Source organism: Ciconia boyciana, chromosome 1 (genome assembly GCF_034638445.1).
Source record: "Ciconia boyciana chromosome 1, ASM3463844v1, whole genome shotgun sequence".
Lineage (NCBI taxonomy): Eukaryota > Metazoa > Chordata > Aves > Ciconiiformes > Ciconiidae > Ciconia > Ciconia boyciana.
In genome coordinates, this window is record NC_132934.1 from 212090641 (window position 1) to 212233693 (window position 143053).

The following is a 143053-nucleotide window of genomic DNA, read 5'->3' on the forward strand; positions in this document are numbered from 1 at the left end:
AATTTTTCCTAGTTATCAACCTATCAAATAATTTTTTACTAAATATATTTGGTTTGTCTTAAGAATTTCTGAGGCTGTGAAACCTAAGCCATATTCGAAAAGTTACAATATGCAGGATTTCATAACTACAGAAATGCTCCTTCATCATGCAACTCCAATTCAGCCTTGTTCACCACCAGACACTGGAAGAGTAAACTGCAATTTTTTGTGCTTTCCAGAGTCTGTAATTCCAGTGTTTCCTACATTTCGACCTTACGAACAAAACTAGGCTCTCCGCATTCGGAGTAACCTAGGTGCTTAGCTCTAAATGGGAGATAATCCAGTTATAAAAAGCTTATGGTTATTTGGTCAGAGGTCACCAAAGTACAACTCTAAATGTGCATAAAAGTGAGGGAAGCTGCATGAGACCTGTGTAACCTAGGCAAGGAGTAATCTGACTGGCGGATGATGGAGGCCTGGTTTATATTTAAAAGTTTTGCTGACTTAGCAATACCAGGACTATAACAACATTCGCCAATCAATACAGCTTTGCTGGTGAAAACCTGCAGATGTAGTTTCAATGGCAAAACATCCTTTGCAGTTCTGATATAAGCAATACATAGTTATTAAAGCAATTTAAATTGGATCCCATCTCTAGGAGGGTTTTCCAGCTCTTCTGCTGTAGCTACACTGGCAAACTTTCTAGTTGAGGCTGTTCTACAAATCAGCTACTGAAGAGTGCAAGGCTGATGACAGCAGAGCTGCTCTGGAGGCTTGACGAGAGCGTAAGGCTTTTCACCCTTTGGGAGGAACCACAGAGAAACAGTCTGCTTCCTGAAGTGAATCTCAGCTATAGAACAAAGGACTTCAGCTCATGTACAGAGAGGTAATTTACATCTCATTAAACCAATATTTAAAAATCTACGCTGCATTTGTCTCTTTAGTGTCTGTGGTTTTTTTTTCCAAACATGTCAAAAAGGATGCATTTTCAATTAATTTTTTTTTCTTTTCTAGAATGAAAAGCAGCAAGAACATTTCTGGGTACCTAGAGATGCTTTTTTTCTATCCTTGCTTAGCTATTAAACAGTTTAAAGGCATTTTATTAAACTTCCCAAGAAAATTCAGCTCAAGCATAAACACAAGTATGAGTATTTTCAAGTACAACTACAGATGTTTTGGAATGTAATAAATTCTTGACAGACTTCTTACCTTGATATATTTTCAGATGTAGTACTATAATTTCACAACTATCCAGCAAACTTCTTTAAGTTTCAGTTGCCGGTTAAGAAATTAAAACTTCTTTAATTATCAGTTGCTGGTGATTCTCACGCTAAGTGTGCTGCATGTAGGCCTAGTCTAGAGGCTTTTCAGTGGGTTTTATACCAGCAAAACCCCTAGCTGCATCTGTAAAAAAAAAAAACCAACCCACTTTAACTGACAGCTATGTCAACTGGGATAAGAAGAGGTGGGACATAGTTGTACCAGAAGCATTTCTAACTAATGATTTCAGCCAAGCTATGCTTTTGATAGGAGGTGGTTTCAAGAGCACATGTATGAAGCGTGCTTTTGCAGGCATAGATAAATCCACACTCTGCACATATTGCTGGTACGACATAATTCCCGTAATAATAAACAGCTTTTCATTTGAGAGCCCAAGGACAGATTAAATGGGCATTTCTGTGCCATTCTTAATGAGCTGTTCCAAGAACTGCTTAGAGCATGGAGCGTTCCCACAACTCATCAGCATGGGGGTCTCACAGGCAACTTCTCACTTAACAGCCTGTAGACCTTGCTGAGGCACTTCTCGCTTCATATGAAGACCAGTAAAGACAAACTTGTAGTATACTAAAATACTGGATCTGCTCAGGCACGTAGGGTGTACTCGGTCTCAGGGAGCCAGGTGTGTTCTGGAGGGTAGGAGACTGCTTCACTTCGCATCAGGCTCAGTCCTTTGCTGATTAGTAAACAGCAAATCTGGTTTTGAGGGTGGCCTTGGACCACATGACATCCTCATCAGGGCAGTTTTGCTCGTATTATTGGTTTTGCTCCTGTAATTAGTATAAACGAGTGTTCTAACTTACAAATATAGTCGTTTTGGGAGGAGCTAGATTTCCCCACCCCCACGTTTCTCCCCTAGGAGCAGAACAATATGTACTGTTTTTGCCAAATAAACTGGGTTTACATTATGGCTTGATTCCTGGTACATAATTAATGTTCTTCATAGACAGCGTGTCTTCAAATAGCTGGCTAATATTTACACCAAGAAAAAGTTTTGCAGCCCCAGCGTTGGTCGGCTGAAGACAGAAACTTTAGTTTCGTTTTCTTATCTTGTGGTGACATACTGTAACGGCCAAGTGGTGTGTACAAAGTACAGCATTTTGAGGCTTACAGGAACAAACATGAACATACAATTCAACGGGCAAATAAAAGATGCTGTTGTGTTTCCTGTTCCCTCTTCCCTGTTTTGAAGGTCACATTTTTCAGAAAGGGGATACAAATATGAACATAGAAACTAAAATTCATTTTTATCCAGATAAAATAGGAAAAAGCAGTTTCTACCAGCAACTTGCCAGGTCTCAATTTTTGCTATCTTTCTGCTATATTTGCAGAATACATACGTATAATTTTTTATATATATATAATTTGCATTTTAAAAATTATCTCACAGAATGTGTTTTTCAAAGTGTATTTTAATGAAGCATTCACCCATGACCTACTTTCAAATGCCAATAGTTCTCCACAGTTAATAAGTAATGGACAGTTGGGGGAGAGAAATGGCTATACCTTAAAATGCTTTGCAAGCAAGTTAACTTCCAAGAGGTACCTTTGGGCCAATCTCATGACCAAGAGCAGGTTTTGTTACTTTTGACTATGCTAGCTCTCTCCTCCTGGTGTAGTGAAAAGGAGAAACGCTGCTCCCGGCTCTGTTTAGACCTAAAAACACTGGTGTGAGGGGTAACCAGCTTGAAGGTGCAAGTCAGATGGGCATCGGAAAAGCAGGGAGGCCAGGATCACTTGCTGAGGCAAATGAATTTCCATCAGGTGCAGAGAACCCCGTGTGCTGGATCAACCGGCACCAAGCGGCGTGCTGGCCCCCCTGGGTCACACCGGCCCTCCCGGCTCCTTGTGGCACAACCACCCGGGCAGCGGACAAGGCCGCGTTTCGCTGACAGGCCTACGTCAGCGCTGCGGCCTGTACAACTCGCTTCGCTGGAGCGAGTGGTTTCTCTGGTACGCGGCTGCCCGCAGACGCTGCTCCCCGCTCTCCCGCTGCCAAGGGACGGTTCCCGGGGCGGGGGGGGGGGGGGCGGCGGGGCTGTGTGAGGCGACGAGCCCGCAGCTCGCAGCCGCCCGGCGAAGCCCGCCGCTAGGCCGCAGGCCCGCCGGGGGGCGGCGGGCACCGGCGTTGCCACGCCAACGGCTGGCCCAATCGCGGGCAGGGGGCGGGGCGGCGCCGCGCAGTCACAGTTCAGGGCTTGGCGGAAAGGCGGGGCTGCGCAGGGGCACCAATCGGAGCTCAGGGCAGGAAGGGAAGGCGGTAAGAAGAGGCGCAGCGGGTTAGGAGCAGGGGAGTCGGGAAACGCAACCAATTGCAAGTCGGGACGCCGGGGCGAGAGCGGGGCTTTAGCGCAGGAGCCAGTCAGAGGAGAAGAAGCGCGGTCCTAGCCAATCAGAGGCTGCTGTGGTGGTGGTTGAGCCAATCGCGGGCTGAGCAGACCAGGCGCCAGCCAATCAGGGCGCAGACAGGGAACAAAAGGGGCTTTCCAAGCCACCGGCCCCTTTCCTTAGAACAATTTCACATGACGCAACGGTTGGAGGAAGAGGCTTGCGAACCGTAGCCGCCGCCGCCATTTTGTGAGCGTTGAGACTGAGTCGGCGGCGGCTGAAGGAGCAGCAGCACCGACGGCAGCACCACAGCCAGCGGGAGCCGCAGCCCGGAGGATGCGGTAGAGGAGCCCAGCGGCAGCGGCGGGGGGGGCGGCATCGCTCGGCGGCGGCGGCGGCAGGGGATCGCGGGGAGGGGGCTCTCGGTCGGTGGGTCGGGTCCTGGTGCGGGCCCCGGTCGGAGAAGCATGTCGGCCCCGGAGAGCAGCGCTGGTAGCAGCGAGGCCCGGGAGGACGCGTGCCGCGATTACCAGTCGTCGCTGGAGGACCTGACGTTCAACAGCAAGCCGCACATCAACATGCTGACCATCCTGGCCGAGGAGAACGTGCCCTTCGCCAAGGACATCGTCTCCCTGATCGAGGCGCAAATCGCCAAGGTTTTTATATTCCACCGACTACTACTCCTACCTATACTGCTGGGGGGACCGGCCGGGGCAGCGGGCTAGGGCGGCCTCGGGGGCTAGGAGCAAGGGCGTGGGGAGATGGCCTGCTGAGGGGCGCGGGCGGAGCCGGCCAGCGGCGGGCTGAGGGGGGACAGGAGGAGGCGGGTAGAGGGGACAGGGAGAGACAGCGAGGCAGGGGGGTGAGAGGGCCTGAGAGACGGGAAACGGGGCGAGAGAGAGAGGTTCGGGGGAGGCAATAGGCCGGATGGGGTGAGGAGGACAGTGGCGGGGGGGGGGCATAGCTGGGCTTGGGGAGGGGGGCGGAAACGGCGAGGCAGGGGGGTTCAGGGGACGTGGAGGTAGTGGGGGGGGGGTGTTGGCTAGTTAGGGGGCGAGCAGGGAGGCCAGGGTTTAGACAGAGCGGAGGGTGCCGGGGCCTCGGGGTGGGGAGCGCCCCGGCCGGGGCAGCGTGGAGAGGGCCAGGAGCCTGGGGTCGCTGTGGGGGAAGTAGGCGGAGGGAAGCATGGCTCAGATGGGATCGGGGAGCAGGGGCGAGACGTCGGGGGTCTTCCTTTCATGGCTAAGCTTAAGGCTGCTGCTTCTACCCTCCACCCCATAGGGAGCAGGGGACTCGAGGGAGGGGAACAGCCCCCACACCACCCCCTGTTCGTAGTAGGGGAGGGGTTGGGACTCGCCCCACCAAAAGCTCTGGGAGGGCAGCGTGGCTCGCGATTTAAGCCCCGTGTAAATACCAGACACAACATGGCGGCCTGGCAGTGACTGGGCAGCAGCACCTCGCCCTTGTAGCTGGGTTTTCCCCCTACATGGAGCCAATATTCAGTGTCTCGAATCTGGTGTCTAAACCCTTGCGTTTAGCGATTTTGACAGCAGATGAATATTGCGATCATTAGAGAGGGCCTGACTGGGAGATTTTGTGGAGGGTGGGTTTTTATTTTTTTGGTAGTTAAAAGGAATGGAAATAAGGTTAAGTTTATAGCATGCAAGTTCTCCACTTCTGAAGGGTTTAAATATAACGACTTGTAAGTATCAGTTAAGATAAGGCTATTTTCCCAGTGCGGTCCCTGTGAGATATTAATTTTGGGGGGGTGGGCGCCCTTATCTTACAGAAAAGTTTGTGGGTGAAAGGTGATCATCTGCTCCGGATAGAGAAGTGTGTGTGGTGGTGATGGGGCTTGTTTTGCTCTGCCTGATTAGAGAAAATTCTGTGGGCTTGGGATAATCTGTTTGGATTTCAGGTGACCTGTGCCCTGAGTAACGCTAGTGTTGTGTTTGTATTTAATTTATTTTGGCTAGAGAAGTTTATTGGTTGAGGATGGGGAAGAAGAAATTCTCCCTGACTGTAGAAACTGCAGCAGCCTGTAGGATCCTAACATGGCGTCTGAAAGGCACATGATATAAAAAGAAGGGAAAGAGGAGGCTCCCTTTGAGCCCAACCCAGGCAGTTGCTGACATCAGTCAGCCACAGCACATGGATGGGGGTTTACAGCACCTTTTTAACAAGAGTATTTTGTAAGAAAAGGGTTCTTCTTTCATTCCCCCCCCTCCCCCCATTCGTGCCAGTCACCCCTCCCCCGTTGTTTCCCTTGCTCCCTCTGATCTCAGGTGTTCAAAGGCTTTTTTCCTTTGGCTTTAAATCGTGTTTATAATGGTGAGAATTGTACTACTTAATGATGGGGAGGGAAGGATCTCTTAAGTTATTTAATCTATCTTTCTATCAATGCAGGATGGCTTTTTAGTGTTCCACAGACCTCTTCCAGTCTAGTTTTAAATGCTGCCAGTGGCTGAGTTTTGCCATTCCTTGGGGAGGTGACCTCATAATCTAATAGATCTCACCATTATATCTCCTAAAGGGCAGTGGATGTGTATAAAATTATTTGTGATAAATATCAATGCTGTCAATTTTTTTTCATTTCTGGGTGATTCAGAGCCTGCCCTGAAGTGTGTTTTTTTTTTTTTTTAAAGATGTCTTAAATCCTGTATCAATGGTTAGTTTTGCCTAGTTACTGTTTGTGACTGTGGTTTATTCAAGGCAAGTTTTTAGTTGTTTCTGGGAAAGTGATCTCCTTTACTAAGCCACTTTTAAAAAGTGTTGCCTGGAGACAGTTTGTTTAGTGTAAAACTTGAGTGGTCTGCTTTACAATTTAATAAATGGTTCTGAAATGTGTGACTGGTATTATAAAATCTGTAAATAAAAAGTGTGAAATATGTATTTGTCTTTTTATTTACCATTGTATAGTGCAGAATTTGTTTCCAAGACCCATTTTGTATACAAGGTTGTTTTTTTTAAACAAATTTTTGCACAAGTTTGTGACTTGGGGTTCAATTGACAGATATGATTTTAAACTTGAAATCTTTTAGGAAACTAATAAAAAAGAGCCACACATTTCCAACAATAGCTTTCCTACATTATTTGAAGGAACAGTGGGAATTCTGTAATGAAGTCTTTAATATTATGCTGATGAGCTCAGTTAGTGTTCTTCTGTGTTCTGGTGATTATGTGGCGCCTCTCTGCCTTTTGGTTAGTGTCATGTGGGCATCTTTCTTGCTAGGGGATACTGTATAGACCGCCTGAAAACAAAATACATTCAAGTCTGGGATTCCCTTTTGTGGTTATTGGAATATGCGCTAGATACCTTGACATAATAAACATTTCCGGAAGAGAAGACTTAAATATTCCAACTGTATTTAAGTCATGGTTCTTAAAATGTGACACCTGAGTAGCTTATCTTTGAAGCAGGGTACGTTGCTAAGCTTCTAATTCTGTGCCATAGTTTGAAGTAGGTTTCCTTACTAGATTACATACTTCCATGTATGATTACTTTTAACAGTCTGATGCATAATGAAAGTGACAGTTAAACTTGTTACAGTGCCTTTGCTATTAAATGATTCCCCAGTGTCTCAGACTTGAAGCTTAGCTGAGTATAGTGAGTATACTTCCATACGTTGGTGAAATGGAAGAATATAACATACTATGTCAGTAGCTCTTGGGCATAGGTACTTCTGAGACAGCTCTTTGTTTCCCTAACAGCTGACTTCAAAATGGTGCACTGTCATTTTTTTTATAAAGGAGGGCATTCAGAACTTAGAGTAGTGTTTTTAATGTGCCATTGTGCAGACTGCTTTAAAGAAGAAACCAGTATGCCACAGACATTTTAATATTAAGTAGCTGTAGACCCCCCTGTCTTTGATTTCTGAGAGTAGAGAGATGCCTTTATTCTAACACTGTTGCATATTAGCTTGTTTACAGCTCAGTATTATGTCATAGTATAAGATAGGCTTTTAATGTACTGCAGTTAGTTTTAGCTAACTTAACTGCATTTTTCTGTCTTTATGTACAAAATACACCACTTGCCTGTTTTTACTTTTTTCACTATACTCAAAGGCAGTGACACCCCCCTCTCCCCCAACTAACAAGGAATTCTGCCCTCTTTAATATTAGGTTTCAGGTCATGGTAAATTAATACACATCTAAGGGCGAGGAAACATTGTGATTTACCCATATAAAAGTAGTGTTGACTCGGTGCCCTTCTGTGAACCACCTTAAAGGGGGAGGAATTAAATCTAAAACTGTAAAGCAAGAGCACTTCCACACACTTGTCTGGACAATGGGGCTGCAAAGTAAGGTGGTGTTAATTAACCTAGTAGCCTATCCTGTTTAAAATGAGCAGTGAGTGAAGTTATTCCGGTTTTATCCTAAGCTTACCGGATGGTGAATGGGACTTATTATGAGTGGATGCTCTTCTAAGGGGCTCACAGTCGACACACGGCTTGTGGTGTTGTCTTTCATGTTGTCCTCTTCAACAAGTCTGTGTACTTGCTGATGTTTTCTGGAACTTTGCTGTGCCTTCTGCTTTGTGAAAGCCAACGGTGGGCATTAAAATCACCTTGATTTGGGCCAGTAGTGCTTTGTGTACATTAGAAGTCGCTGTAGCAGTCCAGCGTCACCACACTTCTATCGCACAAACTTGCTACAAGTTTTGAAAATGGATTTAAAAAAAAAAAAAGCAGAAAACCAAACAACAAAAAACAAGCCTCCTCTTGTAGCAAAGATGTGTCCAGAGTTTGAAGACTCCCTTCTGTGAAAATCGTGGTTGCAGTTCCTGAGCTTGTCTATGCATTTACCCGGTCGACTAGATGATTTGAGTTTTGTCTGGATTTTGAACTTTGTTCTGACTGTGCATTTTTACATGCACTCTGGAAATCTGAACTGTCACTGTCTACAAGTGCCAAGAGAGAATGGGACTCCTTGCCCCGTCCGTTTGGATTACAATGAAATAGTTGCGACCTATTCTGCGTGTAGTTTATGAAAAGACTGTGATATTCGACATACAATCTACGGCTACAGAAGTTCACTGATTTGGGCTATTTGCCAGAAGTCTGATTTGTGTTCTGTGAAATCCCAAAACAAGCATTCAGGAGATGTGAATTATACGCTATTTTTCAGAAGTTCCTTGAAGTGCTAACGATGGTTTCCTGCTAACTTAAAGTTATTTTCTCAAGTGGGTTTTGAAAGGTTACACTCAGTACACTAGCGGCAATACTGTCTTGTGGGCTTCTTTTTTCTTCTTTTTTTTTTTTTTTTTGCCTTTTTCCAAAGCTTTGACACGCAAACAAAATAATCTAAGGTGTTCTTTTTTTCTGTGATAGACCCACTGCCTTATACTTTGAACTGAGTATCGATTTTCCAGATTAAGTTTTTGTATAAACAAAAAATCCCAAGCCAAATCCCTTGGTGTTTATAGTGGCAACCAAAAAGAGAGGTCTGTATTTCTGGGATTGGTAATCCCTTTATTTAAAAAGCTTAAAATATGTTTTTGTTGTACTAAACTTCTCAGTTTCTTCTTATTACTCCAGGCTCCTGCATCAGAGAAGCTCCCTGTTATGTACCTTATGGATTCCATTGTCAAGAATGTGGGAAGAGAATATCTTACTGCATTTACTAAAAACCTAGTTGCAACATTTATTTGTGTATTTGAAAAGGTATATACACTTTCAGAAAAGTTCTGTATTCTAAGCGAAATTTGTTCCTGGTAAAATAAATACGTGCTTTCAGTTTTGGGTTTTCTTGGGTTGTGAACTATACAAATTGGTGGTTTTTTATAAATCTCAGTACTGTATTTACACTGTGGAAGATTATTCCTGCTGCTGTCAGGCATGTAAGTTACATGTTAGCTGAAAGATGCAAAGTCTTACCTAATTTAATTTGGTTCATAAACATCTGTAATTTTCCCATCCAGGCAAGATTTTACTAACAGTATTTTGGTTACCGATTGCTTATCTGGATGGACTTTCTGTAATGTATAGACCAATTAATTATGAATTGTTGGTTTATTTTTAAGATAGTAAATAGTCTTTATACCAAGAATAGGCTGAGTGCCAATTTCTTGTGGATTTCTCAGAGCTTCTCTCTCCTGTAGTTAGATTTGTCTGATTTACTTAATTCGTGATGCGCAAAATGAGTGCTTAAACTGTGAAGAGTGAGTAGCGCTGACACCTGATTCTCTCCTGGTGGTCTGTGATTTGAAAAAAATGCTGGGGGGGGGAAGGGTCTTAAAATTAATTGCTATATTACATTACAAATACGTGTTTTAATTTCATTCAACGTTGAAAACTGCTGCCATATCTTTTAATTTTTGCTCTTTATCTTTAAACCCAGTGAAGTAATTGTGCTTACTCCTCAGTGAGAAAGGCAAATCAGAGTCCAGCTTTTGAAAGGCTGGACTTGAATGGGTTTAAGTTGGATCAGAAATGAAGGGTTAACTTCTGTGGTTTCCTGTACGCTATAGAAAGTGACGTCTCATATGAGTGAGATGAATGGAGCTTTTGCGTATTTATCTATCATTACATATCAGTGAGGATCTGAGATCCCAATATGCTTTATCTATGGTTTTCAGATGTAAAATGCATGATGAAATAAGGAATAGATTGTAATAATGACCATAGAAGACTTAAAGTCCTGTATGTAGAGTAAATAGATAGGTAGACATTTGTGGTTTTTTCAGTATTAAATTGTGAATGTTATTCTACTGAGTTGCATTTAATGATGCAGCTGAAGCTCTGGATAATAACATTTTCAGAGTTTTATAGGTTAACTGTCTACTAAACTAACTAGAACTATTTAATTAATGTGTATTAATTAAATGTGTAAAGTGGCAGTCACTTCTAATAGCTTAATTGGTCGTGTTAAAAGATGCAAGTAGAATTCCAGCACTGGCATTGTTACAAATTTAGTTTTATCAGTAAATGGTCACTAAGGTATCTTTAGACACTTGATGAAGTCAGAAACTTCTGCTCAGTCATTTCTGCAGCTTTTGCAGTGAACTTTATACCCTCTCATTGAAAATTGTATAGAGGCACCCCCCCAATAGCCAAGTATGAATTATTTTTGTAGAATTTCCTGCTCCTTCCTGAAAGAACCTCCTAATTTTCCAGACAATTCTATGACTTGCTGTAACATCTTAAAAATAAAACTGCAGCAAAAACCATCTACTTAATCAATACTTAATGATTGAATGGGGATATTGACAGTAGGACAGCTGCATATATTTTGTCCTCAAATGTTTTTCATTTATTGTTTAATTGAACTCAAGTTACGAGATAAAGTAAATTTTGCTTTACTGTAAATTTCTAACTTAGCTGTCATGAGATAATCCAAACCAACTGTTTGAGAAGAGATAAAATGGGCACTGGTCCTACAAGTACACTTGATCTGTGGCTCACAGATGGGTCTGATTTTGCAGCTGAACTGAGATATAATTGACTTCATTTTAGCTAATCCCCCTTTTGTTGCATTTGTTGGAAAAAAATCCTTCAGTGACTAAACAGCTGAGCAAAACACCTTTTCTGTTCACAAAGTTTGTTGTTTCCTGCTATGTTTGTCATTGTTACACTCCATTCAGCACAAACACTTCAATAATGTATTGTCTCAGAGGCTGTTGCCTTTCAATATTTTTGTTACTGTATTTTTTCCACAGAAATTGGGCAAGTAAAATGAGAATTTTGGTAATGGAAAAGTTGAAAGAAAATTCTCAGAGAATGGTAATACACAATAAAACCTTCAAATGGCCTTGAAACAACAATTCCACATTTGAGTTTCTGTTACTGATTCCATTGGTATAGATGTATGATCTGCACTGCTTATAAATTCTGTAGCAAGTTCAATGTGTTAAAATGGCAAACTGTTGATAGAAATAGGAAATAAATTAAATCTTAAGTTCTACAGAAAAGTTTAAGAAATTGTTTTATATTAACTTAACAAGCCATAGAATTGTTTTATTGTTTTAGGTGGATGAAAATACTAGGAAAAGTTTATTTAAATTACGCTCCACATGGGATGATATTTTTCCTTTGAAGAAACTATATGCACTTGATGTCAGAGTCAACTCATTAGATCCTGCTTGGCCAATTAAACCTCTGCCCCCAAATGTGAATACTTCTAGCATCCATGTGAATCCTAAGTTTTTAAATAAATCGGTAAGTTTTTATGCCTCCTGTATGAACAGATGGTAATACGTGTAGTTTTCATTGTTTGTATGCTGCTTTTTGACAATTTAGTGTATTAAGAATGAAGTGTGACCTTTATAGACAGGTAAGAGGAATTCCAAATTCAGACTATTTGATGGGTTTGGTTTTTTATATTTCAAAACTGTATTCCAGATTTTGGAACATGGATGAATTTATATTAAGTGATGTACACCTGTCAGGCAAATTCTAGTGGGGCAAAAGTTTTAAATTGTTGTAGTTATATTTTGCATTAAAAATGCAATGTATAACTGCTATACAAACTAAGTCTCAGTACTGGATCATGATAACAGTTAAAGGAGACAGAGTTAGTTGTTTCCATCAGGATTTTAAATGTAACTTTTTTTATTCTGTTTTTAGCCAGAGGAATCTACTGCACCTACCTCTGCTGTCAATTCTGGTGCCTCTACTCCTCCAGCTGTTCCTGAAATACAAAAGAATTTGACACAGGAGCAACTGATAAGGCAGCAATTGCTTGCAAAGCAAAAGCAGTTGTTAGAACTTCAGCAAAAAAAATTAGAGCTGGAGCTGGAACAGACTAAAGCACAGTTGGTGAGTAGGATAGTTGATGAAACTTTTATAGTTGGGTCTCACTTTCTTTTGGACAGTACTTAGCTATACTGATAACTGCAGTACATTATTTTTTTCCTCACGTTAAGCAGGTGTTGCTATTTTAGGACTAGAGCGATGCAAGTTGAGCTCGCATTCCTGAACAGGTTTTTTGTTACCTAAAAACCTTAATTACACTCAAAATAGAGGTAAAAAAAAAAAGGGGGGAAGTTTTTGTTTTTTTGTTTTTAATGTGTCTCCAACATGATGCCTGCCTGTGATCCTCGTCTTCCACCTCTTCTTGTGGCTCACAGCAAGCCAGGCTTTTTCAAATACATCAGCTCCTACAGAACAAGGAAGCCTGATCATTGGAAATGATCCGTTTCCTCATTAGGTCAGGTTGGTTTGATGCCACTGTCTGACAGTGGCAGTTAAGCTGTATTGTTTGACATTTGTAATTTAACGTCTTGCTGTGTTGACAGTTGATGATACCAAAATAAAGGGTCTTTGAAGCGTAGAAATACAAAAATTTTATCAGATACTTGGCAGCTTAGTTGCCTTGAGCATGTGGAATATATAGAAAAACTAACGCTGTAATGAGAACATGTGCCTAAGTTACATATTTTGCAATATTGACTTTGTAGTACTGATTTTGCATTGTATTTGAATTTGATCTTTTGTAATGGTACTGCATTATTTTAATGCTTGTAATTAGCAATTAATGGGTCATTTTCAGTTAAATGGCTGAATCTTTTAACTTTCAAGACATTTCTATTTATCGTGTTGGTTTTGAGACAAAATATGACCATCTCTGGGTAGGAGTTGTCATGCAGATTAATGCTGGATTTTTTCCTATTTCAGGCTGTATCTCTTAGTGTTCAGCAAGGATCATCTACTATAGCTTCAGTTCCAGCACCTTCCAAGCAACACATGTCTCCCACACCTCATATGACAGTTAAGCCACCTCATCAGACTGCTGTGCAATCCGAAAAAAACAAACCATCCCCAAGTCCTCCACTTCATGATATCAAAATTGTAAATAGGGATCCTCGACTTAATAGGATGGCTCAACATTCTTCTCATGCTAAAGATCAATCTCATAGAAAAGAATTTCCACCGAACACGACCAGTCAGTCTGATACCAAGGCAAACAAAACAACACAGGCTGAAAAACAAAACTCAACAAAGCAAGAAAAATTGAAAGCAAGTGAAAAAACACAGAAGAAAGAACTTGACCAGTCAGAAGCAAAATCTAAATCACCATCCCCTTTAAAAAATAAGCTACCCAATACTAAAGATACTAAAACCCAGGAATGTGAAAGCACAAAAGTATCTGAAATTAGTAAGCGGGATCCAAGACTGAAAAGACATCTTCAAGATAAGTCAGAGGGCAAAGAGGAGGAGGTGAAAGAAAAGAGGAGAAGTACAGAGAAAAAAGAAAAAGAGGAACATAAGACATGTGAACATAGACCAGTAGGCAGCAGAAATAAAGTAATTAATGGTGCTGTTCAGAAACAAGACACGACTACAGACGAGTCAGAAAAACAGGGTGGAAAACAAGGGAGATCAAGTAGTAGAAAACGGTCACGATCACGCTCTCCTAAGGCACGGTCACCATCTACACATTCCCCAAAAAGACGAGAGAGGAGATCACCTAAAAGAAGACTTAGGAGTTTATCTCCGACTTCATCTACTCCTAAAATTGGGAAGATACGTCAGATAGGCCCCAAGCAGTCTCATGTTGAAGAAGGCACACAAGCAGCAAGAGATGAAAGAAATTCTAATAAGAGAAATGTTAAACAAGAGGTGCGAGATCCGAGGAGAGTGAAGAAAGTCCAAGAAGACAGGCCTCAAGAAACAGCAAGCCAGCATTCTACAAAAGCATCTCCTGATCCGAAGGAGAATGCAGAAAACTGGCAAGGATCCAAATCAGGCAAGAGGTGGAAATCTGGTTGGGAAGAAAATAAAAAGTAAGTTACCATCTTCTAAACAACTTCCGTTTGAAGTCAGTGGAAATTCTGCTGCTGACTTCAGTATAGTCAGCTTTGGGAGGCAATGTTCAGATTGTTAAAATTGATAAATCTGACTTACTTCTACTAGTGAGATACGGAAATTATGCATACTTGGATTCTAAGGTGGTAGTGATGTTTTGCTATGATCAGTTCTAATAGGAATGTAACAGCTATGTCCTGAATAAATAAGTAATCTATTTTAAATGTATTTTTGCTTTCAGCTCACAGCAGAATGAAGAACACCAAGCACTTGGTAAATCCCCTCACCAAAGACACCGGGAAAACTGGCCTGCTGGTAAAGGAATTCTATCACCCCGAGCACCAAAGCAGCAGCACCGGTTAAGTGTGGATGCTAATTTACAGATTCCCAAAGAACTGACATCTGCAAGCAAGAGAGAATTACTTAAGAAGGTAATATTAATAAATCTGTCTTCATAGAAGTGTCCTGGGTATAGTTTTCTTTTCTTTTCTTTTTAGAAGTCTAAACTTTAACTTTGTATTATAGGCCAATGAACGCTTAACATCTGGTGAAATAACACAAGATGAGTTCCTTATGGTAGCTCATCAGATCAGACAGCTGTTCCAGTATCAGGAAGGGAAGCACAGATGTAATGTCTGGGATAGCCCTACAGAGGAAAAATGTGGTTTGAAAAAGAAACCTCTTCTATCGGATGCAGAATTAACATATTATGAACATAAGGCTAAACTAAAAAGAACTCAAGTTCAGCATTCATTGTCAAGGCTTGATCTGTTGGATCCTGATGATATTTTGGATTATCATTTGCCTGATGCATTGCTTTCTGGAATAGAATGTGAGCAAGCAAAAGCCAAGCGTGGAGTACAGTTTGACAGGAAAGAACCATTTGGAGAAAGATCGAGGAGACACTCTCCTGTAAGTGGCACTAATAGACCTTTTGCTGATAACCTCTCACCGCTTGAGAGTCGACGGAGACTTGAGGAACAAAATGCTGCTAAAGGAGCAAGAGGTTCTAAGAACTTTGATCCTTACGACAGCTGGGAAGAATCAGATGAATTTAGAGATGCTCTCAGGCAACAGGGGAAAAGCACAACAGAGTTTCAGAAAATAGATGGTGATGCAATCTGCAGATTTGATAATCGTGAAGACAGACAGCTTCTTGGGCAAGCTGGTATGTGTTTTTGCTTTATTTTACAGCTGTTAAATAATTGGCAACATTTTAGTGAGTGGTTATCTGGTTTGTTGTGGTTTTTTTAGGTGTTCGAGAGGAACCAAGATCACCATTCAGTGAACGTTTCAAAAGAGCTAGGTATGAAGATCCAGAAAAAGCACCATTTCCGGAAAGTCCAGGATCAAGATTTGGAGGCATTGAAGCAAAGCAGAGGATAAGCGCACTAATGGAAGACAGACCTCTGTTTGATGGCTCACCTAGACAGGCTGCTGCAAGGGTTGGGGTAGATGGACAAGGAAGCCCTTTTGTTGATGGTCCTGCCGCTGGTTCAAGTTCCAGAATTGATGGGCCACCTGGACAGGCTGCTATGAGATTTGAGGGGCCTTTGGTGGGGGCAGGTGCATCTCAGTTTGATGGACCACTGGCAGGAGCAGGGGCAGCTGGAGCCCTAAGATTTGATGGGCCACCAGGGCAGCTGGCAGGGGCCCTGAGGTTTGAAGGACCCCCAGGACAGGTTGGTGGAGGAGGTCCACTGAGGTTTGACGGGCCTCTTGGGCAGATAGGTGGGCCTTTGCGGTTCGAGGGGCCTGCAGGGCAGCCTGTAGGTGGTCCTAGATTTGAAGGACCTGGAGTTGGTCTCAGGTTTGAGGGTCCCCGTGGTCAGCCTGCAGGTGGTCTCAGGTTTGAGGGACCTCATGGTCAACCTATGGGGCCTCGAGGTCAACCAGGGGGTGGTCTCAGGTTTGAGGGACCCCATGGTCAGCCCTTGGGGCCTCATGGTCAACCAGGGGGTGGCCTCAGGTTTGAGGGGCCACATTTACAGCCATTGGGGCCCCATGGTCAACCTGGAGGTGGCCTCAGATTTGAGGGGCCACATGGTCAGCCTATGGGGCCACATGGACCATCAGGTGGTGGGCTCAGATTTGAGGGGCCACATGGACCATCAGGTGGTGGCCTCAGATTGGAAGGACCACATGGACCATCAGGTGTAGGTCCTAGGTTGATTGATGGACCAGTACACCAGGGAGCTGGTGGACTTAGATTTGATGGTCCTTTGGGTCGGGCCGGTCCAAGATTCGATGGTTGTCATGCAGCCGGATTTGATGGTCAGCCTGGACAGCTGTCTCTCTTGCAAAGATTTGATGGAATTCATGGACAGCCTGGTCCAAGATTTGAAAGGGCGCCTGGCCAACAGGCACAACCACGATTTGATACAGCCATACCTCAAAGATTTGATGGACCTCACCAGCCAGCCTCTAGATTTGACTTGCCCCTTGGCCTTCAAGGTGCACGTTTCGAAAATGTAGCTAACCATCCTGCCTCAAGACTAGAAATGTCACCATATGGACAAGGTGGTCCATTTGTTGAACATCCTGGCCAGGGCTACAATGGACCATCTCATGGGATGCAGTTTCAGAGGCCTGATATATTTGATGGTTCACCTGGACCAAATTTCAATGGGCCCGCTGGCCCAGGAGCACAGAATTTCCCATTGAGAGCAGCTGGACATTACTTTGATGAAAAAGGTCTTCAGGGTCCTCAATATGGGAACTTCAATAATATGCCTATGGGAAGTAATCAGGTAAGAATTGATGACGTTAAATGGTTTGCTTGCAGAAGTATTTTTGTGTAGAGAATTAGCAGTTTTTCTTGCTGTAAAAATTGAAGATTTTTCTGAAGAGCTGGCAGACTGAGAGCCAGTTTCAAGCTAAAAAAATCATCCTTCTTCAGTAGTTTCTAGATAATTTAAGGAGGACGTGCATTGCTGTATTTTAAGCATCTTTTTTTAAGAATTAAACAAAATAGTGGATCTTTACAATCACTTTGTAGCTTAGAATATGACAGTGAAATTAGTATTTTTAACTTGAAAACAGAACTAGGTAATTGGAAGCCTGTGGTGTTTTCATTAAACTTGCACAAAAATGAATTCTATGTAAAGCATGAAAGATAATGTAAGTGAATATACATGATTAATTTTTCTAAGAGGTGTAGATTTAGAATGGACCAAAATAATTCTGTTGTCTTTTCGCAGCTGTTAGTACTGGTGACAAGCCAGTTTTAAAGAGGTATCCGGAACCTGGGGAATTGAGAAAGATACGGACATTGTTGAACTCCAGTCTTTTAAAATTATCTCGGCACCAGCATGCTTTATGAGTTCACTTGTCTTTGCTGTTGCCCGTTGGAAATGCTGTCTTCAAAAGGGGAAAATGATACTGTACATCAGTGAAAAGAATGTCATTTCTTTCAGTAGTTTAGAGCCATTTTAGAGGGTGTTTTTCATTTGGGGGATAAGAATTGAACATGAAGAGTTAACTGATTGAACAAAAGCAGGTAATGTGTCCTGCTAACCTCTAAAGGGATAAAATTTTAAACAATTTAAACTTTTTTTTTGTAAATCCAGAAAGCAGTCAATTAGGAAAAAACCCCCACATTTTTATTACAAGTGTGTTATAAAACCTGTTTTTCTATCTGAAGCTTACTGTAGCTGGTTTGCTGAAAAATCCTGCTTTCAAGTTGTGTTTCGTATAGTGGATGTTATTTCAGTTCTTAGATAAGAATTAATAGTGGCATTTATTAACAGACATCTAAGAGTTTCTTGAATTTCTGATGAGCTCTGTTTTGGTGAACAGGAACAATTTAAAAGGAAGTACTGTGTTTGGAAAATGTGATTTGAAGGCTTGATAGGTAGAAGAAATCTCTTTTTTTTTTTTTAACTTAAGTGTTAGGCAAAATGAGTATGTGTTCTGAAATTTTTCTAGTGGGAAATGAAAATGAGGGAAATGTTACATAGTCATTCATGGATCTTCCAATAACAAACTGACATGGGTCACTCCTGGAAGGAGTTTAATATATATGAAATTATTGAGAAATATCTAGAAGTTAATGATAAAATTGAAAAAGTAAGTTTATAATATATTATTATACAAAAAATACTTCAATGTTTACTTTCACAGGTTTCTCTCATGTCTGCTCAACCAGGGCCTTATGGCCAAGGTCAACAGTATTTGCCAAATCCTGGAAGTTTTGTTCAGAACCCTGCAGGTGTGTAACAAAATAATTAACTTCCTTTTATGTCTTTTGGATTGTTCTGTTTGTTAGTAGCCACAAAAATTACCCTTTTGTAATGTCATGGTATACTAGGTCTGTGTGGATTAAGGGAAGCCTCCTCAGTGAGGTGGCCATGGATGTGGTTTCTGTAGTACCTTTATCTCTTTAGGGATTTCCCTCAAACAGTGAAGGCTTTCGTTAGTTTCCATTAACCATGTGGTTTTGGTATGTAGTTGTGCTAAAAAAAGTCCCAAAATCCACGACTTTGGTCTGCTTTTCTGAAAGGTACCGGTCCATAGGACTGGTTTGTGTTTGCCAGGGTGTGTAAACATTCCCAGTATATGAATGGTTAGTAATGAAAAGTTTCTAAAAAGTCATAAATGGTTACAGTAGGTAATGAAGTAGATAGGTCCTGAGTGAAATACTCAAGCATAAAATGAGGAAAATACTACATTTTAATAAACAGTATCCAGTAGAAATGTGTGTATGGGCAGCCAGCTTAGATAACACTTCAGAATACATTATGAAGGAAGCTGTTGCAAGGGAAGAAATTAGCCAAGGAATGGACATAAAGCAAGGAGAGTTGATCAATAATTTGAAATAATAAATGGAAGAAACAGGAGGCAGAAGGAAAAGTGTGTTGTGAAATACACTGATTAAAGTGAAGTAAATTTCTGATGCTAACCTTTTGTCTCCTTGCATGTCGATGTCTTTCCCTAGGAGCTCTTCCACATTCATATCCTGATAACCACCTTGGTCAGCTTGATGTCAATGAATTGTTTGCTAAACTGCTGTCAACAGGGATCCTCAAACTGTCAAAAACTGATTCCACTTCAGCACGTATGTAGATCCATTATGTTCTAACTACTCAATTTATCCACAGCTGAAGTGTAATGCTAAGTATAAGAACTTCTATGAACTCCTGCATGTGTTTTTTAAACTGAATTTTGGTTTTGGGAAGGAATTTAGTGCATGTGATGGAGTAAATTCTTAGTATCTTGTTTAATTTGTGCACTCCAGCTATCCAGAGCAATCAGTTTTGTCTTTGGTGCTGTGCCTTGGTAACTTGTTTTTGATTATAATCAGATTCTTGTCAATTTCTGAAATACTTCTTTGTCTCTGAAGACTGAACTTTAATGCCAAAGACTGAGGTGAAACACTGTTTTCTGAAATTGAAGTTCTGAGTAACTTACAGTACCTTGTATGCCTTTTTTAAAATGATGTTAGAAGATGACTGACTTAGCTATTGCACACTTGTATTTTAGTATAGTCAGATCGTATTTATTAATATTTGAATAAAAACTTTCAGGAGCACGTAATTTCTTTCTGATGATGTACTGAGATGTTGATAAAATGATATCTTCATGCTTTCTAGAAGTGAATGAAACATCAAGCCAGCCAGCTGCTGAAGAGGAAGATGATGACCAGAATGAAGATCAAAACGTTCCAGACCTCACTAACTTCACAGTTGAAGAACTTAGACAGTGCGTATAGTAGAATGAGTTTACAGTGCAGTAAAAATAATGACATGGTAGGATCTAGATAGTTAATCCAAGACAGCTGAGAGCTTTTAAAAGATTGTATGTTATTTTGTGACTAAGAGGACCTGCAGTTTTCGATGTTAGCCTTGGAGAATTTGAGGGAGGAAAAAGAGGGAAAAATTGACCTGAGAAAAGTTTATTTACATAAGTTGCATGTTGTTATCTAATCAGCAAGGTTGTGACACACATTGAAGTCAGTTTTTCTTCCTTTGTTACTACTGATTTTACCACCTTTGTGGTAGTTTGCAAAGCTGAGCCAAATGCAAGTGTTACCATTTTATGCGCTGTTAGGTGATGAAGCTAGTAGGCATGAAATGCAACACTAGCGTGTTTCTCATGAATAGTCAATGTGAGCCCATTGTTTGTTATTTGAATGTTTCAATTGGTTGTGTTATGAAAATCAGGAAGAATTTAGATATACTGCATGCTTTAACCTTGCAGTAGATTCATGCTTTTTCTCTTGTGGGCATGTGAAGCAACTTACTGAGAAACTTCTTACCCATTTCTTTTCAAAGAAAAGTTAAAGAATTTATTTTTTCCCTTTTTGTAGGCGTTATGATAGTGTTATAAATCGACTGTACACTGGAATTCAGTGTTACTCATGTGGAATGAGATTCACTACTTCACAGACAGATGTTTATGCGGATCATTTAGACTGGCATTATCGTCAGAACCGGACAGAAAAAGATGTTAGCAGAAAAATTACACACAGAAGATGGTACTACAGTTTAACAGTAAGTAATGCAGTATGTGTCTTAATAAATTGCAGGCCGGATTCTGTGTTTTACTGATGGATGTGCTGTAGGATTGCAGTTGAAATGTACTTCTTCACAGGAGTTGGCCTTTGGTAAACAATGATGTCTTAGATATTTCAAGTAGTTTTCATAAATGCCTGTCAAAATACAAAAGGCAATTATATGATGAACAATAAGTGGTTTGAAGCTGTTGGTACTGTTTTGATCGCACTGAGAATGGAATGGAAATTGAAGGATAGTGAGTTTTCTGGAAAAAGCTTTTTTGAAGCGGAGCATTGTGAGAAAGCGTGCACTGTGCTAATGCCGCATGTGAGGAGCATTTCAGTTTTAATGAAGGGAGATTTATTAAATATGGTGCATTTGGGATGTCTTTTTTCTTTTTTTTTTTTTTCCCCCCGAGATGTATTTTTTAAACATTTATGGCTATTTGTCAGTGTCTGAACATGAATGAAAACTTTTTCCTTAGGACTGGATTGAATTTGAAGAAATAGCCGATCTAGAGGAACGTGCAAAAAGCCAGTTTTTTGAAAAAGCTCATGAAGAGGTTGTGTTGAAGACACAAGAAGCTGCGAAAGAGAAGGAGTTTCAGAGTGTCCCTGCTGGACCAGCTGGAGCGGTTGAGGTAAGTTTCAGCTTGCCTCTATTAGCCCAGATACTGAGAATGATCTAATACTTCAAAGAAGTTTACAGCATTCTTTCATACAGTGGGCTATATGGAGACAGAGGTCTTGTTTTTGGACCTCTGTGCAGCCACTTCATAGGTAGTGTATTTGTGTATGTAATGGTTGTTTCCCAGTGGCAGACAGTAGTATAAATTACTTGTAGTTCAAAAAAAGCTACACCCACTGGCATTCCATCGTTCTAGCAAAATTGAAATGGAGAAAGTGTGTTAATTTACTGAATGCTTCCGTAGAAAGAGGAACTAGAGCAAGTGAATTGGAAATGGTCCTTTGTCATTCGAATAATGATGGGGTTTACTGGAGTTTTGATACTTCTATACAGAAATTTCTTTTTCGGTAGAAGATAGGCATTAGGACAAAGAAATATCTCAATCTTAAAGTAACCAGTAGATCTGTATTCTGGTGGATGAATTGGTGTAGTAATCAAATACAAAAGTTGGTAGAATTACAATTTAGTTTTACATGTTAAGCCTCTAAGAAACTAGCTATCGAGCCATGAAGGCCTTTGTTTTAAAATTAAAAAGTACTTTCTGTGCTTTGTTCTCTGGGTTGATTATTTTGCACAGGAGTACTAAAAATGTTTATACTTAATCTAAAAGTTCTGTCTCTTTAATTTGAGACTCCAGGTTAAGGGGAAGAGTGAAGACAGTGCCATAAATTAAATTAATTAAATCCCTGTACTGGATTGTCTTACATGACAGTAAAACAGCATTAGGTGGTTACGAAGTGTTTTGCAGAGACTAAAAGGGCAAAGCTTACATTTCTCAAGTGACAACACTCTTCTAGGCAGATGATGATTGTTGCTCAGTCTGCAAACTATACTCAAATAATTTTTAATTAAAGTTTTCTGAAGTTATTTTTAAAGTGTGGAGGAAAGATCATGTTGTAATCTTAATGTATTTATCTTAATTTAAAAGAACCTTGTTTGACTGTTACTAGGTTCTTGAAGGTTATGCGTTCAGTAAATTGTTGCAATAACCTCATTTATCTCTGTTACTGCAATAACTTTTCAGAGCTGTGAAATTTGCCAAGAGCAATTTGAACAGTATTGGGATGAGGAAGAGGAAGAGTGGCACCTGAAGAATGCTATCAGAGTAGATGAAAAGGTAATCTGATCTTGTTTACATGTGATACTTATTTATAGTAAAAAACCCAAAGAATTACAGGAAAAAAAATGGGAGGGCCAAGTGCTTTTTCTCTCCTGAAGGATTCCCACGGTAGTTTTCCTGGCTTCCAAGTACATAAATGTCTCAACCTTTGGAAGTGCATGAAGTCCTGGTGTCATTCGTATAGGCTCACTAGCCTTCCCTGATACTGCAGTGCTAAAAGAAAAATGAATGTCTGTATATATGAGTGTAGATACTGGTTCAGTTATTTCTATGTGCAGCTGTACACAATTAACTCCTAGCACTTACCAGGCTTCTGTATGATAACTTTTCCTAAATAAACATACACAAAATCTTTTCCCAGTTATGGTTCACACCATACTTGGCCTCCTCGTACCACTGTTTTTCTAGACAAATTGTGTGATATGTGTAATTGACACTGTTCTGATCATAACCAGTGATCCAGCTATAATTTATTTTTACGTATTTAAATGTATAACAATTCTTTTTCAGATTTACCATCCATCTTGCTATGAAGATTACCAAAACGTAAGTGAATCCTTCTTCATATTTTTTGAAGCATTTTGCTTTCAGTTTGTTCGCTTGATCTCTGACTTTGCAGGGAGCAGATGTGTTCAGAATGTGCTACCCGTTTCTCTTGCCTATGACTATAGACAAAGACTCGAAGGCCTTGGGCATGGCAAGTTTATAATACAGAATTAGCTAAGATGTATTTCTTGTTGTGACGTACCATGACAGCTTGTGTGTCATAGACGACTAAAGCGAAACCATGGTTTGAAAACGCATCATGCATTTATTGTTGAGTAACGTGCGTAATCTTAGGAGTTTGCAAAAATGGAGTGCATGGGTGTTGGTCTGTGTTACATTTTTAATGCTTTGGGAGTTACAGTTCCCCTGGGGAAAGCAGGTAATGTGTAACATTAATGAACAGGTAATGTGTTCATGGTAATGTGTTAAGCATTTCATCGCTGCTTGGATGATACCTTTTCAAAGTAATTGTGAAAAAGTAATGCTATTGAAGAATACATTTGTTTTCTTAGGATCTTGGTAAAGTAGAAGTTTGGATTTTAAGTGCCTGACTATCAGGGTGTTTGCATTTTGAAAAAGAGTAAAGGGGATAAGAAGCTAAAAATGGTTATTTTAATGTGTGTTAATGCTACATTGGCTTTTGCTTTGCAGACATCATCATTTGATTGCACACCATCTCCCAGCAAGACTCCTGCAGAAAATCCACTAAATATAATGTTGAACATTGTTAAGCAAGAAACACAAGAGTCCTGTGACTCGCCTAAAGTCAAAGAAGAACCTGATGACACCCCTACTGCCTGTGCAGAAGAGAGCACACCTGCATCTACAGATATTAAAACAGAACCTGATGAGTCTGTTTAAATAAACTGAGGTATGAATTTTTTTTACAGAAGAGCTGCTGTGTTAACTCTGGAAGGCAAATACTTTTTATATGAAATAAAAATGTTCAACTGAGGCAGGGCCTCAACTACTGTTTGGTTAATAAATACATTTTTGTATTTGAATTTCTTATTGCCTGCACAGTTTCAGGTGTCATTGTGTGAAAGTTCTGTAGATGCGTGAAAATTTAATGGAATGAAACGGTATATGTAAAAATGTACAATTTTCACTTGTGGAAATGTAAATTATAAATAAAAGATATTTTTGCTATATATGGAGTGTAATGTTTATGCACACCATCAAATGAAGACAGTGTTTCTGTACTTTTTTCAGTTTAAATGGAATTAAAAAGAACTTTTGCTCAATAAGATTCAGAAAAACGAAAGCAAATAACTTCCTTCAGTTATCCCATAGGTGGGTTATCAAGGGAAGCAGTGCAGGAACTCCTCAGACAGACAACCCTAGATTTCTTTTCTTTTTAAACTTATTTGAACAAACTTACATATCCAGACATTTAAAAAAAAATTTAAAAAAAAAACAAAAAAACCCCAAAAAACAGGAAAAAAAAAAACCCAAACCCCAAAAAAACCAAACCCAAAAAGACAGTTCTGGGTAGAAGGGGAAAATTTAACAAACCAACTGGAGTGCTTGATTGGGAACACAAGTGCCAACAAACAATTAACAAACCAGGATGCCTGGTAGTTAAGACATCTTTAATGATTTTTTTTTTTATTAGTCAAACACATAAGAATTTAATACAGCTGAACAAACTTTTCTTTACGTTACAGGGGGAAATGAATGTAAGAATGCTCATTTGAAACATGGTTAACTTTTTTTTTTTTGTTGCTTATGACTGGACTTAGATGGTAAACCAGATATCCTGAGCTGTTAATATTTCTTAAATGTAATAAATAAAATTAAGCATATATTTTGAGTGTGAGTCTCTTCCTTTCAGTAGTGGGTTTGTGTGGCTGGCATGTTTGTGGGATTGGAAATAATGCAATTGTGTGTCGTAGGACAATATGCATTTAATGTTTTATTTACTCTGGCATGTGTATAGGGCATATTTTTAAAGCTGCTGGGAGCAAGATGTAGGCACTTAAAGAGCAGTGTCACAGTCCTGGTGTATTCCTGCAGTGAGGATACTTGGGAGATCAGAATTCACCCTTAGTGTACGATGTAAGTAGAGATAATCAGCTGTGAAGGTCGTTTTGGTGTTGGCTGCAACACTTCTTCCCATCTTCACAACCAGGCTTCAAGCAGTTTTTAAGATGTGAATAACTTCTTGACTCTCGTATTAAGGTTGTGTAGCTATAGTTGTGAGTGTGCCCTGTTCTAGATGTCAATCTTAGAAATACCTTTCAATTAGAGAAAGTCTACAAAAATACTGCTGAGATTGATCAGGGGTAAGTCAGCCCCTAGGGTGGTGCATGCGGCTGCTGGCTGTGCTGCAGGGAGTTACTCCTGTGTTACTTCTTGCAACTTCTTCCTGGAACGCAGATGTAGGCTTGGCCCAATTGACATTTTGTGTCCTGGAATTCTGTAAACTTCTCTTAAATCATACAAATGGAAATTTGGGGACTGAGGAAAGGGGACTGAGCAGAGATGCGATGTCTCTATGTAGAAGGCTGTTAGGAAAACGGAACAAATTACTCTACTAGGGATAGAACAAAAAGAGACCTCGAAGTTGCAGCAGGAGCATTTATGGCAACTTTCTAATGACAAGGATAGTTAAACTCTAAATGGACCTTACTTGGTCCATGTCATTATCCATGCACACTTGTAAATCTAGTTGGGAAGGGTTCATCCTGCCTGGACTCTGGAAATATAAGGTGCTTTTTTTCACCCCATCAAAGGAACCTGGCATCCCTCCAGGACACCAGCTGCTTTGGCTAAGGGGGATGAGGAGCAGGACTATGTAACTAAAGGGAAAAAACCACCTCCCTTGTACCCTATGAACATCTTAGTGCAGAGAGAGGGTCCAATGTATACAAATTGTGACTGGAGTCGGATTATCCTGCAGAGAGAGCATAAACGGGTTAAATACCTTGTGGTCAATACATCAGTGATGGTTTCAGAGATGAGAATACTGATTTGTTAACGCTTCTCCCTGACGAATGCCATGAAGACACTAGCCCAGGGCTGCCAAAAAGGTGCCAAGAAGCCCCACCCGGCAATGCAAGTTTCCTCCTGCCCTTCTTTCCCTGCTGTCCTACCCCTCATGCCCTGCAGCCATGCACAGGCAACTGCATTGCAGCTCACACGGATGACCCCTACCTCCGAACAGGCCGGGCAGTCCTCCCTCCCCGAGGGCGAGCTGGCTCCGCCGCCCCGAACCCGCGCTGCCCCCTCGCCCACCGCGGCGCCATGGCCGCCCCTCGACCCCGCCGGGTGACACCGCCTCCCCCCCCCGCCCCCCGCCGCCATTTTCCTTCGGCGGCGGGCGCAGGGGAAGCGCACTCTGTGCCCATAGCAACCCCTCTGCGGCGTCGGGAGGAGGAGGAGGAGGCGGGTGCGGCGAGTGAGGCAGGCTGCCGGGGAGAGTGGCGGGCTCCCGGCCGCTTCTGCTGTGAGGGGCCGCCATGCCGACGGCCGCCGCCGCGCCGCCTCCCCCGACGGCCGGTGAGACCGGTTCGCCCGCGCTCCTTCTTCCCCCTTTCCTTCCCTGAGGGCTGAGGGCAGCCCCGGCTGCTCCCCGAGCACCGCCGTGGCGGCAGCGGGCGGTAGCTGGGCCCCCACAGCGGCATCTCCCCTGCCTGGGCCGTGAGGGGAGAGCCCGGCGGGGCGGCGGCGCCAACGGCGGGGAGCGGGACGGGGCCCGCCCGCGGCTGCTGCGCCAAGAAGCCACGCAGCAGCGCTTGGTGTCGATCTCTGTATAGTTGTAGGTCTCCAGAGGGAGAAGTGGAACAAAATTCACTCTGCTGGTGGGCCTTGTTGTTTGCTTTTCTTCTGGATAAAACAAAAAAAAAAGTATTACCTTGAACTTGCTTCACTGGAACATTGTGTCAAACGTATTAGTACTTTGGCAAGTAGTGTAATTGGCCTGATCTTCCTCTGATGTAAGTCTGTATAATTGCGCTGAAGTCTGTAACACTCCTTTGGCATAATGAGAAATGACTCCCTTGTGGGAAAATTATGTCCTGGTGACATTGTCTCTTTAAAAAAAAAACTCAAACCACAAAACATACTTAAATATTCTTTGAAAACATGAACTAGATGACTCCCTGAGGTCCCTTCCAACCTGAATTATTCTGTGTTTCTATGCTGCTGCTGTTTGTTCATACAGTATTTTGCAGGATGGAGTCCCGGTTCCTAACTAAAGCCGCATTGTGCAGGGCAGCGATACAGCCGGCTGAGCTGGGGCAAGTGGAAGTGGAGTGATACATAGCCACAAGATCAAGTGGTGTGTTACAGCATAGGGTGTGTTACTGTCAGCCTGGATTATTGAAAGAGCTTCAGCCCTCTTTTTCCTCTCTGTGGCAACCCCAAATCTGCCTGAGCACTGCTATGATGCTACAGATTACATGAAAATAGGCACTGGTAAACGGCGAAGGCTGCTTTTCGTCACATTTAGTGCTTTTTTTACACATCACAAAGATTTTCATGCAACCTCTCATTTATATTCTTTAATATTTTTTTATCTCAAATTGCGTAACAATTTTCAATACTACTACCATTTCTTCTCCGCAGGAGGAGAAGCTGAGGCACTGATACCTTAAGACCTACATTTTCATGCTTGCTTGACTTGCAAAACAGCAGCCAGCCCACCTCTTCAAGTCTTCTCCCAAAGGGGTGAAATCTTATGAAACAGTGCTAGTGCATTTTGGTACTGCAACGATGACTACTTTAGAAGGTGATTACTAATTGTTTTAGGTTCCTCTTATGCTTGACTATCTGAAGTTAGCCCCCTCAGCCATCAGATGTATTATCACGCTTATTTCTGTTGACAAGTTTTGGCAAGATATCAAGATGTTGCAAGGGGGTTTGGATATATAACTCCCATTGTTTCCAGTCACGTAGTTAATTGGTGGAAGGGTCTGAAGGAGAACACAGGTTATTTGATCCCATGGCTTGGTGATGGATTTTTTTTTTTTTTTGACCCCACTGCTTCTACACGTATAGTTTGATTCTGTGCCACTGAGGTCAATGAAAATGTTAGTGACTTTGGTGGGAGCAAAATATCAGGCTGCTAACAGCGGGCTGTGACAAAGCAATGTCGTAGTTCCAGCAAGAGAGCAATGCAGGATTACTAACATGATGTATAAAGAACTGTTTTTCTACAGCAGCTTTAATTTTGACATCAGCTGGTCCTGAAGCAGATCTGTGTAGCTCAATCAGGAGTAATTACATGGTATGCTCACTTGGTGAAGGCTCTGGTGCCCTCCAGTGTGGTATGCAGTGCTGTGCCAAGTCCTTAGGCGGCAGTGGCATGGCCATGTGGAGCACCTGGGAAGTGATGGCTAAAAGCTTGTTTGCCCAAGTGCGAAGCCTCCCTGGTTGTCGTACTTGAAAATGTGATTAATGAAAGTTTGTGATGCCTGCGGTTTTTTCTCCTACGAGAACAGGCTGCGAGACTTGGGTTTGTTCAGCCTGGAGAAGAGAAGGCTGCGGGGAGACCTTATAGCAGCCTTCCAGTACTTAAAGGAGCCTATTGGAAAGACAGGGACAGATTTTTTAGCAAGGCCTGTTGTGACAGGACAAGGAGCAATGGTTTTAAAGTAAGGGAGGGCAGATTTAGACTGGATTTAAGAAATAAATTTTTTACAATGAGGGTGATGAGGCACTGGCACGGGTTGCTCAGAGAGGTAGTGGAGGTAGTTTCCATCCCTGGAAACGTTCAAGGTCAGGTTGGACGGGGCTCTGAGCAACCTGATCTAGTTGAAGATGTCCCTGCTCTTGCAGGGGGGTTGGAGTAGATGACCTGTAAAGCTCCCTTCCAATCCAAAGCATTCTATGATTCTATGATTGTAAGAGAGCCAGTGTTGGGGTTGACCTGCTCCAACATTTGCATACATAGAAGGAGTAGCTCTGCTACCTGCCCTTGCTGTGCTTCTTGTAATCTTTCTTTTGGATCTTACTCTTTTGGGCCCTTTTCTGGGGCTGGAGGGGGCATGGCTGTCTCAGGTTTTTGCATATTTCTCTGTTTCTGACAAACAGAAGTGACTTAGGATTCCTGCTGATACGAATCTCAGTCTCGTAGGTTAACTCCGAACATTTTGGTTGGTTCCTGTGAAGCTGACACCCTCATGTTTCTTTGATTCATCACTTATTTCCTATCTCTTAAATGTTGCTGAACTGACTAATGCCCTTTTATTATTCCTCACTAGCTGTCAAGAAGAAGCAAAATTATACTGGTGTACATGAGGCAGTGAAATCTGGTGATGTAGAACAGCTTGCATCAATGATAAAAAGTGGAGCCAGTATTAATGAGGTGGATTTAGTCCACAAATTCACACCACTGCACTGTGCTGCACACTCTGGAAGTCTGGAGGTAAAACATTTTGTTAGTGGTCAGACACAGCAAGATTTTTATAGGTTAATGTTTTCCTTCTTTGGGAGAAGCTGGACACAAAATTGCTAGCTTTGATCAAGCTAAATCAATAATCTCTGCCTGTTTTTCTCATTAAATATATTCACCAAGAGCAGAAGTACAGAATTTTAGGTTTTCATTTTGCCTTTCTGAAGCCCCAGGCAGTTTATATAGTCAATGTTGCCAGATTTTACAAAATCAGTGATTTTCTTACTCTGAGCAAAGTGTGCCCTATGGTTGCCCTTCCAGACTCATGACCTTCTTTTGTCCCTATTGTGTTTTTCTCTTCTCTTGAGACACCTCAAAAATCCTGTAAGATGTGTAAAATGTTCTGCAGGTGATTGAAACAAGTGAGAAGTGACATGAAAACATGTTCATTCTGTTTACCAATGTCCTGTCCCATGCCTCATTCTCTATAGAAATAGTCCTAATACATTTTATTTTAATTTTAAAACCCGTTGAATATTGATGGAGAAATCAGCAGGTGCTTGCATGAATGTTTTGAACTTCCAGGAGGCCTGAGCTGCTGTATTCAGCGCAACATTTACCTTCTTGTTGCAGCCTCCTTGTACAATCTTTATAGCAATCTAACCTTGAAGCAACAAGGCCATGAATAACCACATAAAAATTCGTTTCCCAAAGGAAAGAATGTAAAGTTCCTGCTAAACTCAAGAAATAAAAGTGCAGTGCTGCTACTGGAACGTACAGAAACTGTCAAGAAAATGCTGATCATCATGTTGTCAACCCTAAAAACAGATTGCTTACCCACCCTTTTCTGCCTCTATAAATTCTGCCATTTTTCATTTGTCTCTCCTACTTTGCAATCAGTGTATTAGACCTTATTGAATTATCTGTCATCCACTTGTCGCTAAGCTCCTTCGTGGAAACAGTGGAAGAACCAGAGCTGTAGGCTGGTCTGAAAGAAGATAATAAATCATAATAATATCTAATAAAAAGTTATAACTGGTCCTCTAGCTGTTTTTGTATAGTCCATAAAGCTTTCCATTGCAAGCAATAATATCTGCTGGAAAAAGGTGAATAAGCAAAAACTAAGCTGTGGAAGGATGAGAAGGGAGATGGGATTGCATACACCTAAGGAGCCTGATAAATTAAATGAGGTTTTAAATTTGGTTTGTGTTATTTTTCCTGCCAGTAGTTTTAGCTGGAATTCACATGAGCATATTTGCATTGTTTTTTCCAATGCTTTTACCTCATGCCACGTGAATACATCTGGAAGCGTAAAATTAAGAAGCCATACTGTAAAATCAATGCGAGGGTCTGAATTAGTAGGTTATTTGCACTTTTTGTACCCTTGGGTGAAGCCTGGGAAGTATAACTTACCTGTAACTTCCTAATGCACAAATATCTGGCTAAGGCATGCTCTGGGGTGTCATATTTCCATAATGAAGTATTCCGATACTGCTTTGAAATGTAACATCGACTGATAAATTCTAGTTAAAATGTGCCTCAGATACATGATAAGAATAGTTTAATAAAAAACTTTGGTTTTGGTTGAGCAGTGCCTTCACTGGTTGCTCTGGCATGGAGCCGATACAACACGCGTAACTGTCAGAGGCTGGACGGCAGCTCACCTTGCAGCTATCCGAGGTCAGGATGCTTGCATGCAGGTACGTACAAATATTCACTCTCAAGTGAAAGTAAGTAGGGCAGACCTTCACTTTGGACAAGTTCATTATGAAGATCAGCTGAGAGAGCTCCTAACGGAGCTATGAGTATCTCATCTTGGTGTCTTTACATCTGGAATCAAGTCACTCTTGTTAAAACCAGTGCACTCATTTGCGCTCTCTGTGCAAGCAGGTGTATTTTGTGTAGCGCCATTGCCTTGGGGTCAACCCTGGGGGTCAGTCCAACTCGGTCCGTTGGACAGAGTTATATCCTGCTGATCATCTCAAGTCATCCTCCTAGGCAGTGTTTGCTTTTTCAGCTTGTGGAACGGAATTTCTGCTTTGCATTTCTTTTAGGCTTTGTTAATAAACGGAGCAAACGCAGAAGCTCAAGATGATCGTGGGTGCACTCCATCCCACTTAGCTGCAGCCCATGGGCAGTCTTACACCTTACAAACCATACTGCGAAGTGGAGCGGTGAGAGACTTTTACCTGCAGGTCCCTAGCGCAGAGCCAAAGTCTGGTATCTTTTTCCAAACAAAACTCTCCCTAGATTAAACTGAGATTTAGGACTTTAGATTAATTACTGTTGGTATGTTCTTGTTGGTGAATTTATTTTTAGGGTAAACTTCCATTTTCTGATTGTAAGATACATTAGGGAAATGATCCAAAAATCTAGAGAGAATCAATAATGTGAGTAAACCACATTCCACTGAGGATGTCATTAAATGAAGATCAGGTGCTGTGGTGGTTGTGATTTTTTGCAATTGCGCAAATCTTCTACAGTAAGAGAGACATAAACTTAAAAAAAATTCCAGATGCATATTTAAGGAATAATGACTAATGCAGTGATAGAAGTATGTCTAAAAATGCACCTTTTATATGTGTATTACTTAAATAAAACCAAGAACCTGTGAAAAGTACCTAACTTGGAATAGGAACTGCATACATGGCATGAACTTTGAAAAAAGCTATTTGATTTGATTTCAATAATTTAACACAATGAACAGCTGATTCCTATTTATAAAATTTGTCTAGTGTCTAAGATTTATAAATGAATGAATTAACCTGCTGCTTTCATTTTAGAATGTAAATGTTTCAGACAGGAATGACTGGAAGCCTGTTCATTATGCTGCTTTTCATGGTCGCTTGGGGTGTGTGCAGCTTCTTGTTAGATGGGGAGCTTGTGTAGATGATGTGGATAACAATGGAAACCTTCCAGGTATAGCAGGATAAATCCTACATTTTCTTAACCTTTGGTTTACAGCTATTGTGTGATGTGATAATTGTAGCAAATTATAAGTAATGCACACCAGCAGCATTTGTGATTTGATTCCATGCAATCCACATATTTATTCCATTTTTATAATGATGGGGGAATTTATAAAATCCAAAGTATTTATCTGTCGGTGACGGTATCCTATTCACCTTCTGCTGCTGCTGGCAAGGATCAGAGCTCATGGGTGCTGGAATAGGGAGCAGGCTGAGGCGGGCTGAGAGCCCTGTGTAGGTGGGCAGCATCTCATATTCGTGTGATGAAGCGCATGTGCCAATGGAGGTCACAGGAGGAGAAGAGTAGGTGGAGCAGGAGGCAGTTTCAGCTGCTATATGCTCCTTTTTGGATTTGTGCCAGGCTTTAATGGCTGTGCCAGTGTGATCAGATTCTGGCACGTTCATATGGAGGTTTTTGTATCCCACTGTTTCTTAACTGATGTGCTAAAACCCTTGTTCTCCTTTACCTGTGATTTCTTCATCTTGATTTCTGGAATACCGGTATTCTGTATTATCTGTAATCTGTACTCTTTTCATAATCATGAGTGTAATTGCTTTAGCACAAAAAAAGGGCAGTGTTTATTCCTTGGTCTTCATAGTTTCTTCAGTGTCCCACTGCCTCAATATTCTCTCTAGGTTGAATGGTATTGTTCGTACCCTGTGTTCTCACTGCATCCTTTCCCTTTATAGCATTTTCCTTCTTATAGTTTGTCTTATTATTTGTTCCAAATAGCATGTTTTTTTTCTCTATAACTTGTTCAGAGTGATTTTTTAAAATCCTTTCTTAAAATCTTTTACCCTCTGTTAAGCACCACTTACCTAGTAAACTGACATATGTTCTGTTTTGCAAACCTGGGTCTTGTTAAAGGATGTGAGGCTCTTGCATCCCAGCAGGACATCCAGTGTATTAGCAATAAGGGATCATGATGTTAGACACCCTGGTGGCAGCGTAGAAGGTAGATTTATTTGCGTTTGGGAACACTTCCCTGATAACAGACTTTTATGGAGAGGTGGCAAACGCCAGCACAGTTCTACTTAAATGCTCTGTATATACTGGTTAGTAGAAAATTGTTTTTGTTGTTATTTTGACATCTACAGAAGCTTGATCCTCCAGCCTTTGTTCTGTTCCATTTGAATATATTATCATCCAAAGGAAAGAAAATGCTTTGGAACATTGCTAGTAAAAGATGAATAAAGTGGTGTGATGTACAGACCAGCTTTTCCTCAGCTTCTGAAACAGTGAAGTGAACTTAAATCATCTTTACATATTTCAGCTTCAAGATTAGTTGGACAGTGCTATAATTTTTCCTAACAATATACTGAAAGAAATTTACTGAGGTTGCGATGCCGTACACCTAAAACTTGGCTGCACTTTTTGCATGTGTATGTTATAGCAGAGGCTTTAATTACCTATAGCATGCTAATTTTTGGGAAGAACTGTGGCTCATTCAGTGTATAGAATGGGCTGTGCTCATTAATTCAACATTTTGTTTTCTCTCTGTATTTGTTTTTTGGCCATATCCATGTTTCATTTATTGCTCACTAGTTAAACCTGTCCTAAATATATTAATTTAATCATAGCACAACATCTGAGTTTTTCACAGACACTGTTTTTTCACTCACCACTTTGAGAAGAGCGAATAGTGTTAGCCTGATTTTATAAAAGGCAAGATGAAACACAGAGAAGTTGGGATACCAACACCAACTGCCCACTGCCTATTTGTGATGCCTGCGTCAAGGTTTTTCAAAGTTCTCAGCATTAAGCTGCATATTTTATGTTAACATCACAGTACTCTTTGGCTTTAGTCTCAGCTGCAAGTGCTCAGCATGCCTGAGGCTCAGACGGCACAGTTATATGTTGGGCACTAGCTACTAAGAAACACACAGGTTAAAAGCCACCTATGAAAAGTTCCTTTATGTGTCTTCCACAGCATCCCACTGGAACTGTGCAAAAAGACATGGACAGAATACAACTCTTTAATCTATTTTCCCCTTGCCATCTTTGCAGAAAACATTGAGCTTTTCTGACTGCTTTGTGCACAGGACAGATGTCTGATAAAAAAAACCCGTTTCATCCCAAAAGGTGAAGTTTTATCCCTGAGATTTTAGGTATCTGAAAGTGGATTCATAAGGGTCAGTTTTTCATTAGCTGACTAGTAATTGGTAGTTACTTTTAAGAAGGTACCTCTTTTCACTTCCCCCTGAGTAACTAACTCACTGAATAAAATTAAGACAGTGGGAAAAACTGCCCTGATTTCAGTGAAGCTCAGATTTTGTCACATTAAATTTTAGCAATCATCTGTACCTAAGTATTGTCCTCTTGCCATAAACCCAATATCCATCACCTCTTAGAGCAATTATGCTCTGGAAAGCCGTGGATGGTTTGCAATAGAGAACTTGCATGTGTCAAAAATTAACTTAAGTGACATGGGTTTTTTTGGTCCTGGGTACATTGTTTATTAACTATGAAGATAATGAGATTCTTAACCTGGAGACAAACTAGAGACAGACTCTTTTGCCTGGAGAACATCAGCCAACTTTTACAGAGCATTTTCATGGAGTGTTAACACATAATAAGCATTTATTTGGCAACTTCTTCCCCTTAATGGGACTAGAGAATACTAATAATTTCAAAATAATGAGCATGTGTTTTGTACCTCTCACTTTGTTATAGGCCCAGCACTCTAGTAGGTATTAAATAACTAAACCTCAGCATAGCCTAAAGGACAGGGGAGGAAACACTTGGCCCCCACAGGGACGCAGTCACTGCTGTGGTGAGGTGGAGCAGCTCCTGTACACAGCAACTGTCTACAACAGTTGAAGGAAAGAAGTGTACGACAGAAGTACTGCGAATAGAAGCCCCTGTCATGGGATGTACCTTTAAATACATTGCCCAATAAAGTGAATGTCACTGTCCTCATTTTGTAGGTGGGGTAACTGAGATGCAGAGGTGTGACAAAACTTGTTTGTGGTGGCAGAGTAGAGGTGGGACTAAAGCAGAAATGGCCTCGACTCCTAATCAGGGACACCCCTTCCAGGCCCTCTCTAATGAGTATCCCTAGGACAGCAGAGTCAGACAGCTGCCAGGAGTGAGATTTGTGTTCATGGGGAAGATGAGACCCTGGTGGCACACTCTCCTAGCTAGCGCTCAAAGGTCTCTTGGCAGTGTTGTGTTGTCTCCTGCAATCAGCTCTGCCAGGGAATCTTCTTTGCAGATCTTATCCTTGACTCTTTTACTTCCTTTGCATGGAGCTGAACTCTGTCCTGGGTAGGAGCTGAGCATCCCCCATCCAACTGAGGCTGCTCCCACTTGTTGTGCCGTGTTGGATGGCTCAAGTGCTGGTAGACGAGCTGGATCTAGTGGTGAGAACACTGCTTTCTTGGTGGGCAGCAGTGCTCTGCTCTAACATACTTTGTTTCACCTTGTTCTATAGCTCATCTGGCAGCAATGGAAGGACACTTGCATTGCTTTAAGTTCTTGGTCAGCAAAATGGCCAGTGTCATGCACACACTGAAAGCCAGGAATGACCAAGGAGAGACTCCAAGGGACTTGGCTGAACGGTTCTATAAAGATAATATTCTGCAATATATTGACAGTGTGGAAAAAGAGGAGGAGCGTCCAGAGACACAGGAAGGCGAGTATGGATCAAGATACTGTTAAAACAGGCATTGTAATTCTATAGAAATGCTTGATTCTGAAAACTTGTATGAGCAGAAGTATAACATTTATATTACCAATATAAGGAAGAGCTGTTCCTTTCAATACTTTCTACACTTACTGATAGCTAAGACTGGGATAGTCAGTGTGATTTTATAAATGTGTTAGGTTTACCCATTATTGAAATAAAACATGTCACACTATGTTGTACTATGAATACCAAGTTGTCCATGGTCTTAGACTCCAGTGAACATCCAGACAAGCTGTATAATTTTCATGAGTTTTCAGATTTGCCTGCTTAGAATCCCTTACTTACATTGAATAGCAACTTAGCCTGGAAATATCCCACGGAAATTAAGGTTACTTGCTAACCAGCAATACTACTGCAGTCCGAACAGCCAAAGGATGCAAGTGTGGCAAGGTCTGTAAGGGGAACCTTCAGCAGAGCAAGGATATGAGAACTGCACCTTCACCTCTCTACTTTTTCCAGGCACTTACTGTCCTTATCTGCTAGTCTTTCGTCATTATACATATATGTATATATACTCCCTGTCTATAAAAAATAACTAGAAAAATCAAATTGTCTGTATGGGTAGTTTTTAAGCAAGAAGTAAAATAGTTTATGTATTTGGTTAGACTATGAAATTCAAAATAGGCAAATGACTCCAGTTACCACCAGTAATACAACGTCAACTGTAAAACAAAGGTATACTTGCTATTTCAGGTTTATGAAATTAATCTCTTAACTGTATAGGATGCCTGTAGCCATAACCAAGACATGTTTAATTAAGTCTATGATGAACAGTGCTAGTTATGCAGCTGCATTTTAACTGATTAAGGGTGCATTAACCTGGCTAACTACAGCTATGAGGTGCCCATGCATAAGTTGCTATGAGAGAGGCAAGCAATGAGAGACAAGTATGAGCATGTTTAATGGAATTACTGGCATCTGTTTGGAAACATGTGCATTTCATTTTCAGTTTTAGCTTTCCCAGCCCATGGTGCTGCTTTCAAAGGGGACTTGTTAGTGCTTAGAAGATTAGTGAGAAGTGGAGTAATCAATATTAATGAGCGGGATGATAAGGGATCCACTCTCATGCACAAAGGTCAGTAATTATGGTCTGTGTTTCAGCTTGTTACTGTTTGTTGCTGACTTGTTTACTTAGTTTTTCAAGTGGCTGCTCATCATGAAAAACAGCATCTCATTTCCTGAGGGCTCGAAAGGGCAACCCTGAAAAACATATTTTGTGATATATGTGTGCGTAGGTGTCACTTTAAAAATAACCAAGCTGAAGTCACGATATAAGAGTTTATATTAAAGAGAAAACAACATGTAAACTGAAAACTAAATAGTTTTTTTAATCAGACGAGATGTGACTTTTAGAAACATTGGGTAGCTAGGTATAAGAATGATCTGTATTGTGGCCTGGGCCCTTATTTACTGAACATGTCAGTACTGTGGAGATGTGTTGTAAAAACCATAACAAAGTCATTTGGTAGTATACTGTAAAGGAAGGTAAGCTTCTGGTATCTAACACCTTGATATGTAGTGGAGTGCTAGCATTACAGAAAAATGGTCCTTTTGTGTTTGAGGGTTTCATAGTAATGGCTGAAAGAATAGGAGAGGAAAGAAAGAGGGAGGTATTCTTGTAATATGCTTTTAACATTATTTCCCACATTTCTTTTGGAATAGATATAAATGGTAGAATTTTTAAAAACATAATTAAAGTTCTCATTATGAAAATTGATATGTATTGATTTTAAAAGTGTTTTCTACATTCTTTCCCACCCTCTTTTCTTGGAATGGTGCTAACCTACAATTGTTTCATCCCCAATCTTTACATGCAATGTTGGTGTTATGAGGAAATACTATGTCTGATTGTAATTTCATGTCCTTATCTCAGTAAGAAAACAAATATGGCAAACATCCAAATGGGGTGCTGTCAAGAAATGGATTTATTCTTCCTTGAGAAAAACAGCTTACGGGTTTCAGCTAGGCATGCCGAATACCATCTTCCATACATGAGACCTCATTCCTGGCACCACATGGTATGAGCAGTAGCCATGCCAGATCGTATGACTAGGCAAAGCTGTTGTTTTAGGCTGCAGCTGAGAAGTGTTGCCTCGAGTGTCTGGCCCAAGCAATGACGTACCTGTAGCTCCAGCACAAAGCCCTGTTTCTCTCCTTTGCCATGAGACAGCACTGCACACCACCAACTGGGGCAACCAGCTGTGTCTGATGGATGGGACCCCAGGGCTGGAGAGAGATGATGCTGCTTTGCTGCAAATCTATGATGTATAGGCCTTACTGCAAGCGAGTGTGAGGCAGCATTATTTGCATGCCTCATGCTCAGTGTGTGAGACTGGGCAAGTTTAGTTTAACTCGTGTCCAGGAAGAGTTGCCAGTAAATTTGTGGAACTAGAAAGAGGCACAAAACCACATTGCATGATCTTCCCCAAAACTGCCTGTACCCATGTGACTTGAGCATCTTGAAATATAGGCTTCTCTTGAAATAGTATCTCCCCTGTGGTGTGTTCGTGAACCCAACTTCTGGCCTGTCAAATAATGACAAGAGGGGGACATTTCAGGTTTGAAACACTTCAGCTGTATGTAACTGACTTGTGTGCACCTTCCTTCCCTTAGCTGCTGGACAGGGACATATCCATTGCGTACAGTGGTTGATTGAAATGGGAGCTGACTGTGACATTATGAATGATGCTGGAGAGACTCCAAAGGACGTAGCCAAGAGGTAGCAGTACATATCCTGTAGCTCCGTCATTTATTTACTTGCTATTTATATATTGATATCATGTCAGCTTTGTTGGAATTAACCCTGATTTTCAGTGATGGAGCAAGAACAGATTAGGCCCATGAATTCCATCTCTGAATGATACATAAAGCTGTATTGTAGCTATAAAAGGTTTTAATTTTCACTTAATTTAATTTAATTTTTTTTTTAGCAAGGTCAGACATAAAAGATGAAAACTAGCTGATCTGCAAAAGGAAGGTTGCGAGCCAGGATGCTCCAGCTGTACAAAGTAAATGAGAACTAGCGAAGGCCAGCTGATTTTTGCATTAATAAAAATAATACAGTTTCTGATGAGATTCAATTAAGAAGACCTGCAAAGGAAAATATACCTCTGATGTGGGAGTCATTGTCGTAAGATTTCATTGAGGCAGAGCTCATGCCATCAGAGTACTACAAAAAGCAGATTAGCTGCTCATAGTTTGTGTACCAGTACTTCCTTTAATCCTAAACCACCTCCAATAAATGGGAACATGAAGAGTTTCAGAGAGTTTCTGGCACGTGCAGGGAGCATGGCTGCATTTTTCCCAATGATGGGGATATTTCAGTGTACATTAACTGTTCTCTGTGCAGATTTGCCCAACTGGCAGCTGTGGAACTTTTGACACAAAGAACTGGAGACAGTAACTGTAGTGATGAAGAACTAGATGCAAACAACATAAAGTTTTTTGAAAGACATGGTGTGGAAGGGAGCACAGATAGCAAAGAAGATTTAACCCTGGATAAAGCAGAGAAAAGGAACGCACGCAGTAAGCACTGTCTTTCCATCATTCCTTATTTGAAAAAGTTGGTCTCAAGACATTATAGTCCTAGTTGCACAGTTTCTGCCAACTGCTGTGACTTTTTTGTTGTAAGATGAGATAGTTGACAGGATATCTGTACCACTGAGCATTCAAATTGTGGAAAACTAGAAAGCATAATAGAGGGCAACCAGAACATGATTCTTGCGCTGTTTCAATCCATGTTGGTGAAACTGTATTTGATTGCTACTTGTTTTTGAGACCTGTCTGCTGTGTGGGTGTCAGGTGTAGCTCAGTATTTGCTGAGCAGTGTGATTTCTGCTCCGTGTTTGTGAGACTGTTTTCCATACTATTAGATTCCAGTATGACTGTCTTCTCCATGTATTCTACCTACCTGGCGAACTCTGTCTTACAGTAAGGGCCTATCGCAAGATTCAAGAACTTCAGCAACTTCTAGAAATTGCCTACAGCAACTACAGACAGCTGGGAGGAATAACTGAAGAGGAGAAGAAGATGAAAAAAGAAGAAAGGGAAGTTGAGAAGTAAGGTTAACTTGCCCTGCTAACGTTTAACTCTGTGAGGCCCATTTTAAAGCCTTCTTTAAGTCTAACTTACACTCAAGTTGTTTTGGCCGTTCTGTCCTTCCCACTTACCAACTTTAGCGAGGCCAAAAAGAAACGGACTTCAGCAATTTGTCTGACCGTTTCTAGACTTCTACCACCAGGATCAGCCCCACAGCACAAGTGTTTGATGGATCCACACTTCTTGTGCAAGATTATATGTTTGGCCTTCAGGTTTTCCCGTGGCATATGTGCAGTAGGTCTGGTAAGTCCCGTCTCTTTTGTTTGCATTGAAGATGCCAAATACATTTATGCACTTCAATAAATCTGAAAAAAGGCATTAGTCTTAGCATGACTTGGATGGAAGTGCATATATAGCAGAAATTATTCAATGATCTGCTACCTTTCTGTGTCAAGGGCAATCTATTTCTTTGCTCAAGAAAGCATTAGCTCATATCCAGACCACACAAAAAAGAAATCTCAGCAAACCTACCTTTGCATGTGAAGCACTTTTCATAATGTCTGTCTAATTCTCAGGGTCTCCATTAAATGAAAGGGTTCTGTTAGATTGATCAGGTGATTTGATGGACAGACTTTCTAAGTTTCAAGAAAAGCTCTTCTGTCTATCAGAGATTTGGAGCTTAAACAATAATGCAACATCCAAAAGACAGCCCTGTCTCCACCTCTACCTGTCAAAGATTTGGCTACTCACTGTTCTCAGTCCCTCTAGATAACCATGTCCATTATGTGTTTGGGCCACCACAAACCAATGTCTTTATTTGGTCACTGAGAGGAAACTGTATCCAAAGGGCTTGTATACCATCAAGAACACAGCAGATTTACCAGTCTGTGTAGACCTGGAGCAGGTAATATGTATCACAGACTGGAATTAAGTAGTTCGTTTTACAACCCCATATGAGCCAAGAAACTGAGGTCAGGATTTCTTTTGGTTCAGATCACCCTTTGACTCAGCCCAGGCTGAAAGTCCATCTTCCTTAACTTGGTATGTCTGCGGTGTAGATATCTGCATCTGAGTTAGTTACCTTGAGCACCTTTTTAGGGCATAATTAGATGCATACTTCAGGATGAGATTCATCACTTTTAGGATTGTCTCTCCTGGCTTTAAAGGAGGAGGGTGACCAGCTCAGATGTTGATGCCTACGTTGGAAGGTCAGAGCAATCTGTTTGCAATGATGGAAAAGTCACTGTTGACTAATGGCAGAAATTAGAGTTCATTTTGGATAGAGCAGCTACTGAAAAGCTAGCGGTGTCTATTAGAGGGCTCTGACAAGGCTCTTTAAGGGATTTTACTTTCTGTGGCATGTGTGGCTAAACTAGAAAAATTGTGAGGATCTCTGAAGGGTCTCTCTCTTCCATGGAGGTCAGAGAGCATCCCTAGCTCCACACGGGCCTTTTGAAATGGAAATACTGCTTCTCAGTGTACCTACCTACCCTTCTGAGGGTATCTACCTGTGGATAAACTCCAAGATGCATGTATCATGTGCCAGAAAACCTCATTATTTTAAAATATTTAATGACAACACCATTTTGCTAGATGAAAAGCAGGAGTTGCCACTTGGGAAGGCTACTGTAGCAGATTTTGAATATTTTCTGCTTTAGTCCATGTTTTCTGTCTGTAAGAGGCCTGTTGTGAACCACTGCGCAATGCTTGACCAGGCTGCATTGCATGGAAGAAATTGCCGCCATGTGTGTGCCACACAGTTTTGGAGCTGTGTCTTGTTAATCTGAAGTGTGCAAGAAGTCAGCCTGTCCCCCCGAGCACTTGTAGTCAATCAGGAGCTGGTGGAAGGCTGGGACTTATGTAAAGTTGGTAAGGGGGATTCAGACTGGAATGTGGAACGTCTAATCAAAATTACTGTCCTTGGGAAGTGAAACACATCCTGGAGAAATATGTAAGCTAATTAAGATGTTTTGGGAACAATCTGAAGCTACTAGTAGAAGTGTGATAAGAAGCACCCTCACGCGAACTGGACTCATTATAATACTAAAAGTCACACCCCTTGAGCTGGAGACCCTGGCCCAAGCAGAGACCCCTCACATTTGGGCATGCATAGAATATTAAATGCTATAGCTTTAAGAATAAGATGAGAAAATGTAGACCAATAGAAAACTGCTTTGCGTAATTAGGTATGCATATATATAACTGGACTGTATAAATACTGTACCTGTATGAACGAGTGGAGGCTAGCTTTGTGGAATTACCGCCTAGCACCCGGTTTTGCGCAAAACCAGAAATAAATCGATATCTCGGCTCTGTGTGTGTATTGGGCATTGCACACCAGGTAACGAACTCTGTTTGTGAGACAACACACTGATTTCCCGGCATAAGCACAGGCCATTCCTGCAGTGTCAGTAAGGCTGGTACAGCCTGGTAGCTTTGGGCTGTGTGAGTCAGGAATACTTCAGTCCGGGAAATGCGGTAGCTCTTGCTGAGAGCTTTCGGGCCGTGCTGTTTCAATCCACAGGGCAGATGTCTCCCTCTCCCTTTTCCTTTTCCCAATCTTCCATCTTTGTAGCTGTGCTAATTCATCCTGATGCAGAGGAGAGCCAGCACAACTCCAGATGACTCAGTTGCTGAGGTCAATTGCTGTTATAATAAGAATATATGTGAATTATGTCTCAACTAACCAGTTCCAGGAATCTCAATTAATTTAGGAGCCATTGTGGGTGTGACCGATGAGGTCTTGTGCAACTGTGTATCAGCCAGCGCTTCAGTTTCCCTTTAGTAAGTGTCATGCAGGCTGTCATTTGATTATTCCTCATCTGTGACTAAGCCAATCGATAGGAGGGATGTAGAGGCACCACATGTAAACGAAAAAGCTGCCGCTGACCCCTCCAGAGTCCCAGTTTTATGCTTTTTCTCTGTTTCATACTAACCTTTTTGCTCCTTGGGCACTTCTCCCTCTTCCGCAGCTGGAGATGGACCTGGGTTACAGCCTAGCCCAGGCCCTAGCGTCTGGCTCAGTGTGTGGGAAGACGTCTCCATCTCGTGGTCAGACTGCGCTGAGCACAGCGGACAGAGAAGAAGGCAAAGCGGCTGTTTAGAGCTCTTACAAAGGGTCTTGAGCCAGGAGCACACTGTAGCTCACCCCAGCACAGCTGGTGTGAGGAGTACTGCACTGCTTTCTGCTGTGACTAAACTGTTCCTTACTAAAGGGACAGGACCACGTGGAGTAGCCAGGGCAGGTTTGGATGCGCTTCATGCTCTGCTTGTCTCCTTTGCTTTTGGCAGGGCTGTGGGGGAGCTGGAGGCCCAGCTGGAATACGAGCGAGTCAAGCGGGAGAAGCTGGAGAGCCAACTGGATGACTACCGTGCTGAGATAAGCCATCTTAGAGAGAGCCTGGAGAAAACCCGCATCCCCCCTGCTCTCCCCCTGGTGAGTGCCACACGAACTCCCCCAATGTGCGGGACAGAGGCCACTGCCCATTGCTTGTGCACGTTTGTTCTCCCTAAGATTCCCAGGCACGGTGCTGGGAAATGCTGGAGTAAATGTGCTAGTACCTTTTAGCTTCGGACACTGAAGTGAGCAGTAGCCTTTGTCGCGTCCTGACAGTGTCTCTGCTGTGAAAGGATATCGGTTTCTCTTTGTACCCTGGCAGAGAAGCACTGATGTTCTTCATGTTCCTGTTAACAAAAGGGAGTGGACTGATCCCTGAGTACTTCCACTTGCATATGCAGTGACTGACAGTTCATCTTGGCTGGTAGCTGGTATCTGAGACTGGACTGGTGCTTCCGGAGAGTTGTTGTCACCACCTAAAGGGTTGTGTAGAGATTGCAACCGTGGGTTTGTAGGATGCTGTAATACACAAGGACACAGAGGCTTTTATCCTCTAAATTTCTCTACTGTACTACAGTTTACCACAAATACCACAGAAATCACCACCAGCAACTTATACTACCACAAAATCACCACTAGCAAGTATACCTATGATTAATAAAGTGAATATAAATATATATATCAAGCTATTACAAAATGCTATTAGCAATCAATAATATATTATCAATTAATAGTATGGTAGCAATCAATAGTAAAGCAACAATCAATAGTATAGCAATAACCAAGTAGGTATATACTGTTACTGGTTACTACAAACTTAGCATTAGTGAAGCAAACTTAGCAACAGCAGCTGATATACTTATGATTGATTGCCTGTAAGGATATATAATATCGGTATGAAGTGAATTAGACAGATTTCAGAAGAGGCCAAACCATCCCAGAGGGGAGGACAGACTGATCCCGGGGGGACCCAACCATCCCCAAAAGAGGGAGGACAAACTGAACCCCAAAAGTGGACCCAGAGAGGGACCAAGAAAATAACAGAGTCTCACTTCAAAGGTGATCTGTGTCACAGTCTGAAGTCAGCCAGGCATCCCTGGTGAGAGTCCAAGATCTCGTAGAAAGTTCGTGTGGAGAATTCAGCCTGTTTAGGAAAGGAAAAGTATGTGCAGCATGGGAAGTTCTCAGAGAGAGAGGCTCGATTTTGGGTTAAAAATTAAGCCCTTTTTATATTATAGAGACAGAGTGGAGGACACCACCACTGCAAGTAGCCAATAGATGCTGATGTTTCCATTTCTAATTTTCTACTTTTCACCTGTGACAGCCAACAGATGATGAGGTTTCTATTCTTTCAGACCATTTTTTATTTTTCCAGACTATTTCCCACCTTTTCAGGCAATAAGTTGCCTTTACAGTCCCTTGTTTCTGCGCTTATCGGTGGTATCCCAGGATGCCTCTGGTTCTTAGGTACCACAGCTGTACTTCAAAGAGGCCAGCTGCACTTCTCAAGGATTTCTGGTTCCCAGCCTCACAGTTCCCAGGCTGGCAGACATATTCTCTGTCCGTATTTTTCAGCAGGCAGTTTCTTCTGTTCAGTAATTTTCCCCTTCTAACCAGGCCGCCTTTCTGGCTGCTCACATCAGGTATCAACCTGGTGTGTCAACCCCTCGCCCCAGCTGGCATCGTTTGTAGCAATTGCAGCACATGTTGTAGGATATTTCTTTTGCTTCAGAACTGGTTTGTTTTCCTCCCTTTTACACCAGACTGGGAGGTGAGTTGGTGGAGTACTGTAGTACAGTACTGTATTGCTGTGTGCAGTGGCTGATTTCAGTGAGTGTTCTTGTGTGTCATCTGCTATCATCTTAATTATCAAGCCCACTGACAGCAAAGAAGGTGCAGATAGGAACTATCGATTGGCTTAGCAGGCAAAGACAGAAAAACTGTAGCTTTTCTTAAAATCAAATCTTGAGGATAGATCAGAAGGTCACATGCTAACTTTGGGGACAAGAGAGCTGGCATTTCAGACCTTTCCCTGCTACATAACTCCCACAAACTGATGTGACAGTCAACACCCTGTTTTTCAGATCTTTGCCATCCAGTCAATCGGCAGCCTTGGGTGAGGCATCTAAATTCCTCCTGCTATGGGTTGTGGGAAGTGGTGTGCAGTAACATTGCCGGTTCTTCCAAAGGTACAGCCAGTGGAAAAGGCTCATGGCCCTGCCAGCCTGGGCTGTTCATTGCTGTTCTTGGTGCTTCGCTTAACTTCCTCGACCATTGCACTGCCTCGACTGTGTAGCTGTTTGTAGGGCCCTGCTATAACCAGGCGAGGACTCTAGTCACTGACAACGTGGGTGACTTGAATTTAGCTCTTTCCTCTGCCTAGAGGAGCCCAGAATACCCATCCCAGGGGGATGCTCTAACCAGCATGATGTCTGCTCTTCTGAGATGGAGCCATACTCATTCCCCTGCTTGCAGCTGTGCAGTGTGACCGCTGTAATTCAATAGTCCCTAGTCCAGGGGGAGGAAGTGAGAGAAAACACCTTTATAAGCTGATTATTAGGGCAGTCATGCAGGAGGGGGGGGAGCTGGCCTGTGCTTCACATTAAACATGTTTTTTGGAGGCCAGATTGGGTTGCTGGATAAAAGGTGTAATGTTACTGCCTTCTTCAGCCAGGTTTGAATGAGGCCCAGGTGCTTGGAGTGTCCCTACTAGATAATAGTCCTTTTCTGAGTGTGATGGGGAAGAATGCTTGATGGATGCTCTGAGCAGGAAACAAGCATTTAGAGCTCAAGTTTGTTACCATTTAAACTGTGGTGAATTTGGCCACTGAAACATCTAGGGCATTTCAGGCCCCTTGAGAGCAGAGGTGATGCCACCCCTAGGCAGCTGGGAGCAGGAGCTGTGGACTGCGCTGTGCTGCACATCCTTGGAGAAGGACAGAGGAATTTCCCTCCCAAGAATTTTAGTCCTGTTGCCGTCGTCTGATCCCAGGCTATCGTGTGCAGCGTGGCCGGAGGGTATTCAATTGCTGCAACTCAAAGCAACGAGGCCTTCAGGTCGCTATGGTGCCTGCATCACACACATGTGCAGAGTGCTGGCTTCACAGCTTACGTTCAAACATGCCTGTGTGCCTGAGCAATGCAATGTGGTCTGGCACAACCACATTGCACAGTTCTGTCCATCTCCCTCTATCCCCCTTCCCCACTTTCTTCTTCCTGCCCTCCCTTGCAGGATTGTTGCTGAACCTTTCCTGCCTTCCTGTGCCTTTTTTCCTTTTCCTTTAGCCTGTGCCAGCTTTCCCTGCCGCCATATACATGCTGTGATGCTCCTACAGCTGTTTGCTTCCCACTGTATCCTTGGGACTGATCTTTTCCATGCTGTGGAGACCCTCAGGCCAGCCAGGAGCCTTCCTTCACCTTTGAAAGAAAAGCCACTTTCTGCTTCCACAGCTCACTTTAAGACAGTACCCATTCTACTCCCCTGGAGGGTTTAAAAATCTAGGACAACTATGGCATAGAGTGCCCCATTTCTAGGGTAGAAGAGTGGCTGTAGTCAGTTTTTTTGCCAGCAGCAGTCTGAAAAAGTCCAGTTGGGCATTAAGTTTACCAGCTGGGATGGGAGACAACTTCTATTGAGGCAGGTTTGTTTTCAAAACCTTCTGCTCCACGTGACTGCTACAACCAAGGGGCCTTCGAATCTTACCCTGCTGTGACTGTCATCGCGTGCCCTGGGACTACGCTCTGCCCTCAGCTTTGGTTTGAACACAATATTCTGTGGTTACTCAAAGCCATATATTTTTAAATCCTGTCTTATGAGGTAGCAGCTTTAAGTGATTGCCATTTAATGGCTGCAATGTCCTTTGTTTCAGGAAGCTGAGACCAGCTCCAAGTCTTGCAAAGAGAAAAAGAAAGTAAAGAAGAAACCAGCCTGCAGCCCTGGAGGAGTGTTTGTGAGACTGCGCTGAGGAATGAACCTCTGATGAGGGGCAGGCAGACTGTGGAGGTAGAATGGCAATATTCTAGACAACAAAAAGTGTTTGCATAGCCCAGCTCCACAGACGAGTTGTGGTTCTCTGCATTTCAGTGAAGTATTTTTTTAGTTCTCTAGTTCTCTGGGATAGCAAATATTTTAAAACCACAGCAGCAGCATTTCTTATTAAAAAAAAAAAAGAAAAAGCAGGAGGACTTCTCTTCTTGCCCAGGTAGTAGTTTAGCAACAGCTTTGCAAATTATAAAGTGACATTTCAGGAGTTAACTGCAGCAATGTCATAGGCCCCCCTAGATCCGAGACAAGCATCCCCATCTACTAGCCTATTTTGTACTACTGCCTTAGGAGGGAAAAAAAAATAAAAGCACCTTACCTCCTAAAATAATCAGATAGGACCTTTGGTCTGGAACCAGAATACAGTGTCTGGAGTACCTCTCAGCTGCAGACAGGTGCCAGGCCCCTTGATTTTCATCTTCAGGTCATTCCTAAATAAGCCAATGAAGCTACTCCTTCATGAGGTGCCAGATGAACTGCAGCAGTGAGCCTCCAAGTCTAACTGAGGGCTGAAGAGTTCACTAGGTGATGGGGGGCATGTTGTGGTTAGAGACGGCAATCCTGACCTCTCCTCCATGCCTAAAAAACATTTAATGACTTCACATATAAAGATTTTTCTCTCATCTGTGTGCTGTTGTGAAATTCTTTTGCCTTTGGAACCCTCATAATGCATATTGTGAGAGTTTTGATTTCAACAAGAAATCCTTGCACTGTAAGGTTAATTTGCTAGTGCTTCAATCCTGATCTGTCCTCTCCTTAGCTACCAAAGGAAACTTAATCTCTCAGAATTTCAAAGGTACTGAAAAAAAAATTGATTTGTTTTTGTGTGCACAGACTGAGGGAGAGGCACGCTGAGTGACAGCATAAGCCTTATATCAGTACTAAAGAGAAATCCAGTCTCTAAAGCCCACTTCAGCATGTAAGGGATGATGGTGGTGAGAAGCTGCAGTAATGAGCTATTTCCTGCATCAGTGTTGGTGCTAAAATCTCGTGTAGGAACAGTGCAAGAGGTCAACCCGAGTCATTCCGCATCCAAAGAAGGACAACGAAGCTGGTGAAGGGTCTAGAGCAGTAGTCTGATGAGGAACAGCTGAGGGAACTGGGGTTGTTTAGCCTGGAGAAAAAGAGGCTGAGGGGAGACCTTATCGCTCTCTACAACTACCTGAAAGGAGGTTGTAGAGAGGTGGGGTTGGTCTCTTCTCCCAAGTAACAAGTGATAGGACGAGAGGAAATGGCCTCAAGTTGCACCAGGGGAGGTTTAGATTGGATATTAGGAAAAATTTATTCACGGAAAGGGTTGTCAAGCATTGGAACAGGCTGCCCAGGGAAGTGGTGGAGTCACCATCCCTGGAGGTATTTAAAAGCCATGTAGATGTGGTGCTTAGGGACATGGTTGAGTGGTGGACTTGGCAGTGTTGGGTTAATGGTTGGACTCGATGATCTTAAGGGTATTTTCCAACCTAAATGATTCCAAGAACCTCAGAAATGGTTACAGCTTACACACAGATGGATTTGTACACACAACAGTTACAACAGAGAAGTGGCTGCCAGCACCTGTGCCTATTTGACAAACACAGAGACAACAGAAAAAGCAGCCTCAACTCCCAATATAATAGCACTGTGCCTGTTTCCAGTCTGGTAATCTATATTCAAGTCTCTCAGATAGAAAATATAAGAAATTAATTTTATTTTCTTAAATGAAGATGATAAATAATTTAATGCATAGAATATAAGAATTAGCAGGATACTAGCACATTCAACTGTGAACAGAATAAAACTGCAATAAAAAAATTGCTGCTAATCAGTACTAAATACTCTTTAGCCCATAAATAGCCTACTCAAAAGTTTAATCCAGGAAGATTTTTTAAAATTAATATTTATTAAAATAATCAAACCAAGCATATGCATTTGTACTCAACAAGGTGTAACTGCTTCAGTTTTGGAAGGCATCCGCCTGCTCTGTCCCACCTCTGCAAGAAGATGAAGTCCTTGCAGAAAGTAAGAGGGGTCATCACCAGAAGTTAGGGGAGTCGGTGGGTCCCACAGGATTACAGAACAGTCCGGAGGAGTGTGGAGATGGGAGCAGGATGACCACCATGACACTGGCACCACTGAGATGCTAAGTATTTCCATGTTACAAGCCAGATCCTATGCCCAGAAATTACATGAGGGTTTACTGGAAATATTCCGCACTACTTGGAGGGGTTAAGAGCACTTATCTGCCCCAGGGCTGTATACACAGTTGCTGAGAGTGGAGGCACTTCCCCTTGGAAAGACAAAGAGAGAAGTTCTCCCATTCTTTTGCCCTCTAGGGTTATGGAAATTGCAAGAGATACTAAAAAAAACCCCCCAAACACATCTATGGAGACATTTTAATTCTACATGAGATTTTAAATTTATCTAAATGGTTTTCAAGAAAAGCAAGGATTCTTTAGTAAAGGCCTTGGAGTGTGTGTTTATATATAAATAAAAAAATGAAAGGGCTAGGCTTCAGTCTGTCAGAAAAGAGAGGAGCAGACTGAAGGCAAAAATCCAGATCCTATATTTAAGATTAATTTACTTGGATCAGAGTAATCTGTTGGAATATGGCATTGGTATTCCCAATATGGGAATACTAACTTGGGAATAGTATTCCCATTTCAAGGGCATATTAAACATTTGATATTTCCATTTCGAGAGGAGCTGAGAGTGAGAATGTTCCTTTGAGAATATTCCAAAAGAAAACAAAATTAATTCTAAAACACATTAGGAAACACTTTCTGATTTAGCATAAGAAGTCCTTTGAAATAAATACAGTATTCAGTAGGGGGCAATGAAATATTACTATTTGCCTACTTCCCCTCCAATTATTTTGATGTTTAGTGTTACATATTCAGAAAACATTTTTAGTGCATAGTAAGAATATCAAAACAAAAAGGTACCAAGGTTATCTACAGCGCAAACATCATCGTCTAACTGATGTTGCCTGGGTGGCCTTTTCTTCATCTGTATTTGATGCAGTCACTCCATTTAGATCTATTTCCAGAACCTGTAAAATCCCAGTGCTATTGCTAAGCAAGTGAACACTGAAGCTGTTAAAAAAAAAAAAGAAATAATTAGCTGAATGCTAAATTGTATCACCTTCTACATAGAGGAAGTTAACTGCAAACAGATGGAAGAATGATAACAGCTCTAGAGCAGAGCCTCCTAAACTTCCCAAATTGCTGCAGGTGTGACAGAATACTTTTAGAAGACAATGACTTGTCTTAGAGGTAGTATCCTGCACAGTGGCACTGCCCGGGTGGGGAGATGGGAGGGCGAGTTCAGCAGCCTGAGGAACTATGTTTTCAGGGACACATCTGAATAATTACAACAGGCTACAGTAACTTTTACTATTGTCACCCTACAGGAGAGATGGCTGTACCAGGTCTTGCATTAGACATAAAGCTGCCCAGTGGAAAAGGACCTGGGGGTGTTGGTTGCTGAATATGAGCCAGCAGTGTGCCCAGGTGGCCAAGAAGGCATCCTGGCTTGTATCAGAAATAGCGTGGCCAGCAGGACTAGGGAAGTGATCGTGCCCCTGTACTCAGCACTGGTGAGGCTGCACCTCGAATGCTGTGTTCAGTTTTGGGCCCCTCACTACAAGAGAGACCTTGAGGTGCTGGAGCGTGTCCAGAGAAGGGCAATGAAGCTGGTGAAGGGTCTGGAGCACAAGTCTGATGAGGAGCGGCTGAGGGAACGGGGGTTGTTTAGCTTGGAGAAAAGGAGGCTCAGGGGAGACGTTATTGCTCACTTATAACTACCCAAAAGGAGGGTGTAGCAAGGTGGCTGTTGGTCTCTTCTCCCAAGTTACTAGCGATAGGACGAGAGGAAATGGCCTCAAGTTGTGTCAGGAGAGGTTTAGATTGGATATTAGGCAAATTTCTTTACTGAAAGGGTGATCAAGCACAGGAACAGGCTGCCCAGAGAGATGGTGGAGTCACCATCCCTGGAGGTATTTAAAAGACATGTAGATGTGGTACTTTGGGACATGGTTTAGTAGGCATTGGTGGTGTTGGGTTGACAGTTGGACTAGATCTTAGAGGTCTTTTCTAACCTTAATGATTTTATGATTCTATAATTAGAATGATTTTCCACTGAATAAAATGACAATGAACTAACTACACACATCTGAGACAACATTAGGAAATCTAGGAAACACCTCAGAAGCCTGACGAGTTGTCTTTCAGATTTGTTAAGCTGCTGCTTCAATTAGTGTTAGAATAAAGCTAATTATGTTTCCCTTTGAACATGTTCTCACTTCCAAATGTAATGCCTTACTCTCTTTTTATCCAGCTTCAATACAATAAAAATTTCACTGGTTATGTATATATTGAGAAGAAAATCTCAAATCAGACTGAAATTTGTTCTGCTTGGCAGGGGAAAGGACCAGTACTGCCACACTGAAGCTACGTGTCTGTGGAGGACTGAATGGGAGGCAGAACTAGTCACTCTGACTAGTCCCGAGTATCAGCAGACTTTCAGGGTAACTTAAATAAGCTCAGGAGAACTGCTGGAGCAACTCGGCCACATAAATGGCTGCCCTACAGCAAGCAGAGGTACTGTCAGACTAGATGAGGTATTTTAGCTTCTTTCCTACTCTTTAAAAAAAAATTTAAAAATCATGTCCATGTTCTTCCTAATCCCCATTCTGGGCGCAATCCTAGTCCAACTGCAGCAGCATCTGCATGTTCCCACCTCTCCTGTGTTCTCTGTCACATTTCTTTCAACTGGGAAGGGTCCCATCCCCCCCAGTCCCAGTTGTCTGCTGTTACACAACTGACTTCCTGGATTCACTTTGCATAGATTCTTGAATAAAATTTTATACTTCCAAAATACAATACTGGTACTCACCTCCTTGCCTATCACATACCTGCCAAATAGCGTATTGTATCCAGTTTATTTGATTCCATGAGCGTTTTTAAGGAAGCTATTTCAGTGTCAATTTTGTTACTGATTTCTGAGATAACGCTGTTGGTACTTGAATCCTGAAACATTAAAAGATAGCATATATTTGACAACAATCTCTAGCCCTTTCAGCTTTGCAAAGCCAAACAAGAACTCCATGCTATCAGCAACAAGAAAGAGAAATGAATTTCCAAACTATCATTGAAGTAAAATACGTAACTGGTAAGAGACCTTAGAAGACACAGAACAGCATTTAATACAATCCAGGAAGAATATTAAAGAGGGAGACAGAAAAAGAGAAAACTGAGATCATACAGCTTTTTGTCCCTGATATGCCAGTGCTTCCTAAAGGAGGCAATCTACAGCGCATAGACAGTATCCTGAAATTTTTGCAAAACAAACGTTTAAGCATTCACAAGCCATGTCCAGAAAAGGGAGGAGATGCCAAAGATGGGACATGTCCATCTTCAGCCTCTTAGTCTTCAGCACCCACTAGCAGCTTTGAGGACTTCCCAGCCCTTGAAATACTTGCTTGGCTGTAGGCACCTGAACCATCCCCCTGGTACAGCTGGTCAGCTCATCTGTTAATACTGGGAAGGGCAGCATGACAGGGCACATCCCACCTATAACAGCCTGCACATAAGATACTCAGGAAGCGAGAGACAAGGGTTGTATGCCTCCTTCTGCCTGCACGGTGCTTACTGCAAATCCCACAGACCTAGGCAGTAGACACATACAGCAGACGTGAGTGAGACGGCCCAGCCTTTTGCTTTACCACATTCCAAAATCCATTAACTTTCACGAAAGGTTGGGGTTTACGTAACATGCAACGCATAACTGTATCCTGCTCAATACACAATGAGCTTTGTTCAATACTTACTTTTTTATGAAACTCTGTAGTTGCTTCCATCAATTTCCTCTCCTGATCTGTAAACTGTGGATAAAAGATAAGTTACAATTGTAGTAACAGAAAACAAGACACAGAACTGATAAGGGTATCTTCACAGACCAGCTTACCATGTCTGTCACTCTGCTCCTTTCCAGGTTTATGTCTAGCTTGCTGTCAGCTCGGATTTTACCGGTTTCATTCTTTAAAGCAAATAAAGATTATGAAAATAACTATTTACTTTCTCTAATAGGAGGGTGTAGGTACTTGCTGTTTACTTACCATTAGCTGCTGTTTCACTTGATCTAATTCAATTTTCATTTTCTAAGTGCAGAGGAGAAAAAAAGCAATTTTACAAATTCAGAAAACTGCTGACCAAGTTAATCAGTCACATAAGCGCATACCACTGCAATTATTCTTCCATAATTTTTCTCCCAATGGGGCAATTTGTTCTTGATTAAATATCCTAACTGGTGTGTTCAATCTGTATAACCATATATAATCTGCTTGGAATTTTGCTCAAAATAAAGGGATTATTTTGTAATGATGATGATCTTGTTACTCTGAGACTAAAGACAGCAGAAAAATACCAAAATGCTGTCAAGCAAAAGCAAAACGTGTCTCAACCACCAGTTTAATTAAACCGTTGCAAAGAAATGGCTGACTGCTCTCCCTGCATTGTAAGGTTAAAGGTGACAAGACTCTACCAGAATCACCCTTAAATAAAAATACAGAAGACGATTCTAAGATGTGTAGATTTTTTTTCATTACAGAAGAATTGAGCAAGTCTTATCATGTGAAATATATTTTTATGTGATCACAGAAAGAGTAATCTACAAACACTTCAACTCTGATAAAAGTATCCATAATTAGTTTTACATTCATATTTTGTCCACAAAAATGTACAAAAGGTATAACGCAACATATATTACAATTTAACTGCTTAATTAAAAATATTAGTACCTCATTCTCTGCTCTCAAGTTTGCAAATTCACTCTTCTCCAGGATGACCATATCTTTTCGAATGGAGTCCAAATGTGCCATTATCTGCTGTAAAGTTATTTCCTTAGAAACAATAAAACATGTCATTGATCAAGTTGCACCCTTTCTGGCAAGTAAAGGAAAGATTTTTATGTCTGAAATTATGAAATTAGCTACTGCAAAGCACAAAAAATGGGGAGACTCTCCAACAAGAACGTGACAAATATGGAATTTTATAGCTGCAATTTGTTTGAAAGACTCAAGAGGTTTTGGTTTTGTGCGTTTGCTGTTGCTTTAATACACAAATTCTGAATTTAAGCAAAAAAGCCATAGGTATTAGTCTAAGCAGCTATGAAATGGAATAGACCCAAGACTACAGGTTAGTCCTTCATTCACTTCCACTTTCAATGAACATTCAGTAGCCCATGAAGCATTAATTGTTGGTTTGAATCCAGTTCCTAAGGAAGCATTTCCATTTCTTGCCCACAAACTCATCAAAAGCCAAAGACTTAATGATATGAATATCACACTGTCCTCAGCATTAAGTGTCAGGTACACTAGTAAAACATTGCTGGAAAGCAATGAAAAAAGCCTTCCTGGTGTTTGGACTAACAAGTTCAGGATTCAACTGCTATTTATAAACTACAGAGTAAAAACAATTAAAAGAAAATAAAGGAAGAAAGTTTGTATTTTAGAATCTCGAAAGCATTAAAATATGCCCTGACCCAACTTCTACTCAAGTCTGACTACTTTGTTGAACACAATGAAGTTTCTACTATTCCTGGGGAAACCTCAGTTGCGTTTACACTGCAGAGTTAACTTGCCTCATACCATCTTAAAACATTCCGTGTCAACATACACTATAAAACCCAGCATTTCTGCCTAACACAATTCCATGCAAATTATATTCAGGATGCTGACTTTCTTTACATATAATAGGATCTCCAAAAAGAAAGATTCCCATTTTGATGGAAAAAAAGAGAGAGACAAAAGTTCTTGTCTTCTGAGATTTATAGAAAAAAGTTAGGTAACTTTTGTTAAGCATAAATGCCAGCAAGATAAACATCTGTTGGAAGGAAGGCTCAGCAGTTTAAATAAAATAGCAATGAATGCGTAATTGCATTAACTCATTGAAGAAGAATGGCACGTAATTTCAGCTTGCACAGCCTTCCTGAGTAATTATTAAAACCATTACTGTGCATCAGAGCTTTATTATCCTGGCCCAGATGTCCAGCCACTAAAGTTCTTTTTATTTTGGCAATTTTGTTAAAACGAAACTTGTCACCACCTCTATTATCAGCAGAAAACCCAGCCATGCTACTTAACTGATTCACTGCCTCCAGACACGGCCACAAACATGAACTGGAGTATCTAAGCGAAGGAGACGCCTCGGTGCTTTGCTGGAGGGCAGGCTGAGGTGTTGACCTGACCAGTGGGGTTTATACCAACAACTAAATAATTCAGAGCCCACTTCTGTCCCCTAGGGCACAGGACACACCACAGATGATGTCCAGATGGCTAAAGTCTCTTCCTCCTAAAACAGGATGGCTCTTGTCCACCCTGCCTGGTGGGAACAGTTCCTGGTCCTATACTTTCACATAAATTGTGCCCAGGTCAGGGAAACCGACAACTGGCACAGGTCAAAATCAAAACAAGGCAGTACAGTGGCTCTGGACAAGCGGGTCATGGTGTTTGTGCCCACAGCTTAGCTATGTTTAGCTTTTACTATAGATGTAGCTTTAGAAACTGAAATGCAGAATAAAATAATGAAATAGTTTTAATAGTAGTTTTTAGTTTATGAATAGGAAAATAGGACAAATACAGTGTGTCTCAGAACAGAGTTGACATCTTTACTAAAGTTCAGTAAAAACACTGACAATTTTCTGATATTTTAGGTGGTCTTGTTATGCCTCAGGAACTCCTTGAATCTCTCTTCTGCCCTTAACTGTCATAAAGCACAGTTAAAAGTCTGGTTTCACCGCAGAACTTTTCAGTAGCAAGTGAAGCAATCTCTGCATTACATTTATATATTGTGGCTGCATTTGGAAAACAGCGCTGTGAGGTGAAAGGTGTAAGATCTTACTATTCTTAATACCACCTTGAAACTTTGGAAAACCGATCTCAGTGAAGTGTTTATAGTACTATAGAGAGTTGCTCACTTGTCTTTCAAATATGCAAATAGGAGCCATTATAGTTACACAATGCTGGATACGTACAGCATAGATTACTTTTTACCTGCTGAGCCTGTGTAACCATATCCTTATAGACTGTGTCTAAGCTGACATTCGACAGGGTTATCAATGCCGATACGATGGTCTCTGCTTGCTCCTTCCCAAAGCCTAAAAGACAGTTGAAGGATGACAAGTTCAGGTAATATTAGAAAGCTGGATGAAGAGAAGAGCAAGAGGTACGTCATAAACTGGGACACTCAAGTGCTGTACCTAACTACAGTGGCAAGTCACACAATTACTGAAAACTGTCAGCGAGGAGCCAGTCACTGTGACTTTCAACTAGGAAAAACAGACTTAATGCTGCAAAAATCTGAAGCACATTAACTTTTGATACACTGAAATAGTCTATGCACGCAGCTGACAGGAGGACCAAATTTCTGTACATTGTTTAACTGTTCATCCATTATAAAAATAATTCAGCAAAAGTTTATTTTATAATGAACTTTGGCAAATTCTGTTAAAACCAAACTTACCTGGAGCTACAAAGCATGCATCTGATAGAATAATAAACTTAAGAAGTCAGTCTGCATATATTGAAATTGTTCTGCACAGACACGAACACGTGTAAAACTGATTTTAAAACTGATGCATCCATTGCCCGCAGAATTAATTCAAACTGGAATATTTGGTTTCTGATGATAAAAATGACACTTTGTCCATAGCTTGGTGCAATTTTGAAGCGTTAAAAATGATGTGCACTAAATAGCGAGGGAAAAACCAAACCCAGCTGTCATTTTTGCCATATCTGATCTAGTGCCGAGAGCTTTGGCCCTAAGTATTTATTTCCAGCAGTCTCGCTGACGTGTTGTGTTTCAATTGACCCGTTTCATGAAGTGGGATCAATTAACTTTTTGTTGAAAAATGCTTTCAGGGAAAATAATGCAGAGAAATATGCCACTGCTCCCTTCTAAAATGCTTGTACTGTTAAGCTGCATCATTGGTTTACATTACTAAAAAAGCTATGCATGCTTTATGACAGTTTCCTTCCACTAAGAGGTGTGATAGCATTGCTTCAGTTCCTCTGAATTTTCAGCGTTACTTAGGTTTTTGCCAATTCATTATTTTGGTCTTCCTCTGTAGCAGGAAGTGTCCTTGTTGCATGGAAGTTTAGAAAATGTGGAGAAATTCATATAAGCAAGAGAACGGAGCCTGAAAACTGCCTGCAGCAAGTTTGAGAAAAACTAAACGCCTCTCTCACTTCTGTGATACGTACAGGTTTTACCTATAGACCCCTGTCACTGTAGCACTGAAGTATTTGTAGAAGTTATGGAACAAATTAAACTGAATAACAACACAGTGTACCAGCACCAGAGACTTCACCCCACGAGTTCTAAAGGAACTCGAAGAAGAAATAGCTGAATTAGTACTGGGGACAAGTAACATCTCACAGCCTACCTCGGTTACCCGAGGACTGGAAAATGGCAAATACAGTGCCAGTTTTTAAAAACAATTCCAGAAAAGATGTCAGGAACTACAGGCTGACAAGCCTGACATACATGAAAAAAAACCCACATTGTTAGTGGACTATTAGGAGTCTTCTAACTACTAATACATATTATTATTAGACCCAAATAGTGGAAAAAATCCTAACCTCAGGTTGGATAAAGTTCCTACTATCACTTAGGAGAAAGATCTTGTGATTTTAAAAGATAGTTGCTAGTCTGATGAAGATATCAGTTCAATGTTTAGTAGGTATCAATAAAGCAAACCAAACCCTTAGGAATTACTAAGAGAAGGAGCAGAGAACAGAATAGATGCAACATTATGTCACTGTTCAAATCCATGGGACATTCAGTTGTCAAATAGTGCCAGCAGCTCTGTTCCCTCCCCTTTGAAACAGGATGTGACAGAAGTGGAAAAGATTCACAGAGGACATCATGAATGACCAGAAGTATAGAAAAGCTACTGCTGAAGGAAAAATTCAACATGCTAGGACTCTTCTGTTTGGAAAAGAATGATGGGGGAATATGACAGAAGTTTACATAATAAAGAATGACACAAGAGATCAAATGTTCATTCCCTCTTCCCACAAAAGAGCTTGAGCGGGCATCAAATTAACCCTGTAGAAGCCAGGTTCTGCATAAACAAAAGGCATAAACAAAAGGAGTGGACGTCTGAAACTCCAGGAGAAAAGATGTTTTGGGTACTAATCAGTTCATTGTGGTTCAGGGAGTGAATAAACTTGTGAAAAGAATTCCACTGAAGGTTACTAAAACTCACACCGACCCAAAATACCTCCAGGGTGAAAACAGTTGGAGGCTTAGAAAGTACAAGAAAATGTGTCACATGCATCTGCCCCGTTTTAACACTCTTCTGCAGGCACTGACTCACAGCTGGGGCCAGGAGCCAGGGCTAGATGGGCCTTTCATCAGGCTTAAGAGAGACACACTCACAAAATAAAAGTGCAGGTATTAAGAATGTATCACGGTGCTATGCTGCTGCAAGTATTTCTAGTTAGAAAAAAAAACTTCAGTTACTATTAGCAGGCTAGTAGAAGTAACTTCTATTAAAGCTTTGTTTTTGATAGAAAACAGTTCTTCAACTGTTATTGTTACTTTACATTTGTTAACTGTATTACATTCCTTGTCTGGAAGATACTATATAAACTTGCATACAGGTACAAATGAGGTAAATCTAATGTAATAGTTATCTGTATGGTTACAGAGGTATGAAACAGTGTCAGATGCCTCTCCTTCACCAGTCTCCTTGAGAGGCTGCCAAAACATTTTCTAACACCAAGTATTGGTACTTTGGGAAAACTGATAGCACTCAAAGTTTTAGTACTTCAACTAAAAGTTTTCCTTTGAATTATTTATCAGATATCACTTACCGTGGGCTTCCAGATCCTGCACCAAAGCATGGGTATCAAAAGTTACCTTCCTCTGCTCCAGGGGAGTGATTTCAACTCTTCTGACATCATACGACTTCCTAACGAGTGTGGCAGCAAAACCTGGAAGTGACAACATGTGCTTTAAACTTAACCTGATTGGTTTATCATGCGATACAGTAATTTTAATGTCTTTTGTCATAGCAAAGCTGCATGGAAATCACAACAAAAAGCTGGGTCCTTTTGACAGCTTGGTTACAGCACACATCAGAAACCATAGATTTCCTACGGAAAAGGGATTGATACTAACTAGGACTCATAGATCGATCTTAATTGCATTTGTATAACTAGGAAGCTGTGCAACAGACAAGCATCCTGATACACCAAAAATAAAACCACCACAAACAACTGTATTAGAATATTTGAGAAACATCACTTAAATAATTTTCCTACTTTTAAAACATCAGCAGTCCTAACACACTGCCAATTTCTGCTGGTTACAGCTAACATCATTCGTTTGGTTCTCCACAGAATTCCTCAACCACGTTCTCTTTACCCTTTCTTCTATGACTATCCATTCCAGCAAGGAGAGTCCCATGTGTAAAGATAAAGCTATGGGTTTTTTTAGAAAGTTATGCAAATCTAATGTTCAGAATTAATTGCTTGATGCACCAGTAAAGTACCTGGGAAACAAAGCAATACGATGTTTCCGCCTAAGACCTGTGAGATAGGCTGGATCTTTAATACCTATTTATTACATGAATGCCTTCTCACAAGAGGTTTCCCTGCTTCTCCTACTTTATTTCAAGCACATTTTTCCCTTCATCTTATCTTTGTGGGGCCTTGCATGTTACAGATCCCGTTCTGATAGAGTCTTTGTTATCTAAAAAGACCTGTTAGTTCTAAATCCATGCTTACTTGAAACCTTTCTCGCTGCTGGCTCTCTGCCTTAACCAAAATGTTGTTCTGAATCTTATCTAGACCTTTACTCAAAAACTTTATATCATTTAAACAACAAGTAAGTTATGTTAGGCCACTGCTAGATAAATCAAGTTACGTGCTACCTTGTATCTACTCTAAAGAAGTGACTATAACTAAGCCATCTGTAGTATCCAAACCAAACTCCGTATAAGACTTAAGAGACAAAGGAAAGATTTGTGTTTAAGTGCATGAACACTGAGTACTACATACAAATAATTTAAAATAACTATAAAATTTACTGTGGAATAAAACACTTTTTACTGAACCATAATAGCTTTTAAACACACAGCTCTTTGTCTTCTAAATGTGTTAGTGGATTTTTTTTTCACTGGATTGAACATATATATTGCAGAGACATTCACTCAGAAAAGCTGATATTACAGCATGAAGCTTTTGGTTGCCTAGACATGCTGCTCTTTTTCCTATCACTTCACTCCTGTATTGACTCAATCACAGAATCATAGAATCATTTAGCTTGGAAAAGGCCTCTAAGATCATCAAGTCCAACCATTAACACAACACTGCCAAGTCCACCACTAAACCATGTCCCTAAGCACCACATCTACACGTCTTCTAAATACCTCCAGGGATGGTGACTCAACCACTTCCCTGGGCAGCCTGTTCCAATGCTTGACAACCCTTTCTGTGAATAAATTTTTCCTAATATCCAATCTAAAACCTACCCTTGCACAACCTGAGGCCATTTCCTCTCATCCTATGGCTTGTTACCGGGGAGAAGAGACCAACCCCACCTCGCTACAACCTCCTTTCAGGTAGCTGTAGAGAGCGATAAGGTCTCCCCTCAGCCTCCTTTTCTCCAGGCTAAACAACCCCAGTTCCCGCAGCCGCTCCTCATCAGACTTGTGCTCCAGACCCTTCACAGCTTCGATGCACAGCTCTTAGCCCAAAGCTGTCCTCAAAAATCACTTATGTCTCCACAGACCGTATCTGAGACACCATTTGTGATGGCTTTCTGCACCCCTTGGCTAACTCCCATTGCTCCTCCCATCTCAAACATTCTCTGTCAGTCTCCATAACCTACTGAATCGACTGCTCTTGACCATGTAGCAGGCCCCTTACCTCGGACTTGTTACAGCCTCAAAGCAAGGCGTTTTGTGCTCCCTCACACACCGCCCCAGGAACAGACCCCCACGATCGCTCTCAGGCAACCAGCCCAGCCCGCCAAACACCCTGTGCGGCCTCCAATGCAACTCAACAGACCCCGAGGCCCAGGTTATTCCCTACCACAGCAGGCAGCTTTGTGCCCCCTCCTGCCGCTTTCGCTCCTCGTCTCCCGGAGGGGCTGGGAGCCGCCTGCCTGCCCTGTGCGCAGCGCCGAGCACAGCCCGGCAGAGGGGCTGCCGGCGGACTCGCCGGCTCCCAGCGGGCCAAGGGGCCGCGCACGGCCCTCCGGCGCCTCTCACCTCTCCGAGGAACGGGAGGCAGCAGGGCCCGGAGCGGGCGCGGGACCGATCGGGAGCCGCCGCCCCAGGCGAGGAAAGCGGCGCTGGGCCGAGCGCCTCTCATCGCGGAACGAGCCCACCGCTTCCGCCCCGCGCCGCCAGCCACCACCCGCCGTCCCCACTGCGCAAGCGCTACCGAGACCCCTCTCCGGTCGCGCTCCGCGGGGCATTCTGGGTAGTGTAGTCCTCGGCCGCAGGGAAGGGGGCCAGCTTGAGGGCGCCGCCATGCGGAGGGGAGGAGCGACACCGCACCCTGCGCATGCGCACACACCGGCCGGTGCCGGCGAGGCAGCGCTGCGGTCGCCATGTTTCTCTCTTACCGAGTGGCCGCGGGTCTTTCCTCGTCGTGTATAACCTCAAATTGCCGTCAGCAACCTGGCTGCTTCCCACCACAAGCGTTTCTCATAGCTTGGCTAAGGCTTGGTGATGTGCAAGAGGCTGATCTGTAGCAAGTCGGTTGTAGCAAATAAGTCTGGGTTGGTTGGGATCTTCGGCCAGTGATGGCAGTGAGTGGTCGGGTCTGTGGCGCTACAGCATGTGTGAAAGGTGTTGATGCCTACTGAGAGCCAAGTTGAACAGACAGAGTTAAAACACCAACAGCATGTGGCAGGTAGAGGAGGAGATAGGAAAAAAATCTGGGCTGCTCTTGCTTGGAAAATGTACAGAGAAGGGGTATCCAGAGAGAGGCCTGTGTCAGTGGCTCAGAGATAAGCAGTGCTCTGACAGCCCAGAAATGGAAAAACATCCTGGGTATCGTGCTGCAAATTAGAATAAAGGACACCTCACTTTGCTGCTGGGCAGCGTGTGCATGCTGGGGAGGTTTGTTGTTATGGATCTGGCTGAAACAACTCGTGGAGGTGCAGTGGCTATGCCTGTGCTTGCTGTGGAGCAGCAGCTAGGCAGCCTTGGGGCCAGCTGAGTTGCTTGTGTATCTTGTCAGCCTGATGGAGCATCCTTGAGGTGTACATGGGACTCAAGGAAGGTGTGCCTAGTGTTTTGAGCGTTCCCCAGAGAGTGCTTAAACTGAAGTTTGAGTAATAGAGACTTCTTAATCTAGTCAAGCACAGGAGAGCTTGTCAAAGACCTTCCTTGTAAGAGCCCTGACGTTGCTTGCCTTCAGGACAGAATGATTTCTGGGCAGGCAGAGTCCATACAAAAAGCAGGTGGCCTACAATAGGCCATAGAGAATTCAGAGCAATTCAGAGCTGTGTAGGTGCAGGTGTGGAGCATCCATGCAAATAGTGTGAACAGGCAAATTCAGCTCTGGAGGCTGCAAACCTATTGACTGAAAATGCAGGGTCTAGTGACATGAGGGCTGAGCATTCACTGCACACACACAATCCCAAGATGGACTTTGGGAAAAGAAAACAGCCCTGACTTTCTCTTACATATGAACTTTCATGCCTGTATGCAGAGTTAGAATTAGATTTATGATGGAGAGGACTGTGCAGAGTCTTGGATGATGTGAACTGCTCGATTTAGCCTGGTTTCACCTTATTCTCTGTCCTGAACTTACTCTAGCCTCAGACAGCTGCCATGGGTGAACCTCTCTAAGCGTGGCTCTGCCTAGGTCCAAACATCCCCAACTTTAAATGCAAAACCAGCCCTGGCTCCAGTTCTGAAAGATGGAACTGTAACTCTGGGTCATCGTGATTTTGAACTCTGAAGCTTTCAAACTGCCACCTGTTTTCATTTTGCTCCCCATCAGAGCAAAATGCAGATTTCACAGCCTCAGAATATTTTTGCAAAATGGAATTCTTGCTTCTCAGTTTGTGCTAGTTACAGTAAAATACATTAGGCTCTCTTAGACATCTGTTTCACTGTAGAATTCCAGGGATGCTGAAGTTGCATCTTAAAATAAAAGTGCAGACCGAAAAAGAAGATTGCTAGTGGTACTTTTCAGAAGAAGTTCTAACCAAAATGGTAAAGTTTGAGAGCCATGATATAAGGTATCTGTTAGTAACAATGATGCATTTTTCAGTGGTTACCAGCAGCTGCAGGTTGTCTGAACTCGCCCCTCTGTGGTGTTCCCAGAGGCCTGCTTCTCTCACAGCTAGTGTGCTGCAATGCTTTAAGCTGAGCACATAAAAATTCAAGCTTTCAGAGCAGAAAAGTCTCCTTGGTAATAAAACTCCCTTGATTTTCAGTAACTTGAAGGTCCCTTCTGCTGCCAGGTTGGCTCCAGCCTTTGTGAACTGCTCGTCTCCATTCAGTGGAAGGGGCTGTCGTTTCAGTGGACTCGCTTACGTGGAGCTTGGGTCCTGCCTTGTTTCCTTCTGTTCAGTTGGGGGAATCTTAATTCATTCAGAGGCATTTCCTCTTTCAGGACATGACTTCCATTCAGAGGACTTCTAGGATGAGAATGAAGGTGGAAGTAAGATGCGTGCAGGATATTTGGGGGAAGAAGCACTGCTGCCAGTGGCAGTTGTCTGAACCAGGGAGATAAAGAAGGCAAGCAGCTGAGGAACTCACTGGAAGGGTGCTCACAGGAAAGCAAGCACCTGGTACCTGTGCTGAGGTTTAACTTCACAGTCCTGCCATGGTAACAGATGCAGGATTCAGCAGAAACGCTCGAACAAGCCTAGCCTTATTTAAAGCACTGAGTTTCCAAGTCAACAGCTCCTGTGTTGCCAAGATACAGACATTAAAAAAAAAAAAAAACAACGATAGCAACAAAAAGCTGTCACTAAGGGAGAAGAGCCCTGGATCCGCGCCCTCTCTGCGGAGACGTTATTGTTCAGCACTAACAATGTCATACGCAGGCTCAGGATGGCAATTGCTCCTTGAGCGGCACGCAGTCCTTTCCAACCACAAAGGCAGAAGGGACCTCACAGGACAGAAAGGCTGACTGCCCCAGGGTGCTGATTTTCTACTTCAGACAGACAGTGAACCGGCAAACTGGGTGTTTGGAAGCTGTAATTTCTGGCAGCCGGTACCAGCAACTGAACTCGGTTCATCTTAGTAATACAGAGAGCTGCTCTGGAGATAAGGGTGGCTGTCCCAGCTTGCCGTAGGAGGGCAGCAGCCTACAGCCAGACAGGGTCTGATGATGGCACCGTGTATTCTGTTCAACTCACCCTTCCGCTCTGTTTTATTTATTGTCATTTATACAAATACGGTGGAGGGCAGCTATTCCTACGCTCTCAGCCAGCCATCTACAGCTTTTGTGTGCGCACAAGTAACGCATCTCTATATTGTCTGTTCATTCCTCTGGATGAGGGCCTGCAGCAGGGATTGCTTCGTGCTGCCGTACTCTGCAAAGATGCTGTAGGGAGATGCTGAAGGTACTCCTCTCAAACAGATTAAAATAAGGAGGGCAAGCAGATGTGGACCCCCAATAGAAAAATGTTGAAACCAATGAGGTGGTTGGAAAGAGGGAAACTAATGAGACAAGATAACTAATTTTTTAACCATCCCCCCTGTTTTTCATACAGTGTATATTTTTCACTACCTGGCATCCTTCATGGGCGCTTTCTGTTGTTTCCCTTGACTTCAGGATACAGATCAAGGGTTTAGCATTGTCGATGGTGGTGCTACCTAGTCATTGGTATGGGGGGCTGGAAAGGACTATCTGTCTTGAGTCCACTCCCTCAGCAAATAATGAGTACACATGCCTCCTTTTTTCTCACTGTTTTCTTCCAGATTTTTCCCAGCCTAGGGTTGATTATCCCACTGAATCACTAGCAAGTTCCTTTCTTGCATTTAGGTAAACCAAACATTTTCAAAGCTAGGTATCCCCTGAACTGCATTTAGAAACCTAAACTGCAGCTGGATTTCCAGAGATGTTGAGTACTGAATGCCCTTCCTCGCTACTCTCTTGTCTCTGAATGTTTCTGAGTCTCCCACCCCTAGATGAGGGCTAGGCTATGGCAAACTGTTTTGGCCGTGTTAGTGAGCACAGGTCTGTCATGTCCCACCACATGTGTTTGATAGACCAGGCCCACTCTTATCTGGTTCTGTTAATTTTATCATATTCTTGGCCTGGGTGATTGGGAATTTGTATACACCATATAGGAGACCATTTAACCGTATAGGGGTGCTCAAAAGGGTCCGTTTCAGGGGGCGGAGGCCAATAAGGGATTTGGGTACACGATATCCTGTGGGGATTCTCACAGTGAGTTTGGCTCCACCGTTTACCTGACGTGTTGTGTATATGCATCAAGTCTTCAGGACAGGGAGGTACTGGTAATATAAATGGAGCTACCAATATGGGAGTTACCGGTTCACTCACATTCCATCTGTAACATATTTTGTTCCAAAGATCAGTCCAATTTGCCAGGGAAATTTGGTAAAATGCATCCTGATTCACTCTCCAGGCCTCATCAAAAACAAAATCATTGTTATATTGACTCTCAAATGGGGTTCGTACTCTGCCCCAAGTACAGTTGGCAATACAGTTCTTAACGACTGTATTTAACCTACTCTCCAATAACTTGGAGAGATTAAGATTAATAATAGAAAAGTCAATACCTTCTCCTGAAGACTTGGGAATCTGAACACAAACCCCTTGGTTAGTATGGTTCCAAATGCGCACGAATCCTTGAATTAGTTCCCAGGCAAGGTTCGGAGACTCATTTCCTCTTCCCTCCCCAAGGATAGCGAAGGTGAGGAAGAGGGCTTTCCAAAGCATCTCACCCTGTTACAGTGTATAAAAACAATAAAGCGAATCACACAAATGATGCAAATGACCACTAAGGGTAACGATATAAACATAGGGTTCACGAAAGTTTCTAGGACGACCTGCAAATATACAGAACAAAATAAACAGGATTAAAAGGATGGCACAATCCATCTAGTGTTGATTCGGTGATCCCTTCTGCGGGTGTCAGTGGCTATCCAACCATAGAGGTTGCGTGGAGTTTTCAGGGTTAAGGTTACTTCTCCTATCGTTGGTCAGTCTACCAAGACAGGTTGTCCTGGATAGTGGAGTGGTTTCACTGGATCCTTTCTTTCCCTTTTTCCCGGGAGAAGGGAAGGGGGTTTAGGGCAAAACGCGGTGAGCCTAGGACATCCATTTACCCCCCAGCAACTGTTCACTTTTGTTATGGCATTGGAGAGTTGCGCAGACCATCCAGAATTGTGGGGCTTAAGGGCACGCTTCAACAACCCGTTTGCTCTTTCCACTGTCCCATTAGCTTGAGGATAGTAGGGGGTGTGAAATACCCATTGTACCCCTCGCCTTTTGCCCATTCCTGAACCAACCTGGCAGTAAAGTGGTTACCATTATCTGATTGAATTGATTGGGGTTTTGGTAGGTAACTAAACCATAGCTTCAGCCCCTTTACCGTGTTATCCCCAGTTGCTCATGCAACAGCCTCAGCTTGGATAAGCCCTGACACCACTTCCACCCCAAGAAGAACATACTGTTTCCCGTCTGACTTCCGAAAAGCTCCTATGTAATCAACTTGCCAGGTTTCCCAGAGTCCCCTTCCGCTTCGCACGTGGAGGGGAGGTCCTTGCAAGGGACGTTTTTCTAATTGGGTTCGGCGTTGACCACAAGCAGAAATGACTGTGTTACACTGCTCCCGAGTAACTGGCCAACCCCTGCTCCTGGCCTCTTTGCAAAGGTCTTTAACCCCTGAATGACCACGTTTCACATGTAACCATTCTAACAGATGTTCCCACTTTTCTCCTTTAGCTTCTGCTGCCAGTGTGGCTAAGCAGGTTAGTGAATCTACTTGGTTGTTTGAAATGTGGGCTGGATGATCTCCCTTTTGATGTGCACCTACCCATCCCACCAAAAAGGTCCCCTGTTTAGCAATATTCAGAATTTCCTCCCATTTTTCCCCCTGCCACACGGTTAACCTCCCATTGATTTTGTTCCCAGAAAGGGAGCCACTCGATACATCCCTTGAATACAGCGTATGAATCTGTATAAATGAACACCGGTTCTTTGCTCTCAGCCTCTCTCCTTATCACACTCCAAAGTGCTATCAGCTCCCCTACCTGAGCCCTTCCCTCCTCTTCCGTTATAATTTGCTCCCCAGAATCAACATGTAAGGCTGCTGCCCGCTATTTCCATACCTTCCCTTCTCTTTTTGAGGATGCATCAGTGAACCACACATTCTTTAGGTGAGGTTTGAATGGAGGAGCTGGTTTTATAAGGGAAGGAGGGGTTTCCTGGTTGGGTTGGTTATCGGGTGATTCCTGTATCTGGTGTACCTTAGGTGCTCCTTCTTTTATCTTATGTGTATGGCAATAGTGATCCAGTTGTGCATACTGCTTCCTGACTGTTTCCCGCTCTGCTACCCCTGCAGGGCGTGGGGTTCCAGCCAGTATTGGGTTCAGGACTTTAAAGGGCCCTCTCAAAATAATTGGTCTTATGATTTTTTCGGCTTCCTGTATGGCTAGATTTACTATGAAAAGACCCTTTTCCCAAGTCGAATATCATTTTTTCTGCATCTTTGAAGCTTCGTGAATAAAACCCGATAGGGCGAGTCGGGCCTTCAGGTCCGCATTGCCACATGTGTATTGATAGCCCATGAATCGCAAAACCCCATTCGATATAGAGTGGATCTGTCAGGTGTATGGGCCCTAAGGCCTGATATACCCCAGTCTCAAGGATCAGTAGTTTTAAGGCTTCTTCATGGATGGGGGTCCAGTCCCAAGGGGCTCTTTTACATGTCAGCTCGTATAGGGGTTGGGCTATAATAGAAAAATCTGGAATGTGTTTTCTCCAAAATACCAGTAAACCTAAGGCATGTTGTAACTCCTTCTTATTTCCAGGCATTTTCACTTGTTCAAGGGCCATCAGGGTTTCAGGGGGAATACATATTGTTCCCACCCTCCACCAGATACCTAGGAATTTTACCTCAGAAGAGGGAAGCTGTATCTTTTCGGCTGGGATTTGGAGCCCTAAATTTTCCAAATGATTGATTATTTCAGTTTGAGTCTGTCCCACGGCGGTGACATCGGAGCCGCCAATCAATAATGTCATCAATGTATTGATATATTTTGACCCCCTCTCTGGGAGTAATTTGGGTAAGCTCTGGTGCCAGCGCACAGTGAGCAATGGTGAATGACGGTATCCCTGGGGGAGGCATGTAAAAGTAAACTGCATACCTTCCTATGTAAAAGCGAAGTGATCTCTGTCTGCTTCTTGTAGGGGAACCATAAAAACCATGTCTTTTACGTCGATAGTTCCTAAAATCTGGTGGGCTTGTTCCTGTATGGTTGCAATCAGTTTGGCTGTGTTGGGTACTGCAGTGGTTAAGGGGCCTGTATTGACATTTAGCCGTCGATAATCAATTGTTAATCACCACTTTCTCTTGGGTTTACGCACTGGCCACACCAAGGAGTTATAAGGTGAGTGAGTTGGGACGATTATCCCTCACAGCTCTCACAGCTCGGTTATGACAGGGCTTATTCCCTCCCGAGCCCCTGAGGGAAGAGGGTAGGGTTTGACGTTTACGATCTTTGAAGGGGGCAGTTCCAGCGTGGGTTGGAGTAATCACATCGAGGCAGCCAGGAGGCTGAACACCCGCTCTTTCCCCCCTGAGTCCACCCAGGCACACCCCTTAAGCAGATGAAGCCCCATAGTATTTGTTGGTAAAGCCCCTAGGATCATAATAGCCTCAACTGCAGTTTCATTTCCACGCAACCAGCATTTAACTCAAACCATTGGCTGCAGTTTAGAGTTTCTAAAGACATCTGTGACCCAAATTTGTTTCCTGCCGGCAACTATACCATTACGTTAGCCACATCTGCCCGGAGGGCTGATGTTTGGGCTCCTGTGTCTACTAAAAAGATGACAGAAGTCTTAAAGGTACCCAGAGGAAAAGTGATCAACAGATCCCCCTTGGTGGTTTCTGTGAGCCTCCTTAAGTGGACCCAGCAGTTGTCTCCCGGCTCACTTATTGGGGACGGCAGAGGGAGGTTCCTGACTCAGCACCTTTCAAATCAATTAGCTCAGCCTCCAGGGGAGCAGACGGAGTTGTCGTCCCATGTTCCTGGGATTGGATGGAAAGGTCCTCGGATTTTGAGGGAGACGGGGTTCTCTTTATCTTGTTCCAGCCTTTCACCAGACTTTCCAAGTTGGGAGTGGGTAACCCATCCATCACCTCCCAGGGGATCCCTTTTGAGATGCCCTCTTCCCATAATGTATACCTTCTGTTATTGGGGGGGTCACGTTGGCTTTGCTGGGGGGGGTCAAGAATTGCGTATGGGCACAGCTTTTGTTCCCCCATTCCCTTCCACCCTCCTGAGGTCTGCCTTGGATTTAGTCTCTCCCTGACTGGTAAATCCCATTCACCTCCTGTAATTAATTAATTCCTGTGCCACTTCCCCCCATGTCATCTCTGGGGGACCTCCCCTTCTCCAGGGTCAGGGTGTTCTCAGTTGATCCTGTAGTTGCACCATGTATAATTTCAAGGCATCAGGTAGTCCCCCTTATAAGAGGGTGAAGCCTTTCGGGGTCCGCCACATATTGCATAGGGGAGGGTTGTTGTGGAACCAGTAACCGGTCATACGTTAGCTGGAGACACGCAGTTTTCTGTACACTCTCTAAAATGTGACCCGCCATAAGCATCTTAATCGAGAAAGGATCTCCCCTTTCCATGGGATCTAATCTGCCTGCCCAATAAGCTACTCTGTGGGTCAGGGACCAGGGCTCTCTATTATTGTTTGTGGTTATAAAAACTCTCGGTCCCCAATACCCTCTTGCCTCATCCTCACTCAGCAAGATACGGTCACCCCCAGGAAGAGACACTCTCCATACATATTCGGTTTCTGTCTCTTGGGGTCCCTGGGAATATTTTTGCTGAATTGTAGCCAAATCAGTAGGGGAGTACGGAACAGCATGAGTGGTAACTTGCTGAGCTCCTCCTGGACCACCATCTACAGTTTCGGTCTTAATTAGAGGTCGCATTTTTGCTTCCTCCTTTCCAGGAGAAGGTATTTCTTTAACACATTCTAAGTCTTTAAGAGGGTATAACAATTCTGACTCTTTTCTCCCATCAGAGATCACATCCATATTTTCTACACTGATTTGGGAATGGGTTTCATCTAATTGCTCCCTTAACATCATTTCCCACTCCAAAGCCTCCGTCAAAGCGGTGTGTAGCCTCTCGTTAGTCACCCGCTCGACAGCAAGCTGATCAGACACTTCTTGTCTCATTCTCTAGTTGTTCCTGTAACGCCTTCATTAGATCTTGAAGGGATTTTATTGCCTCCCTCTCTGCTTGTCGGGACACATGTTTATCCCCTTGTGCTGCAACCCAAGCAGCTCCTAAGACCCCACAAACCAGCGCCTTTCCCTTTCCAAGCTTCAACCTTCATTCCTTAGCCAGAGTGGAGATTCCGTCCGCTACAGCTTGCAGATTGTGCCAGTTATTATGGGCCCAAGTCATACCAGGGGGAGAAGGTCAGGCATTATAGCCCTCTAATCTCTCCAGGAGACGGGTACGGTCTACAATTGGACCTCCCAGGGAGGCCATAATGAGTATACAGTTATAGGGATCAGATCCCCTGTTAGTCCTCTGAGGACTATCTCCCCTGGTGTATGACTCCTCTCAGAGAGGGGCCGCAGTAAAGGCCTGGTCCCAGTGATCGCTTTAGTACCACGAGGGAATCCTGTCTGTGATGCCAATTTAATATGTCACATCCCACTGGGGGGGGAGGGAGAACAAGAATCGTGATGCCGAATATGTCATGTGAAGAGCATGGGTCTGGCGTGCGGCTAAGGGAAAAGAGGTGGCCTTCCTGTTGAATCACGAGGTTCAGAAAGCACCCCCTTGCTTTATAAACTCCTTCTCAGAGAGGAGTCTAGGTGCGGCTGGATCCAGTCTTGGTCTCAGACTTGGTCAACGGTTTATGTCTAAGGGTTGTGAGGACGATAAGGGAAGCCACACGGCAGAGTCAGTGTTTGCCTGCCAGGGCCGTCTCCACTCCACTTGGGAGTGACTCAGATTCACAAATTCCCTCCAACTAAATTAAGGTGAAACGACACCAAATGATCAATTAGGCACTTTATTTGTGGTGGGAACAACTTGAATGTGGAACGCATCAACTTGAAGAACTTGGAAAGCATAGAGGGGTTGGCAACGGTGGGATCTGATTGGAACATTTATAAGAAGGAAAGGAAAGGGAGGAAAAGGAAAGAGAGAGAGCGATCAAGAGAGAGATCACCACCCTTGGATCCCGCCATGACGATGATGGGCATGGCAATCCTCCGGTGATGGGCGCGCACCTGGTTCCCTGGGGCGTGTCTTTTATACTCTAGTCCCCGCCTCTGGTTACGCCCCTTGAGGGCTTATATGGTTCTTGTTCTAGAAGGTTCTCAATCTTCTGCGCAGGTGCTGGGGGGGGGGGTGGTGGTCGCGAGGGGTCTCTTGGGTGGTCATAAGCCCCTTCCGCAGATAACCTCTGTGTGACCTCTGGCCATACACGGTAAGTCATTGTGTAAGGTACATCAGGACACGGGACTGCGCGTCCTCCCACATGCTCTCCACCTCCTGTGCTGGCTGACCCCTGCCAAACCACAACTCGCCTCGCCACAATGTTTGAGATATTAATTCTTTCAGTCTTTCACAAGGTCCCTGAATTCAGCCCTTGCAAACCTCTTCTGGGGTCTGATCAATGTCGGAGTACAAACAGCTACAGCAAAGCAAGATACTATTTAATCTCAACAAATGGAAGAAAATATAAGGGAATGAGGAGTTTGAAGTGGTAAAGGTGTCCAAGTGATTGTTTACATGCCATAAGCTGTACCTTCCTGTCAAAGCCATGGGGTAATGGTCAGGGGCTTCATGTAGATTTTATTTCCATGGATGGTTAAGCAGAATCCATCCCTTGTTAGTCCATTCTCTTGCTGTCAGCCACTTGTCAGCTTCTGGTGGTCAGATACTGGTTTCACAGCTTCTGTTGATGTCTGGAAGCATTATGTTCTCTGCTAAATATAGTGTTGTCTTGTCATGGTGCCCACCCTGGTTCTCTGGAGCTCTTTCTGGTCATTTGGGTAGTTTTGTAGCAGTTCTGCTGCTAAGTGAACCAGCATGGGAAAGGATATTCAAGGAGACAGAGAACTTTGGTAGCGGTGGTAGGTGATGTCTGTCTCCTTGAGTCCTTCAGGACCCCACCTGAGACCTGAAACTGGAAAAAGGGAGCATCACGCCACCACCAAGTGTTGCAGCACCACTGAGCCTTGGAGGAAAGAGGCCAGACGGGGACTTTTGGAAAAGGTTTCACATGCTAAAAATCTCTGACTGGGACTGAACCTGTGAAATTTGCTGTGGTGCAAAGTAGCCAAATGTCTTGAGTGCAGCACGAGTCCCTCATCCTCTCCCAACTCTCTTCTACCTGGTGGTGGGACCATCCATTCATCATCATGGCCCCAATGTATACCTGCATACCCCAAAGAAGCCCAAATCCTGTGTCAGCGTCTCACTGTTGTGAAACCAATATGTAGATTCTGCGTGTGGCTGAAGGCAATAAAATTCTAGTATGGAAATTAGTTAGGGAAAGAAGACTCAGTGCTGGGTTGCCTGATGCTCCTCTTGCCTATCTTTCTGAATTATCTTCTCTCTGCCCTCCACAGCGCTGCCATCTACCACATGGGTGATAGCTTCAGTGGTCAAGTCCACCCCTCGATCATGAGCCTGTCTGTATGTTGCATCTCTCCCTAGATGTCCTGATGTTTCATGGGCTCACCAAGCTACAGATAACTCACCCTTACATTCCCAGTCTAGGTCACTCCAGATGGGTTCTGCTCCCTTGTACTCTGATGGCATTAGGGTACACTGTGCACCAGTGTCCACCAAAGCCTTCTACTCCTGTGGATCCCATCTGCCAGGCCATCAAATCCACTGTCCAGTACATCTGTTGTCCCTTTTCTCTGCCTGGCCAGTGACAGGGACCCTCTATTCCTGATTGGAGTATTCACTGTCTGAGTCCTGTGGTTTCAGACCAGAAGTTCTTCATCAAGGCCAGGAGGAGAGGTGTTCTCAGCCCTTCTGCATCTGGGGCATTGCTGTCTTCTACTATCTCAGTGGCAACTGGAGCATCAGCCTTCTTGCATGGGTGCTTCTTAGCAGCAGTCTTCCCTGCTGTCCATGTATGTGGGCTTCTAGATTTGAGGTGGGCACATTGTTCCACTTCTTCATGTCCTCCTCCTGGTTGTGCAGGAGGAACCACAGGAAAGCATGGTGTGCACCTGATGCCCCCTTTCCTTCTGGCAGGGGGAGGCTGACTCCATGGGGCACGCCTGACAGCCAAGATGGCCCATGGTGGGGGGAAGGAGGGGAGGTTCTCTTTGAATCCCTGGAGCCCTTGGGACAGTCACTCCACAGTTAGTGGCTCAGAGTCTGGCCAGTGCATCAGCTCCAGGGTGTTGGCCTATGCCACTGGTGAGTTACGTACCACCTTCTGCCACATGGACTGGGTGCATTGGATGGCATCCAGGTCTTTGGTGACCTGGTTGTTTGCAACTTGCTATAGACTGCCTCCACCATCGCTAGTTAACTCAAGTGTTGGATACCTTCCTCAGTGGTGGTCTGCTTGCCCAGGCAGCATACCAGATCGTCCTTGAGGGTGTAATTGGCTTTCACAGTCAACAGGAACCACATCCAAAGGCTGTGGGTTCCAGTTCCCTTTCCAATCACTTTGTCAACCCCAGTGTCCCTACTTAGGGATCCCAGCTGCCTGGCTTGCCTGCCTTCTGACTCTGGCAGTGGACCCCAGTATCCCCACATTGGAGCGACCAGGCAGCAATCCGCTCACCAGATTTGTGGCTGTAATTTTTCCACAGATCTCACAGCTTCTTCAAAACCCCAGAGTTTAGGGCCCAAGTGTTTTCCCCCTCCTTGGTGACTTTGTCACTTCCTCATCCTGCTTCCTCTGATGCTGCTGGACAGAGGCTCAGTCGGCACAGGCCAAACCCCAAAACATTGCTAGAAGTTGCTGGGTCTCACTGGGTTAAGCAAGGCACCCCTCCTTCAAGTGGTGTGCCAATTCATCAGGATTATACGCCTGTTCAGGTGTAAAATCACAGGCTATCGGAGGTGATAACTGCCCTAGGCACCTGCCCAAATCCTCCCATAAACCCTGCCACCACTGATTGACCGCCTTGGGGCACATTTCTCTGTCATCTCACCAACAAAGTGTTTACTCTTATGCCGGGACCAAGCCAGGTTCCACACACCCAAGCCAACAATGCTAGATAATATGATGAAACAGCATACATAAGGATGTACAAGAAACTTGGGAGCCCATGCAGCAGGGCTGGACACATCCATCCTGGAGGAGCAGAGGGAGGTGTAGTCCCTCATGCTCTCCACAAGGTAGCTCACAAAGCACAAGAACAGCATCGATGCCAGGGCCATATGCCAGCCCTGGCGCGTGGCCGTTGCTTTTATCAAAATGTGTCCAGACGCAGTGGAGTAAAGTGATAAGCACCACAGCAAACAGCAAAAGCAGCCACTGACAAGCCTTGGACTCTAATATACGGTAGAGCAAGCAAGCTCTGTGACCAGCACAGGACCCTACCAGTTAACAACTATAACTGCTACAGCACACTCAAATCAAAACTCTTGTTATCTTGAGCCCCATGCTGCGCTTGAAAAAGGACTGTTGTGTTTTGACCCTGGCTAACAGCCAGACACCTACCCAGCTGCTTGCTCACTCCCCTCTCTCATGGGATGGGGAGAAAACAGAAGGAAGGTGAGGAGCCTTGTGGTTTGAGGTAATGACTTCTTAATAGGGAGAGCAAAAGCTGCATGCACAGGCAAAGTGAAAAAAAAAAAAAAGGAATTTATTCACTACTTCCCATTGGCAGGCAGATGTTTAGCTACTTCTTGGCAAGGAGGACCTCAGCATTTGTAACACTTGCTTGGGAGGACAAACACCATAACCACAAACATCCCCCCGTCCTCCTCCTTTTCTTGAGCTTTTATTGCTGAGCATGATAAGGTATGGAATACCCCTTTGGTCAGTTGGGGTCAGCTGTCCTGGCTGGGTCCCCTCCCAGCCCCTTGCCCACCCCCTGCCTACTTGCTGGGTGGGGTGGGCAGAGTACAAAAGAGAGAAAGCCTTGATGCTGTGCAAGCTCTGTTCAGCAACAGCCAAAACACTGGTCTGTTATCAACGCTGTTTCAGCCACGAATCCGAAGCATAGCTCCATACAGGCTGTCAGGAAGAAAGTTAACTCCATCCTAGCCAGACCCAGTACACCTGTCTAGCAAAGATCCTGAAGGACCCAGATGTACTGGAGAAGCTGACACAAGTTCATAAACAAGTTAATGAAAGTCCCTGTGATCTTATTTACAAGTTATTATGGAAATGGCTGACAGCTCCCAGGGAGACAGTTTTTCATGGCTCCTGAAGTTGCTCAGAAATTCTGATGGAGTCCAGAATACTTTGCCTTGGATTACACAGCACACTTTTAGTGTTTTGAGACCACATAGACATCGCTGCATTTCCACGTAGGCACAAACAGCACCCACTTAACCGCAGCGCTCTGTATCATGGGAACAGCTTCCAGACCATTGTTTTCACAGATCTTCTTGCTTGAATAGATTATACCAGGACTAAGAGCTTTTCACAAAGTGGTCAAGTTTTTATGAGCCTGGAAACAGAGCAAATATATTTCTTTGCAAGTTAATATAAATGCAGCTGGGATCTTAAAAAAATTAACAGATGAGCTTCAGAAAGGTGCACTGCTTGCTTCAAGACAAGTGGAGATGTGAAGACATCTCCATTTAGAGCTCCCTCAACACGCAGAGGGTACAGTCATCCTGGATTGGCGAGGCTGTGTCAAGGGAGACATGTCACTGTAGCAGCTGCTCATTTCTAGATGCTCATTTCATCCATCTGCCCTGCAAGCCATCGTGCTGTTAACTACATTTGCCTGTAAGGACATTTGTCTTCTCAGCAATGCTGTAATGGTTAGATACGCTACAGCCAACTGCAAAATGCCACAGACCTTCAGAAATGACTGCAGTGTGTCATATGTGCCGTTGCATAACGGAGTCAAATGAGGTCATTTTTCTCCCCTGTTACAGGTACAGCAGTTTACACTGAAGAGCTCTGTCATCTTACACAAATGTTAATTAAACATGAAGTGTCTAAACCACCAAAATAAGAGAGCCCACGCCTGACCTTCAGTCCCCAGGAGCCAGTCTTAGTAGATTATGGAGTTGCTGACTTTATGATGCGAACACACACACATTTAGGTAAATTTGGTTCCCATTAGCATGGCTATAAATTAGGAGTGTATTTACTGCAAAACTATTAAACTCATTTGGTGGCAGTCTCCAAAGTGCGTTATGCTAGTTGAAATTCAGTTGAAACCGAATCTCTGCTGATGTCATTCAACTTCTGATCATTTTCCCCAACAGGAAATTTGGCTCCTGCTTTGTTACAGTGCATGAATAAAAAGTCTTTTCTTCCTGGCCAAGAGCACACAAACCGTGCAAGCAAAGGCTTTCTGCACTGGTGACCTCCAGGTTGGTTTGCTGCAGTGATTGTAAATGGGGATGAACAAGCAAATACTACAGACCTGGTTTTTATTCTGCTGAAGGAGCAGAAGTTCATCCCTCCAGTGTTATGCCGATTCCCCAGCAATCAGTCCAATTTAAGGTTATAGTGCTCCTTTTCGACAGTTTTACTGGTTTTAGGTAATAGATATGGAGAAAATGTAAGCCATCTCCCTGATGAGGTTGTTCCGCTGTTTCTCACATTAGGGGCAATAGGTTTGTCCCAGCAAGGGATAAGATTTATGGGAGCTAATGATAAATCTTTTTAATAATCAGGTTTGGGCTATTTCAGCTTCCCTCTCCAAGCCAAATTAAAGCTTGAGTGTTAGAAACTCAAATGTACAGTCATCTGCCCTTTCTGGTTCTTGGAGTTGTGTGATGTGTTTGCAATCTCACCTTCTTCTAAAATGAAAAAATACAGTTTTTGGAGTTGTGAAGAAGAGCTTGAAGCTATGGTAACCACTGTCTCAATTTACAGGATACGTGAAGCGGTTACTTTGAGAAAGGTGCACAACAAATTCCATACCAACACCGTCTGTGTATCAACCACGTCCAAGGACATGAGGAACACATCCAACTGTGAAGAAACAGGCCTCCCATCCACCAGTACAAGGATAGAGCTGAATCAGAGTTTCAGACTCCCTTAAGATATCTCCATTCCCTTCCTCAGAAATTAAATGCTTCTCAGTATCTACAGGTGACATGCAAAACTGAATTCTCTCCCACCACAATAGACAATTCTAAAACTTACATAAGGTGCTCGAGGTGTTCATCATTGGAGGTGTTCAAGGTGAGGTCAAATGGAGGTTTGAGCAACCTGATCTAGTGAAAGATGTCCCCGCCCATGGCAGGGGGGTTGAACTAGATGATCTTTAAAGGTCCCTTCCAACCCAAATCATTCTATGATTCTATGATTTGATGATAAAACCTCCCAGGTTTGATGTGGCGGGAGAATTACTTCTGAATAAATTTATGGTAGATCATCAGTTCCAGCCTAAGTCTATGAGAGGGGAAATGATGCTCAAGATCAACAGAGCAAAAAGATCAGGTAAGGGGATGCTAAGGAAAAGCTGACTTGGGGAGGGCATGAGGTGGAATTCAGACTCCTTTACAGTAAAATCAGAACATCGGGAAGGAGAGAGCATGGCTCTATACAACAGATGAGGCCTTTTATCAGGAGTAGAGTGGAAATGCTGCCTGCTTGTACCATTTATAGTGATAGGTGTATAGGACAAGAGGAAATGGCCTCAAGTTGTGCCAGGGGAGGTTTAGACTGGATGTTAGGAAATTTTACTTCACTGAAAGGGTTATCAAGCATTGGAAGAGGCTGCCCAGGGAAGTGGTTGAATCGCCATCCTTGGAGGTATTTAAAAGACGTTTGGATGAGGTGCTTAGGGACATGGTGTAGTGGTGGTCTTGGTAGTGTTGGGTTTATGGTTGGACTCGATGATCTTAAGGGTCTTTTCCAACCTATACGATTCTGTGATTCTGTGATTTATGGAGAGAACAACTGAGGGAACAAGGGCTCAGAGGTCGGTAGTTGCTCAGTGGCAAAGGCAAGAGAAGCACAGAGGCCTTCCGGCTCCAGTGCCAGGGTGTGGTCACTTCCTGGTGTCCTGGTTTCAGCTGGGATAGAGTTAATTTTCCTCCTAATAGCTGATATACTGCTGTGTTTTAGTTTTAGCATGGGAATAATGTGATAGCACACTGATGTTTTAGTTGTTGCTGAGCAGTGCTCATGCTGGTCAAGGACCTTTCAGCTTCCCATGCTCTGCCAGGTGCACAAGAAGCTGGGAGGGGGCACAGCCAGGACAGCTGACCCCAACTGCCCAAAGGGCTGTTCCATACCATATGGCGTCATGCTCAGCATAGAAACTGGGGGAGTTGGCCGCGGGGCAGCGATCGCTGCTCAGGGACTGGCTGGGCATTGGTCAGCGGGTGGTGAGCGGTTGCATCACTTGTTTTTTCTTGGGGTTTGTTTCTCTCTCTTTTTGTTATTTTCCTTTTCATTACTACTACTATTATTATTATTATTATTATTATTATTATTATTATTATTATTATTATTATTACAATATTTTATTTTATTTCAGTCGTTAAACTGTTCTTATCTCAACCCATGAGTTTTCTTACTTTTACCCTTCTGATTCTTTCCCCCTTCCCACCAGGGGGAGAGTGAGCAAGTGCCTGTGTGGTGCTTGGTTGCTGACTGGGGTTAAACCACAACACCTGGTATGAAATCTTTTTCCTTACTACAGTTTAATCATTTGCGCTGAAATTTTCCATACTGGAAATTCTGTTCATGGCTGAATTTGAAAACTTAAGGCAGAATGGTTCAGGTCTTTCTGAGTAGGCAGCTCTTGTACTCCCACACCTTGAAGCAATGTGGGAATTTTGGCAGGACATTAGCTTGGGTCAAAGCCTTTGCTGTCTCCATTATCTGTGTATTGTATAATGAAGAAACTAGAAGATTCTGCATGTTCATCCCAGTACTGCAAGTGGAGGGTTAACCCACAGTTCTGTGAACCACAGAGGTACATACTTAAGCACTAAATGAACAGAGGTCTTAAGGAAAATAGCATGTGATCATGTCGTTTACAACTGAGTCATAACACAGGCACAACATGAGCACAGGTAACCTTAACTCTGGCATTATGATACTTGCGTATGCTTGGTTTTGCAGTTTTAATGGTATATGTGTAAGATATACTTATGCCTGTATGTCTCTATATACACACAATATATATAGTTAAGCTTTGCTGTTGAAAAGCAGCCAACCTCTGTTTCAATAGCAGTTGGAAACAAATTATACAGAACACTGAAATAAAGCTGAAGACAGGATTGTTTTGATCTGAGATATTATGTCTGTTCTGATTCCCCTTTTCTTTTCCTCCTTTGCTTTAATCAAAACTATTAACCCGAGATCATACCTCAGAGCTAAGACAAGCCCATGGGAAATTTCTGAAATATCCAGAAGGAGTGCAAAGAAGCAATTTTGCTTTATTTTGCTAGCTATGATTGTAGAGGTTCTGTGCCAGGTCTGTATGCTCAGGAAAATTACTTACACAATCCTAATTGATGAACACCAATTAACTGGCACAGGTAAACTAGCATTAGTGTGCCATCCCCTCCATGCATGAGATGAACCACCCACTGGAACAGACTCCACCTGGAAATTGTGCTGCTCTGGGAGTTGTAAGAAAATTATTTGAGTTTCCACATTTTAAAGTAACTCTTCATCTCAGTGCTGATGTGTGGACGTGGCTAGCAGCAACAATCCTGGTTGTAATAGGATTAAATTAAGGAGTAATAGGATTAAGTTAAGGAATGGAAAATGAAACTTCTATAACAAATTTCCTGATGATGAGACTCGGATAACCTGACAAGTAAAGCTCATCACCTGACATTGAATCACTTGGGAAATATACAGTACAGAAATTTGATACGGGGAGGGATTAAATCTAATGCCTCTTCTCCATCACAGAGTTTTCATGATTCCTATCTTCTTTGCAGACTTGTGTAATTTAGCATGAAGAAAACAATTAAAAAGAACAAACACTGTTGCAAGTTTACTTTTATAAATCACCCCTCTGGAGAGAAGGTGGGCTTCTCCTGTTGTTGACTCTGAACAAAATGATCATGATTTGAAAGAGAGGTTGGAGCAAAGCGTAGTCCAAATGGTCATGTGAGTCACTCACATCTACAAAGGTGAGAGGAAAAGGTCCTAGACTTCCAAGGATTTTAGGCTGCTATTCTATAAACCTGCTTTCAACCAAGGCAAATCTTTTTTATTTATTTCAAATGCCTTTGAAATACCTTTAGTTATTTGCACATTGCTTCCTTGAAAAACATAAAAGATATGTGTATGTGGATGATTCAGCTGAAAAAAAATCTTTTAAATGGCCATTCTCATGTTCCTGATACAGAGATAGCATTTTTTTTGCTATTTGTTTGCATTACACAAGTTCCATCTGAAATGATCTTCCTTGGTAGCTAGACAAGATACTTGCTCAGGAAAAGGTTAATCTGGGCCTAGGAATGTAAGTCCTAAATCAGAATTGTACCCAGCTGGCAGTGCATTGGATATTTCCCTCCTGTCTGCCAACTTTCTCCCTAGAGGAGCTAAAGACTGGGTTTACAGACAGCAGGCACAGATGGAGAAGTTGAACAATTCCTTTTGTCCTCAGAAACACCTGGAGAGCAAGATAAAATGCAGGGTGCATCCCCACTTACGCACCATGCTGTCTGCTTTGGGTACAGTACGTCGGCAGCCTGCGTCTCACATAATGCCTAGGGCAGTTAGCGGGCATCTAAACGATGAGAAGGGATGTGCATGGACTTTCACTAACAAGTAGACCAGGCTAAACCTTTTTTATTTCAGAATGTGCTGGAAACCGATACCTGAGAGTGAGTTTCATATTGAAATAGTTTGGATTCAAGGAGAGCATGGGCTCAGGCTATCAATTAGACACAGCCAGGATGGTTACGTGGCATGAACTGAAATCTCTTAAAACGTGGACCAGTGTCTTAACCAGAGACCCTATTTCCCATTTGCGTCAGTGGGATTTTATGCACCAGGGCCAAGAATCACGTTATTCAATGGTAGATGTATAAGCAGAACCTACTACAGTTTTTACTAGCTTAAAGCCATGACTTTGTCCTTCCTTGGAATTGGGTTGGTGATGGGAGGGAGCATAGAGTTAACAGTTTTAGCTTCCTTCTTCTCTGCTTTCTCTCCCTTTTTGGGAGGAAAGGAAGGGCCTCTTCTTTTGTAGGCTGAGATTATCACCTGCCTTCTTCAGGAAGCCTTTGACACGCTGGAGGCATGAGGAGAGGCATGTGGGCGTCACTGTTTCTAGGGATGCGTTTGTGAGGCTGGACGTGATGGCCGCTGCCTGGTCCTTGGGCAGATCAGCCACACAGACAGATCAGCTGTGAGTCTGATCATCAGCAGCAAGGAGGCAGCTTTAGGAGACAGTGAGCAATTCAAAAGGATGCGATGAACTTCCTAGTGCTGTTTTAGAGCCAAACATTTCTTCAGCGGCTCCTGTGTTAGGCATAGATAATAGGTTTGAATAGCAGATGCAACATGGGCAAAATTGGTTAAAAACTTCCATTTCTCCATGAATCTGTCAGAAAACACTTTCCAAAGTGTTTCCTAGCCTAGAGGTCTTGGTACCTTCTGGTCTCTGAGACCAGTACATCAGCAGAGCCCTGTCTGCTTGATAAAGAGACCTAATGTTATTTCAGTTTATATCAACTGAAGACCAAATATGTGTGTTCTAGCTTTGCAGATATGAAGGCCAGGTGGGTAACTAGCTTGAATAAGAGCCACTCAGCAGGCAGAACTGTGAGCGTTGCATCATAAAACAATTTCCTAAGTCACCAATAGCAACTAAATTTGAACATCTGCTTTATGCTGCCAAGCAAATCCGGAAGAGTAACATGGCAAGGCAGTGGAGCAAGAGAAAAATCAATTTTCATTTAACTCTGGTAGGAGGTAACTGGAGTGTGAAAATTTGGTGGTCAGTTCCTGCTATGGAAGGAAACTGTTCTCGTTGTCCTGAGGGGCAGAATTGTGGAAACAGCTCATTTTTTGTATTCATGGCCTGAGTGAAAAAGACTAAAATTAATTTATTTGGGCTTGATCCAAAGCAAAAAAAACCCAACAGTAAAACCAAACAGATTTCATGTCAATTGGAACAGTTCATTTTCCTTTTTAATAGTTGAAAAACTACATTTACGTAAAACATAGGTCTCAAAACTTTGTAACAGAAAATTTCAAATATTCCATAAAAAAAAAAGTGGAAACAGGACTTGACACTTTTAGTAGCTGAGAGTATCTGAATTTGTAATTTATGACACTTAAACTATCTGACCAAAACATTTCATGCCAGTCTGCTCAAGGAAATCTGATAGCAGAGCTACAAGCTGCACAGGCACATGTTTCTGTATGCCAGAGCAGACACAGTTAAACGATCCTTCCACCCCACAAGAGAAGAAGCTTTAATGCAAGTGAAGGCTCCAGTACAAAGGAGACAGAGGCATATAAAAGATGCATGAGCACTGGCAGTGCGGTGCTTTCCTCGTGACGTAGGTGGTCCATGCAGTGGTACTTGCAGGGGGGACTGAAGAGCAAGTCGGTCCCAGGGATGTCAGGTTTTGCCTTCATGTTTAAAGCAAGCTGACGTGAATGGAGGGGCAGGCCTGGGTGTGGAGGGCTGTGGCTGGCCCTGTGCTGCGTGTACAGCACGTGTTGTGCTGCATGAATCCCTAACATAGCCAGCTCACTGTAACGGAGGAGCCTGCAGGCAGTTCTCGGTATCGGTGATTACACCACCTGCATGGCCTTGTCTTTATTAAAAAGTGCAGCAAGAAGTTCTCATGCAAACATCCTTCCTGTTTGACAGTAGAAATGATGATTAGAGTTGTTCCCTTGTGAGAAAATCCTATAATAGCTCAAACGGCCCAAATGGGAGGATCTCTTTTATGGATGGGATCTGCACAGTGTGCTGTGTGTGGATCGGAGGGCTTGTTTGATGCTATACCATTCAGTGTTCCCAACATCTCAAAGGATGTAAAGTTATCTGTACTATTCTGTCTTTCTTTACAGTCTTAGCTCTTATAAATAACATCTTAAATGATACTTTACAGAGCCTGAATGCTCGACTATTTTAAAAGAATGTTCAGGTCCTTGAATGCGCCCAGAGAAGGGCAACAAAGCTGGTGACAGGGCTGGAAGGCATGTCCTGTGAGGAGCGGCTAAGGACTCTGGGTTTGTCTAGTTTGGAGAAAAGGAGGCTGAGGGGAGACCTCATTGCTCCCTACAGCTCCCTGAGGAGGGGAAGGGGAGAGGAGGTGCTGATCTCTTCTCCCTGGCACCCAGTGATAGGACGCGTGGGAATGGTTCAAAGCTGCACCAGGGGAGGTTTAGCCTGGACATTAGGAAGCACTTCTTTACCGAGAGAGTGGTCAAACACTGGAACAGGCTTCCTAGAGAGGTGGTCGGTGCCCCAAGCCTGTCAGCGTTTAAGAGGTATTTGGACAATGACCTTAACAACATTCTTTAACTTTTGGTCAGCCCTGAAGTGGTCAGGCAGTTGGACTAGATGACCCTTGTAGGACCCTTCCAACTGAAAATTTCTATTCTATTCTATTCTATTCTATTCTATTCTATTCTATTCTATTCTATTCTATTCTATTCTTATTGGGATCATAATGGACCAGCACCTCCTGGTGCAAAACTGCATAGGTTGTGTCAGTGTGGGAGTTGGTAGTTTCAAACGCAGGAGGGTAGCAAGAAGGACGTGCCCCTGCACTGTGAGGCTCAGAGAAGGCTTTGACAAGTTGAGTTCTGTGATGAGGGTGGTGAGACGCTGGAGCAGGTTGCCCACAGAAGTTGTCGATGTGCCATCATTGGAAGTGTTCAAGGTCACTTGAACTGGGTGGGACTTTGAGCAACCTGATCTAGGGAAAGATGTCCTTGCCCATGGCAAGGGGGTTGGACTAGATGATCTTTAAAGGTCCCTTCCAACCAAAACCATTCTGTGATTCGATGATCTGGGTGCTTCTCTACACATTGCTGCCTTTTAGCTTCAAAATACCATCACTGTCCTTTATAGAGGAACAAACTGGAGCTTCATTGTGGACATGCTTCCTCACCACCATCCCCAGTCCATCCAGAGCACAAGCTAGAGCTTATGTGCAAAGTGTGCCTTCAGCTGTCCCCACACTCTCTGCCTGCTTAGCCGCACTGGGAGCTCTGGAGCTGGATCTACACACACCTGCACCAGAGCATGTCCTGCATAAATAGCATGGAGAGAACAGCATGGAGAGTAGAAGATGAAGTAGATGCACTGGACTCATGAACAGGCTGTGATAAAGATAAGTAATTTATGGGGAGATTGCAGGTGTGCTTGCAATGATGTCTTCACCTGGATTGGGTGAGACTCCCAAGCTGCTGTTCTGCTGAATTCCTGTATTCCTATATCCACTTGGTTAATGGTCCTATGGGACCACTCCAGCACAAGAATTATCCCTTGCTACTGATTATCTTAAACTATGTACAAAATATCTCTGGACTATCTTAACTATGCACAGAAGACTGTCCCAAGTGGCCATTTTTGCACCTGCAGGCACATTTACTACTGTATATGAAAGCATCTTATGTATGTACAGTTAGGTCAGTTCTGCAGCAGGAGCTGCCTGGGAAGTCTCTGGGATGGCCAGATTCACCACCCCAGGATGTGACTCGGCACATTGCGGCAAACAAATTGGTCTAGACACAGGCAGGGGCTGCCAGGAAGAGTCTCTGAAATTGAGTTAACCAAGAGTTTAGTTGCAAGGGTCTCTAGGCGGGCAGTAAATCACCTTGTCTCAGGTTGGACTGTTGTCTCAAGCCAGTCCATTGTCTCATCCCTGCAGAAAATGAGCTCAGGATTTTCTGGACACCCAGGGAATTGATGACTCAAGTGCACTAGGTGTGCACACAGGCACAGCCTCGATACCAAGTTACACCACAGTTATAACTGTTGGACAAACCTGAGTTTCACACTTATGACTTAAATGCTCTAGCTCTTGCCATAAAGTCTGCACTCCAGGTGGCTCTAACTCACATGCTGACAACACTGGGCTAATGAGAGGTCTGGTTGGTGACTTTGCTGCCATTTATCTCACAGATCTCATGAGGAAGATTGGGCTGTCCGTTGACACTGTGTTTCACATTTGCAGGAAACTTCTCCTGGGTGCCCTCTATTCCCTTACAGTAGCCAGTAGGGCTTCTTGTGTCTTCCTCAGAAGCCTGTGAATGTTAGGAAAAAGATTCCAGACTAGACAGATTATTCCTCTGATCAAATACTCCAGTATTCCTTGTCTACACCTACATATGTGAGTTATCACAGGGTCACAGGGTAATGGAAGCTGGAAGGAACCTCAGGAGGCCTCTACTTGAATGTCCTGCTCACAGCAAGGTCAGCTATGAGATCAGACCAGGTTGCTCAGGGCTTCATTCACTCAGATCTTGAAAAACGTTGAAGAATAGAGGCTGTCCAGTCTCTCTGGGTTACCTGTCCCAGTACTTGACTGTCCTCATGGGGAAGGTTTTTCCTTATATCCAGTGTGAACTTATCTTCCTTCAATTTACATTCATTGTCTGTCATCTTCCTGCCATGCACCACAGTGAAGAGCATGGCTCTGTCTCCTTCATGACCTCCCATTAAACACTGGGGGCTGCTGTTAGGCCCCCTGAAGTCTTCCCTTTTCCAGGCAGAACAAGCCCAGCTCCCCCCATCCTCTCCTCACAGGCCAAGTGCTCCAGCCCCAACCATCTTGGTGTCCCTCCCCTGAATTTGCTCCAGTTTATCAATGTCTTCCCTGTATTCCTTGTATCACTCCCAAGCTGGATGCAGTGCGTACGTGTGGTCCAATGAGTGCTGAGCAGAGGGGTATAATAACCGCCCTGGATCTTCTGGCTCTGCTCCTGTTCAAATGGCCCAGGAGGCGGTTGGTGTCTGTGCTGCCAGGACACATGGCTGGCCCGTGCCCAGCTTGCAGCCTGCTAGGACCCCCAGGGACTTTTCTGCAGAGCTGCTCCCCAGCCTGCCAGTCCTTTATTTGTGTTGTTGCCAGGGGCTCTTCTTCCCAGGGGCAGGACTTTGTATTTGTCCTTGTTGAATTTCGTGACATTCCTGTTCCCTTCCTCCAGCCTGTCTAGGTCCTTCTGAATGGCAGCCCTGCTTCATATTGACTTTTGCCCTGATGTGGTGAAAAGAGAAGGCGGATGAAGAAATAGGGATATTGTTGTTTCTGCCTCTCCCTTTTGTTCTTTCAGCTGCAAAGAGGTTTCTTCGGGGGAAAAAATCAAGAAGCATGTACTAAAAAAGTATAACTCAGGAGAAAACTGATCGGTAAGCTCCACTTGAGTAAGGAGAGAAGCAACAATAAATCTATGCTTAAAAAGTCAGCTCTGGACAGGAAAAAAAGGATGCAAAATTTTAAAGAGCTTTCATTGAATGTAAAACAATGTCAGCCTTCTGTAAAAAAAATATTCAACTTATGAAATAATTTTTTAAAAAAGCCTGTAATCTAAACATCATGGACATTTGGACCAAAGCCTGTTTTCTTCAGTGAGAATGTGAGCAGGGCTGTGCAGCACCCAGGAGTGATGAGATCAGTGTCCCTGGCTCACTTGATACAGAATTACACTAAACTAGTGAACAAAATAAAGGCTGCGATTTCAAAAGCCCCAAGTCTGGCTAATTTTAACAGCCTGACACGAGCATGCAGTTGCTCTTCTCTGAAGATATGCTGGTGCCTACTGATCATCTCATTTTGGGATGTCTGAACTCGGGCGGTAGCTGCTCCAAGCCGACTCTGAAATGGGTGCTGTGCGGAATGAATGAACTCAGCAGCAGTTAGGCTCACACTTGATGAGATAAATTATGTCGTAACAGTGTTCAGCTCCTGAAATGGGAAAGACTGGCATTTTGCAGTAGGGAACATGTGTTGCATCTTTTTTCCAATGCCATCACTTTGGGACGAATGCACTTTGAATGTCGACTTGTTAAGAATCGGTAATATCCATTCATAAAGAGTTCCAGTGCAGGTGTTACTATGTATGGGAGGAGAAAAAACCATGCTCCTTGAACAGAGGATCTATTTCTTTCTATTGGAATAGAAAGTGTTATCAAATTAGAGCTCTCCCCCATTCCCATGAGACTAGTTTTCTCAGATCCACTTTATATCAGGATAAATAACCACAAAACCCAAAAATTTTTAAGCAGTGCAAAAAGGACAGGCAGGCTCAGGGACTTTGTATCTGAATATTTGGCTGTCCAGAACATTTGGAGTTTATCTCTGAATAGATCTGGACACAGTAAACTGTACCTGTTCACGTGGAATAATCTGAGAAGACTTGAACACAGGACCAGTGTGTCTGGCTCTGAGGTGCCAACGTCGGGTATGCATCAGAAGGGATAGCAAGGCTGTCCTTACATCCCAGCACAACGGCCTGGCTTCTGCTGCAGAAGATGACTGTCTTCCCTGTGTCCCACTGCTCCCTCTTGTTTTAGCTTCTTTGGAGCTACTGAATGCTGTAATTTATAGGAGTTTTCAGCCTTCGGTAAATTAACTGAGTGCACATCTGGTCTGTAATTGTAGGATTACAAAAGTGACATTTATACAATTTTCATTGTGTGCTCTTGGAATAAAGCTGAAGATTGGGTCTGCAGGCTCTCTCTGCCTCCTTTGAGCCTGTGGAGACAATGTGACAACACACACCGTACTTTCTGCTTATTTAATATAGGTGCAGCTTGGAGCCATCACCACTGCTACACAATGTGGAGTAGAACCCAGTTTAAGCCCTATGTACTGATTGCATCAAGGGCTTTCAAGGAGCAACTCTAAGATCAGCTGATATCCTCAGTAGTTCACCCAGCAGTTTTCAGCAGGAGCAGCTCAGCAGCCTTTGTAACCATTGACAGGAAGTTTTCTTCCTGCTTGCAGGGAAGAATATAAAATAATGCATTGCTTTCCAAGGTAAAAACTAGGGGTTTTTTTCACATTATGAAGCTATAAGTGTGACATGATTTAAGTCAGCCTCAGGAATGCTGATTAAATGCAAATAAAGGAGAGAAGGATATATTCTGTGCAACCCCTACTTATATATATTGCTAATACAGTTTGTGTTGAGAATTTCAATGCAAGAGTAGCTATGGTTCATCTACCAGCCGTAACTTTAACTGTGACTGTAACTGTCCCCTTACAAATGTGTATATTGCTCATAAGCTGGAAGCATCTATGCTAAAGACCATTAAATTGATGTGCTGATATACACACGCAAAAGGTTCAAGTTCTAGTTGCTGCATAATTGAAATACTCACTATACATATACAGTCAGAGTTAGACATAATGGCAAATACTGCATTTATTGATGTATAACTCTCATATTACTATTCAACTTATGCCTTGACTCTGGGAAAAGCCTATAGATGTGGAACAAATTTGCTTGGCTAAATGGTTGATGTTGTAAACATCGATTTGAAATTGAGGTGGAGGAGGAGGGAGTGGGAAAAAAAAAGCATTAAAAAAGATCCAGCAGCAACAACAAAACACAGAAGACACACTCCCAAATGTATAACTGTGATCGAAAGCATAAAGCACATCTTCAGTGTTGCTGGGTGTGTTCTCTTCCACTTTCTTTTCTTTGGGGATGGCTCATGGCTACAGGAGATATTCGACTCCCCAGCGGAAGAGGAGTCTGGGAAAAAGGATGGAAAGGGCTGAGACAAATCATCAGAATATGCATGAATTTATCGTTACCAGGTGGATTAGTCTGTATGATGTGTATCATTTGAGGTTCTCTCTGTCTCATTCAAATCACAAAATTATTCAGGTTGGAAGAGACTTTGGGAAGTCTCTAGTTCAACCTCCTGCTCAAAGCATGGTCACCCAGGTGTCAGACCAGGTTTCTCAGGGCTTTTTCCAGTTGGGACTTGAAAAACTCCAAGAACAGTGACAGCACAACCTCTCTGGGCAGCCTGCCTCAGGGCTCAGCTGTCCTCATGGGGAAATTTTTTTTTTATTTATCAATGTCTTTCCTGTATCGGGGGTGTGTGTGTGTGCAAAACTGGACACTGTGTTTTAGATATGATCTACAAGTGCTGTCTAGAAGGCGGGTGATCACTTCCCTGGATTTCTGGCTCTGCTCCTGTTCATTCCACCCAGGAGGCTGTTGGTCTCTTTGCTTGTCATCTGCCAGGACCCCTAAGACCTTTTCAGCAGAGCTGCTCCCCAACCCATCGGTCTCCAGCTCATCCTTCAAAGGGCAGGACTTAGGCTTCGTGATTTTTTTTTTTAAATTTCATAAGGTTCTTGTGTGCCCTTTCTTCCAGCCTGTCTAGGTCTGTCTGGATGACAGCTCTGCCCTTAAGAGTTTCAGTGGCTCCTCCCAATGGGCGTGAGAATATTGTGGGAGAAAGTGATGAGGTAAATGACATCCGCTGCTCCCCCTCATCCCCAGATCCAGTCATTTTATCCTAGAAGGCAGTCAGGTTGGTCACATGTGATTTACCCGTGGTTCCCACGGGTAATATATTTACCCGTGTTCCCACTCACCTTCTTCTCCTTCATTTATCTGGACATGGCTTCAAAGGGGACTTGCTCCATGAATTTCCCAGGGATTGAAGGGAAGCTGACTGGCCTGCTGTTCCCCAAATCATCCTTTTGGCCTTTTTTAAGATAGGTGCAATATATTCATCATTGGCCAGTGATCAGAGACCTCTCCTAATCTCTGGAGACTTTCAAAGATGACTATGACTGTGGCTGTGTCATCGGCCAGTTCTCTCAGCCCCCTTGGATGAAGCCTGTCAGGTCTCTGCTATGTCATGGTAACTAGAGCCAGGCATGCCAATGATCATTGCATCCCCAACCAGTCCTTCTGTGGCAGTGAGCAGCAGATCCAGCTGTGTGTCACCCCTGACTGGCCCATCCACTACCTCTATGACGAAGTTATCCCCAGCACACTCCAGAAATCTCCTGGACTGCTTTCATCCCACCATATTGCTCTTGCAGCAGATATCAGAGAGGTTAAAGTCCCCAGTGGGAACAAGGGCATGTGATCCAGAGCTGTTTAGAGAAGGCTTGTCCACTTCCTTGCTGTGATCAGGTGGTCTGTAAGACGCTTCCACCACAATGTTGCCCTTACTGGCCTCTTTTCCGCTCCTGACCCGTAAGCTCCCAACCTGACTGTTGTCCATCCTGTAGAGAAGCTCCCTGCGTGTGTCTGAGCTGCTCCTTCACATGGGTGACCCTCATCCTCACTGCTCCTGCCCGTCCTTTCTGAAGAGCTTGTGTTCATCCATGGCAGCAGTCCAGTTGCGTGAGCAGTCTCACCAAGTCTCCGTTGCTCTTGCAGTGACATAGTTTTGTGACCACATGTGGAGCTTTAGATGCTTTGTTTACCAAAGTCACGGTGAAGCTTTGTGCACAGAGATATCTTTATGATTTTTCTTTTTCTTAAAAAAATATAACTACTTTTTCTCCAGGTGACTGATTCTGGTCTATTCGGGTCATCTCCATGTTAGCTTAGGGTCCCACCTGAGCTGAGACTCTGGGACATGCTGGGAATCGAAGGGTATAATAGGAGAGAAAGAACAAAAAAAGTGAAATAAACAACCAAAAAATTCCACCTTAGCCCTGCAAACATAAAAGGGTCCAAGGAGGTTTTTATTGATTCCCTCAGACCATGAACTTTATAGCATGTGTGAAAACAAGTTCTTTCTAAATGGTCATTGCTGCCATTTTTCTTTGTTGACAGCCAAAACGAGCAAGGGAAGCTTATATATTTATATTTTGGCCATAGCCCAGGAGTTATTGGGAAGGCACAGTGAGACATCTATGCATATAAATGACTTTCAGTGTAAGAGTTATTGCAAAGATGATCCTCCAGTAGTGATAAACAGATTAGCTTATCTCATATATTATAGAAGCAAGACACTGAGTAAGAACAATCAGATTCAATAGGACAGGAGATTGAAATATTAGTCATATTTCTTCTCCCAGAATGAACAAAGTCTAGGCAGCATTACAGAGGCTCCAGTTTTCCTTTTCTTCTTGACCACTTTGTTAGAAATTAGTAGCTAATAGAGAAGCTATAGGATAATAATTTTTTTTAAATTACGTTTGTCCTCAGCAGTCCTATGGCAATATGGAAAAAACAGGCACATGCACAGTAAAAACTAGATACAGGTTTAGCACTAGCATCGAGTAAGCACATGAACCAAGTAAAATACTTGCAGTTATAATACTCACACTCCCAAATGACAAATATCAGAGATCTCATCTTGGGCAATCTTTCTAAGCTTTTAAGAGTATTGATTTTATCCCTAAACTATACATTCTCCGTATAAATTGGTAGGATACAGCCAATAGTTATATACTCCATTGTGTAGTGTCTGTTCTCTGAATAGGGTATTGCAATAGCTATCAGTATACTTACATTCATCCTTTGTTACAATCCTTAGCACCAGTCACAAGTGGAAGTAGTTGTAAGATTTACTGTCTGGCGAGCACATCTTAATCTAAAATACCCTTGTGATTTAGTATAGAGACATTTTAAACCCTAATGTATTAATGTCTACAGTAATGCTGTTATTAACACTAATGGTTCTATTACTCAATTAAGAAAATATATGCTTTCTTATTACGCATTTATGTTCAAGGTCTTACATTTATTTCTGTTCTGCCAAAGTTTTGTGCATGTGATGTATACCTCCATAATCAGTAATGGGAAAAGAACTAGTCTTGTTAAAGAAGGGATATTGATGACTTTTCTTAGCATAGCTGAAGGGTTAATGAGGTTGCCCGGGATGTAGGAGATCTGTGTTCAGGTCAGCCAAAGGGACTCAAAAACCACACCTCGTGAGGGAGTGGTTTTCCCAGCCTAATCAGGGCCAGTGTTTTGGGGTCTCTCACCCCCCCGGGTGAATGCCGTAACACGAAGCTGCTATACAAAATGTAAGCAGATACGCTGACATTGGCCCTCTTTCCTCCTGTGTTTTAAGCAGCTACACCTGTACTTTATGAGGAGGCTGTTGGGGCGTTAGGCACGCTGTGAGAGCACGTGCTGATCTGATCAGGCCTCTCAGGGGTCTGTGTGCTCCTTTGCCTGATTTTTGGGTCTGGCTTGAGTAGAAATAGGTGCCAAACTACTGAGAGGGAGCGTGCGCAGAGCTCTGTGCGCTGGGGAACTTCACAATCCAAACAGGCCAGATGAGCTGCATCTCTCCAATACAGTCATAACGAGAACTGCCCTGTTGGGAATTATAAGATGATTTTGGGAAAGACAGCACGAAAGCTGGTTGTAAACTGTTTCTCAGTTTAGCTTTACAGTGGGGATAGTCATTGTGCAATATTGCTCACTACTGGAACATTGACATTTGCATTTATGAAATTCGACTGAAGTATCTCTTCACTTGGAAGACATCTAAATGCCTCTTTTCAACACTCAGGAACATAACTCGGAAGAGTGATCAGGGAGCGATAGCAAGTTTATTGTCCAATAGCTGGTGGGAAAAGGCGTGCGTTGGTCCGCCCTGAACATTTCCAGAGATGTCAAGAGCAACTCTGCGAAGGGAAAACGTCCCTGCTGTTGCGCTGCACTCTAGATGCCTGTTGAAGACTGTGTGTTACACAAAAGGTCCTCCTTGGGGTGGCTCTGGTGACAGGGAGCTCCCAAATCCAGCTCTCGAGGATTGCCTGGTAGCACAGCATACAGTGAAAGGATATGAGGAGGGTTGTCCTGACACATGCTAGCATGGGCTGGAGTCAGTCAGAAGTCCAGGATCCAGGGCATCGTGGTCCTTAGAGTCACGTATAAATTATGGGAGTCTGGTATGATGGGCAGGGAAGGACACTCCAAAGCCATTTGTCAAACTAAAATATCTCCCCACCGCTGTGCACAGCCAATAAATCATCCCAGCTTTCCCCAGCTATTCATGTCCTCAAGAGGCCCACTAGCTTTTTAGGGGAAATGCTGTTAAAGAGATTCTCCACACCAGCAGCACTGTGGGCAGGCCTTAGCTGGGGACCTGAGACTTCTAACTATGATGGATGTGTTGTCTCCTCTGTGTCCCCTCCTAGGGAAAAATCCACAGTGATTTCTCTTATATGAGCTGATCCAGAAACTGCATGAGAACGTCTATTGAGGTCAAGGGTTAGCTGGCCGTGGTCAAAAGCAAGCCTGGGACTGTGCCAACATGTGCACACGATATCGTTGCACTGCTCACAGCCTATGTGGTCTTTACCCATGCAGAATACCTGAGGATAAGCAGAGGTGTCCTGACTGAGACCGGACGAGAGCACATGCAGTGTGGCTAACCCCACCAGTGGGGGTAGGGCACCTTCTCCAGTGTCCTGGTTTCAGCTGGGGCAGAGTTAATTTTCTTCCTAGTAGCTGGTATAGTGCTGTGTTTTGGATTTAGGATGAGAATAATGTGATAATACACTGATGTTTTAGCTGTTGCTAAGCAGTGCTTACACTGGTCAAAGGACTTTTCAGCTTCCCCTGCTCTGCCGGGTGCACAAGAAGCTGGGAGGGGGCACAGCCAGGACACTGACCCCAACTGGCCAAAGGGCTGTTCCATACCATATGGCGTCATGCCCGGTATAGAAACTGGGGGAGTTGGCCGGGGCGCAGCGATCGCTGCTCAGAGCCTGGCTGGCATTGGTCAATGGGTGGTGAGCAATTGCATCACTTGTTTTTCCCGAGTTTTATTTCTCTCTCCTTTTATTATTTTCCTTTTCATTACAATTTTTTTTTATTATTATTCATTATTATTATGTTTGTTATTAAACTGTTCTTAACCCATAAGTGTTCTCACTTTTACTCTTCCAGTTCTCTCCCCCTTCCCACTGCGGGGAGAGTGAGCAAGTGGCTGTGTGATGCTTAGTTGCTGGCTGGGGTTAAACCACAACATCCAGTTTGCAGCATGTGCGGTGAAAGAAGGATCTTGTTGCTTCCATTTAAGATTCTTGCTGAATTAAGCACTCCTTTGCACCCACAAAGATTAAAAAAAGTTGTACTGGTTGCCAGGTCTAATAGTAAAAGCAAGATGAAATGTTTTACAGAATTACAGGAGAAGTCAGTGCAGATAATCTGATTTTCATTGAGAAACAAGAGCTGTAAGACTTTTTGACCTCACCTTTGAAAATTCTCTCCTTAAATTTTAGCTGAATGTATTTTTCAGGCATTCATAATGTGCTTTAACTAAAATGCAGAATTGTTATTTGGACAGCAGTTTATTCAACAATTAAACCTGTAATTGTTCATTTTAGTGCAGTTACAGATAGAGGAACCCTAACCCACACCCTTGCTGACTCAACAGATCTGTTCACCTATGCTGACATATTTTAAACTGATAAATCAAGTCCTGAAGTTTAATTCTGTTAATTTCCGTGGAAAATTCATACGCTACAGGAGAATGCATTGCAATCTATTTTAGGTTTTTTATCACAAAATCGTTATTACTAGTGGGTGATTTGCAAGTCAATAAAACCCAACCAACTTGACTTCCCGATCCTCTGCTGAATATGCTGTCAGTTAGGAATAAGACCCAATCAATTTTACTTGCAAATTGGACAAATTTGATGTGGAGTCATTGATCAAGTACAGAGGCTCTAAGATTTGGGTTTTTTAAAGAGAGGAATTATATTTGAAACTTAATTATGGCTTTTAAAACATGCACTCATCATTGCATTGCAAAAATATAAGCAACTATAACGTTACCTGCATGTTTCTTGTCTGAACTCTTGGTAAATAAAAGGTGGAAGAAGTGACTTTAAGAAATGCTCAGCACATATTCTGTGTTACACCCTGGACAGCGTGGAAGACACAGCTGCTTATTTTCTGTGACTAAAGCATTTTTGTACAGAAAGGGCCATGTCTTCGCTGCAAGCGCATTATCTAGAAATCTGGCTTCGAGGTTGCTGCTGGCAGCAAGCTTCTGTTTTATTCTGTGAGCTGGTAGCTTAAGAGGCTGAGCTTAGTGAAAAACAACGGCGCTTATCTGTACTGTGGACTCCAGGGGACTCTTAACATTAAGGCTTTCGTTGCTGGCAGTGCAAAAGGAGTTGCTTTAATGAGCTTTAAAATCACATTAGAATGCAATAAAAATCAAAATTCTCGCAAACCATTCTTAGCAAGATCTACTCCCTGGATAGACCCATGGTTAAGAAACTCCAAAATGGGTTGCGGATAAAAAAATCTTTTATCCTAAAGTTCCTCACTAATTATTTCCAATTTCCAACTCCTCATCCCTGGCGCTATAATAGTGTTGAGCAAGAAATTAATCGGGAATGATTTATTCAGTGGACTTTACTGGTTTTAGGTGCTGGTTGCTCACAATTTTCTCAGAGTTCATTCCTTATTTAAAATTGGTAGATGAGTAATTCCAGAGTGATATTTGGTCTGTAATTAGTTGGCAAAGAGCTCATTGTGCCTCCTGGATGTGACTGATGATTGAGAATTTAAACAGATGTGTATGGCATGCGGTTGGCTTATTCTTTCATTGGATGTATTTAATAGGATAATTGTGTTCTGGTATAAAAAATTGCATTTAATTTAAAGATTATAGTAGAGTCCTCTGCATCTTAGCTACAATGGGAAACATCCATGTCAGTGGGGCTGTGTCCTGCATGATTGAATTTGACTGTGCTACAAATAAATAGACCCCCGATTTCACATTTTCTGTTACGTTCACTTCAGGTGGGTGGAGACTTCACCATCAGTCTTAAAATTGGCCTTTTGAAATGTGCAGCTCTAGTCTGGTTAAAGGGAAGAGGCCAAGGAAAGATTAAGCCCCCCAGAGAGGGTGTCAGGGCTCTGCCCTTCCTGCCTCTTGCTCAGGAGGAAGAAATCAAGAGTGGAGGTTGCTGGCAGAGGGAGCTGACCTTGCACACACGCCTTGTGGGCACCGAGGCGTGCTGCGGGAACTGCAGGAGAAACTTCATTTCAGAAGGCTTTTAAAAGTTGCACTTTGAGACTCCCGAGTTGACCTGTGTTGCTGCAGTGAATGGTGTGTGGGTGAATGGTGTGTGGGCAGAAATGTCTCCTGTGAGAATACACAGCTTGCAGCCGCTACTTTTGGAACAGTCAAAAATCATCGAGGAAGCAGCTCCTCCCAGCTGGTCCCCGAGATGTTATTTTACATCCTGTAGTGCACCAAGAAACCAGCTGCGGAGAGGTTGCGGACACCTCCAGGGTGGAAGAAACAAACATTTTTGGCTTTTTAAATAATAACGTATGAAAGATAACACAACATTTCAATTCTTTTTAAGAGACCAGGACATGCACCCCATCTTGAAGCCATTATTGGTCTAAGCAACATTGCTGATGCCAGGTTGCTGACATTGCATGTGGAGCAGAAGCACTTGTTTTCCCTTGGACTCTATGTAGTCTCCCTGCCTCCCCTTCTCCCACGCCGTTCCCCCATCCCTCACACACACTCCTTGTCCATACACAGAGCAAATCAGTCAATAATACCTGACTTGTAGGCTTGGCAATTTATTCAAAATAAGAGTCATCCCCACACCAAAGCCCAGGACAGCATACAAACCTCTTAAATCGTATTTCAAAGATCTGAGATCATGCATGGTTTTCTTGAACTTCCTCCTGTGGAACAGACCTAGAATGACCAACAGCACAGACCCGTATCACACACCCCATGGACTGACCTGGTGAGCTATTGTCCAGGGTCTGTGATGATCCACACTTTTAGGTAGCTGTTGGGAGAGCAAAGCAATGGCAAGTGAGAAAGAAGGTCCAAGTGATAAGGTTGGGGCTGCAGAGCCGTGCTGTGCACTGCAGCTGCTTCCCCAGCGCTCTTGCAGATGGCATCACGTAGATGTCATTTCATCTGCTTCTAATTCCCATTAATACATCGTACCAGCCACAGTGGACCTGATGTCATGAATGCCAGGAGCCAGCGCGTGTTTCGTTGTACTTCACAGCCTGCTGATTTCGGCACAGCCTGGGCAGATACAGGAGTCTGAGCAGTTGGGGATGCTGTGTTCAGCAAGAGGACCACTGGCTGTGTTGGGAAGAGGTGGGTTTGCTGCTGAGGGGCTGCCTTGCCTGGGCTTGCCAGGAGCGTTGTGCTGAGTTCATCCTCCAGACAGGAGTGGAGGAGACGGTAGGTGCAGATACAGCCAGGGACTCGGATTAGATAGGAAAATCAGAGGAAAGGTATTGAATTCCCTGTAGAAAGAACATGAGCTGGGGCAAATAAAGGACAGCTAAGAAAGAAAAAAATGTTTAAACATCTAAATATGTAGACTGATGGCAAATAAGATTCTCAAAGAACCCAGTTCAGTGCTACTGAGTATAGTAGAATTGGGTCTTTCCATCTGTCATTACCTAAATACCTTAAAAACTCATTAACCGATTGAGTTGCCACTATATGTGTCAGGGTTGAATTAAGTTCTTTGCCCTGAGTTAAGTTTTCCTCCTGTTGTTTATGTGACTGAAAACATTCAGCTCAACATGACATCAGCTCTCGTTCCCCAACGACTGCATGAAGATTTATGACGGTGTTTCCAGCAGCATGTTTCTACTGCTATTAAAGAAGAGACAGAGAAGATGAGCACATCAAAGACATGCCCTCATCTAGCACAAGGCAACGAACTTTCCATAAAACAGCACATCATTTTTGTCTTCCATTTGCCACGGATGTGTTCAGTAATGTGGCAGCAGCTGTGACAGGAGCAGTGAAGGTGCCTGACCCGTAACCTCCAGTCAGTGCTGGTGAATGCAGCAGAGAGGCTGTGGGACGATGGAAATGCAGTCTCTTCAGGCAAAAAGTTATGCTCTGGAAAACCTTACTTACAGGGTTTAATTAGGCTGCATAGGCAAGGGATTTCCACATAGCTGGGTACTGCCAGCTCGCCTTCCTCTCACTTGGGTGAAGGAGCTTCGTTTACTTTGACAATGGTATCTGTGTCTCTAGTGTATCTTCCTCACGCTTTTCCTCATGCTGCCCCACAACGGCTTGCTGATGTTCTCCTTTGTCTTACCCTCTGCACCGGATAACTGCAAGTTAGGTGACTTCATGCATGGATCTTTTCAGCCATACATGAAATGTAAAACCCATGTTCCAGGCAGGAGATGAGATCACTGCAGTAGAGAACTGATTTGTCCCAAAGTGTGACTCTAGATAAGGAGAAAATATTCACATTTGGTGTTACAGGAATCAGAAAATAAGGATGGAGAGCGAGAGTTCAGTGCAAAGTCGACTCTAGTGATTGTGGAGTTCATAATTAAGTGAAGTCAAAGCAAACAATGAGGCAGTCAAGAAAAGCCTCCAACCTTATGGCTTGAAGGCCATCAAGTCAAGGATATAGCAAATGAGAGGAGGGAAGGAGGTGTTTGAAGACAGTAAAGAGAGATCAGAGGGGAAGTTCAGAGGCAGACTTCACGTCCTGCTGAAATACGGTCAGTGTAATTGCTCAGGTTGGAAGAGGGCTGATCATCATGACTTGGTGGAGCTAACAAATGATCACAATTTGTTTCTCCGTGTCTTTAAGAAAGCACAAGACCTGCTCAGCACAAAGCTGAGGCATTTGTAGGTGTGAGGGAAGAATGCCATCTTTTGAATCTAAACTACTGCTTCCTCTAAATAGGTCTTCTGTCCAACTCCTGATAAGATAATGATTTTGATTTGCTAAGCTCTTAAGCTATAAAAAAGATCACACTCCAACATGATATGGCTTCATATTCAAGGAATAATTAGAGCTACTTTCCTAATCAGCACCCCACACAGGGCAGAACTGTGGATTTCCCCAGTGACTGCCAGGGATCAAAGGGATCCAACCATATTTATTTTGCATTTCTTTTAGGTCTTTTAGTTCTTTTACTTATTTACAGTGTTCTTTAAATCAAAGTCATCATTTATTTCCACACACATGTCAAAAAAGTCTATCCATATTTAAATGCTTTGTCATCAAGCATCTTTCAGTTTACTCTGTTTTGGAAATGATGAAAAAGAAACACATCACATTTCAATATTAGGCATGTTATGACAATTATTCTTCTTCCATGTTCCCTATGACAGCTCTTCAGGCAAGCATCAATCAATAGATGTTTTCCAACTTCAAAGGCAGTGTTTGGCCTGTGACATCTCAGAGTTGCTCATCAATCAAGATATATTTGAGAGGCAAGGTAGCATTTAGATATTGTGACTGCCCTGTTAAGCATACTTGTTCAATAAACAATGCAAGTAAATAGCATCGTGCTTGGAGCTTCCAAAAAGCCAAAACTATAAATTACTAGTAACCTTTGCCAAAGCTTAATTTATGCATTCCCATTCATGCAACAATCATGTCTGACTGGATCTGTTTTTGAGTGATCTCAGGCTAATTTCTTCTTTAATTCCACTGATACATGCAGTAATCCTCTATATTTTTGCTATTGCAAGTAGAAAGTGAATCAGCTCCACATTATTCTCAATCTTCCCTCCCACCCTTGGGTTAATTGTGTACTTGAGGGAGATAAAGGTAGGAACTGGGACTGAACTGAAGCATTCCATTCCCAGCTTCAGGTAGGGATAGTCTGATACATTCCTTAAAAAGCAAATTTATACCACTTTTTCCTCACAAAGTTGCAAAAGATCAAAATGATAGTGAAGAAAGCTTGAGATGAGGAAAAGAACTAATCACCCATGTTACTTACTCCCATGTTGTCTTTTCCGTGGAAAATCGATGGTTAGGACTTTTTAGAAAGGAAAAATTAACGGACTTTGGAGGCCTCTGCCAAGTTAACCAGTCGGAGATCTTGGTCTCTACCTCCACAGTATCCCCAGGATAAGAGAGATCCAGATAACAGTAAAACGAAGACATATATGTAAGAACCTTCCAGGGTGGGTCACACAGGACTTTTCCTGTATGACTCTTCCAATGATAACAATTTTAATCCATTTTAATCTTCTGGTTAATAGAATAGATGCGTCCTTTTACCCTAAATCTTATCTGAATAAAATGTAGGGGCCTAGTTAAAATAAGGGAGCACCATTCCTAGCAAGAGGTGAACATTGTTAGTGAGACTGGGACTGCTCTGGCTGTGTTGAGCTTGCCATTCTTTGGGTTTGCTGGATGCTCTTCAACAGCTCTGCAAGGGCCAGGCTGTAGGTTGCTGATCTGGTGCCCAATCTGGGGCACGAGTTTTCCCTTGTCATTTCTCATCTGTAACTCTTAGCTGGAGAGTAGGGAGAAGAGACGAAACTCTGGGATCCCTCTGAACGTGTTACACTGTGCCATATATTTGAACAAATAAAGTCTACAGAAAATTTCTAAGAGCTGTAAGATTTTGTCCTCTGCTGGTAATATGATTGCCTTAACCACCCTGGGTCTTGCTCTGCAAGCCATTGAGGGAGTGATAATTTATAACTAACACATTTTAGAAACCCATGAAAAAAGGCCTAAAATAGAAATTCCATCTACAATGCCACATTTTTAGTGTCAAAGTGTTAGAAGGAATTGATCAGTTCCCTGCTGGAGAGCTGGAATCTCATTTTTCTAGTCCAGTAGAATCACAAGATATTAAACCTTATGTTGTCACTGATGCAGGACTTCTTCCTACATCCATTATCTCCAGGACAGTGTAAGAAGTGGTAGGGCTGGATGTTTGAGGCTACTCAGTAGTTTTATATGGTGGCCATCAAAATCCTGAGGGAGTGCTTTCATTTACATGGGAAGTACCTGAAGCTACATGTCCATCACTGACTCTTACCCACTGAATTGCATTTCTGAACTGTTTTAGGATTTGTAATTCTTTGGTCTTGGCTATTCTTGACCGTAGAACGGAATTGAGGAGGATGCAGCAAACTTCCCTTGCATCTCATATTAGCATCTCGTCAGCTGTATATTATAAGTGAGGCAGCAGATATGTATGCCTGGAGAAGTCGGATGGTGCGTTGGTGGAACAGACTGTCCAAAACTCCTTGTATTTGTACAGAGAAATTTTTTGACTGATGCTTCCTAGTGAAGGACATCTTAGACTGCTTCCCGTACTAATAAGTTAGTGTTACAAATTTAGACAAGTTCTCTACTGTTACTTCTCCACATTCCTCTTTCAAAAATAATATTAAAAGGTGGGCCTCATCTGACCAAATGGAGACACCTACACATATGACCTCATAATCTAATCTACGTTAATAATCAATGGGAGAGTAATGGGCACTTCAGCTCATTCTAAAATAGATACTGAAAATATGCCAGGTGTGTCACAACTTACAAGTGACTGTTTCTACCTGTTGAGTAGAAAGGGAGCCTATGGAGAGTATTTCAGTTATAGATATTGGTACTGTTAATGTTTAAGGCTAGATTAAGACCCTAGGACCTGTCCTGGCAATGTTTGGCAAGACCTTTGGAATTGAGATTTGCTGCTTAAGTTTCTTTTCTTGTTTTTCTTATGTGCTCTGAAATTGCTGTCATGAACTTTTCATAAAGGGATGCATTTTTTTTCCAAAGGCAAAAGAGTTTAAAACACTTCTGGCACAAAAGTTGCTGTGCTGGTTTTGGCTGGGATAGAGTTAATTTTCTTCACAGTAGCTAGTGTGGGGCTATGTTTTGGATTTGTGCTGGAAACAGTGTTGATAACCCAGGGATGTTTCCGTTACTGCTGAGCAGTGCTGACACAGAGTCAAGGCCTTTGCTGCTTCTCACCCCACCCCACCAGCGAGTAGGCTGGGGGGCACAAGGAGTTGGGAGGGGACACAGCCGGGACAGCTGACCCCAACTGACCAAAGGGACATTCCACACCATATGGCGTCATGCTCAGCATAGAAAGCTGGGGGAAGGAAGAAGGAAGGGTGGGACATTTGGAGTGATGGCGTTTGTCTTCCCAAGTCACCGTTACGCGTGATGGAGCCCTGCTTTCCTGGAGATGGTTGAACACCTGCCTGCCCATGGGAAGGAGTGAATGAATTCCTTGTTTTGCCTTGCTTGCGTGCACGGCTTTTGCTTTACCTATTAAACTGTTCTTATCTCAACCCATGAGTTTTCTCACTTTTCGTCTTCCAATTCTCTCCCCCATCCCACTGTGGGGGGAGTGAGCGAGCGGCTGTGTGGGGCTTAGTTGCTGTCTGGGGTTAAACCATGACAGTTGCATAATACTAGTATACTAATGGTTGCAATGGTTTATAATTAACTTCTTCGGTATGTAGTTTCAATAATACCTACTTTATTCATTGTAGTGCATGCAGCAGAGGCACCACCCACTAAATAGTGTCTATAGACATACTTCCTTCACCTTCTTTTCTGTGATTTAGCAGTCTTTGCAAAACAACATGAGACATGGCAGGTAACATTCTCCTCATAATTTGCTTGATGCTGGTGTACACTAAGGGCTATCAAGAATGAAACTGATAGAATTACACCAATACAAAACTGCATGTTCAAGATCAGAATTAGGCTCTTTTTATTTCTTCTGAACTGATAGGCCCCTAATTAGGCAAGTTCTTTTGCAGTAATACTAGTGGGAATAGTATTGAAGATTGGCTAAATTATTCGGTAGCTTTCTTACCAGCACCCTTACTTCTTGGATCTACTGAAGATAATGTTAATCAATATACTTTCCTGCATTTACTGTAATAACCCTTTTATACTAAAAATTCCTCTTACTCAGAAATGTCAGCAGACAATAATGTCCATTAGTGAGCTATGTCTTTGAAAACTGAAAGAAGAGGAGAATTTAACAACACAACAGAGCAGACATGGGACTTTGAATAAAATCCAACTTTTCTTTCCAAGCTAATGTTCTGTTTATTATCTGGAGCAGCGAGTGCTTGGAAATCTTTTGCAGACATCCAAACTGAAAAGCAGAAGAATGATTCAGACATCAGAGGACGTGCAATACAACAGCAAATACTGATACACTAATTGCTGTGCTGCTCTTGGGTTAATTGAAAAAAATCTGTCACTATTTATTCTCCTAAGACTAACATCTAGTTTACAGGCAAGCTCTATTAGTGGCTGCTTTAAAAATTAATTGACCATATCACAGTGTTGAGAAAAAGCTGCACTCAAAAGAGTTGCATGAAATCCCTCATTGTATTTCTCTGCAAAACCAACAAGGATAAGTCCCTAAAGGACTCTTAAGCCTTTTCACAAGTCAGCTGCATTCGGAATAGAAATACATAGAAACACAGTACCATTTAATGCGGTGACATGTTGTTCATACAAATTCTTACAATACAAACAGCTACAGCATTTTATGACCATAAAAGTCCTAGTCAGACCAGGAACCAAAATGTTGGATGATCTGAAGATCCACAGAAAAACAGTCCCTTCCTTTTGCAACCTTTAGCCGCCAGGCCTGACCCGGTTATGTATAAATGATGCCTTCCTTTGTAGAGGAAGTGCTTCTGACTGGCTCAGGTAGATATCGCTTCTTCCATCGCCTCCTTTTTTAAGCATCTGCTTCATGGTTTGAGGGACCTCTTCAGTCCCGCGATCTGAAGGCTGAGTTAGCGAAGCCCAGCCCTTCTGTGCCTGCCGAGCCCTCTGTGATTCAGAGCAGCATCAGGCTGCAAGGGCTCTAGGGGAAGCGTTATGCAAACCAGTAAATTCCGTATACTGGCAAAGAATGTAAGGGCTAACCTAGCATAGCCCCTGGGCTCTAGTCCCTAGGCATTGTGCTTTTTCATAGAGGAATGTGGATTCTCCTGGAACTCAGAGAGTGAAGCAAACGGGAAAACATGCAAAATCATAACAAACAAAGCTCAGAGGACCACAACAGGAGAGCGGTTAAAGCCATCTATGAAAGTTATTATTCTGCTTCTTGTTCATGCTGCTCACTCAAATATGCAGTAAATAGAAGACACCCCATTAATTCTGGGTTTACACCAGGAAATATAGTAACTTCTGGGACATTTTCAAAAACACTTATGATGTGGGTCCCTCCACCAGTAAAAGTCAAGTCTTTTGAGTTTGTGTATATTTTATGTCACTGAAAGTTTGCTGTGCTGATTTTTTGTGTTTAAGACAGACTTTCATCCAGCAGACTCCTCACAGATTTGCTCCAGCTCCCTCTGAGGTGCAAACAAAATTAGGAACATGCAAGTTACAGCTGGACTCTTGATAGTTCAAGAAAAATCAATTGTTATATCAAAAAGAATTTAGCCATTTGGATGGTTTCAGCTCTGTTAATGTTTCTCTAATCTAAGCCATAATAGCAATCTCTTAAGTAACTCAATACCGTAGAAAGCAGAGCCAAATGCTCTCAGATCTATCTTGTATATTACACTGATCCAGTTCAAAAGCAGTTATTCTCATTAACAGAAATAAAATTATTAATTTGAATGCTTTCCATGTCCTTGTGAAATATCCCTTCTGATATATCCCAGTCTTCATCTATAGGAAAGGAAAGAAGAAAAGATTGTTTTCCTAATTAAAGTGGCCTGGTCAGAACTGAGTCAATAGCAAAAGTCCAATTAATGGCAAGAAAGGCAATACTGGATTAAGGCCCTTTGAGAGACCAATAGATTCAGCAGAAATTCAGGTCATGTCGCCCTCTCATTCCTACCAGTCTGTTTTAGAATTTTTAAGCAGTCACCATCATTCTTTTACTGATTAGATAACATGTCTAAAGAAAAAATAGAGGTCTGTTTGATATCCAGTTAATGGAGGGAAATTGTCTAGGTATTAAAGCAAGAGAGTCAAGACTCGTCCTGTTCTGGAGTCTCCAGATGTCCTTTTGCTGTCCTTGCTCTGCTTCAGCTTTTCTGTCTTTACTATGGGCATGATGTTTAGTCACCTTGCAGGACTGTTGTGCTTTCCTGCCAGTTGGCCCCCAGCAGGTACTGGTGCCTGGGACTGTCCCACCCCAAGGAGAGGATTTTCTGTTCCACTGTGTTAAACTTCATGAAGTTTCTGTTGTCCCATTTCCCCAGTCTGTCAAGGTCCCTCTGTGAATGGCAGTGCAACTTTGGTGTTATCAACAACTCCTCCCACTTTATCATCTGCAGACTTGCTCAGGGTGCAGCCTGTCCCATCATCCAGGTTGCTGATGAAGATGTTAAACAGTATTATCCCCAGTGCCAGTCCCTGGGGTATACCACTAGTGACTGGCCTCCAGTTGGACTTTGTGTTGCTGATCAGAACCCTCTGAGCCCAGTTGTTCAGGCAGTTTTCAGTCCACATCACTGTCCATTTATCTAGCCTGTACTTCACCTGGTTCTCTATGAGGATGTTATGAGAGACAGTGTCGAAAGTCTAACTAAAGTCAAGATTAAAAAATGTCAATTCCTTCTCCCCATCCACCAAGGTAGTCGTTTCATCATAGAAGGCTGTCAGGTTTGTCAAGCATGATTTCCTCTTCCTAAATCCATGCTGACTACTCCCAATCACATTCTTGTCATTCATATGTATGTTTGGAAGTAGTTTCCAGGAATATGATGTACTTGTTACTATTCCATCACAGTACATGCATGATGAATGTGAAGTTTTCTTCTATAAATATGTGTGTATGCTTATACACATGTATATACACATAAGGGTGAATCAGCACACACAAATCTGCAAAGGCATAGGTGGTAAAAAATATAAAATAGTCACAGAAAGAGTTTGAAAGTAGGAATCTGTAAGAGAAAATTGCTGATGCACACACAGGGCTATAAGGTGATATATATAATTAGTCTCCTGTTAAAGTTTACATGGCTCTATTTGTTCTATATTCTGTTGCGCTAGACAAACTCAAGGAGGAGTTTGAGGGTTATCTCCTAACAACAGCTTTCAGTTCTCTGGAGAGGCCCATGGCTGAAAACTACCCTGCTCGCATATCTTCACACTGAAGTATTTGTATTTAAAGGAGAGAATAATAGCTGCAAGGTCTGTCTTTCTTCCTGTCCTCAGCACAAGAAAGGATTCCTTCAGCAGTGTATTTTTTCCCCTTGTCTGATTGATGAACTCCCCTATCTATTATCTGTGGTCTTTACCCATTAATCTCCTATCTAATAAATCAGTTTGATTTTGACATTCTCTGTCTTTTGAACAAATCCTCCAGGGTAGAATCAGAGCTTTGCTTTCTAATTCTAGAAATAAGTCAAATAGAAAGGTTCTTCTAACTTGTATGACAATTTTGGGACTGTCTGCATAGAAGTTCTTTATTCTTTTGGACATAGGGGATTTTTTTCCCATGACTGTGGCATACTGCATAGCTCCTTTTGGTGCACAGGGCTGTCTGTTGCCCTCATACTGCCTATGTTGGGCTGAAACTCCGTGGAATTTTAAACTTGATAATCTTCTGCCTGCCAAAGATAGAAATTTGACACTTTGGACTTAACATGGTAACTCAGCAGCATATCTTCTGGTGGATTTAAAATTTAAATTCGGTAGGGTCCAACTGTTTGATGGGATGGTATTGTTACAGGTAGGTGTGGAACACACAGTACAGTGTACCCTGGTATTCCTGAAAAGCATGGAAAGGGCTTTTGGTCTCTCAGGACCTATTGCTACTACAGATTTCAGAGCTGCCATGCAAGCTGGAGGAACTCCTTCCCCCAGCCTTACCTCTGCGTTGTGCTGGCAATTATTTGTGGGGCCACAGAACTTCAGTGGTGGGACTTCAGCTCACTGGCTGGATTTCCCGGACAGCCCTTACTTGGTGTATTGACGCAAATGAAGGGATGTCTTGGAGACATGAATGAGGAGTCAGGGTCAGACTGTGCTTAGACCAGCAATGACACTGAGGGAAAAAATGACGTGGGATTGTCTCCACTAAGGCATTGAGAGGAAAAACAAATATCTTGTTCTGCGTAGTGTGTGGTGTATTAAAGGTCACCAGGATGCAGCTTGAATGGAGGCAGCTCCCAAATAGGAAAAAAAGTTCCAAATAAACAAAATCAAACCAACCTGCTTAGAGCAAGGCTGCACTTTAGAAAAATCAATCGGGTCCAGAAATTCACTGACTCAGAAGGAAGGGTGACCTTGTGAGCCAGGCATGAAAGCCAAACACGTCAAATCACGGTCTCCTTATATAATAGCAGACAAGTGGGAGCCACAGCTTCCATCTGTGAAGGGTGACCATCTTGTGTCCCAGCTCTTTAGATCTGGGTTGTGGGCTGTGACACCTCTGCAGATCACCCAATGGCATGAGTAACACTTAAAGGAACTCACCATTTGTTTATGGCTAAACAAATCCCCAAATAGGTGAAGTCACTCCTCATAGAAGTTTGGGTTTAGATAAGTGACTTTCTGGTTTTAAGAGAGTGGCATGAGTGGCTGTCCTGCTGTTCTAGTGCAGTCCCAGCTGTAGCAGGCAGAGAGCAGCAGCACTCCCTCCCTGTCAGAGGGAAGCAGCAATGGCCCTGCTGATTCCTTACAGAAATCTTCCACAAGTGGACTCTACCTGTTTCCTACACGGGACGTGATCAGTAAACCTTGCACCGTTTTTGGTAGCGCTTGTAACCAGCGTCGCCTGCCCAGTTGTGAAGCTGCCCTCTCCCAAGAGCTGCTGTATGGCTGGAGCCCACCCGTTGCAGTGATGTAGTGAGCGGGAACACGCGAAGCCTCGTGGACCAGCCTTTATTTTTGTTGGTCTCTTGTGATCTCTTCATTGACTGCTTCCACCTTGCCCAAAGCGAGATGGCTTGGGCTGGGTTTTTTGGGAACAGTTCTCCCCCGGGGGAGTTCTCCTCTCCTGACTCTTTGTCTCCAGTATTTCTCAGCTGTGTGTGCATGTGCGCAACTGGAGAAACAATGGTGTCTCTACAAATTAATTCTCTCTTATATTTATTCTTCTAGAATAATATAGTTACCTGAGGTGCTTCTGACATTGCAGGCTAGCGTGAAGTCAATCACTCACTGCCACCTTTCATCATGCTGTTTTATCAGTGGATTGCTTCAAATGCACTTATCTTGCAAATTGCACAGCAAGAATTCACTCTTCCTTAAGGGTCATTTTAAAAATAGTTTCCAAGAAGGCATTTTCTAGTCCAGATTGCTTCTATTCTTTTTCAAATAAAGGAATACTGCCTACAATGGATGAGCACACATGCAAATCCTGAATCCAAACATGCTTGGATTTCAGGCTGTTTCAAGTCTGGATCCAAACTAGCTGGCTAGAGCTTCTTTTTCATTTTCCTTTACTCCCTTTAAGAATCATACATTTTCCTGAGGCTTATTCATTGGCAGTAAGTGGAAGAAAAATGTACTCTCATGCAAGGGGGGGAACCTTTTAGTGAGTAATTCACATTGGGAATAATCCAATTATAAGAATTATTTGAAAAAATAATGCATTCTGAGCTACTTTTTTGCACAGCCAGTGACTAACTTGGAAGAAATAGAGAAGTCTATGTAAATCATAAATCTGTTGCCTTCCACGGCTGGTGCTTAGCATGCTGAATGGCAGATGTAATTTATTTAAGCGCAAAACAGGTTAGTTCTTTTCTTACCAAAAATACAACTATCTGTATAAGGAACAAGCCAGTTCCAAGAGATAATTGCCCCACAGGAAGAAAGCATCAGGAGCATTCACCCCCACCTAATAATTGTGGAAATGATTAACACATGATAGCTGATATCTGTGCTTTGTCACGTACTGGAGACTGATGGAGCCTCAGCTCACACTCCTAGTGAGCTCTGCCTTCTCCTTAGGCTTCGCAAACTCACGGTGGCTCTTCGGTAAGCCTGGAGGTCTACATCTCTGCTGAATGCAGTTGCCAAGGTTTTGGACTTCTGTGTTCATGACCGAATCTTTCATTAAGGTGAGCCAGCAGGAAAGCTCACTTGTCTCTAGGACTCACTGTGCCGAGATAGCTCTGCTGGTGCAGACCTTTCAATTTTTGCACAGCAATTCACCTTGCAGAGTAGGAAACATAAAGGTGTTGTTCTGCCTCCCTTTCCCTCACCCTGACCATTAGATAAAATCCCACTTGAGATTAATCATAGCTATTTCTAAGCAGTTTAGCTTGCCTTTCTAGCTCAGTCTGGCAGCTGAATTTTCTGCCAGAGCTGAAGGACTCCAGTAAGCTATTTAAGAAGTAGTTCATAGTTCATTAGCAGTCTTCCATCTTCATATCTCTTCATGCTATTTCCAAACCATTTAATTTATTTCTGTGGGACACAAACTGCCCATCTTGTTTAGCAGATACATTTATTTATTCCTTATTATCTTCCATACAGTGTTGTAGAGACAGGTGCCATCTACACAGCAGTTACAGCCTAAACTTCTACCAGTCCTTGTAATAACCTTCTTCTTCCACCTCATCAGTTAGCCTGTATTCACTGGGGGCTTTTTATGCTTGCTACATGCCACTGTGTAGCACAAAACAAGATACATCAAATGAGAGAGGAAGAGGTGACAAAGGAAATAGTCCAGTATAATATGTATGCCTTAAGTAACAAACAGTGCAGAATGTGATTTTGCATTGTTTCTTGCTTAATGCCATGCTGGAAGAGAGGCATTAACATTCACACTCTCCTGCAAACTCTTGACCTTGTATTTTTAGCTGCCTGTAGTAAAATGAAATTATTGAATAGGTCTGAAACATCTGCAAAATGTATCTTTGCTAGTCTTAGTGACCACTGGAGACCTCAAAGGTCAGGAAGACCTTGGAAGATGAGCCCAGCGCTCCAGAGTTACTGGGTCTGAAATGCAAGCATGTGTTATAGCCAACAGCTGACTCCACCTAGGCTGCCTGCACTATGATCCCAGTTTCAAAAGCCAGGGGAGCCCTGTGTGAAACTGGCTTGGGTCCAACAGGTATATTAATGCCAACTGTGCACCACAAGGAAACAGATATACCAAAACCAGCCTTTATTTCTGTGGAGCAATGTGTGAGCTAATACGTACTCTTCAGTGTACCCTGGCTTGGCATCCATGGCATGGATAATGTGCAGCCCAGATGGTCCAGCGATGGGTAGTTCAGAAATGCCTCTGTAAGTGCAAAAGACTCCAGAACTGGTCGGTGTTGCTCAAGGAAAGAAAGCGATGGAAGTGGTGTGGGGGACACTTCAGTGGCGATGTGTTGCACAGATTGCCAAAACAGACAGGAACCTCTTGGGGGAGACCCGTACTAAAATTTCCACCACACGTATCTGAATCTGTTACGTAGTCATGTAGTCAACATGGAAACATGTAGAGCATAAATCTAATGTGTCCTCTTTTCCCTTCCCATCCTGAAAAAAAACCACTCCATTTTTCTCCTAGGGTCCCAGGAGTGTTGCTGGCTTCACATGGTTGCCTTCACATCAAGTTCTTTCTGAAATGTCTTTGAGTGAAACAAAACTGATTAATCTGCCTTGGCACTTTTGGTGATTTTTGGAAATCATTGCTCATGAGCTGATCAATCTGCTGTATTATTTATGCTTTTATTACTCTGACATGCAGAGATCTTTCACCCTCTCTTTATCATCCAAATTGCTGAATATTTTCTACAAACTGCTAAAATAGATAGCCCTCTGCTATTACTAATCCAGAGTGTCTAAGTTCTTCAGAGCATGTAAAAGATTTGCCACAGCCTTCAGAAAGGGTGGGGCTGCCAGATAAGGTCTATGTATTTACCTGAAGGCACTCTCTAATGCTACATGGATACCATGATGCAAAGTTTATGAATTTCCTAATCCTTCTGATTTTAGTAGCCCCTGCAACGAGCTAAAGATGGGTACTGTAATCAAATGTGATCTGATTTGTGCTATTATTTCCCTCAGACAGCAGCCACGTGTGTTTGAAGGCAGGAGCTTTAAAGCAGTGTCACCACTGTCTGGTAACAATGACAACACATCACAGGAAGAGTTGTGCTGAATGAGGAGCTCTGTTAGAGTAAGAAATGTCTTGTCATCATAATAGCCACTTTGCGAGTGTCTGTCTCCATGTAGAGGTTTTGCTGGAGTCTTCTCCAACCATTTGCATACAAATTTAAATGAATTTAATCTATTTGTTTAAGCCTAGTCCTGTAACTCACCCATCCTCACTGCAAATTGTCGCTGTTCGAGGACTCATGGCTGAGTAATGGCATCCTGAGAAAGAACCAGGTTATAAAACAGGCTCAAAATTTTAGTGGCTGTCTTCAGGAGATATGCTTTGGAGACAGCAGGGATGGTCCAAAACAGGGCCAGGGACAGAGCTGAGCAGTAGGGGGTACCTAGGGTCTGGTGGTTGAGCTGTCTCCCTGACCCTTTATTTAGCATTTGTGAGAAACTATATGATTTTCTCAGGTTGATGCACTGTTTAATCACAAGTATGTCTCAAGATCCTTCTTAAGATCAGGCACATCTTGATGGCAAGTCTCAACCCTCAAAGAATTTACATCTAAAAGGACAAGGCAGAGGAAGAGAGAGGAGAGGGAGAGGAGCACTGGCAGGTCACCTGAAAGGGAAAAAATAAGGTCAAGCTAGTCTTCACTTTATACATTTTGTTGTACTTAATGTGGCATGCAGCAGCTCTGAAAAGGCAGGTAATCTCAAAGAGAAGTGCTCCTCTGTGTGCTGCGGTGCCTCTCTTCATGGTTGGACTAGAAAAGGCGACACCGGTTTCAGCCCCTGGGACTCTGCACTGTCTCTGTAAGGTGATGAATGCAGGAGATGCCACAGAGGTTAACACAGCAAAAAGCAGTTTTTGAAGCCTCCAGCATAACAATTAACTACTCAACTACCTGGAGATGTAGGACAGCGAAAGAGGAGGTTGCCAAGAGGCCGTGATTAGATTATCTAAAAGACAAGAAGAGGAAACAGGATGAGCCAGCCTGTGGAGGTACTTGGGAGTTAAGACTAAACCGTCTGAGTTGTGGCATGGGAGTCCAGAATGCAGTGGGAGAGAGCAAGTCACCCGACTTGCCACACATGTGCAGACTATCAAACCTTGTACCCACTTATTTGTAGATGGGATTTTACGGTGTGGTTGCATGGTTATGCAGTGGAGCAAAGGTAGAGAAATGGCAGCACCAATTAAGGTGAAGATCCAGGAGCCAGGCTACCTGCTGTGCTGCCCACAGAACTGTGTTTGTTCTGTGCTACTGAGAAAAGGGCTCTCAAAAAGCAGCAGCTTGGGTGGGGTGTGCGTCAGAGGGGATGGGGACTGGGAGAGCAGAAGAGGAGCTGGGAGATGGGCAGATGAGAGAAGACATGAAGGCTGGGGAGCACCAGTTTGGCCAGGATGAGAGGAAGAGCACTGGAGCTCAGAAAGCCTGTGCAGCCCCCAGAGTGCTGCACAAAGAGCTGCACAGCCAAGCCGGTGGCTCCCAGTGAAGGAAGGAAAACCGTGGTGGAAAGACCCTGCTCCTGGACCTGGGATTGACTCTCACAACAGAGCCCCAGCGAGCATCTCTCACTGTGTTGCTTGTCCTATCGCAGAAAGATCAAGTTTGGGGGTTCCAGCCAAGGTGGTTGACTTCCAAACATTCATGCACCATCCATTCCTGAAAGTCCTGTGGCACAGGGTTGGCTGGGGTAGGATGGGAAGGGGTAGGGTGGGACGTTTCTCCCTACTGCAGCCTCGGCTGACAAAAAGCTGCATGATCACTTAAAGCAGTGGACTTCAGAGAAGAACTGTTCTTTGGGTGTCTTTCAGGCCTATAATACAAAATTCAGTGATTAAAAGAAAAAAGGAGCTTCTCTGTTTTGTCATTTGATTACAGCTATGCTTGCTTCCTCCCAGCTTGTCAAAGCTTAGTGACAGCAGAAGGATCCTGCCAGTCTTGCTGCCAGTTCCTCTAATAGCAGCTCTTGATAAATCCTTCCTTATGTTTTCTCCCAAATGGACCTGAACCAGAACCCTAGACCTGAACCAGAACCCTGGGTCTGAACGTCTCCAAAGGCGAAGAGAGAGGAGTGTTCAGTCCAAATCAGAATCGAGTTCTGCGTGATTTTGGGTTGGAACTAGTCTCAAAATGTAGAGTGAGCCATTAGGGAACTTTGGGATGTCCGATACCCAGAGCCAGGTCTGGATCTGCACAGTGTGCCTAGTCTGTCACAAGGCACTGGGTGACTCTGGTTTGCCAAGATATTGCTCATCTGATTAGCTGCAGAAAATGTGTACTCTCAGGCCATTGTGAATGTGAAATAAATTCCATTAGCACAAATCTCCTGCTTTTATGTAAGAAAACACTTTCACAGGGGTTGAAACAAGCACTTTTAAATTCATATTTTCTAATGGGCTGAGAGCCATCCATCAGTCTGTGGCTGAGTCATGAGCAGAAGCTCATTATGCATCACTATCTTGATTGCGTGTTGCTTTGATGAGTGTTGCTGCTTGCACTTTGATATACCGATAGGCTGTATTTCCAGTGACAATTGGTTTTAGCTTTCTTACTATTATTATTGCTACTGTTAATTGCAGTCTGGTGGCTCTCTGAAGTGCCCCCATCCAAAAAGTCGGAAAGGACTTTTTGGACCTGGGAGCTGAAACCTAAGGAACGATGCTGCTCATCCACCGCATCTGTGCGTGAAAGTACAGTGACACAGGTCACAGCTCAGAAGGCCAGCAATGACAAGGCTGATGGATGTTGTTCTCTCCATAGGATGGGCAGTGCTGTCACTATGCGAGAAGCAACTGCGATTTGCAGGGGCAGAATTGTGACATCTTTAGGAGTCCTGGTGCCCTGGGGAAGGAGAAGGGTGGGCGGATTTGCTCGTGCTGAGCTTCCAGATAGCGGAGCAGAGCTATGCAACAGTTGTTTTGAGCACATCTCATTGCAATTGAAGAAATCACCTTGGATGAGGCGTTCTTTTCTACACTGTGTGCGTGTCCTGCATATGGCTGCGTTCATGTAGAAAAGGACTGTACACAGAGAGGCTCAGGCAGTACAGAAAAATGACTACTGAAAGCCACATCTCAAATGGCACCACAGTTAACTACCCAGCATTGTCTTCTACAGCCAAGCTTGACTGTATTTTAATAGTCCTGACCCTGCACATTGTAATTACTTTATTCTGGAAGAAAAATTGTCCGTAAGTTTATCACTGAAATCCATTATTGGAAAACATGGAAATAATTGCTCAATACACTGATTTCCACCTAATATTTTCATCCTGAGAGAGGCTTGTACCCTAAATGAGTAAGATTTCTTTTCTTCTGTTTTTATTTTATTATTTATTTTAACTTTTAATTCCTTTTAATTTATTTCTATTTTTATCTTCTATCCTTCTATTTTTAATTTTGTAATTTAATATAAGTGTGGTTGATAGCATATGAAAATCCTGATGAGCTGTTTCTCCCGGGATATTTAGCTTTAACTAATTTTGCTTTGTACCGCTAGCAGCCCATTCCTCAGATGTGCTCCATAAATGTCATCAGACATTCCCAGTTTATGGCACTCTGGAGATAAATTTACCTGCTGAAATCTGAGTCATCATTTCCACTACATCATGTTGTGTACACACTGTCTTCTCCCTAACCCAGCCGTCCCAATCTTCTCAGCTCTCTTCCTACGTGCCATGAAGCATTTGCATTGCTTGTCCCCAGTTTCTCTGCTTTCCACTGCATTCTCTGCAATAGCAGAGCTGGAAAAGAAGAGTGTTTCAGGTGAGGATGTGCATCAGGTTACATAAAGGAACTTAGAGATTTTTCTGCTATTTTTTGACTCAGCTGAATATTTTGTTTGCTTTTTTTTGGTTTTTTTTGACTACTGCAAGGCACTAGGCAAAGGATCTGCAGCAATGTACTTTCAAGTGATACTGGAAACATGGCTGACTAATAACCCAGCAGTATAATTCAAATTGCTCATTTGCTTGTGAAGTCCCCAGCCTTTGTCACCTTTGCACTTCGGCTGCTTGTTCGCAGCACTCCCTGCCCATCCCTTCAGCGGGATGTTTCATTGCTTTGCTCCTGAGCCAGCTGGTTCCTGCCCCCGAGCCTGTCCCCCATGCCTGCCAGGAGTCTTCAAGCTCTCCCCTTTCTGCTGTATGAGCAGTTTGCTGACAGCTGCCATTCTCCACTGGATGGAAGAGCCTCATTTCATCCCAGCGCAGTGTCACATCTCCAAAACACGAGGTCTTTTCTTACCACAGACTGAAGGTAACCTGTAGCCACCTGACAGCACCTCCCAGCTTCCCGCTTCGCGGCCATTGCCATGACATTCATCTCTGGTTTCATGCAATTATTCTATTAGATCCTCCTTTTTCTTGTAATGAGACTATACCATCAAGTCTCATTATCCTTTTACCCAGAGGAAGAAGGTCTAGACTGTTTCAAAAGCAAACAGTTTACAGCAGTGGGCAGGTACTCACAGTATCTAATTTACAATTCGTTAACACCAGTAGAGTTTTACTGGGAGGTTATTTCACCTTCTACAGCTACTACCTCTCTGACAATAATTATTAAAACCTCCTTTTGGTTGGAACGTTATAATTTCCTTGCCAGCACAGGGAGGCTTTATATTTGAGCTTAATAAAATGTAACATTTCATTCCAGAGATCACAGTTTGTGTCTCATGCTGTAACACTCTTTGCTTAGAAACATTTTCCTCTGGGGTGGAAAATGGCTAGGCGAAAGCGTTACCCAGAAACACTACTTTAGAGCTGTCCATGTCTATATTTGCTTTCATGCAGAGCCGAAAAGGGGACTCCTAGGCTTGGAGAGCTGCAAAACTTCAGGAATTACAATGAGCTAATGCAACTGGACAAAAATTGTCAGAAAAATAGATACATATTTTTCAAACAGTGGCAAAAGAAAGTTTCTTTTATTCTTAAAAAGTTGCTTCCAGTTCAGAGAGATTCTGATTTTGGTATAGGGGGAGATGGTCTGTGGCATCTACACTGCTGTGGGCTTTAAACCATTGACTAAAGGAGTCAGTTTGCTGTCTGAGTCCTTACCCAAAAAAGCAGGGTGCTCTTTGACTTCAGTTAGATGAACACAGAAAATACAGATGCACACAGAAATCTTCTGCCCTATTGGGAGAGTGAGACTGATAGCAGTAAAATGAGTTTTTCTCCCAGTTGAGGAGGAAAAGAAGGGATAATGTGGGTAACTGAGGCAAGGTCAAGCAGCTCAGAGGTCAAGCTTGGAGATGGATATGGAAGAATCAGCTACCCCTTTTTGAGATTATTTACTGCTTTTAAAATATGTAAGGCAGCTCCACTTAGTAAACAGAAATATAATGGAAGAAACCAAGATATAGGAAGAAAACAGGAATTTTTTGGCACTGAGTGTCTAAAAGTGTAGCATTTGATGAAGCCATGCCATGGGAGGATAGCAGTCAAGAAGCCAGCAGCAGCAACAGGAAATCCATTTTGTAGTGCTGAAATTCAGTGCAGCTTCATTATCATCTCATAGTCTCATCGACTCACAGTTTAGCAGCTAACGTTCTCCCTGGTAACCACATACAAGAACAATGTCATACTTTGAGAAAAAAAAATCTGAATGAAATCTTTGCTGTTCCAGTTTATGCAAGGGATCATAACATTTCTCCTACGCACGTGGTAAATAGGACAGTTCTTTATGATCTTGCTTAACAAAATCACCTTTGTTTGCATGAGACAGCATTAACTGCCCAGAGGGCTTTGAGGCAGACCTGTGCACACAGAGGGGACCTGCTGTGTCGCTCAGGTACAAGGTGGAAGGAGGGAAACCCAGTGAAGAAAGTGAGACAGCCCACACTGAGATTGCTTTTGTTTCAGTCTGATAACATCTTTTTCATCTCATTCTCCAAGGTGCTACATAAATAGAGTATCATCATCCCAACTGTATAGTAGGGAAACTGAAGCACTCAAAGAAGGCTGGAATCAGCTCTGGATTCAGGGTCTTAAATGCATCTGCCTACATGTGGCTGGGGACCTAAGCACCTACGATAAGCAATGCAGATGTGGGATGTAATTCAGCCACCTAAACGTGAGCACCTAGTGCTACTGGCATTCCTTGGAGTCTGCTTTCCAGCCTTGCTCTGCCACTGCAGACGGGCATGTGCCTCTGTTTGGTCTTGTACCATATATAGCAGCCCCATAGGGATGCTCCAGGTATCTCAGGGCATGTAAAAATGATAATCAGTGCTTATGTGTGGGCAACTGAATCAAGCCATGGTTGTCCAAGTCTGGAGCTGGTTCTCCCCTGGGGGGACTATCGCAAGGACACAGAGCAGAACTGGATGGAAAAGCCAGGCTGCAGCCTGCTGCCAAACTCATGGCATGAAGATGAAGGGCAGATAATGGGAAGGGGACTAGGAATGCCCTCCAGCAGAGTGAAAGAGGAGATTTCAGCAGGTGAGTTTTTAATAGTTGTTTCGAGAACCTGCTGTGATTTTTAATGACCAGCATCACGCTGGTCATTAAAAATATGTAATCACGAACCTGCTTGGTTGTGACCAGTCTCCAACACAGACTGACTCAATGCTATCCCAGATCTGCTCTCAGTAGCCCTCTCTCCCAGGCCAAGTGCTCTTTTGTGATGAGAAGGGCTGTGCTTGGATTCAGAGGTATACCTTGTCAGGGCAAGTGATAACATAAATCCCCTTCATGCGCCCTTGTCATCTTTTATGAATCAGAGTCATTGTAGCCCAGTGTTTGTATTTCATACAGGTTCAGATTAAAGGTAGAAAGCATTTTCCTTTTTTGGCTTTTACTGACAGATTATTTCTGCAAATCCCAGTTTTGCAAACTTCACCTGCTCAGACAGTTTGGTTTCTTCACGCACCTTGGAAGCTTTGCAGCTCAAAGAATATCTTCCACGACACTGGTATAATGCCCTTACCACCTCATGGAAGGTTCCCAACATAGGGAAGGAAGGAAGAAGTGGCCATGGACTCTGTGGGTAGAAGCCACTGATGGAGAAGGGCTTTCCCCCGTTGTCATATCAAACCCCCAGCTCCTGCCTCTGTCTTACCATGAAGCGTCACATATGAATGAAGGCATCTCAGCATCTCTCACCTAAACTGAGAAATCTTTGAATCAGGCACTGTCTTTACACTTCTGATCCTAATGTAATGCTGTACAATCATACCGCTAGAGACCCAAGGTCAGATCTTGTTTGGGCAATTTCATATTTGAAGGCAGTGATGCTGCTTTCTCTCCTCATAAAGCTGCAGAAGCTGGCTAGGGGCATCCATGCAGGTAACTGCCTTTGTCATACCTATTATCTCCAGGTACAGTCAGAGGGCTGGATTAGTGCTGAACATGGTGAGAAGTGCAGTACAACCTGTCAGATAGACCCAGCCACACGACTGTCACACTGGGCATGAAAGTGTATGTGAGAGGTTGACAGGACAATCTTGTTTCTGCACTGGGGTTTTGGGTGCTTGTGGGGTTTAGAGTGATGGGGGCTCCGTGGTGCTCAGGTGTGATAATGCTCAGGGTGATGAGGATGTCCAGAAGGTGTCTGAATGCCCTGGAAGGAACTGGCTGCAACATGAGCTGTTGTGATTTTTTATGGCTCAGAGCAGTCAAGGTCACAGACATTGTGATACAGAGTTCAGGACCCCAACCTTTTTTGACACATAGGCTGACTGTGCACTAAGACCTGAGGCAGGAACTATCTCCTTTCTCCATTTGGTTCATACCAGTCTCTGAGTGACTTTTTTTTCACAGTCTTTTTTGCCAGCAGCTCATTTTACTGTGTCACATGAAATATTTCCTAACCAGGCTGACCAGGTTTTTCTTTGTTATAATATGCTCTTGCCTTTCCACATTTTGGCAATGAGGTGAGGCTATAATTTTTGCTTTAACATTGATCTATATGCCCACATCTTCACTGTCCTCATCTTGCTTCCAAGAACTGAGCCCTGTAAGGGCATTTGGGATTATCTCCCTGAGCCAGTAAGTGATAAGAGCTCAGATCATGGGATGGGTGACACAGGGAGCAGGAGCCATCTCAGAGTCAGAGCTTGGGGAAGGAGGAAGGCTACTGCTGCAGGCAAGGCTGGGTACCTTGGTTGTTGTGCATGCCACAGGTTTTCACATGGGAAAAGTCATCTTTGTTCCCTGCAGTTTGAAGCTGATGCTGATGGTGTCTCTGGAGTAATGGCACATCCATCCCTGTCCAGTGCCAAGTGGGAATTGCTGTCTGGAAGATGGTTGCATTGATAAGCACCATTGCTGGGGCTTGTGGCTTGTGCGGGGTGTCCCTGAGCAAAGGGTCTACTTGGGACTGAGCATGCACTTGTGAAACCATCAGCCACCCTTGGGAAGACCAGTAACTCAAAGACAGACTCACTTGCCCTCCACTACTGTTTCTCAGTAGAGGCTTGGATTTGTCCCAAGAGCAAGTAGCTAGCGAAGTCAGGTCTCCTTCTCTGGCCTGGGGTGGCAAGGGTAATAGGGCTGTATCCAGGTGTGCAAGCTGGGGCAGAGGAAGCCTGGCTGCTGTGTACAGTGCCAGGGAGGTGGCCCATGGCTGAGTACAGGAGATGTAGATGAGCTTGTGATTTGCCCCTGCAGGCTGTCAGTGCCAGGGGACCCTCCTTGACGGGTGCCTCACAGTCTGCCCTTGCAGGAAGGCTGCTCATTACTGGTATACCTGACCAGGAGGATGGTACAGCGCTCCTTGTCCTTCATTTTCCTGGTAAGAGTTGACGTTGTTTTCACAAGGGCAGAAATTAAGCTTGGCCAAGCAAAGCTGCGTGAGGTCTCACTGCTGAGGACCTCACGCAGTGAGATGGTGCCACGAGGCAGTGGTGCCACTTCTCTTTCCCACCCCACTGTCCTTGGTCCTGTGGGATTGCTCCTTCAGTTTTTGACTACGCAACCTATCAAACCTGCAGTGTCTTTACAGACGTGGCTGTTGCCAGTGGTCTGCCTGAACTGTATTCTGCACATCTTCTGCTCTGACCATACACAAAAGAAGTGCCCTCTGAATCCAGTGTGCCCCAGAGGTGACAAACCATGGGCTTGCAATGGTGGCACCATTCTCTACGTTGGGAGGCTGAGCAGTGGCTAGCTATGAGGAGGTGCTTTGTGGGGGCTGTGGGGTGAGGAGGTGGGGTGCAGGCTGCAATCTGACATTGTCTGTGTTGAGGGTCTCAGCAGGGGCTGGGCAGGTAAGGGTGACCATTGTTGACGCTTCCCTTGGTGGCCCAGCTGGAGCAGATGCAGGAGACAGGCACAGCTGGATCCAAGAGCCAAGTGGTGAAAACGGCCGGGAAATTCAAGCTTGAAGTCATTGCCATGGGCATGGTATCAGGACTACTTCAGATGCAGCCTACATGTCTCTCCAGGTACTGAATGTACCATCTGAGACACTCCTGAGTGTTTGATTACAGAAATAATCTTTCTTCACGGTGTTTTGGTTTTTGCTTTTTAGCCTTTGGGAGAAAAATACCTCTATTAGATTACAGAAATGAGTGTCTGAGTGTATGCAGACGGATATGATCCACTGTGGAAACTTATTCAGGAAGAGTTGGTAACAGAAGAGCTTTGCTTTCTATTTTAGATTGACAGAGATATTATGGATGGTTGGACAGTTCCAGAGCTGGTCAGCATTGGGGTGGGACGACCAAGGAAAACACTGGGTTAGCTGCGTGTGAGTGTGGCTTGGAGTGGTATGTCCTGCACAGGACCAAGGTGAAGTCAGGCATTTTCTGTAAAATATGGCTTAAAGCTGTTGTCCCACCCACTGGCAGTTACTGACCAGTCTTTGATCTTTTCCATGAAATGATGGATGTTGGGACCTCACTGCTGTGTCCTTGTTCCTGTCAACCTCCTTGAATTTCCTCTTTCTGTTGGAAAAATTGTTCTCCTCTTCTGGATGCTACAGGAGGTGGATGGCTCCACCACCCAAAACCCTACGCAAGCTCTGAGCTCCAGTAAAAGAGTGGGCAGTAGGGGAGGTAGAAGCAAAGGCTTATTTTTGCGGAGTGCCACTCTAGGTGGTGTATATTAGACAGATAAGGTCTGTTGCTCTGCCAAATGCAAACTTAAATGTACACCCCCCACCTCGCAAAATGGTATTTGTATTTTTTTTCTTTAAAATTACCATAGTCTCCATCTGGTAGCATCCTGCAGGACTGAGCTGTGTTTGTGTGGATGTTGGGATCAGGACGCAGAGTACAGCCTCTTCTTGCACGTCCCGTTTTGGGTTTTGTTTTCTGTTTACGTGGTAGAAATAAATGAATTCATGCCATCTGCCCCCACTTCCAAATGAAACACATCTGTGTGAGAGAGCAACAGAGGGATGCACGGGGCCGGTGAGGTTTCCAGCACAGACGCCGCACTGTCAGCATGCTGCATCCCTGCACGTCCCGGGGAGAGAGGCCAGGGTGCTCTGCGCTTCCAAAGAGGTGCCAAATGATGGATGTGGGAGCCAAACTGCGGGCACCAAGTTTGGAAAATCTTGCAGGAATCTTGGCGCTCGCCTCCTAGCCTTGCCTGGATATAAACAGCAGTTTTTGTCAGATATCTGCCTACAGATTCCCCCTCTTCGTTTTCTCTCCTGACTGCATCTCCAGATGAGAGCTTTAGTGCTTCACAGTATTACGAGTTGTTTTTAATTCCAAATACCATTCTAAGAGGTCTCCCTAACATACAGTACTTATATAAATAATGTATATATGGCTTTGGATGGTTATAAAATTAGGTGGGTCATATCTCCTTTCTTGTATAACATTTTTCCTCCTAAAAATTCAAGTGTGATTTACCTTGAGAAGGTCTCCAGTCCTAGCGAAAGGAAAGGAGACCAGATCACTGAATGCCTGTATCACCAAGTCTCTTTTCGAGGCTTTCTGAAACATCAGCACTACAGTTATTTTTGAGTTTTGCATAAGAAAGAAGGAGAGTAAATGCCCCCGTGTGCAGTTTAAAATCAGGTACTGGAGCATTTATTCTCATTTTCAACTCCATATTCGTCTTTCCTGCTCCCTGCTGCACTCAATGTATTTCTTCTGCTGTGATGATTCTCACATCACCTCTTTGGCAGCCACAGGAGAAGTTCTCGTAGCTCAGACTGCGTTGGCACTTAGGCCCCTTGAAACATCAACCACTGCATCTGACTTAATGAAGCACATTGAACAGAAGGCGGGGAAGCTGTTTGCCAAAAATAGGTTTGTGCAAGAGGTTCTAGGCTATACCTAAGCTGTTGGTGCCTAAAAGCACTTCCTTGCTTCAAGGTCCTGGGCTGGTCTCCAGACTGGAAGTCAGAGCAAGACCCAGGGATGCCATATCCCTTTTCTGTCTTTGGAGGAAAACCGTGGTGGATGAAGGGAACAGGAGATGTTCTGGTCTGTCCTCAGTCTTAGGGGGAACCAGATATGTGGGTGTCCTGGCCCCATGGTTTTGTCAGAGACTTTGTGTCTTCTTAGGGCTAAGCCAGCTGCGTTATAGGAACAGGAGAATGCTTATAGGGCGAAAGGAGAAAAACAGTTCATGGGTTAGTGGCTGGTGAGCTGAATGCAGGACCCAGCTCGGGTATGCTGAGGGCTTAGGGCTGCTCTCCAGCTCACTTCCCTGTGGGCAAATTGGAAAGAAACTTGTTCTCTGCTTCCCAGCTGCGTTGTGAGATGCCCAAAGACTGCAGAAATAGTGCTATATAAGATAGGTCGATGTGCTGTTGGGTAACTTAGTGCAGAAAAAACAGGAAATAAAGATAAGCATTATCTTTTGTTTGTGTATCTTAGAGCCCTTTAGAGGCTCTAAGGTCTGATTTATACAAGAAACATCCATGAACCTAATAAAGGCATGTTTTTAGTAGGAATGAACTCATTAAACAGAAGAACAGCTCACACTGATTTCAGTCAAATCCTTACTAACTCCAATGAAAACAATATAACCCACTGCTTAGCAAAAAATAAGAACATTAAATTGTTTTTAAATGCCTTTAATGTAAACTATTGCACTTCTCATGGGGACATAAGACTCAAGACCAGGATTTTCAGACGAGTTGATCTCTAAGCAAGCCATTTTTGGAGTGGCAGCAGGAGATACTTAGTGCCTCTGAAAATGGGTTCCTAATTAGCCTCTTCTCACAGAATCACAGAAAAACAGGTCTGGAAAAGATCTTCAAAACCGCTCTGGTTCTACCACCGACAAATATGTATACATAGACGATGGTCATATACATAGATACACGCGCATGCATGTATAAATCATTACCGTGTTTTGTGCCTTTGAGGACCATTTAACTGTAAAAAAATGCTTCCTCAGAGAGGTAAATGATTCAAGTGGATACACACTCAAGGGGAAATGTTTGCATTAAAGCCAATGAGAGGTTCAGATTTTTAACCAGGAGCTATTTATTTACTCAGTCTTTCACTTTTTTTACATAATCCCTTTTCTATTAGCAGAGTTATTTGTGCATGGACTGTGCATAATCTGGGGTTTGAGAAACTACTTATCAATGCTGTGAAAATTGAAAATTGAAGTCATGCCTTGTAAGAATACTTACAACTAGAAAATGGGCATGAAGAAAGCAAAATCTGTTGGAAGGCAAAGCATTTGGATCTGACCTGTCTGCATGACAGAATAATCTCCTGCAAGATGTCTTGGGCTTTATTCAACACTTATTGTTACATTATTGTGTGGCAGGGGAAGAGGCTTACAACATCAGGACTGTTCATCAGCTGTGGGCACTTTCTAGGCTTGGTCTAGAATAAGGACCAAGATTTGGAGATGCCTAGGGAGGTTAAGAGATGGGGCAATGGCTGAGAGGGGTAGGGTCCCAGAAAGAAAGAGGTGGGGCTGAGTATCATCATCAGCCTGGAGAAGAGAAGGCTCCGGGGAGACCTTATAGCAGCCTTCCAGTACTTAAAGGGGGCTGATAGGAAAGACGGGGACAGACCTTTTAGCAAGGCCTGTTGTGACAGGATAAGGAGCAATGGTTTTAAACTAAGGGAGGGCAGATTTAGACTGGATTTGAGAAAGAAATTTTTTACAATGAGGATGGTGAGGCACTGGAACAGGTTTCCCACAGAGGTAGTGGAGGCCCCATCCCTGGAAACATTCAAGGTCAGGTTGGACAGGGCTCTGAGCAACCTGATCGAGTTGAAGATGTCCCTGCTTATTGCAGGGGGGTTGGAGTAGATGACCTGTAAAGGTCCCTTCCAGTCCAAATCATTCTGTGATTCTATGATCAAAGTATGTTGTTTGTCTCCATCTTAATTTTCCTTTCTCAGATCCCACAGTCCCATCTGGTGAAGTTCACATGTTCATTCTTCTTTTCCAAAGGGGTATGAGCAGTTCTCCCTAAGGGAAAAAAAAAAAACCTGACTCCCACTGAAACACCATGGCTTTGCTTTGATCATTTATCAGTCTACTATTTCATGGGCCAGTTGTCCTGAGCGTTTCATGTTTGGATGTCAGTGGCAGTGAGGAATGGGTTCTTCATTCAGCTCCCTAAGATGTGTCTCCTCTGCTGTGGGAATAGCAGGAGCATTGCAGCAGGTCAGTCGTGTTCAGCCAGCCTCTCTCATATATTTTCTAGGGTAGTCCCTCCAGTTACCCTGAAATGGAAAAGGGGTGTGATGGCTCCAGGGATACTGGTGACCACCTGTGGGAAGTCTGGCTGGGTACGAACAACTGGCAACACTTTTCTCGTTATGAAAAAAAGGTGCCTATAGCCAATCTGTGTCACTGCTGTATGCAGCTCTGCATCACCCAGATCTGATCCATAGGTTTTCACCTTTTAAAATCAGGGCCTTTGTGCAGATACACCCTGCAAATGTATTTTCTCAAGATGAACAAGACACCATACTCCTCCATGCTGGTGGTTCGCAATTAACATTGCTGTAATCCGCTCTCTGTGCCCACCAAATATCCGTCCAAACATATATGAAGCCTATTGTCCCCTATTGCAAAGGCGTGAGGAAAGGGAAGGGAAAGAGGCTCCATGCAGAGGCAAAGTCAAGCCACCAAAAGGGCTTCCACTTTCTCCGTCAGCACTTTTAGGAGAGGACAGGCCTGTCCCTGAGTGAAGTGAGGCAGAGGGGAAAGCCTCATAAATACTGGCTTTTAGGGCTTGGATGCAAATAGCTTGTGTTTTGCAGGTAGGAAGGTGGCCAAGCTGGTTTCTTGGGAGAGATTTAAGTAGCACAGGTGTGGAGGATAGACAAGAAGATTTGGGAGGTGATTCCAAGCTGCTGATGCAGCAGATAGCTAGGTGTAGCAATGACGGTGAGAGGAGGCAATGCACCAATGGGGAGGATAATGTCATTGCCAGGGCTGAGGGGAAGAGATGGTGGTAGAAGGCTTAACAAATTAGAGTATTTACTCTTTCCTTGCAGGTCTGGGCTGAATGCATTTGGTGCAGGAAATTTGCCTGTCACTCAAGAACTGTGTTTGTGACACTTAATAAAGGTGGAAGTGAGGCTGGCTGAGATTATTCTGAATTTCCATACTGTTCATGATTCAGGTAAGCATCAGGGATTTCAGAAAGACCATGCCTCTGCCCTTGCCTGTCCATGTGGTACGTACATATGCAAAAATGCTCATTCCCTAGAGAATTCACAAATCAGATAGAAGAGAGAAGAAAGACTGTTTTTTTTTTTTCTTTCACAGTGCTAATCACCATGGTATCCAAGTGCCTGTTTGTTAGTCTTGCATAAATCATCATTGCTTTGGTAACAGCCTCCTGGGGGAAGTTTTGTCTAATTTATTGGGACTCTCATAGAGGGAGTAACACCGGGCAGGCAGGAGCGGGCTGGCAGGCAGGAGCCGTCAGTGCTGTGCTCCAGTAATCCCTGCTGCCCTCCGGAGCCCCCCAGCCCAGGGTAGGGCTGTGGAGGGAGAGCTGTGGGTGCGGATGGGGTGGGCGAGGGGTGCGTGCCTCGGCACGTGTTGTCCTCCCCGGTGGTGGGGAGAGCTGAGAAAAGCTGCCTGCTGTGTCCTCCTTCCTGGGCTGCGGCACTGCGTGGCCCAGTGGTTTTAGGGAAGTGTGGTGTGACGGGACCGGCGTAGTGCCTGGCTCCTGCACAAACCCCCCTGGACCTACGCGTGGATGAAGAGCAGCAGAGGGAGACTGGCAGTACGAGAAGGATGCAAAGGGGAGGCAGGGCACGATGGGGAGATGCGGAATGGTCCCTGTGAATGCACGGCGTGAGCCCTTAATCCTACCTGAATGAAACATGAGGCTGGCTAGCGGCAGCATTCCTTATCCTCATACAAAACCAGTAGACTAGCTTTCCTTTGCTGACTTGATGCCTTACTTTAGCCAGACTCTTTCTTTTGGATAGCTACTGCTTATTTTTCTTCCTGTGTTTTCATCTCTATGCCTCTTGTAACCTCTCTGCCAGAGGAATTGATGGAAGTGCCTTGTGCTGTGCATGCCTGCTCTACTTTTAAATGATTTTCTGAAGTCTGGGAGCAAAATTATGGTATGTTTGGAGCTACATACAAAGTGTTGAGATGTCAAAGGATTTAAGGATTTGAAAATATATGGGCTACCTCAAAGGTAATCCTTTGAATATTAAAAGCAGAAAACCTGCCAGGCCACTTTGCATAGCACGCTATATAATCTGTGAAGTAATTCCAAGGTGCCTGTTACCATGGCACCTCTTGGAAAAGCTTAGTAATATTAACAGAAAAAACAGTGGTGGTGGGTTAAAGCAAGAATTGCAGCTCCGGCCTTAGGCGCACAGTTGCTATACCTCAGCTGACTGTGTACTGAAGTGCATATGGCTGTGATTATTTTCTTACTCCATCACAAATGCATGTTAAAATTCATCATCTTAAACCTCTTGCACTGAGTTTTTAATTAGATCTTGCCTCATAACTAAAATGCAGCCACCGACAGTTGTGCTGCTTGACTGGGGCTCACAGCGGTCCATCAAACCTCGGTGACTTGGCTGTGTCTCTGCAGTGGATCTGAATTCACATTGGAGCTCCCTTTGTGGCTTGGGTAACTCCCGAGAGATGGGATTGAGCTGACTGAGTGTAAGTGTCTGCTTTGGAGCTGATCCCCTTCCATTTATTAAGAACAGAGAGAAATTGGCTCCTCTGGGTATGGTATATCTCATTCTGAAGTAAATCTTTAAAAGACGGCAACTGAAATGTGTTCCAAACCCAATTTTTCCTCCACTGGCTATAAAGGAAACCTTGAATCATTAGCTCTGTTAGTGTAGGCAACCATATTACAGACATTTCCACAACTCAGTTAACCAGATGGAGGCTTTTAGTGTAATTTGAGATGCTCTAGGGACTGGAGACAGCTGCATGGGGTTGGCAGGGATGACATGAGGCCAGTAGGAGACATGTCTTTCAAGAGTGACAGCTGGAGGCCAGGTTACAGAGACTGTCTCAAATGGAACTAAATGCTGATTGCTGGAAACTAAATAGGGTCCTGCGGGTGGGGTACGGCTGCAGACTAAGACATTTAAAGTTAGGTATCTTCAGGTAAGCGTCTGGATGTGAACTTGGTCTCTAAGCACTCAGGATGAATCATAAGAGCTCATCTCAGCTGCTCATACATAGATATGCAGTACCATTTGAGATGTCCCGCTGCTCCCACCTGGCTTCCAGCTGCTGTTCCAGAAATATGTAAATGCTGCATCGTATCAGTGCGCATCTCAGACACCCTAGTGTGTATCAAGTAGCACAGGACATCCTGATGAACCGAACCCTGGCCCTAGTCAATACAGTCAATGGATCCCAGAGAGTAAATCGTTTCACCTCAAAGCAGACACCCAGTAGCTCGCCAGCTGAATCACTTTTCAGGGGCCGTTGACTATGGAATCACTCTCCATTGATGTCAGGGGAATTTAAACATCTAGGGCTCAATTCAGTGGCCCACCCATAAACATCTATGGTTTCTGAGGGGTTCTAGGGTATCTGAAACGTCTGCATGGGGTTGGTAATGATGCATACCCTATGGGAGACCTGTGCCCTTCTGAGCCAGCAGATGAAGGTAACCAGCAGGTAAGGTACCTTAAGGTGTCTCAAATGACTCTAGACACCTATGTGCAAGCAGCTGCATAAGTGTAGCCACCTAAATGGAGATGGCTGAGTGTCTGATTGAATCCTTATCTTAAAGACAGATACAACAAATCTCACTCTTTACACTTTTCTCAGCCCTAGTTACTCCCTTGTGGTATGAAAGCAGAAATATTTACTGTTGTCTCTGTGTTTTGTTCTGTGGCTTAGGCCAATAAAATTTGTAAACATATATATGACCAATATATTGTTATCATGGTTCGTGAGAGAAATTGGAAAGATTCAGTTCTTGCCAACTCATTTATACTTTTTTGACATGGCTAGTGACACAAGTTTTGCCAAAATGTACAAAGGACAACACCCTTGGGTTTGTCAGAGGTGGAGACAATACATCAAATACATGCTTTGACGGGGCTACAGCTCACTGTCTGTGCAATTATCTCCTGTGACCATTTGTGGTTATTGCCCAGTCTTGATTTGCTGCCAGCCTGCCAACTCTCTCCTTTCTCTCAGACTCATTCAATTTTATTTCATCACCTTCCAAAGAAAAGGCTTTGATCACGGTTTAGATGCTGAAGAAGAAAGCGGCTGCTTCAGTCTCCCCTCTGCCACATTGGCTTCATAACATTCCCCTCACCCATGGCATCTCATCCTATGGTACAATAATTTTTGTAAAAAAATCTACACCCGGTTATAATGCACATTTACCTGCAACATCTCACTGTACTGAAATAGTTTGTTAGTGAGTTGTGTTTGAATATTTGTAGCATTTTGCCTTGATTTTGTTTGTTTTGTTCCCTCAGAAAATCCCAGTTTTGTTTTTAAGGTTTCAGTCAATTGACTTCATTATGAATTCCACTAGAAATGTAAATAATTTGTTATTTTTTATTTGAAATGTTATTATTGATATCAATATTTGATTATTTGACATTCATTGTCACTGGTTTTCAACAGATGGACACTTTCCAGGGGAAAAAAGGCTATGGTAGAGAGTTTTGATTCTGATAGATCCATGTCCTGGGATGTGCCATTGTGCTCCAGCATGAGCTGAGGCATTGCTAAATTATGAACGCTATAATCCAGCCCACAGGGTAAATCAGCTGCATTGCGTCTTTCAAGAGAGACTGCAGCAGCTCAGGCAGCCAAAGATTTCAAAACATGTTCAACATCAGCGGTCCCAGTGAGAAATGAAAATCTTCTCACCAAAAACTTACATTGTGAAGAAACTAATTTTTTCTTCATCAAAAATATTTTGATGGAAATTCCCTATAGCTCTTCTGAGAAGGAGAGTTATTGTGGTGCTGGCAACTGCGAATGACGTTAACGTATCAATGGTGTGATTCAGGGCTAGTGTGGATTTCATTGTAGATTTTCTGATTCTTCATGACGATGCATCCAGATGTGTCAGGGTTGGTGACAGAAGTGGAATGTTATTCTCTGCTGAGGAGCACCATACCATTGCCCTGCTAGGCAATTCCTGAGGCATAGAGTTTTTATGACATTTTGTGGTTTTCTATTAACAAGGAGTCCTAGATTTTGCTCTAAGTAGTCCATTTAAATTTCACCTTTGTTTTTCTGGACATTTTAACTCCTCCTGCCTCACCTACCCCAACCTCCTTTAGGCAGTCCAGGTTCAGCTCAAAGTCTTGCGCAGCCCAGATCACTCAGAGGCAAAAGTGCCATGATAGTGTGTGGAAATCTTTGTGTTCCCAGAGGAGGTCAAGGACAGATTCCAACTCTAACTCTGCTACCCGAGTTGCTGAGACATTAAGTTTCAGATTTTGTTCAAATTCAGTATAAGTGCATTTTAGAACGCAGAAAAGCAGAGGGTTTATAAATCATTACGTGTCACTGGGGAATATCTGATGGCTTGAGCGCTCACAACATGGAATCTGGAAAGAAACACTGAATGAAAAGCTATTTTTATACAGAATGGAAAGACAGAGCAATATACAACAATTCCTTGTGAATCATCTAATTGGCAGTTTGTAAGCAAAATAAAAGGCATGCTATTTTGTTAACAATGTGTAGGAATTAATTTTTACTTTGATAATAAAGCAACCTACTGCAAATGTCGTGGCAGAATGTTTCGCTAGTAGACAAAGGAAACTTCCTTTGCTGCCAGTCAGATTTTTTTGCTTCTGAATGACACAGGAGATTGCAATGCTTTGCTGTGTGCTGCCAGCAAGACTCTGTGCAATCTTGGTTTGCAAGAGATAAGATGAATTTTTACAATCTTGGGGCAAAATGAGGGGGTCTCCCATAGGAGGAGAGACCTGGGCTGTCTTTCCTTGTAGGACTGTCTTATTTTATCAATTTTTCTTAATACCAGTACAAAAAAATTTTTACACCACTTAACAGCAGTATGTGTTGATGAATGGGAGAATAGGTTTTGGCATCCTTTACTAGTTCATCAAACCTAGCAATAGATGATGCTTCTAAATACTGGAAAATATCCCTAATGTGCCAGCTGTGCAGTGATGAGTGAGAAGAATTTTTTTCCCTGATTCCAGGACAAATAGCCTAAAGGAAGAGATTTGACTGTCCTTATCTTAACACATGTTAAACATTACTGGTCAGAAAGTTCCTCAACCCTTTCAAAAGTCTGTTTGTGGGAGCAAGCATAAGATAGAGCTGGAATATTTCCCAGAATTGATTCCTGACCATCGTGAATTGAATCTTCTCTTTGTCAGAAGCTGATGAGCAGCTGGTTTTCTAGAGTTACCAAGGAGGAGACTAGCATGTGATAGTATTCTGAACCTGCTGCTGTTCCCTGGAAAGCTAGAGGCAAAATTTTTGGCTAATTTCAGAAAGATCAGTGGTAGGTTGTCTGCATCAATAATTTTGCTGTTGCCCAGCCCGCTCCTAATATTCCCAATATGCTGTTAAAGGTCTTCTAATGATTTCATTTATTAATCAATATGATTTACTTATTAACCAGAAATGTTCTGTAGTAAAATTTTCCCGCAGCTAGCTGAGTTATTAGTGCCATTATCATTAAGTTATATGATTCCAGGCATCCACAGGGCTGTGTTCTTGCTGGAACAAACACTGGGGAATACCCTGACCCATCCTAAGGGCTCCCTGAAGTAAGCTAAGCTGGCAATAACAGTCTCCTCCTTATCTAGCTGAACTTTTTGTAACAGGACAGTAAAGGAAAGAAGTGTTTCCATAAATACCTTTCACAGATAATAGGTACAAATTTCCTTCTCATTCTCTTAATTTAGTATTGTGATTGATAATGAACAAGTGCATTTGTGTTTATAGACTCGTTTTCTTCATCATGTCTTTGATTTGCAGCAGGTTCAAATCCCATCAGTGATTCTCGTCCTTCAACTGCTATGTGAGAGGTGACCTCCTTTGTCCAACGCTGTTCAAGTGCACCAAGTGTTCTTTGGATGTACCGAATGGATGAAGGTCCTCAGGGGCTCACTTCTTTCTCTGAGATGTTGGAGAGTTTGGGTGGGAAGTTCCCACTTAGCTGATTAAGCATGTTTAGGTGCTTAATGAGTGCTGCAGTTAACACCAGGGTGCCATTAGATTTTTATGTGCCGTCAAGTTTAGGGGGCCCTGGACAGCCATCAGTCTGAGTAGTGCTCTTGGATCTAGGCAATAAATTCCACCTATATCTTGGAAACCAATGTAGGTAATCTGAATACCATTCAGTGCTCCCAAATCTTACTTGGATGCCAAACGGTCTGCAGTCGAGCTGTTACAGCAAAATAAAAGCAGTATAATGGCTGGGGATCCAGGGCCATCACTGTAGCTAATCCTGTGGCACATTGCTTAGGAACCAATGTTACTAAAGTCTCACTCTGGAGCTGCTAAGCCTAGTTCTGGGCAGCCTGAGGCTTGAAAAGTCATAACAGGTGGCTGTGTGGCTCCTTGAGGTGGGCTGGATGGTTCAGGTCCTCTTCTGCTGCCAGGCAGAGTGGACTGCATCTTGTCTGGCAGACATTGTACATTGAGATTGTAGCCCTATCTGCACGCTGCATGTTTTGGAGAATTTACTTTGGTTCTTCCTTGTTATCTTCCTTTCTCTAAAATAAGAGTAATTCAGGGTGGAAATGTATTTCCACAGACTACACAGCAATACAGAATAGATCTGTACTATAGTGATGCACATAAAAGAATTAGTAGTGCTCTGATGCAGATTAAGTAGGTGCTTCCACAGCTCCTTGCAAAAAATAACTACAAAATTTAAATTTTGAATTGCAAAACAAGAAACTGAACCTCATGTGACATTGCTGTAAGAAAAAAAAATTGAAGCCATAGCTTCAATGTATGTATGTGACTCGAAGAATCACAGGATCATAGAATAATTTAGGTTGGAAGGGAGCTCTGGAGGTCGTATGGTTTGACCTCCCACTCAGAATGGGTCCATGTAGAGCAGGTGGCTCAGTCAAGTCCAGTCTTATTTGTGTCCCAGTTCCAGTGTTTGACCACCCTTGTGGTAGAAAAAATTTCCATATATCTAATTGGAGATTCCCATGATGCAACTTGTGTCTATTGCCTTTTGTCATATCATTGTGCATCTCTTAGAAGAGTCTGTCTCCATCTTCTCTACGCTCTTCTATTACATAGCTGTAGGTAGCAGTAAGATCTGTAAGAACAGGAATTACTTCTGCTTGCTAAATTGAAAAATATTGGACTTTGCTGCCCTCAAGGCATTTTTCCTTACAGCTTTAGTGATATTGAAGAGTATCTTTGGACAGAAGCTTTCTGCTTTCTGAGGAACCTTTTATTTCTGAAGAGAAATCCTATTTAAGGAAACATCGTTGCACAAGGGGTTGACAGGCAATTCTGCTTATCGTCACCTACTTTTCACTTCTCATCCGCAAACCAAAGGTCGAGAACTGTAGTTGTCATTCTGAGCTCATGAGGGGCTGATAGGAGCAGGAGATGGCTTTACCACCCACGCGTGAGAAGCATTGCAGAGCTGCCTGGGTGAAATCTTTGCCACACTAAAGTTAAAAGGAGACTTCTGCCCATACAAGTCTTGGGGAAGAGTAGGAAGCAGATAGCTGTTCTGCATAACTGTGCCTTGTAGGATCTCATCCACAATACTGGTGGGAGACCCATCTGGAAACAGAGCCCTGGACTTTCAGGTGACACAAAAAGTAAAGAAACCTGATAAATCTGTACAAGCGACAGCCCTTCATTGACCCCTGCACTGGGATTGCACACTGCTGTTCCTTTGTGAGCCCTCCTCATCTCTGACAACTTGTTCCTCTCTGTGCCTCTGTCTCAGCCAGAAGTCAGCAACCCTCAGTGCTTCTGATGCAACTGTTACATTATGCTCTTAAACAGAACTTTTTCCCATTAAAAAAAAAAAGAAAATATTTGGGAGATTCTAATAGATCATAGAAGCATAGAATAATTTGGGTTGGAAGGAACCTTTACAGGTCATCTAGTCCAACTCCCCTGCAAGAGCAGGGACATCTTCAACTAGGCTCAGAGCCCCGTCCAACCTGACCTTGAATGCTTCCAGGGATGGGGCATCTACCACCTCTCTGGACAACCTGTTCCAGCGGCTCAGCACCCTCATTGTAAAAAATTTCTTCCTTATATCTAGTCTAAATCTACCCTCTTAGTTTAAAAGCATCACCCTTTGTCCTATCGCTACAGGCCCTGCTAAAAAGTCTGTCCCCATCTTTCTTATAAGCCCCCTTTTAGTACTGAAAGGCTGCAATAAGGTCTCCCTGCAGCCTTCTCTTCTCCAGGCTGAACAACCCCAACTCTCTCAGCCTTTCTTCATAGAAGAGGTGTTCCATCCCTCTGATCATTTTTGTGGCCCTCCTCTGGACCCGCTCCAACAGGTCCATGTCTTTCTTGTATTGGGGACCCCAGAGCTGGACGCAGTACTCCAGGTGGGGTCTCACCAGGGCAGACCAGAGTGGCAGAATCACCTCCCTCAACCTGCTGGCTACGCTTCTTTGATGCAGCCCCGGATATGATTGGCCTTCTGGGCTGCGACTGCACATTGTCGGCTCATGTCCAGCTTTTATTCCACCATCCACCAGATCTGAGGGAGCAGATTAAAACTAGATGCCAGTTATACATTGCTCAGCAGATCTTGGGGGAACCTTTGCAAGCATGGCCCCGATAACTGTAAGAGGACAAACATTAATTTACAGGATTTCTTTTCAGAGAGAAGGAAAAACTTACATCCTGTGAAACTGAAAAAACCCTTTTAACCTCCCCCTTCTCTGCTACCTAAAGGGAAGCAAGGCTTGCTTTGGACTTGTTGCCTCCTTCACGTCAATTCTCATTGACACTAGATGCAAGCTCTTTGGTTGCATTACTGCAAACCTCTTTCTTACACATATGTCCACAGCTGAACATATGCCTAAGCATTTTGCTGAGTTAAGCTTTAGTTAGGTGCATGAGCTCAGCATCCAACCTCCCCTCTCCACCCAGAGGGGCATTATAGGGTACAATGGGGAACAGAGAGCTTGCTTGGCCCTGGGGCTTCTCTGGAGCTACTGATTTTTCTTGAGTGGGGCTGCCACCATACATGCAAAGTCACTAAGGTGACCTCATTGGTCTTCAGTTTTGGAGCAGCGTAGCTCAATTTGCACAGCATTAGGTCTGAGGCCAGGTTTGCTTTGGATGAGAATGGCTTTGTTCTTCCTGCTCATGTTGTACAGCCTATCCTCAAACTCCTAAAAGGTGACTTGATTCATATCACCAAACAAAGATGATTTTTGGTAGGGATACAACTCCCATCAGGGTGGGGATGCAACTATTTTTGTTTAAAATAGGGTCCAGTCTGTAATCCCCTCATAGGTTTTATGTATGTTGTTAAGTATGAGCAATGAGATAAGAAAAAAAGGCATATGGATTCTGAGCAGGTAAAAAAAGTGATACAGATACATCACCTATTGCAGATACATCACCTTTATTGCTGAGCCTTTTTAATTACACTGGAGGTAAATCAGGAATAACTCCATGGCAGCCAGTGGAATCATAAGTAGGTAAATATGCTAGATGAGGCCAGAGGATACAGTCTTAGTGTATTATTGTTCATGCCACTCTCAGAAACTCTCCTTTTTTCCCAGTTGCTCACTAGGCAGCTTTTTCTTGTTACAGTAAAAAGAGATTTCACTGATTCTTACACATTTTTCCTACTTAGTCTTCCCCTGAAGAAGTGTAGCAACAGTGCCCTATTTTCAGATAGGAAGATAAGAAAATGATCAGCAAGAGTCAGAGTTCAAGCAAACCTAATTGTTCTCCTAGTCCATCCTCCAGGAACAGAATTCTTCTCTGATGCATTTTCCATGACTTTATACAATCCACTTTTTAAATAAATCAAGCAATTGATCTACAACATCAATCTGGAAACTGATTCACAATGCAAAGAAACTCACTATACAGTTGAAATTTCCTCTTATTGCTTCCCCCCCTCACCAATTTCCCTGCTTCATAGGAGCACAGCAGCATGGGTTTAATTGGTAATGGACTGGTAGGATGTGCTTTGAGATCAGCAGGTCCCCTACCACACCTTGAGGACTGATGGGTGTCGAGAAGAAATACATAGCTGCAGATCTGAGGTTAACATATCAGCAGAATTTACCAGTCATTTCTGCCTGGGTATATTACATTGTGACTGCATTTATACAGTGTGGAGAGGTAGCGCTGCAAGATGCAGACAAAGAAAGCAACAATAATTCAGCCAGTTTTCATAAGTCTTTTCCCTCTCTGTGAGAGATAACACCCCCACAGGCAGTGCATTAACATTATCATTTCTATAACAGCGGTGCCTCCTGGCCCCAGTAGAGATCACGGCCACATCTGCTTGGAGCTATGGAAACATGTACTTGAGGTCTATCTCTATTTCACAGTGTTTGTGCACTTATAAGAAAACTGAGGGTATGAGGAATTTAAGTATTGCTGTCATCATTTAATGGGGTGGAGGTGGAGGAAACAAAGCACAGAAAATGTTAACAAGTGTCCTAAAACCCCCTAAAGTCCATCTTGGAACCAAAATACAACCAGACTGATGGCCATGCATCGCTAGGTAGTGATGAAGATCAGGGGTCAAGGGGAGATGGGTGAGTCATTAATAGCTTCAAAAATAATGTCAATGACATGACATTAATTGCACAAAGTTTTACCTATGTAAGAAAGGCTTTAAAAATGAGAAAGTGCAGTATGAAATGGCAGAAGTCACATTTAAAAACAAAAATGTCACGTCGCCTTATTCATGGCATTTTGAGTCAAAATGAAAGCTGTTTTTTTAGCTTTCACAAGCATAATCAACTAGATGTTGAATTGAGAAGTACAAATATTTAAAGGTTTTCTATAAAGGATCAGTGTCTCCTGAACATGGAGCAGAATTACAGATGGAGAAACCTGCTTACAGAAATCCCCCTTTTCCAGTTATGGCTCTTTACTCATCTCCTGGCTTGCCTTCTACTAATGAGGTAGCAATCAATAGAAATTACAGCACCTGCTGACATGGAAGATTAATAGTGGAAAATAGTTGTAACCTTCCTATTGAATACTTCTGGCAGTAATGCTACTTGTACTCATGGATGTAAGCAATAGTCCTGCAAGCTTCACCTCAGTACCTGAGAAAGCAAATTATCATAGAGTCATAGAATCATTTAGCTTGGAAAAGACCTTTAAGATCATTGAGTTCAACCGTAAACCTAACACTGCCAAGTCCACCTATATCGTATAGGTGCTCAGCGATATTGATAGATCAGCAGTAAGACTGTCACTGCTATCTCAGGATATTGTGGGATAAAAAATCGTAACCCAGTCCTTCTCCCATGGCTGTAAATGGCTTCTGGGATAGTAAGGAGCTATCCTCGTGCCTTGTCATCCCTGACTGTGTCTGGGTTCAAGGTGTCTGAGATGTTTAAGAGGTCCACCTCATTCTCAGAGAGACAGTAGCAGTTTGTGGGCACTTCCCAGCCTGGGCCAGCAGAACTGGAGCCCAGGTATGACCCAGTAACTCCTGCTCCACCGCTCACTTCAGCTCAGTCTCTGCAGTGCTTTGGACAGTAGGAAAGGAATTGATTCCTAATGACAGGAAGGTGGCATTTTTGGAGGGAGTCTGTCGCTCTTCCTTACCCCATTTCCTTGTCCCGTGCTCCATCACTCCAGCACTGCAGCATGCAGCACACCACGCATGCTGGACATGCTTCTCCAGCACGTTTGTTTCCAAACCCATGTAAATATGTTGCCCTATGGGCTCTCTCCAACACGCTCTGAGAACTGACTGCAAAAAGAGCCTTGGCCACCAAGTCATTTACCCTCAAGGGCACCCTGGGAGGGGCTACTGGGAAGCTGCAAAACCTCTGCATTGCTCACCCTCCTCACCAGCCAGCACGAACAGTAACATCCATCGCTCTCCCAAGGCTGGAAGCCATTGGTCTTGTGTACATAATGTACTCTTGGCATCCCTCAATTCAATGCAGCCATTGAAAATGAACATGAGAGCCAAGGCATACAACTGACATGAGCCGGTGTGTCTCTGGGCATCCAGCTAGTTAAGTAGAGTAAGTGACCAACATCATCTGTCAATCTACATGTGCATGGCTCTCATGAAGTTTTCCATAAGGGCATTTGCAGATGAAGAAAAAAGTCTCAGCAGCTCTGAAGTGGCAGGGCTATATTACACCCTCCCACCTTTTTTCTATTTTTCCCCTTTGTGTATTTTCCTTGGGGAAAAATATATTTTTAAGAGAAAGCAGCAGGAAATTTCCAGCTGACTCAGCTCTAGAGAAATTCCCCCGAGATCTCATTTCTTTTTGTTCTGCTCTGCATCCCAAAGTATACAGACTGTGTTTGCTCAGTGTCTGTGTCCCTGCAAGTTCACTGTTATGTGTGTTAATCTGTTTAATAATTAATCTCCAATTGCAGTGACTATTTGGCTGTTCAGATCAGATTTTTGTTTTCTAAAGCCACTCCATGTATTTGCTGAGGTGATCCCTTCTGCTCATACTGATCGGAAGAGTTTACCATTGACTCGATCAGCTTGCATATGCTTTTGCTCAGATTTGTTGATATTTCAAGGGCAGAATATTTCAAGGCCAGAATTTTCTCATCTTTTTGGATGGTGCTGAGATGAAAACAAAAAATGTTACATCTGGTGAGAGTTAATTGTATTTCAAATCTGTTGCAACTGATTTGGCTTGGCCTATAAATACTAAGTGGAACGTGCTCAGTGTTTGAAGACTGTGACTGTGCTTCTGTGGAAGTTGGTTTTGTAAGTTAATGGCTCCATGGAGGGATAGCAAGTGATCTTTTGACAGCCAGAAACTCCCTGCTGTGCACTGTATAAAGACCTGGATAGAACTGAGACCAAAAGCAACTTAAGTTTAGATCCATTCAAGGGCATAGTTCTGGGATGTGTGGTTTTTCACACAGAGCAAAGGAAGGCAAGAAGTCACTGTCTCTACTTATTCAGCATTACCTTACACAGCTGAGAATTTTAAGCTCAGGCTTCTTTCTGAATAAGCCCTGAAATAATTTTGGTTTTGCTTTTGTCTGTATCACATATCAATTTATCATCATCTCTCAAGCATGAATTTCCTGTTAGAGGAAGGGTAGTTTTACCATCCACATATTGCAGATGGGGAACCTGACACATGGGAAGAAGCCAGAATGGAATCAAGACTTTCCGAGTTTCAGTCCATCGTTTGCCTAAGAAGATCAAAGGTTTAGCTGTCATCTAAGGCTTCAGCAGCACAGAGGGGAGGCCGGTGTGTCAGGCAGCAGGCTTTTTCAATAGCAAGAGAGCTCCATGGTGGAAACAATATTAGTTCACCGATGTCCAGAGGCAAGAGACAAGAAGTGGCTGTCAAACAGCCAAGAAAGAGATAAACCATCATTCTCTGGGTGCCAGGTAAAAAAAAAAAAAGGGCAACAACCTGAATTTCTTGTATATTATTCTTCAATACAGGAAGCACTGTGTTAACTAACTTCAAAATTAACTCAATAAACCTAAGAAATCATGTGCTTTCTGACCATGCTGCTCAGCAGTAGACTAATAAAATCTTATCTTGACACATTCTTGGCCACAGTCATAGATTAGGGTCACTGATACAGGATCTCTTCCATCCTCAGGCTGCTCATTAGTGCCATGATTTTTGAAGTGAAATAGTGGTGACAGATAGATGTGCAGCCAGGGTTGGGCAGGCCAGACCAGTGCTCACCTCCTCCTTGACCTTTGGCACCTCTGTTGATTTAATAATTAAACATGGTGTGGTCATTGGATGGTCTATCTGCAGAGCAAGTCTGCCTCAAGAGAAGTCAATGACAAGACGCCCATGGGTTTTTAATGCCCAGGACCCATGTGAATTAAAAAATAGCAATTGCAATGGCTGAGAAAATTTGTACGTTAATGTCTTCATGAAGTGAAGGTATTTCCGAAGCAGTGGTACTCATAAAGACCCATAAAGCCCTTCCACGATCCCGTTTATTTTCCTGAATGCCTATGTTTGCATTTTGAGTCATCCCTACACAGGTAGTACCTGCTATATTTCCTGCAGGACATAATTACATCTTCGCTGCAAAGATGGGTTGAAACAGCAGTTGGACTGCAAAGACAACTAGTCCTTGAGATGCTACAAGCTGTTCAGGTCACTGGGAAACGAAGCTACCGAACACGTGGTATTATCTTGTGAAAACACCCAGTAAGAGATATCCTGCCACATGAAGAACCCCACTGGTACTAGGAAAACAAGAGACCAGGGATGTCTGCTGGCTTGCATGAATTTAAGGATCTAAAGTTACAAGAGCACTCATATCAGTAGAAAAGCTGCATGAAAATGTCTTTCAGGATCAGGTTATAGATGTATATTGTGACCTATTCTTTAATTTTTAATTATTTTGCTCCCTATGGAGGTATTAGGCTTTTAGAGACTTTACAAAGCAGGCAGCCTTTGCAAGTATTATGTCATTCAATGAGATTTGCCAAGTTACAAAGAATATCGAAAATTCATGCAAAACCAAACCAGGAATATTCTTTGTATAAGCTGACTTATGATTGCTGTCTACTTGGATATAGGTATAATGTATTTTTCTCCGTCTGACTAGATGCTTCCTCTTCTCCCATAATCCAACTTCCAAAACTTGTGGGTGGCAGAGTTTTCATTTGGCTCTAAAATCTTGCACAGGCAGGAAAACACAGGCCTAATAGGTGCTCCTAATCTTCTGAAGGATGTGGAGGGAAAATAATATTTTCTAGAGGTCAGTTCCACTTCCTTCATCATTTAATCTCATAAGGAAGGGTGTCTTTTCTGGCCAAACTACACGAACAAGCACAGCAGAGGAGACTAAATTCCCAGCTCAGCCCCAAAGAGGATCTTTTGTTAGTAATCTGTAGATGATCTGATTTTCCCTGGGTTTCAAGCACAGATGGGCATCTAGTGGTATTTTGTAACTCCTTGTACTTTTTGAGTGCAACAGCGGATTAGGTGCTTTTGGTGAGATCTACAAAGTTCTGGGCAGATGTTTTCGTTCTGAAAAGATTTGTTTTGGGTGTGAGGCTGGGCCCCAGGGAAAGGGATGAGCCATAAATGTTGGATGCTCAAGTTCACTGGGGTACCTAAATCTAGAAATAGATCTCCTCATCACTTCTAGGTGTCTGAAGAGCGTGCAAAGTCTGCCCCAGCTTCTTCCCATGGGGTGAACCATTCCAGAGAGCTCATTCATGTTGAAAATAGCCATGCAGAAAATGGAGGGGCTGAGAAAGGCAACTGCTTAAGCTGATACTGTTGCTGAAAGAAGTGAAAGTGGAAGGGCGGTCCCAGGAGTTTGATGATCTTCACTGTTAGGTATGAGTTCTGGGGAGACACAGATCACAAATAGTATTTCTTAGGAATAATCTGTTTTGTAGTTAACAGAAGAATCTGTTTTGTAGTTAACAGAATCAAGCCGTTATTAGTAATAGCAGATCATTAATTCACACAAGGTGCTCGCCCGTGTAGATAACAGACGCCCTCACTCACAATTATGTGGTTGCAGCAGTGGTTGGGACACCAAGCCCAGCTGTGTGCTGAGAAGTGCCGGGTCGAACTGACGTGCGTGGCTGCTTGGTGTGTGTCTGGAGAATCCCTCCAAGAATACTCTGGTTTATCAGGGGTGTGTATATTTCTGTGTGTAGCAGCCATCATGCTCCTGGATGAGGTCTGAACCATGCAACCCCTCATTGCTGCTAGTGGGTGCTAGTGTAGTTTCAGCAGACTCCTGTTCACTGAGTTTATCAGTTGTTCTGGACTATGCAGCACCGTCAGTGTCTAGAGCAAATCAGTCCCTGGGAGACTGTCAGGCACTACCTTCTCAGCATGTACCCTCCCTCTCTTCTTGTTTTCTGGTGACGGCATCACCTGAGCAGTGTTTCGTGAATTTTCATGAGGTCTGTATGTTTTAAAGAGCAAGCAAGAGACAAACCAACAAAATTACCTTGAATTGCCCAGCCAGGACCAGTCCATGAGGAAGGGCTGGAAAGGTCCTTTCCTTCTGCCTGCTGGGCTTAGGCATCACATATCAGATTGGAGCATTTGGATTTTTTGAGTAATAAGTAGAAATGGTATTGCCTTTAAAATAATGAGTTCTTTAAAAAAAAAATCAGTTTCATGTTTTAGCCCATTTTTAGCCCACAACTAGAGTTTTTAGGTGGAACTAGAATTCTAACCACTTTTAGTCTTAAGTTGCACTGGTGAACTTAAATGAACTTGAAATCTGCCTGCAGCTCTGGCACTAATGTGCCACTGATGGGGAGCAGTAACTGACAAAAGAGATAACCTGAATGCAGTAAGGACCATGTTTCCGCAGCTAAAAATATGATTGACACTTTTTATTATTAGTTGAAAAACTCAACAGCTTAAAAATGTGTGATAGGTAAACAGCAGTTTTTTACTGCATTCCCAAGCTGGAAAAGCAGCTTGCTGGGCAATTTTTGGCAGAAACCGACATAAACTTACTATTACACTTGCAAAACAAGTGAGAAACAGTAGAATTGTACTGTTGTAAGAAAAACACATGTATACTAAGCTTCACTTGATCTCTGGTGAAAAATGGCACTTCATGTTTCAACAGATCTTTATTTTGCTAGATTTTTATGCCTGTCATCTTCAATTTCTTCTTTTTCAAAACATCTTGCTGACACTTTTTGAGACTTTTTTTCAAGCTTCTGAAATGTCATCAGCATCTCTCACACTCTCATAGTCTGCAGGGCTTGGCTGACAGTACTGCTATAATGCTGTCTTTTACATTCTTCTACCAGTATTTATGTCTGGAAAATGCTGAGGTCAAGATTTAAGGTATTATCCCTTGATGACCTCAGATGACAAATTTGAAATAAGATTTTTAGGGGGTCTTTTCAATTATTTTTTCTTCTTCATTATGACTATAATACAAAAGTAAGAAAAAACAGTGGGAAGGCAGATTTGCTTGTGTTAGAGGTATCATGCAAATGTGAA

General features: G+C 43.2%; 3 protein-coding genes and 1 long non-coding RNA gene across 9 annotated transcripts; 2 read left to right on the forward strand and 2 right to left on the reverse strand.

The window, feature by feature from the left end:
• Positions 1 to 324: 324 nt before the first annotated feature.
• Positions 325 to 3263, reverse strand: LOC140648828 (uncharacterized). The gene is made up of 4 exons (XR_012041349.1): positions 2764 to 3263; positions 1738 to 2027; positions 1189 to 1383; positions 325 to 779 (listed from the first exon to the last, which is right to left on the reverse strand). It is a non-coding gene; the product is annotated as an uncharacterized lncRNA (long non-coding RNA).
• A 310-nt stretch (positions 3264 to 3573) lies between these two features.
• Positions 3574 to 24703, forward strand: PCF11 (PCF11 cleavage and polyadenylation factor subunit). 3 transcript variants are annotated; one of them, XM_072850788.1, is made up of 17 exons: positions 3575 to 4241; positions 9123 to 9248; positions 11553 to 11741; positions 12150 to 12341; positions 13200 to 14308; positions 14572 to 14761; positions 14856 to 15498; positions 15585 to 16202; positions 16284 to 17080; positions 18453 to 18540; positions 19267 to 19386; positions 19922 to 20030; positions 20638 to 20821; positions 21309 to 21464; positions 22536 to 22628; positions 23142 to 23177; positions 23829 to 24703. In XM_072850788.1, exons 1-17 carry the CDS (start codon positions 4053 to 4055, stop codon positions 24036 to 24038), a joined length of 5049 nt encoding a protein of 1682 aa, XP_072706889.1. In that variant the 5' UTR covers positions 3575 to 4052; the 3' UTR covers positions 24039 to 24703. The 3 variants fall into 3 exon arrangements, with proteins under 3 accessions (XP_072706888.1, XP_072706889.1, XP_072706887.1); XM_072850787.1 differs by having other exon boundaries at positions 3574 to 4241; positions 15585 to 17080; positions 19925 to 20030; XM_072850786.1 differs by having other exon boundaries at positions 15585 to 17080.
• A 1807-nt stretch (positions 24704 to 26510) lies between these two features.
• ANKRD42 (ankyrin repeat domain 42) lies at positions 26511 to 47917 on the forward strand. Of its 3 annotated transcripts, none has more exons than XM_072850790.1 (13): positions 26511 to 26678; positions 27747 to 27909; positions 29384 to 29547; positions 31107 to 31214; positions 31569 to 31688; positions 32298 to 32433; positions 35918 to 36118; positions 37122 to 37247; positions 38786 to 38891; positions 39522 to 39697; positions 40104 to 40230; positions 43502 to 43646; positions 47417 to 47917. In XM_072850790.1, the coding sequence occupies exons 2-13, from the start codon at positions 27894 to 27896 to the stop codon at positions 47510 to 47512; spliced, it is 1521 nt and encodes a 506-aa protein (XP_072706891.1). In that variant the 5' UTR covers positions 26511 to 26678; positions 27747 to 27893; the 3' UTR covers positions 47513 to 47917. The 3 variants fall into 3 exon arrangements, with proteins under 3 accessions (XP_072706891.1, XP_072706892.1, XP_072706890.1); XM_072850791.1 differs by lacking the exon at positions 26511 to 26678 and adding an exon at positions 26994 to 27115; XM_072850789.1 differs by lacking the exons at positions 26511 to 26678; positions 27747 to 27909 and having other exon boundaries at positions 29359 to 29547.
• A 111-nt stretch (positions 47918 to 48028) lies between these two features.
• Positions 48029 to 62023, reverse strand: CCDC90B (coiled-coil domain containing 90B). 2 transcript variants are annotated; one of them, XR_012040499.1, is made up of 10 exons: positions 61846 to 62023; positions 59444 to 59563; positions 56618 to 56721; positions 54365 to 54466; positions 53684 to 53725; positions 53533 to 53604; positions 53396 to 53449; positions 52481 to 52595; positions 50511 to 50660; positions 48029 to 48168 (listed from the first exon to the last, which is right to left on the reverse strand). XR_012040499.1 is itself a non-coding variant. In XM_072850792.1 (9 exons), exons 1-9 carry the CDS (start codon positions 61946 to 61948, stop codon positions 50605 to 50607), a joined length of 768 nt encoding a protein of 255 aa, XP_072706893.1. In that variant the 5' UTR covers positions 61949 to 62023; the 3' UTR covers positions 49289 to 50604. The 2 variants fall into 2 exon arrangements, 1 of the variants encoding a protein (XP_072706893.1); XM_072850792.1 differs by lacking the exon at positions 48029 to 48168 and having other exon boundaries at positions 49289 to 50660.
• Between the last annotated feature and the right edge of the window lie 81030 nt (positions 62024 to 143053).

Bases quoted from the DNA above. Each gene is read 5' to 3' on its own strand.
- PCF11 (XM_072850786.1), top strand. From the start codon at position 4,053: ATGTCGGCCCCGGAGAGCAGCGCTGGTAGCAGCGAGGCCCGGGAGGAC. The intron at 11,742-12,149 runs GTAAGTTTTTAT...TTCTGTTTTTAG, and splicing joins CTAAGTTTTTAAATAAATCG to CCAGAGGAATCTACTGCACC. The intron at 23,178-23,828 runs GTAAGTGAATCC...TTTGCTTTGCAG, and splicing joins GCTATGAAGATTACCAAAAC to ACATCATCATTTGATTGCAC.
- CCDC90B (XM_072850792.1), bottom strand. From the start codon at position 61,948: ATGAGAGGCGCTCGGCCCAGCGCCGCTTTCCTCGCCTGGGGCGGCGGC. The intron at 53,726-54,364 runs GTACTAATATTT...CTCTGCACTTAG, and splicing joins ACTTGAGAGCAGAGAATGAG to AAAATGAAAATTGAATTAGA. The intron at 50,661-52,480 runs GTATGTGATAGG...TTTTTTTAACAG, and splicing joins TACAATACGCTATTTGGCAG to CTTCAGTGTTCACTTGCTTA.
- ANKRD42 (XM_072850789.1), top strand. From the start codon at position 29,359: ATGCCCTTTTATTATTCCTCACTAGCTGTCAAGAAGAAGCAAAATTAT. The intron at 36,119-37,121 runs GCGAGTATGGAT...TTTCATTTTCAG, and splicing joins GCGTCCAGAGACACAGGAAG to TTTTAGCTTTCCCAGCCCAT. The intron at 37,248-38,785 runs GTCAGTAATTAT...TCCTTCCCTTAG, and splicing joins ATCCACTCTCATGCACAAAG to CTGCTGGACAGGGACATATC.